The sequence below is a fragment of the Artemia sp. Qi Xiang Cuo genome, chromosome 13 (assembly GCF_049724085.1).
Source record: "Artemia sp. Qi Xiang Cuo chromosome 13, ASM4972408v1, whole genome shotgun sequence".
Classification (NCBI taxonomy): Eukaryota; Metazoa; Arthropoda; class Branchiopoda; order Anostraca; family Artemiidae; genus Artemia; species Artemia sp. Qi Xiang Cuo.
In genome coordinates this window covers 40,786,604-40,924,117 of record NC_142806.1, presented here as the reverse complement: position 1 = coordinate 40,924,117, position 137,514 = coordinate 40,786,604, and the positions used below count along the sequence as shown (strand labels likewise).

General features: G+C 35.8%; 1 protein-coding gene across 4 annotated transcripts; it reads right to left on the bottom strand.

The window, feature by feature from the left end:
* Positions 1 to 30,997: 30,997 nt before the first annotated feature.
* On the bottom strand, positions 30,998 to 107,544 carry capt (adenylyl cyclase-associated protein 1). Of its 4 annotated transcripts, XM_089099337.1 has the most exons (10): positions 107,451 to 107,544; positions 97,756 to 98,408; positions 92,724 to 92,831; positions 70,122 to 70,251; positions 55,383 to 55,664; positions 53,822 to 53,967; positions 39,261 to 39,568; positions 35,977 to 36,183; positions 31,488 to 31,631; positions 30,998 to 31,281 (listed from the first exon to the last, which is right to left on the bottom strand). In XM_089099337.1, the coding sequence occupies exons 2-10, from the start codon at positions 98,135 to 98,137 to the stop codon at positions 31,201 to 31,203; spliced, it is 1,788 nt and encodes a 595-aa protein (XP_088955463.1). In that variant the 5' UTR covers positions 98,138 to 98,408; positions 107,451 to 107,544; the 3' UTR covers positions 30,998 to 31,200. The 4 variants fall into 4 exon arrangements, with proteins under 4 accessions (XP_088955463.1, XP_088955465.1, XP_088955466.1 ...); XM_089099339.1 differs by lacking the exon at positions 97,756 to 98,408 and having other exon boundaries at positions 107,451 to 107,535; XM_089099340.1 differs by lacking the exon at positions 97,756 to 98,408 and having other exon boundaries at positions 107,430 to 107,452.
* Positions 107,545 to 137,514: the final 29,970 nt, after the last annotated feature.

The following is a 137,514-nucleotide window of genomic DNA, read 5'->3' as shown; positions in this document are numbered from 1 at the left end:
TTATATTTTGCTGGTTTTGAGTTTGACTCAGTGTTTATTGTAATTTCTGATCGTTTTGGGCTTCATTTATTTATTGATGGTGATTTTACGCTTGGAAGAATGTTTGACTTCATTTCTCCTCATTTTTAGTTTAATGGAGCTCTTTAATTTTCTTTGAAAAACTTGTTTAAATCAATTACACAAAAAGATGAATGCAACAGAAAAGACTTATACAGAATGAGTTTTACGAATTTACTACCTAACTATTGTATTACGGTACCTAGAAAAGAAAAAGGATGTCAATCATCTGAAAAAAATTATTCAAAAACATTGTTTTGACGACCTAAAAAGGTTAAGAAAGTTAAGTTTCCAGGACTGTTACAATATAAATCCTATATCCCTCCACTAAAAAATAAATAAATAAATAAGAAAAATAAAGACAAATTTTGAATTATGTTACAAACTCTTTGAACCTATGAGACGGCTGGGACAATTTTTGTGGATGAAGCATGACAGATTCCCAAAGGTTGCCCTTAAAATCTTGCTATTTCCTCTTAAGTTTGACTAACTATCCCATATTTTTAATAGCAACTCCTGAAACAAAAGGGCCGTCCAATTAGAATACGAAACTTTTCTAAAAGTGCAAAAAAATTAGCTCGAAGAATAAAGGTATTGAGGAGGGGGACAACCCCTTAATACACGAAATAATTTCTGTTCGTTTTGAGTTTTAATATTGCTCGTAACTTTCAGATGAGAGAACTTGAGATCGATAAAGACAAAATTACTTCTGGTGTAATTTTTGAACGTTCTAATGAGAAATTAACTAAACTATACGAAGGAGGATTAATTGATTAATAAAAAAGACTCAATTTTGAACATAAAACAAAATAGAAATGAAATAAAAAGGCACAAAAGGTAGATGAAAAGACACAGTTTGGGTATCGAGTCATCGAAATACATATCTACAATATTTTGAAAATGGTTGGGGTTTGAAGTTAAAACTTAAAGGTACTGTTAAAGAAAGGGAGGGGAGAAGGGGGTAATAGACTTTTAATTTTTTTTACTGGGGTAGCGCTCTGAGCTTTGGGTTCTTTTATTTAACAAATAAATTACATCAACAGTAGAAGTGACCCTATAACCCCCACCCCTCACCCCTGCTGCCACCTATAACTTTTTTTAACACCATATATTGGCACGAGAACCACGGGGTTTATGGTTTTTTTGTCAATGAGAATTTGAAAAACAGGAATTTTGTCACATTTATGTATGTTTTCTTGGATGGTTATGTGTGTTGGTCGATTTATTTGATGTTTTTCATGGATGTTTAATGGTTTTAGTCAGTGAGAATTTGAAAAACAGGAACTTTGTCACATATATGGATGTCAACAGCAATTCATGTCTGTTTTATGGTTTTCTCAGTGAGAATGAAAAAACAGGAACTTTGTCACATTTATGGATGTCAACAGCAATTCATGTCTGTTTTATGGTTTTCTCAGTGAGAATGAAAAAACAGGAACTTTCTCACGTGGAAAACCATAAACCACGTGGTCCTGTCACGAGTAGCACCTGTGAACTTGATTTACATAATCGCTAGGGGAAATTATTGATTCACGAAGGGGAGAATTAAGAAACATTAAGGCTTCTTTAATCTTAGGTCTGAGGGATAAACGTTCTTTAGGTCAGAGAGAAAAATTAATATTCTATTTTTAAATAGGGCTTCATTGATCTTTAGTGTCAGGAATTATAATTGACATCACTTGTTATCTTGGGATTATGCGGGAGTCTAAAGAGATAGAAATTCTATTTTTAAATACGGCTTCACGGTGCTTTAAGTCGGAGAGATAAATTGATATTCTAACGAAACCCTAATAGTTTAGCTAGGAAAATTTATGAGATGAAGAGATTAACGTAGGAAAGGGTTTCCTAGAAATTTGAAATGCGTTAGCGCAGAGATGCCAAACAACAGGAACACGCTGAAATTACGTTTAGGGATTATTTGGGCGAAACCGTTTTATCCATTTTATGGGATTATTTCGGCGAAACAGTTAGAGACATTTTAAAAGAAGATTTTAGGAACGGTTTTAGAAGAGAATTTGAGGGTGAAACTCTGTGGTCGTTATAATACACAAGTTCCATTTGAACAGTGTTGTGAGGTCCTCTACCACAACCCCAAAGGCTTCCAATCCCCCTACCCAACCCCGAATGAAGCCCCCGGTCCTCAAAGGCCCCCCAAGCTCCCAAAGGCCCACCCAGACCCCCAAAGACCCACCCAGACCCCCAAAGGCCATCCCCGGCCCCCCACAAAGGAATTATTTACTGGCCTTCAGTTGTTGTGATTTTAAAAGTTCTGCTTTTGTTTTCTAAAATCATCGCCTAAAATGCCTCAAACTGTTTCACCCAAAGAGACACATACACAGAGACACACACACAGAGACACAAACAGAGACAAACACACAGAGAGACACACACAGAGACACAAACACAGAGACACACACATAGAGACAAACACACAGAGACACACACACACAGACACACACACAGAGACACACACACAGAGACACACACACAGAGACACATAAACAGAGACACACACACAGAAACACACACACAGAGACAAACACACAGAGACACACACACAGACACACACACACACAGACACACACACACAGAGACACACACACACAGAGACACAAACACACAGACACACACACACACAGAGACACACACACACAGACACACACACACAGAGACACACACACACAGAGACACAGACACAGAGATACACATACAGAGAGACACACACACACAGAGAGACACACACAGAGACACACACACAGACACACACACACAGAGACACACACACACAGAGACACAAACACAGACACACACACACACAGACACACACACAGAGACACACACACACAGACACACACACAGACACACACACACACAGACACACACACACACACACAGAGACACAGACACACACACACACACACACACACACACACACAGAGAGATACACACACACAGAGACACACACACAGAGACACACACACAGAGAGACACACACAGAGACACACACACATACACACACACACAGACAGACACACAAACACACACACAGACACACAAACACACACAGACAAACACACACAGAGACACACACAGAGACACACACACACACAGACACACACACACAGATACACACACACACGGAGACACATACACACAGAGATACACACACAGAGATACACACACAGAGACACACACACACAGAGACACAAACACAGAGACACACACACAGAGACACACACACAGAGACACAAACACACAGACACACACAGACAGACTCACACACAGAGAGACACACACTCAGACATACACACAGAGACCCACAATCAGAGACACACACACAGAGACACAAACACACATACACACACACACAGAGACACACACACACAGAGACACACACAGAGAGACACACACATAGACACACACACACACAGACAAACAAAGAGAAACACACACACAGAGACACACACACAGAGACACACAAACAGAGACACACACACAGAGAAAAACACACAGAGACACACACACATAGACACACACACAGAGACACACACACAGAGACACACACACAGAGACACAAACACAGAGACACACACACAGAGACACACACACACAGACACAGACACAGAGACACACACACACAGACACACACACACAGAGACACACACTCAGACACACTCACACACAGACACAGACAGAGACACACACACACAGAGACACACACACAGAGACACAGATACAGAGACACAGACACAGAGACACACACACACAGAGACACACACACAGAGACACACACGCAGAGACACACACAGAGACACAGACACAGAGACACATACACAGAGACACAGACACAGAGACACACACACAGAGACACACACACAGAGACACACACACAGAGACACACACACAGAGACACAAACACAGAGACACACACACAGAGACACACACACAGAGACACACACAGAGAGACACACACACAGAGACACACACTCAGAGACACACACACAGAGACACACACAGAGAGACACACACACAGAGACACAAACACAGAGACACACACACTGAGACACACTCACAAAGAGACACACACACAGAGATACACACACAGAGACACATACACAGAGACACACACACAGAGACACACACACAGAGATACACACACAGAGACACACACACACAGACACACACACAGAGACACACACACAGAGACACACACACACAGAGACACACACACAGAGACATACACACACAGAGACACAGACAAAGAGACACAGACACATAGACACACACACAGAGACACACACACACACAGACACACACACACACAGAGACACACACACACAGAGACACACACACACAAACACACACACACGGAGACACAGACACAGAGACACACACACAGAGACAAACACACAGAGACACACACACAGAGACAAACACACAGAGACAAACACACAGAGACAAACACAGATACACACACACACAGAAACACACACACACAGAGACACACACACACAAAGAGACACACACACATACAGACACACACAGACAGACACACACACACACAGACAAAGACACACACAGAGACACACACACACAGAGACACACACACAGAGACACACACACAGAGACACAACACAGAGACACACAATCAGAGACACACACACAGAGACACACACACACATGGACACACACACAGAGACACACACACAGAGACACACACACAGAGACACACACACAGACACACACACAGAGACACACACACAGAGACACACACACACAGACACACACACACACACACACACACAGAGACACACACAGAGAGACACACACACACACACACAAACACAAACACACACCCCCACAGACACACACACACACACACACACAGACACACACACACAGACACACACACACACACAAAAACACACACACACACAAACACAGACAAACACACACAAAGACACACAAACAGAGACACAAACACAGAGACACACACACAGAGACACTCACACACAGAGACACACACAAAGACCTACACACAGAGACACACACACACAGAGACACACACACAGACACACACACACAGACACACACACAGAGAAAAACAAATACAGACACACACACACACAGACACACACACACACAGACACACACATAGACACTCACACAGAGACACACACACAGAGACAAACACACAGAGAAACACACACAGAGACACACACACAGAGACACACACACAGAGACACACAAACAGAAACACAAACACAGAGACACACACACGGACACACACACACACACAAAGAGACACACACACAGAGACACACACAAAGAGACACACACACAGACACACACACACAGAGACACACACACAGAGACACACACACAGAGACACACACACAGAGACACAAACACAGAGACACACACACACAAAGAGACACACACACATAGACACACACACACAGAGACACACACACACACAGAGACACACACACACACAGAGACATACAACACACAGAGACACACACACACAGAGACACACAAACACACAGACACACACACACAGAGACACACACACACAGAGACAAACACACACAGAAACACACACACACGCACACACACACAGACACACACACACAGACACAAACACAGATAGACACACACAGAGAGACACAGACAGAGAGAGACACACACAGAGACACACACACAGACACACACACACACAGACACAAACACACAGAGACAAACACACAGAGACACACACACAGAGACACACACACAGAGACACAGACACAGAGACACAGACACAGAGACACACACACAGAGACAAACACACACAGAGACACACACACACACAGAGACACACAAACACAGAGACACACACACACAGACACACACACACAGAGACACACACACACAGAAACAAACACAGACTGATACACACACAGAGACACACACAAAGAGACACACACACAGAGACAAACACACAGAGACACACACACAGAGACAAACACACAGAGACAAACACACACACACACACGCACACAGAGACACACACACACAGACACACACAGAGACACACACACAGAGAGACAGACAGAGAGACACACACACAGAGAGACAGACAGACAGACACACACACACACACACACACACACACACACACACACACAGAGACACACAAACAGAGACACACACACACAGACACACACAAAGATAGAGAGACACAGACAAACAGACAAACACACAGAGCGACACACACACAGAGACACACACGCAGAGACACACACAGAGATACACACACAGAGACACACACACACAGACACACACACAGAGACACACACACACAGAGACACACACAGAGAGACACAGACACACAGACACACACACAGACAATCAGACACAGAGACACACACACAGAGACACACACAGAGACACACACACAGACACACACAGAGAGACACACACACAGAGACACACACGCAGAGACACACACAGACACACACACACAGACACACACACAGACAGACACACACACAGCCACAAAAAGAGACCGACACACACAGACACACACACACAGAGAAACACACATAGAGACAGACGAAGAGAGACACAATCATAGAGAAACACACCCACAGACACACACAGAGACACACACACAGAGACACACAGACAGAGACACACACACAGAGACACAGACACAGAGACAGACACACAGACACAAACACACACACACACAGACACACACACACACACACACACACACACACACACACAGACACACACACACACACAGACACACACAGATATAAACACACACAGACACACAAACAGAGACACACACTCAGAGACACACACACAGAGACACACATAAAGAGACACACATACAGAGACACACATACAGAGACACACACACACAGACACACACAGACACACACACAGACAGACAGACACACACAGACACACACACACACAGACACACAGAGACACACACACAGAGACACACAGAGACACACACACAGAGACACACACAAACAGAGACAAACACACAGAGACACACACACACAGAGACACACACACAGAGACACACACACAGAGACACACACACACACAGAGACACACACACAGAGACACAAACACAGAGAAACACACACATAGACACACACACAGAGAGACAGACACAGAGACACACACACACAGATACACACACACAGAGAAACACACACAGAGACACACACACAGAGACACAGACACAGAGACACACACACACACAGAGACACACACACAGAGACACACACACAGACACACACACACACAGAGACTCACACACAGACACACACACTCAGAGACACACACACAGAGACACACACAGAGACACAGACACAGAGACACACACACAGAGACACACACACTGAGACACACACACAGAGACACACACACAGAAACACACACACAGAGACACACACACAGAGACACACACACAGAGACACACACAGAGACACACACAGAGACACACACACAGAGAAACACACACAGAGACACACACACAGAGACACACACACAGAGAAACCTAACCTAACCTGGCGCGCCACTCTAAGTGAACCTAGATCAACCCAAATTTTTGGATATCTCTCTCACTATGACTCTGTTTGTGTGTCGTGTCTGTGCGTGTCTCGTCTCTATGTGTGTGTGTCATCTCTGTGGGTGTGTTGTCTAAAAAACCAGTCTGGTTGAAAACGTGGAGTTTTCGTACTGCTCACTTTTTGCAATCTGTAGGAAGCAGTGGGGAATCCCCGCTCATTTGGAAAGGTGCCAAGGAAAGGCATGCAAATAGCATGTAGTTTCAAAACGTGTTTAATCACGTTTCTTGAATGAAGTATCTGTACTGTATATTCAAGAGGTAAAATCAATAAAGAGATTGTTACTTACTTACTTACAAATACTTTCATAATTTCTTGAATGAAATTTCCGTATTGTGTATCAAAGAGTTGACTTCAAGAACGAAATTGTTACTTACTGTGAATTTTTTCACAATTTCTTGAATTAAATTTCTACTTCATGTAGCTAAGTGAAAATTGTTTGTGATAAAGAGAAAAAAAGTTACTTACTTGCGATTTTTTCATAATTTCTTGAATGAAGTATCTGTACTGTATATCCAAGAGGTGGAATCAATAAAGAGTTTGTTACTTACAAATCTTTTCATAATTTCTTGAATGAAATTTCCGTACTGTGTATCCAAGAGTTGACTTCAAGAAAGAAATGGTTACTTACTGAGAATTTTTTCATAATTTCTTGAAATTCATTTCTACATCGTTTATCTAACTCGTGAAAACAATAAAGAGTTTGTTACTTACTTAGAATCTTCAAGAAAGAAATTGTTACTTAATGAGAATTTTTTAATAATTTATTGAATTAAATTTCTACATCATGTAGCTAAGTTAAAATTGTTTGTGATAAAGAGAAAAAAAAAAGTTACTTACTTGCGATTTTTTCATAATTTCTTGAATGAAGTATCTGTACTGTATATACAAGAGATGAAATCAATAAATAATTTGTTACTTACAAATATTTTCATAATTTCTTGAATGAAATTCCCGTACTGTGTATCCAAGAGTTGACTTCAAGAAAGAAATGGTTACTTACTGAGAATTTTTTCATAATTTCTTGAAATTAATTTCTACATCGTTTATCTAACTCGTGAAAACAATAAAGAGTTTGTTACTTACTTAGAATTTTGTCATAATTTCTTGAAAGAAATTTCTTTTTGTTTATACAAAAGGTGAATTCAAGAAAGAATTTGCTACTTAGACTGAGAATTTTTTCAAAATTTCTTGAATTTAATTTCTACCTCGTATATCTAACTCGTGAAAACAATAAAGTTAAATGAAATTTCTGCATTGTGTATTCACGAGGTGTATTCAAGAAAGAGTTTGTTACTTGCTTACAATTTTTTCGTAATTTCTTAAATGAAACATCTGTATTGTGCATTCAGGAGAAGTATTCAAGAAATAGATTGTTAATTACTTCGAATTTTGTCATAGTTTCTTGAATGAAATGTATTTTTTATTTATCCAGGAGGTGAATACAAGAGATAATTTGCTACTTAATAACAATTTTCGATAATTTATTAAATTAAATTTCTTCGTTGTGTATCCATGAGGTAATTTAAAGAAAGGATTTGTTACTTATTTATAATTTTTTCATAATTTCTTGAATGAAATGACTTTTTCTTTATCCAAGAGGCGAATTCAAGAACGAATTTGCTACTTACTTATAATTTTTTGATAATTTCTTAAATGAAGCTTCTGCATTGTGTATCTGAGAGGTGACTTCAGGACAGGGTTTGTTACTTGCTTACAATTTTTTTTTACTTGCTTACAATTTTTTTCATAATTTCTTAAATGACATTTCTGCATTGTGTATCCATGAGGTGATTTCAAGAAAGAGTTTGTTACTTACTTACTTACTTACTTACTTACTTCCTTACTTACTTACTTAGTTGCTTACTTACTTACCTACGATTTTTCATTCTGATACCTAGATTTCGACAATCTTATCCCATGTGTTTGACAATAGATGTATGCAAATTCCTTTTTTTACATCGTCGATGTTTTTAATATACATTCTAAACGCTTGATGTGCTAGCTTACTCTAAAAAATAATGAAAACATAACAATATAATGTTTTTAATGAAATAGTGTTATGTAGAATATTAATACAAAAATATATTATGATACATTATTAATATCAATGATTAAATTTGGACATTTTGAATCTGTTCCATAAAATGGTTCCCCATGTTCTGTCTTGATATTGTAGTTATTGTCTTCTCTTGGTTCGTAATCAGTGGAATAATCATTATTCCATTTTGAATCATACACAATTTTTACTGGTGTCTCATGAACAGGCTCAATATGCTTTTCGTCTTTGGTATTATTTGATTCATTGACTGTTTGATCAATGCCAGTAACGTTTGCTGGTGCTTTGTTTTTCATCGTTTCATCTTTATATTCCATAGTGATATTTTCTGACAATACCCATTTTATTTTTATTGCAATTTCACCGTCTATTATCACATTATTTTTACACAGGTAACAGTTAAGGAACGTAGACAATATATGGTTTATGATATTAGTAGCAGAGTAGGCCTTTCTTTTCCTCTTTGCTTTCATTTGAATGCTAATACCGAAAAGACTACGAAAGGTTTTATCAATAGGTAGTATGTTACCTATAGAACTAGCATGAAGATACCCCTCTTCATCAACTATTATTTTTATGTTGGCATTCTCTTTGAGTACTAACATCTCTGGAAATGATACTTTCCCATATCCACCATTTGTATACTTGAATTTTTTTGGTACTCCAAAGAAATTTAATTCCATAGTGTCATGACAACGCACGCATACGTTTCCGATAGTGCTACCACTTGTACTTGTTTCATAGTTCAAATACTTCTCCTTGTCAGCATTCAATGCTACAATAACACTAGCATGTGAACACATTTCTCATGGGGGGTCATCCACATGTTCAATATGCACTTCATCTGTGCTATTATTTGGTTCATTAATTGTTTGATTAATGGTAGTGAAGTTTGCTGGCACTTTGTTTTTCATTGATTCATCTTTATATTCCTGAGTGATATTTTCTGCCAATGCCCTTTTTATTTTTCCGGCAATTTGACTGTCTATTACAACAATATTTTTACAAAAGTAACAGTTTCGACACGTCGACAAGATATGGTTTATGATATTAGCAGAAGAGTATGCATGTCTTCTTTTGATCTTCCGTTGAATGCTAATACCCAAAAGTTGACGATGGGGTGTAACAATAGGTAGCATGTTACCACAAGCACAGGCAAGAAGATGTCCCTCTTGATCAACTATTATTTTTATGTTGGCATTTTCTTTGAGTGCTATCATCTCTGGATATCTCACTCTTGCATATCCACCATAAAAAGAGTTGAATTTTTTTGGTACTCCAAAGAAATTAAATTCCTTACTGTCATGATAATGTACACATACATTTCCAACAGTGCTACCATTTTTACTTGTTTCATAGTTTAAATACGTCTCCTTGTCAGCATTCTATGCTACAATAACATTGACTTGTGAACACACTTTATTAAAATGCTCCATCTTCACTTTTTTAAAAGATATGACTTATGTGTTTATCGTACTACTGCGTAAAAGATACTGATTAAATACATGCACTAGACTAGGTAGTGTCGATATCCGGACATAGAATACCAGTGGGAAAGCCACATTGTGTCTCTGACCAATCACAGAGTAAAATTGTTAGAGCCGTAAGCATATTTTATCATTTTAAGATACGTACAAAAAAAAAAGTTGAATAATTTCGAAGTTTAAAAAAATAGTTTGCTTTTATGAAAAAAAAAAATATTGAATTAGAACCATCAGTCCTCATTATTATGAGCATCCGAAGCTAGACTTAAGTTTCACATTTCAACCAGAGAATTGATCTAGGCTTCACGTTTGAACTAGAGAATTGTATTTTCCATAATTTTCTTACAGGAAACTAGAGTTTATGGTCAAAAACCCTTATTAGCTCAGATTCTACAGAAATATTTTATTTTTCAATCCACACCTGGACTTAAGTTTCACCTATGAACCAACAAATTGTATTTTCCATAATTTTCTTACAAAAAACTAGAGTTTACGGTCAAAAACCCTTATTAGCTTAGATTTTTCACTAGAAACTTGCCCTCCACTATAACTTCGCTAATACATCCTTCTGCCAATCAACCCATCTCCCCCAAAACACTTTTCAGACATTTCTTGTCAAAAATTTTTATTTCAACTCGTCCACACGGGTTTTTCGCTAGCAACTCGGCCTCCACTATAACTACGCTAATACATCCTTCTGCCAATTAACCCATCTCCTCCAAAACACTTTTCAGTCATTTCTTGTTAAAAATTTTTATTTCAACTTATTCACACGGGGTTTTCACATTTGAACAATAGAATGGACATAAGTTTCACATTTGAAAGAGAGAATTGTATTTTGCATAGTTTTCTTGTAGGAAACTAGAGGTTATGGTTAAAAACCCCTATCATCTCAGATACTAAAGTAATAGCTTATTTTTCGATCCATACCTGGACTTAAGTTTCACCTATGAACCACCGAATTGTATTTTCCATAATTTTCTTACAAAAAACTAGAGTTTACGGTCAAAAACCCTTATTAGCTTAGATTTTTCGCTAGCAACTCGCCCTCCACTTTAAATTCGCTAATACATCCTTCTGCCAATCAACCCATCTCCCCCAAAACACTTTTCAGCCATTTCTTGTTAAAATTTTTTATTTCAACTCATCCACACGGGGTTTTCGCTAGCAACTTTTTTAATGGGCACCAAGTAAAGAAAAATCACACGGAATCAGACAACCGAGTCTCTCAAACCCCGTAAAGCTCTTTTAAAAGATACAAGAACTACTTATTTAACACAAAAATTTCGTTTTTAATGAGTACTAAGTAAAGAAAAATCAAACGGAATCAGGCAACAGAGTGTCTCAAACCCCGTAAAGCTCTTTTAAAAGATGTAACAACTACTTATTTAACACAAAAATTTTGTTTTTAATGGGTACCAAGTAAAGAAAAACCACACGGAAAAGCCCTTATAATAGCATAGGAAGGAACATAAGCTCCTGGAATAGCATATGAAGGGGACATAACCTCTTTTAATAGCCTGGGGGGGGGCATACGCTCTTAAAATAGCATGGGAAGTCGTAGACACGCAAGCAAATAACATGGGAGTTCCTATACATGCAAGCAAATAACATGGGAATTCCTATACACTCAGGCAAAATAACTTGGGAATACATAAACAAGCAAGCAAATAACAGGGGATTTCCTATACATGCAAGCAAATAAAATGGGAATTCCTATACACGCAAGCAAATAACATGGGAATTCCTTTACATGAAAGCAAATAACAAGGGAATTCCTATACACGCACGCAAATAACATGTGAATTCCTATACCTGCAAGCAAATAACAAGGGGATTCCTATACACGCAAGCAAATAACTTGGGAATTCCTATACATGCAAGCAAATAACAAGGGAATTCCTATACACGCAAGCAAATAACATGGGAATTCCTATACAAGCAAGCAAATAACATCGGAATTCCTATAAATGCAATCTAATAAGATGTTAATTAATATACTCTCTATCATCTCACCAGGGAAGTCAAATACAATAAATCTAATACGATGTTTTGTAATATACTCGATAGATAATAACAATGTTATTCATATTCATTCTATCACATTACATGTGAATTCCTATTCACGCTAGCAAATAACTTGGGAATTCCTGTACATGCGAGCAAATAACATGTGAATTACTATACATGCAAGCAAATAACATTGGAATTCCTATACAAGCAAGCAAATAACATGGGAATTCCTATACATGCAAGCAAATAACAAGGGAATTCCTATACAAGCAAGCAAATAACATTGGAATTCCTATACAAGCAAGCAAAGACCCTTAGAAGGCCGATTCATGCAAGCAAATAACATCTGTAGTCCTATACACGCAATCAAATAACCTGGGAATTCCTATACAAGCAAGCAAATAACAAGGGAATTTCTATACATGCAAGCAAATAACATGGGAATTCCTATACACGCAAGCAAATAACATAACCATTTCTTTTATTCAAATCCCAACCACAAATCAAGTTATCGTATATTGAACAACCTCTGATTGGCTCATAAAAAATGCCCACGTCAAACGATACATTCATTGTGCAATTCTTATCAAAAACAAAAAGCTTTATACCCCTTTTTTCCAATGAGAGTTAGCTCTAGCAACGACACATTCCTAAAAAACTAGTCTTGACTAAAGGCAATTGTCCAAAAAATCAATCACACTAGTACCGGTATTGCGTACTCATTCCTCTTTGAAAGATGTATTGACCTCTAGATTAGAATTACCTACCAGAAAAACCTGTTTGTACGGGGGCGCAAGCAAAATAGTACTTCCTATTCTACCCATGGCCTTGATTTATTAAAAAGGATAAAAACACTACAGAGCAGTTGCTGGTGCACAGATATTGAAAAAGTTCAAAATCTGCCAGTAGCAGAATTCTAAAGGCTGCCAAATCTGCCAACAAATTTTACTAGGCCATGAAAACTACCAAGTAGCATTGCTGCTATTCTACCCCACTTTTTCCGCGGCGGCTGGCGCATATGGTGTAGACAATTGCCAAGGTTTTCTTTTCTAGTTGTTTTTCACAGGGCCATGTACGTAGCAAGCCTGTCCTACTTTATTTTAATACAAAAAAGGAGTTTATAGTGGTTTTGGATGTAAAATGAAGTGTTAGTCCTGATTTCTGTTGTAAAAAGTAATAATAATTATTATTTAGACTAGTATTTACAGTAAACCCACTTTCTCCTTATCTCTAGGCCAGAGAGCTCAGTGAATTTTCTATTACACATACTATATTACCTGCAGGTAATGCTGGTTTTTATATTTCTTAAGCACCTTTTGGGTTTTGTCTATTTCAGATTGATTTGGTAATTTTCGGTAATTCATTTCTTATTCCTTGGAACTTTTAAAAACTTACTTGACAATATACAAAACCTAAATAAAGAAAGTATATAAAGAAAATAAACCAAAGCAGAATAAGAAGCAGCCATGCGGAAATCAGGAGGCTGGTAGTGTTGCGACGGTCCTAAAACCCAAAATGAATATAGCTGAACTTAGAAAAGATTTCAGAAAGCGTATTCTAGGATCTGGCTCTTTAAAGCTCGTTTTTTGTCAGTATAGGGAATGCTCTCATATTTCTTGTGTCACCTTCACTTTATTTTTTTATTGACCTGACTTGATTTATTACGTTGCCTTTGGATAAATTACAAAGGAACTGGAAAACCGCCGCTTGTCTTACTAATAAATTATTTTTATTATCTATATGGAAACGTGATTAGTATTTCTGTTTTCTCGTGGATTGGATATTTTAATTCAGTTCTTCAAATGGCTGTGGACACAGTTCCCTGTAACGGTTGAAGCTCTGTTAGGTTATCGATTTTTAGTTTCTTAATTCCCATCATGACACAAAAGAATTCCCCGTGATTCTCATCATTGGCAATGTGTAAATCCAGGTTACAATTTCTTAGAAAGTGGTCTGACGTCACTCTCGTTAGAACCTAGACCCTTATACGGGCCTTCTATTGATATATCTTTTTAGGGATCTTTTAAGACATTAATCGCTTTTTTGTGCTTTTTATTTCCACACTTTAAAGGGACTCTTGAAGTAACACCCTGTTCCTTCTTATTTGCCATAGACAGTTGTTACCATAAATTCTGAAAATGCAAAAAAAAAAGATTTCTCATGCTTTCTGACTTAGAACAAGATCGAGAATGATGGGGGGATAAAGTCTACGGAAAATCCATTTGGTTAAGCCCTGTTCAACCATCTGCACAGAGCTGTTCCGAATCAGGAAATCGGCAAAACCCTAGAGGTAGGCAATTTATTTTATGTATATTTATTTATATGACGTCTATTCGAAATATACTCCACGCCAAGATTTATTCATAGGCCCAGTAGGTCCGGACCTAGAGGTGCACAATACCGAGGGGCGCAGAAAAAAAACAGCTATTTTTTTCTTAATGAAAATTGGACTGATATTATTTATCGTCAGAGTCTCAGGTGCACTTTGCTGCTGCACTGCTTATTCACGGAAAAGTAATTTTCTAGAAGTTTGAGATTCGAAATTCTAGGAAATCCCCGAATTTTTGGGGATTTCCCCGAAAATCTTGCAAAAACGGAGTGGCAAAGCCGCTTGGGCCTAGGGGCGCCAATGATTTAAAGCGGGCGATGAGTAGCGCCTAAATTATCTTTGGGAAAGAGGGCTGTTCTAATCTTTAGTTTCTAGATTGCTGTTTGGGGGAGGAAAACAAGAAAAGAACCTTTCTATTAACAAAACAAGAGAAGGAGGAAACCATCTGCAATTGGAAATGAGCGATGTTGATTTTTGGGGCATGGTGATCAGCTTTAGGCAGTGAATGGGACATCACTAGCATTATAAGGGTGCTGCAACAGGAAAAGGACGGAGGTTGAGGATACTTTAGCGTCCCCTTAAGATAGATTGTGTCGGACTGAGCCTCCATCATTGCAAATAAATCAAAGAAATTTCAAGATTTGTCAATGCACGATAAAAGTGCAATAAAGGTCAACATATTAAATACCAACATATTAAAATACCCGAAGTAACATATATGAAACAAATCTACACTTTATGAAATTTAAACCTCAACGATTAAAACAGTTAAATATAACATTTACTTCCCTGCTTGTTTTCAAATTTCTTTTCTTTTTTGAAAGACAATTTAGGAATAAAAACGGAAATTGGAAGCATTTACGTCACGATATAGAAAAAAACATCTATAGTAAACCTCATCTTTTTCAAGATGGGGTTCAAAACCTCGCGCATAGAGTTTTGGACCCTAAAAATTGACTGGCTGTCATAAACATATTCGTCTGCAGGAGGCGGCAGGGATTTATGGATACCTTAAAAATTGGAAGGTTAAAAGTAATTCTTAAGAAAGCAGAGGAAGGGAAGGAGAAAATGAAAAAAAGTCAAAGAAGCGTACCAACAAATTGAAGAAGAATACTGTGTGTACGTCCGTGGTTGGCTACCCACCAATTGGTTTTGACCCTTAAGATTAACAATATAATATAAGTTCTAATTTGTGACTGAATGATCTCTTCTCGGCTGTCCATAAAGATTTCCTTTATATGACAGGGTCGGAAAAGCAGAATCTAACCGTTCAGGGTGCCGAACCGTAAGTAAAGAGCAACCTTTGTCAATAGTGAAAGTATAAAAACCTAAATTTTGACAACCTTAAGTAAAATCATTAAATTTTTATGGTGATTCCATATGTGTAAAATTATCGAGTTTGAGGTTAAATATAAAATAATATTGGTATATGAGAAACTTAGCATAGTTTTAGAAATGAAAGTACATTTAAAAGGGGCGATTTCGATGAAAATACACCATCAAATTCAAGTTTTTTTAGTATTCATGTTGACATGTTTTATCGTGTCGTTCATTTATGCTTATTAATTAAAAAACAACTGTTATCCTTAAAGACCTAATTTCCAAGACTTTCAAGTACGTTGAATAAAATGGCTATCTAAAAATTTCGACTAGAAATGTTTGAAGAAAAGGTGGACGTGAGAGGGGGGTTAGTTGCCCTCAAATCACTTTCGCCTTTTGTAAAGGGCACAACCCCGTTGAATTTCCAATCGAGTGAACCTTTTTTCAAGTTTCTATGACAAAGATTTCAATAAAAACCTTATATACCTCCAGGGCATAACTTATAACCCTTGCCTTGAAGAAGCTGGGGGGAGTGTCCTGCTCAAAGATATAATTTCCAGAACTTTCAACTACGTGGAACAAATTAGCCATCTCAAAATTTTGATTGGATGTGTTTAGGGAATGGGTGGGCGTGGAAAGGGTGTTATATGCCTTCCAATCACTTTCGACTATTAAAAAGGGCACTAGCCATTAAAATTTCCAATCGAATGAGCCCTTTTTGAAGTTTCTACGGCAACACTTTCTATAAAAACCTTATATACCCCCAGGGCATAACTTACAATGCTTTTCCTGAGGGCTGTGGGGGGTTGTCATCGTCAAAGACCTAGTTTCCAGAAGTTTTAACTACGTTGAACAAAATGACTATCTCAAAATTTTGATTGGATGTGTTTGGGAAAAAGTTGGGCGTGAGAATGTGGTTATTTGCCCTCCAATCACTTTTGACTATTAAAAAGGGCACTAGCCATTTCAATTTCCAATCGAATGAGCCCTTTTTGAAGTTTCTACGACAACACTTTCTATAAAAACCTTATATGCCCCCAGGGAATAATTTACAATGCTTTTCCTGAGGGCTGTGGGGGGTTGTCATCCTCAAAGACTTAATTTCCAGAAGTTTCAACTACGTTGAACAAAATGACTATCTCAAAATTTAGATTGGATATGTTTGGGAGAAAGCTGGGCGTGAGAGTGTGGATAGTTGCCCTCCAATCACTTTCGACTATAAAAAAGGGCACTAGCCCTTTCAATTTCCAATCGAATGAGACTTTTTGAAGTTTCTACGACAATACTTTCTATAAAAAAAAACCTTATATGACCCCAGGGCATAACTTTCAACCCTTACCCAGAGGGCTGCGGGAGAGTGTCCTCCTCAAAAACATAATTTCTATCTGAAAATCAACTATGCTGAACAAAATAGCTATCTCGAAATTTTGATTGGATGTGTTTCAGGAAACGGTGGGCGTGGAAGGGGTGTTAGTTGCCTTCCAATCGCTTTTGACTATTAAAAAGGGCACAAGCAACTTCAATTTCCAATTGAATGAGGCCTTTTCGAAATTTCTACGAAAACTTCTTCGATACGAAGTGCCCTGGTCTAAAGGAAAAAATAATAAATAATACATTGTGTCAACATCGTTCTTCTATGCCCCCATGGCATAACTTAAAACCCTTGCCCTGGGGGTTATGGGGGAGTGTCCTCCTCAAACACATAATTTCTTTCTGGAAATCAACTACGTTGAACAAAATGGATATTTCAAAATTTTGATTGATCGTGTCCTGAGAAAAGTTGGGCGTGGATGATGTTGTAGTTACATTCAACTCGCTCTCGGCTAATAAAAAGGGCACTATCCATTCTAATATCCAATCGAATGGGTCCTTTTCGAAGTTTCTGTGACAAATTGATCAGTACGAAGTACCCTGGTATGGAAAAAAAAATACATTGTACTAACATCGTTCTTTACTTAGGCAGCGCGATGGCGCTGCCTAAGTTCAAAATTATTAATATTGTTAAATTCACAATTATTAATATTGTTAAATAACGTGTGACATTTAAAGCATTTATTGTCTGAAAGGATCAAATATATGTAGGCGTTCAATAACCGAATTCAGAAATATCGATATTGCTCAATAATACCCAACACTTGCTTCACATACGCTGCAGCATTGCTCCATAAACCTGAATTCTAGGAATTCCTATCCTGTTTTTATAAGTAGGCTATTGTTTTGTTAATTTTGTAAATTCATGACTTTTTTCTTCGTTATACACTTTTACTTCACTTGAACTATTTATTTCACTACTTTTGACAATTATTATTTCAATGTTTTATCACACATGAAAAACCTAACAAAGGGCATTAAAATATTGACAGTTTTTCGTATATTAGCGAAAGTACCGTGCTCAACAAACTGTACCATTTCCTCTGATTACTATGTCCACTTCCCCATTCAATCTTCTCTTATGCAGTTCTTCATACAATATTTGTCTTTTTTCACGATCATGCTTTGACGCGTCGTTGCTAAATTGAATGGCACCCTTTCTTTCAAAAGATTTCTGAAGGATTAGCTTCTTTATTTTTGAAATTAGCCATTGAGAAGATAATCGGGATAGGATTTAGATTACTGGGTCCTGGCGTGGTTGTTACGTTATCTAGTCTGCGAACGTTCAGGGCAGGAATATCAGGGAGTCCGTAATCATTAGTCAAATAATGACGCACAAATCAGGCATCATCAGTTTGTAGAAGAACTCCGAAGACAACTATATTAAGTTTTCTCTTTGTCTTTCACGATCATCTGCAATCATTGCCTTTACGCGATTTTCGAACTGTTCATACAAAGCTTCTTTTGATGTAGCTACTTCAGCAGTCACTAAGTGTTTTAAGGCGTTATTGTCCTTTGCCATTCCGGAGGATTGCTCAAAAGTACAAATCCTGTCTTCTATTGCCTTAAACTGAGCGTCAATTTCCGCTTTATGTTCATCTTTAAAGCTGCCAAAAGTGTCCTTAGCTGCCTCCTTAATCTTAATATCCAGGTTCTTTACTGCATTCTCAACACCACTGAGAGAGTTCTTAATTGACGCATTAACAACTTGCGCAATCTCGGAGGTACTATTATTGCTTGCTTGGGTGTTTTTGGGTGTTTCCCTTGCACATTAGACATTTCCATTCACAACCCATACGACGAGTCATTTTTGTAAGTAAGATGTTTTCTGGTTCCAAGATCTCAAAACATTCAATACACAACCAGCACTCATAATCATCACAATTCATAGCGCTTGATTCCTCACTTAAATTAACCACACAAAACGAACACTTGTCCTGTCCTTTTACTGGGTTAGAAAGTGCCCGTTTGTTATCAGCCATAAATCTTGGAAAAATAGGGAAACATTCGGTGGCAAATCACCGAAAAAAATAAAAAGCGCAAAATTTGAAAACGACCTATATCGTGGCCGCTATTCAACGAAGAGAAGAAGACTTCACACTTCACTTAATGTCTATAAACTACTTGTGTAAGTCTAATATCTATTACACAATCTTGTGTTCTTGGGGGTTAATTAAATGTTCCTAAAACCCACTAATTATAATAAATTTCAAAGAGCAGAATTTCACATTTGTTAATATTTTGGCATCATCATCATCACTGGTTCGCTGTGTGTATTTGCTTTGGTATCAGACGCGGACGCCTCACTCGGCATCTAGAAGATTCCGTATGGTTGACTCCCAGTTGTTGCGATCTTTTGCCAGTTTTTCAGAAAATCGGAGCCGCCAGCTCTCCCACTTTCTGCCAACCTTTCAAAATCCCCCAATGGTGTCGAGGTCGTTTTTGACAGTTCGCCTACCAATTCTTCAAATGACCACCTGGATATCTGTGCAAATCTGGCAAAGGAGAAGCAAGAAGCACTTGCTTGATGATTCAGTCATTGGGTCTTCTCAGGACATGGCTAGCCCACCGCAGTCTTCTCTGTTTGACAATCGCAGCGATGGGCTTGATGTTAAAGCAGCTGTGGCGTATATCAGCATTTGAGATTTTACCGGAGCATCGAATCTTCAGGATTTTACGTAAACAGCGGTGGTCAAAGACTTCCCTATCATGGAAATGAAGTGCCTTCAGTGGCCAAATCTAAAATGTATAGAAGAGAACATATCTAAGAGCCACTTTACAGACAAAAATTTTTGTCTTCATACTGATCTTCCGTAGGTTCCACAAATAGCGGTAGAGCTGAGAGAAGATGGCTTGGGCTTTGATGATTCTGTTCTGCTCGTCAAGGTCACAGCCTTCAAGAGAATTTATTAGTCAGACAAGATAAGCGAAGCTATCGACTTTGTCAATTCTTGTCTGGCCCGTAAGGCACAAGCTGATAATTCGAGTGTATATTCAGGTTTTGGCCGTGTTGAATTTTATACCCAATAGCTCAGATAAATATGATATTTCATTTAGTATTGTTTGGGCAGTTACTGGATCAACAGCAAGAGCATCGATGTCATCCGCGTAGTCCAGGTCAGATACGTTAATGCCCAAACACATAACGACACCATCAAAACTTGAGAATGCTCTTTACATAATCTAGTCAATACAGTAGTTGAACAAAATGGGGGAAAATTTTCACCCCCGTTTTACACCGCTATCCATATTGAAGGAATCAGTTTCTTCACCCAGCACTTTTACAGTCGGTTTGCAATACTCATAGTAAAACTGGTTAGTTTGACAGTTGGATCATGAGTTAAAATTTAGTATTTCTTTTGCTTTTCAGTTAATTCTTCAAATTTCTGAATATATAAGGGGTTTCCGTTCAAAGGGGAGAATTGTCTTCCTTTGAAAAATGCATATTTTAATGACCATTATAAAATCAAAACATAGCATCTTGCAGGGAGGGTAGGTTTTGAGTCAGAGTCCGTAGAAATCCGAAACTCTAAGAAAAACCCTACTAAAGGGATAGGGGCATCCCAAGCCTCTTTTAATTGAGAGGGGGACAAACTTAATGGATTATCCCAAATGAATACCAGATTTTTACCGAATTAAAAAAATTAACTTTAAAATATGCTGAAATATCCAAAGATCGCATAATATGTATGAAATCATGATTACAGGGACATTCGCCGAGTTTTCATTTCTTTCCATTTTTGAAGTATTTGCGACAGGTTAAACTGATCCAAAAATTCACTTTCACTGGTTAGTGTCAGCCGGTGATCAAGTCGTGTTTCGTTCATCGTAGACCTAACAACTAGTCCCCGAAGCCGCGCCACGCCGACTTGACGGCGGCAAATGTGTGATTTAGTGTCAGCGGCGGCGCGCCGCCAGGCGCGCGGAAATTTTTTTGGCGGCGCGCCGCCTATTTTCGACCGGCGGCCCGCCACGGCGCGCCGATTTTTATGATTAAAAATAATAATAAAATTCCACTTCACCAAGCACGGTCAACCTTGATTTTAGTAAGGATTTTTAAATGGTTGGCTAAAAGCATACTGGAACAACATGACTTACTTGACTTACTTACTTGTTGTGTTTATGTTTAATATCGCATTGTTCATATAAAATCCCGTGTTTAGTCATTTCCTTCTTGTTAATTATTTGGGCTAATGTGTGTATACTTTCAAACTTTCAAAGTTTGAAGTTCAAACATCTCCTGTTCATCAAATACATACGAGAAGGAAGTGAAAAAACAAAACAAATAACAACATCGAAAAAACACTGTATACATGTCAGATACCATGGCTTAACAAGACCAACTATTTTAAATCAGCGGTTACATAACTTCAGTTACAACTGATGTAACAAAAGTAAGTTTGTTCACTCTCCCTGGATCATTGATCTTTTTGCAATCACTATCAGTCCTGTCGTGCTAAAAAGCCGTTTAGCCGGGGCACATGTGGCTGGTATAGCCAGAACTTGACGAGCGTAAACTGCCACTATCGGGATCTGATGCTAGTATTGGACCTTGGGGTCCCACAGAATGCCGCAAATGGGCTTCTTCTTTGTATCTGCTGAAATAAGTTGTTTTATAAGGGAGAACAAACCTGCACCTTTACCATAGGGCTCCTGTGCCCTACGCTACAGGAAGAAATAAACTGCACCTTTACCCTCTTTTCTTATCAACATGGAATAACCCTCCAAAATTCTTTTCTGAAAGAAGTGGTCAAGTTATAACGTTTCAAGTCAAAGTTTAATGCTACTTAAACTTCAGTGTGCTCTACTAACTGTTCAAAAAAATGTAATTGATTTCTATAGATATATTTCTATACTAGTTCTAGATAATTATACCAAGCGGGAAAATACCATAAAATCAGCATGGATAAATAAATTTAACCCGAAACGAACAGAAATTACAATAAATAACCGAGTCGAACTCAAAACAAGCAGAAATTAACATGAGTTAGGCTCAAAACCCCTATGCCTTCCCAAGGCAGAGCATGATTTTCACTTTACTGAAAAAATATAAATGTGTTTACTTTTATAACTTTAATAAATCAAATATTATTAACATTTTGATTACTAAATATCAGTATATGTATATTAAACTGACAATGCATATTCATTTGTATTTTTTTCTGTAAAGTGCAAATTATGTTCTGGCCTTGGGAAGGGATAGGGGTTTTGAGCCCAACTTATGTTAATTTCGGCTCGTTTTGAGTTTGACGCGGTTATTTATTGTAATTTCTGTTTGTTTTGGGTTTCGTTTATTTATCGATGCTGATTTGTGGTAGTTTCACGCTTGGTAGATTATTTGATTTTAATTTTGCTCATTTTTTGTTTAATGGAGTTCTTTACTTTTCTGTGAAAAACTTACTTTGCGGAAACAGTTTTTTAATTAATTTCTGTTCGTTTTATATTGACATCGTCTTTTCAGGGAAAAAGAAAATAATACTTTAAATCTTTTCGTTTTTTTAAGAATTTATAGTTCGGCCTGCTACTTGTAGGCTGGAAAAAAATTTTCAGCAACATTTAAAAACATAGACTCTTTTAAAAATCTGGACACAAATAGTAATGTTTAATTTAGTTTCATACCTCCTGTAGTTGACCTGAAATGGAAAACTTGATAACATTCACAAAATATTTTTTTTACTTTCTTTGATAGCTTGGATACACTTACGCTATTTTGATTTGGTCAAATTTTAAGAGCAGAAGAAACTCCAAAATTTGGAACATAATACCCTCAGTTGTTCTTGGGACACTGCTGAGATGCCTTATGGGGAATTAGCATTAACACAGTGCATTTTGATTTAATCTTAAGGCAACATTTACTTTTTAAACATAAAGGAAAATGGGAGGGTGGTCGTGGGAGGGGGATTAGTTTCCCGCCAATCATTTTTGACTATTAAAAAGGGCATCAGCCCTTTCTATTTTCATTCGAAGGAGCCCTTTTAGAAGTTCCTGCGACAACTCCTTCGATACGAAGTGGTGTAAACAACAACAACAACAAAATGATACATTATACCCACATTGATCTCTATTAAAAAAATGTCTAGCCTTCCAATCAGTTTCGATTATTAAAAAGGGCATTAGGCTCTTCAATTTCCAACCGAATGATCCCTTTTTGATCTTCTGGGGCAAAGCTTTCTATAAACACCGTATATGCCTACAGGGCATAAGTTAAAACCCTTACCGTAAGGGCTGTGAGGGTGGTTGTCATCGTCTAAGACCTAATTTCCAGAACTTTCAACTACGTTAAACAAAATGGTTATCTCAAAATTTTTATTGGATGTGTTTCGGTAAACGGTGGGCGTGGAAGGGGTGTTAGTTACCTTCCAATCATTTTCGACTATTAAAAAGAGCACAAGCCACTCCAATCTCTAATTAAATAAGCCCTTTTTGAAGTTTCTACGACAACTTCTTCGATATGAATTGCCCTGGTCTAAAGGAAAAAACAATAAATAATATATTGTTCCAACATCGTTCTTATATACCCCCAGGGCATAAATACGAAACCCTTGCCCTAAGGGTTGTGGGGAAGTAACCTCCTCAAAAAACATATTTTCTCTTTGGAAATCAATTACTCTGAACAAAATGGCTATCTTAAAATTTTGATTGGATGTGTTTGGGGAAATGTTGGGCATGGAAGGGGTATTAGCTGCCTTTTAATCTCTTTGGACTATTAAAAAGGGCACTAGATATTCCAATTTCCAATCGAATGGGCCCTTTTTGAAGTTTTTACGACAACTCCTTCGATACGAATTGCCCTGGTATGGAAAAAAATAATACATTGTGCCAACATTGTTCTTTACTTAGGCAGCTCGATTGCGCTGCCTATGATAACATCCTGAATTACCTAATGCTCTTTTATCTACCTCTTTTCATCCGAAAAAATCAGAAAGAAAAATGAACAGAATTTTAAAGTGGAAGGTAGAATTTTTGTTTCAAGAAAAAATTATTCTTCTCTTTCCTACGAATCGATATGCATGGCGAGCCCAAGATGAAAGTATTTATCTTTAAGAAACAGATTAGCCGGGATGAAGGTTGAAGCCCGGAGGTCGATATCGATAACCAAAAAAGAGAGAAAAAACGGCGGCGTATTAGTGACGCCGCCGCCGATAGAATCAGCGGCGTCAGGGCGCTGATGCAAGCTCGACGGCACGCCGCCGTTGTTTTTCGGCGGTGCGCCGCCAATTTTTTGGCGCGGCTTCGGGGTCTACTAACAACAGTTTTTACCAACTTGAGATTGCTAATTTCTAAATATTCATTTAGAGGCAGCCCCTCTGCCCGACACCCCTTAGATGACGGGCTTATTTAATCTCTTTAAAGACACCCATAGCAAAATTTCGGTCAATATATACTGTAATAAATAGAGATTTCATGCTTGAAAATATTGATTGTAAGCCGGGATCTCCACTCTCGCTGGTGTCATCAGGTAGTGGCAAGGCCTTAGATGTTGGTGAGGTAGTTATCGCCGCAAGAATATTTTCACTGACAAAAGCTGTAACGACTGAAATGTTGTCATCTTGCTTCTGCTTCTTTGACGCCGTGAACGACCATTATAAACAGCGTCACTATCACATATTTTGGTGCTTCTTCCAGATCGTTATGAAAACGATGAACTTGATCTTTGAAATGGTCTTTATTTATTTTAGCATAAATTTTTCAGCATTTAACGGTTATACGGTTGGGTCTAGTTATAGAAACATTACGCTTCTTATCCGGAATTGAGATTTCCAAACAAATGTCAGAAAAACTACCATCCAAGCTAATTTCACAAAACCACGAGTACGTCATTCAAAAGAAAATCTAACGATGAACTAAATTATATTTAGTTTTCTCCAATGCTCTCTTAAGGGATGGACACACGTAGCTTTTTTATGGCGCCGATTTCAGCAGATCATTGGGCAGACGATAGCAGTACAAAAACAATGCCCTTGGCAAGAAATTCTCAAAACTAATCATCATCGACACCAATGGTCAACTGCAGGTTATAAATAGTTGTATGATTGATCTCAAATTGTTTTTTAGTTCTTGTTCTATTATTGAGTTCTTTGATTATTAAAATGCTTCATTTCAATAAAAAATTTAATCCAATTTTTAATTCTTTCATTATTAAATTATGAAACTCTTTTATTATCAAATATTTAATTATTATGGTTATTTAGTTCTTTTGGATTTTCCTGCTGAAGAGAAGGAAACGATCGAGTGTTTCTTTTTTGATGATCATGATGAAATTCGGCGCTTTTTTTGTAAATCGGCACCGAAGACTAGAAACTTTTTCAAGCTCAAATAGGCACCGTTTATGTAGTAACAATTCGACGCCAGTTTGGTAAATCGGTGCCAAAAAAGCCGTATGTGTCCAGCCCTTTAGTTACACAGTTCAAACTGGCAAATTCGCCGACAAAATAGTCTAACATAATGGATTATTTTTCTTGTTTCGGAAGGCACTGACCACCTAACTTGGGTAAGATAAAGGTATGGTAACTCCAACTTGTAAGAAACCTTGAAAAGGGAGAGAGAAATTTACAGAGGAGATTAGATGGGAGATAGAAATGGAACAATAGTTGAAACAAATGGTAAAAATTCAAATTAATTGGGAGGAAAATTCACAACCATAGCGTAACGACTTTCATGAAAAATTAATTACTTAATTGGTTAAAGTTTCTTGCACAAAATGCCGGAAAATGTCGTTTATTTTGTAAACGAGGTTCCCATTGTCCCAAGTACTTGCGGCTGCAAGTTTCAAAATGATCAGAAAAAAAAGCTTTTTGGCCCATTTCTAGACAAACCTTGGGAGAAATGGCAAAGTTTGGACCCATTCATTCCCTTGTACTTTTCTCTTTCTCTCTTCCCCTCTCTTTATCTTTGTCTCGCCCTTTCTACAGTTTTCTTTCTTTCTCTCATTCCCAACCTATCTTACTTTCCTTGAGATTTTCTTTCACAATATTACATTTTAAATCCTTTGCCATTTTATCCATTCCTCTGCAATTCTCCGTTAAATTTCTGATTTCCCAGACGCCGACGAAAGCTTCAGTTCAGAACCAACGATTATAACTAAGAATGTTTCCAAGAAACCAATAATTTAATATATATTTTTTTGAGCTTTTGCAGCTAAAACCTTTTCTAATGCTTTGCGCGGACAGGACCGAATCTACGGTACCGATCATTTATTTTTGATTGCAATTACACTTGGTGTCAAAGATTGCAAATTTATTGTCCTGTCAGTGCTACAAATTATGATTTTTCTGCTGAAAATTCTACCAATTTTGGTTACTAGCGGTAACCAAATAACAATGCTAATTCACTGAGTTTGAAAATGGACGGACTTAATGAGGTGGAACCACCGAATCTAATGAATTCGGTAACTGAATGGGAACCAAATAAACATGTTAAATTACAACCAAATACGACGGAAGAATACAATCTACCGAACTCAGTTACCAACAGAAATAAAAAAGACATACTAAGTCACCGAATTTGAAAATAGACAGAAAATAAATGTAAGAAATAGGCATTGTGGCTTCGCCATGATGTCCATTTCCGCCAAAATTTAGTCTTCAACAAAATTTTACCGAATCATCAAAAATTGAAAAAACCGCTGCACCCTCCCCCTCGGAACACCCTGTCTAGGGTGCTTTGAGATCTTGGAAAGCTGTTGACCTAGGACAGGTAAATGAAGCTCCCGGAAAATTGTATATAGACAGTTTTCAATCTGTTAAAACATAGACTACATGTTTGAACCTTAGAAACAATAAATCTCTATATTTTGGTTTTAGTCCTTCTTTTACTCTAGGTTTGGAACATACGAAATAAGATCAAGTACATAATAATTAAATATATAACAGATTAAAGTAATTGACCTCCACATGCCAGGAATCCCCGCTTTAGAAAAACAACAAAAAACAAGTATTTCCCTTTAAAAATAAACAAAATCTTAGGGGGACATCTTTTTTAGGGGCTTCTATTTTCCAGGCATAATTATGCAAATGTTAAATTTTAGCGTAAAGTTCAGGAATGGTTAGGGAGGAAACTCTCTCATTTTTATATTAAAATTCTAATATAAAAAATGAACGAAAATAAAACGATAAAGTTGCGAAATCACTTGAAATAAACAAATTTATTCCTCTACCTCCCTCCCTCCAATGTTCCTATTCTGCCCGTAAAAAATCTTTGCATGCACTTATGATCTTAGAATTTGTATTCCTCAGTATTTTGACTGTCTTTGGGAAACATTTTATGTTTTGGATTAAAATGGCCGAAAACGATAATTTATTGTGTTATTACCTCTTTTGTTTCTTGAAAAAAAAAAAAAAATCACTAGATATTGCAATTTTGAAATATTCCAATTTAAAAAAAAGGCCTTAAGCCGTTTCTGGCCTTAAGCCAGAAATGTAGACATGGGAGGCATCGGACTCCTTGTCTTCCCCGAAATGTCGAGATTTAATAATTTTCTCCAGAACTTCCGTTTTGTTATACAAATCCTCTTCTTTAATTTTGTTCACATTCATCCTCCCTCTAGGCAAAAAAATCATGGTCAACTGCTTCCTCTAAGCCATTTCTTGAAAACTCGCACAGGAATCTCGGCCATCCTGACCCCCGAGGTGGTACATGCAGGCTTAAAGAACGATCAATCCCCCTGGAACCTCGGCATTTCCACTATCATTTCTTATACGTGGAATAGAATTTGTACATCTCTTAAACTTTTTAAAGTAGCTAAACTCCTTTTTGTAGAAATGTCTGACCGTTTTAAGTTTGACTTAAGTATTCATTTTAATTTATAGTCACTTTATGATTTATTTATTCGTCTTTATCAGTATGTGTTATCTCTCCAGTTGATATGAACATGCTCTTCACTTTTCTTTCAAAACTTCTTTTTTGTATTTTTAAAAAAATAATGTTACAAAATATCATTTTCTACTGTAGGTTAAGTGGCGGGGGTCAAACCCACTGAAGCCTGGGTGAATCTTTTTTAAATTATTTCAAGTTCTATTTTTTTTTTCAATGCCGTATATTCAGCAGAAAGCATACAAATTGAATATTTCGTATTTTTAAGTTCAAAATTTGACTTTTTAACTGTAGTAATTATGCTCTATTATGTTAGAATCTCTAGGATAGTATTTGAAACAGAACGTTCTAGTATGAGAAGGTTGTTTTAAATAAAAAAAAACGCAATGTAATTTTTTGTCTTTAATGGTTGTTAAACTCCAGAATAACGAATGGGCCACTCGTAAAAATACTGCGAATAAAAAAAATGATTGTTCTCTTTTACTCTGTTGTGTTGACTATTCCTCTAGTAGGTAGTATCAAACGGTTCATGGTAACGAACTTTAAGTAAGGAGCGACTCGGCCCAATAGTTACCAAAACTAAAAAAATGGAATTTTGATAACAATAGATACGTCAAAAGAATTTTTGGCTTTTTTTTCCTGATTCCAAATATATAAAATTCATTAATTTTCAAAGTTACAAAAGCTAAATTAAATAAAAAACGCGCTTTTCAACTGGAAGTAAGGATCATTCCGTATAAGAAGGGGACAGCCCTCTCCTCAATACCCCGCGCCTTACGCAAGAGTTTGACCTTTTGTCCCAATTCTTTAGTAAGGACTCCTGAAACAAAAGGGCCGTTCAATTAAAATCAGAAGCTTTTTTAAAAGTACTAAATTTTTTTAGTGCATTAGTTTATCTAGTGCATGTTGATGGAGGGGTGGTTTTTGTCTCTCAAATACCCTATTTGGGATTTTTTTACTATCAAATTTTGTTGACACTGTGTAGACACTTATGCTATGGGGATGTGAAAAGAATATCTTTGGTTCCCATGAAATAGGGATAACATGATTTGCTGCATTTATCAGAATATATGTTAGATCTGTGCCTTGTGTCTCTGGTGTAATGTTCTGGTGGCTTGATAGGGGATTAAAGTCATTAAGCTCAAACTTGAAAGTTGACTATTTTGCTTTTTGAATTTATGCATCTGGGGAAATGTGGGTAGGCTATAACAAATTAATAGCTGAGACGATCACAAAGCCACCTGGAAAACAGAATTGTCATATTTGTCCGAATTTGACTTCCCAACATCCATTTTACTAACTTCCCAACCGTAACTTAAGGGCGTCTGTTCCATTACCAAACTAACTAGTTTGAACTACCGAGCACAGCAAGTCTACAGGGGGTTGTGGTGGTATCTAAGAAACCAGCACTAAAAAGGCACATGCCCCAGAGGGCACTCTTCTGGCCCAGTAGCCTCTGAATCTCGATGTCCTTCAGTTTTCAAAATTACGAAATATTGAACCAAATGTTTGAAGAATGCCCCACCCCCTCTGAAAAAACTTGCGTACGTATCCAAGCTTATCCTAAATTAGCACTTCTAAAAACATCATTATGCTCATCACTATACTAAACAAGTTTTTACTTTGAATTTTAAAGAGATTATATGTCGATTGTCGCTATCCGTTGCAATTAAAAAAAACCTCCGATTCTACCTTGAATTATAATTGAAGGTAGAGTCAGACAGCATGCACTTATGCAGTAAATATCTGTAAAGAATACTGGCCTAACAAGGAATTTTATAGGGGCCTACCCCCCCCCTGATAAGATAGATTCAGACTCCTCAAAGACATATCCAATAAGCATACAAAATCTAGCTAGTAATACGGCTATAGTTCCATCTAGACTTTACAGATAACAATTTTAATTAGTTGAAGATAGATAAGACATTTTTATTGCTCAAAGAAAAGACAAAACAGAGTCGAGAAGTTACAATAAAACTGAGTCATAAAACGGCACAAACCTCATAGTCTAGGGTATCCACTATCTAGATAGACTAGAACTTAGAAAAAGACACAGTACACCTCCCAAGAATGTCACAAAATAAAAATTAAATTAAGTAAAATGATCAAAGATGAGTTTTATGCAATGTCAGATACGACAGTGGTCAATCCTGTGCCATTGAAAGTTGTTCGATACTGCTCTGGTAAGGCGTATTCAACCTAAAAAGTAAAACAGAAAATTATGCGGATTGATTCAAAGGTATACGAAAAAACTAGCATTAGAGAAAAGGAGATAGATAGAAAGATAGAGATAGAGAGAGAGAGGGGGAAAGAGAGAGAGAGAGAGAGAGAGAGAGAGAGAGAGAGAGAGAGAGAGAGAGAGAGGTGAGAGAGAGGGGGGCCCGAGAGAAGATAAAGCTACTTACATAGTCACCATTGTCCTTTGGCACAAGAATATTCATCTCGGAAGACTTGGATGACACTACAACAACGTTCAATGAGTCCTTACTCAAATAGATTTGACACCCATCAGTTTTGTCAATACTAATTGTTGGAACAACACCGGTGACCTAGAAAACAAGCAATAAATCTGACAAGAAAAACTGTATACTTCTTCTAGAGATGGCACGACACCTCCAACATTTTTTTCTGATTTTACTCCTTGGCCTCATTTGAATATGATTTTTGTTCTTATTCTTGACCAATTTGAACGTGCAATATTTTCAGTGTATTTTATCTACAAATCATGAACGAGAAAATAGCAGATAAAACCCAAACCTTACCTAACTTCTACTTGCCAAATAACTGAATCAGTACAATTCCATCATTCAACTGAGTCTCGATAACTACCGAATCACACATTTTCATATTTTCCATAATTTTTTTTCTACCCACAACTTCCCAGCGTATAATCTTACCTTTCATTCCTTACAATTATGCTGGCAATCCAAGAAACCTTTGCGAGGTAAAAATACAAGGAAGACGGCTGGGATACTAAGAATCGTTTCAGTGGGGCAGATAAAAAAGAGATTGCAGGTCCACATTTTCCAAATTCTCCTGGGGGAAAACTGTGGGGAGGTGCGAAGGGGGGGGGGGGGTATTGGCAGATGCAAAAAAATAAGGTGGGAAAATTCGCAATATTGTAAAGTTTTTTCCTAGAATTTCCAACTTTTTTCTTTCCGACTTGCCTGTTTTCACTGAACTTGGTTCCATCTCTAAATAAATTATCGTGCAGATAACTACACGTGTTAGTCGTAAAGGGAAGTTTATGTCGTAAACAGTTACTTTTTTTTCATGCAGAGGCAATCATGTCACACGTTGGCCATTTTATTCGAAACGAGACTTCATGGAACTTATGATTTTGAAACGTAGCTTTCAACACAAGATATAGTTTAAAAATCCCTCTTGTGACCCCCCCCCCCTCTTTATATGGTATCTGAAGGTGATTTGAGGAGTAGAGTAAAATTACACAGATCAAAATTTAGAAGGACCAAGTAACCTCAAACAGAACGCGCGGTTGCTATCCCTCAGCTCTCTAAAAAAGCAATAAAAGATTTTCATGACTATCCACATTTTATATAAAATCTATGTACAAAGACAGGACTGGAGATGCGTATTTGTATACTCTGCAACAGTGATGTAGCGGCGGAAGGTCTAAGGGTGCAATAACTATTATAGATATTTAAATGAGCTAGTAAATATTAAATTTGTATTCAAGATGTTCTGTTTGCATTTTTGGAAAGGTTACAACATATCAAGGAAACAACATATCATAATCTATTAACTTGCAAGGGAGTAGAGATTGTAAAAGAGCAGAGTATAATTTTGGATATATTTCTTTGAGTAGAAGAATACTGAAAAATGTCAAAAAGGAATTTGCAAACTATTAAAAAAAAGACACAGGGAAACAACGAAATTTAAAAATATATAGGCCGACTAGTTGTACGGAATTAGATGTTTTTTAAGTTATGTGAGCAATGTAAACGATAAAATAAATGTTTCTTCATACATTGTTGGTTTTTTCTCTTGTTGAATTTGTGGATGAACATGACTGAAAAAAAGGAAGAAAAGAGACCAAAACTGGGTTTCTTTATAGAAGGATTGATGAGTAATTATTTATTACGCACAATAATGTTAGCGAAGCGAGTCCTGCACCATGCTATAAAAAATCATCAGAAATGATTCGCCGTACAATACCCAGCATGAAACCCTCATAAATTCTATGATTATTTTATACAAGTCCTTAGAATGTTTGTACAAAACATTACAGCTTTATGCTGCTAAAGCATTGGAAATCGAGTTGGAAGAAATTAAAATATTAGGACTGCAGTTACTTATACTATGGGTAATGTATTTTCAAAATATAGTGGCTACGGAGATGGAGATAAAAACTGAAATTATTATTTTTCACAAAAGAGAAGTACCTAGTGATGTAAGGAAAAGTTTAATTGAACATATTTATAAGAAAGGTGATAACAGCAAATGTACTAATAATAGGGAAACAAGGTTTGACTTCAATAGGAGGCAAGTTGGTTAGTACAATAACACTTACAAGACTGAGGTATGTATCAGATTCATTTCCAAGATGAACTGTGTGGTTTTGAGAGATTTCCTTGCTTCTTTAGCAATGACAGTTATTAAAGTTTATGAGTGCTACGCCATACCATTCCTCCAGCTTAGGTCCAAACAACGAAAAGGAAATAACAAACTCCAACAAAACCGCGAACAGAAATGACTAGTAAAAGGAGATGGCAGTACTTCAGTCCATGGCGAAATACCCCTTATTCGGATCTCTGAATTTCTGTTTATTATTCTAAGAAGATACTTTAATGGTGGAGCAAGCTAAAATATTCTAAAAAGATATTTTGGCGATGGATCCATCCGCCATACATCTTAAGTAAATTTACACTTTTTTTCCGCAAGCTTCATTTTTTTTTCGTAGCTTTGCGTAGTGTTCAGTTTAATATTTTTTTTATGCCACTTTCAACTTATAAAAAAAGACTAGAACTCTCAATTTCTGAAGTAAAGAGCAGCCTCTTTACATCCTAAATTGAGAGTTGTGTAATTTTTTTATATGTCGAAAGTGATTGGAGACCAACCAGCCGCAGATGGTATTTTCAAGTGGTATTTTCGACAGGAGGGGGGGGGGGGGCTTATACCCAGGAAATATATAATATGGACTATATATTTGGGAGGGTTAGAAAGGATTGGCTAGGTTAAAATTGAATTTACGACGGAAACGAATGTCATTTGGATTCAGGATGAAGTTCTAATTGGAGAGGCAAGTTTGTTTCTTAGCTATCTGAATTATCCGTTAATATAGACACGAAAAATCTCTCCAAAGAAATTTCCTCACATGTAAACCCCCTCTCCACGTCGGGAAAATTCCCCTGAAAATTCATTTCTTGATTCCTCGATAGAGAATTTACCCCGTGGAAAATCCCCTCCTCCCTCGGAAAGATAATTTTACTTAAAATCACCACATGAAAAATTTAGTAGGCGAAGAGAAGGTACGTCAAATAAAAAGTTTAGAATTTTATTCTGGCACCAGTATAAAAGTTATTATAACTTTTATTTAATGTTTTGAGTTAGTGTTGATTAGCAATTTTATCGTTTCGTCTTTTTGTGTTATAAAGCTTTATTGGTGATCATTAAATTATATTTATTTTATGATATTTATTGTTGTTGTTTTTTCGTTGAAAATACATTTTATCGTATTCTAGGATCCAACAAACAGGAAGCGGAACATATATTTTGCTTCCAATTTACTATTTAATACAATAGAAAAATACTCCACGAGAGGAAGAGGGGGAGGGGCATGATAAAAATTTGTAAACTTTAGAAGATAAATTGTACCTTTCACCTAGTGTCCCAAAAGTCGTCAATTCCAATTTTAAAACGGCCATTTGAAGTCTTCCAAGTTAAATTACTGCCTGGGAACGAAAATTCTCTATTAGATCCTTACCTCCATCTCTCTTATTGATTTACTTTTTTTGTACTTAATACTTATTATTTAGTGTTTGATTAGTATTCGTATCCCATCTCTTTTTCAGGACGTGGGGATCAGCGAATTATGTTTCCTGATATTTATATTTTTTTGAAAATATATTTTACATTATTGTAAAATCCGATAAAACTGAAATAAACAAATTTTTGTTGCTTTCCGTTAGACCTTTAGTAGGCCAGAAAAAATACCTTAAGGGAGGGGGGGGGGGGGAGAATCTGCAAACACCAAAGAAGGCATTGTAAGTTTCCGAGAAAACAATTCTCTTGTCGTTATCCAACTAATGACCATTGATAACGATGAAAAAACTAAACAGAGTTGTTTTTTTTTACGGATTCTGTAGTCTTGCTCAGCTTAGTATTAGGTGTATTATCTTTTCCCTTCGTCTGCTAAAAGTCATAAATTCCAATCAAGAGGAGAACCCCATTTCATGAAAAAACAAGAAACACCTCAGTTTATGTTTTCCTTCGGAATAATATAAAACCCGTCAGCAAAACAGTCTTGTTACCTGTTACACGAGACGCTTTAAATAAGAACGAATTTCATTGGTTGGCTTCGGCTCGCCTCTTTTTTTCTTTTGACCAATAAATAAAGTCAGGATGAAATCTTAAAAGATTGATTTTAACACTAACTAGCGGAATAAAACGGGCCAAAGCTGAGGCATAAGATACTTTAACATAGCCCAAGGAGCCAATACAACTTTTGCCAAGTATATAATATTTCAATTCAACTTTTTTGTTTATACTTTTTTCCTTCATATAGGCTTGATCTGGGTTCGTTGCGTAATTTAATTGACATAATTGAACTCATCGAGATAACTAGATGGAGATAACTAGGGCTACAAGGGAGACAAATCATCATTCCTCAGGTCATACATGTTACAGTAGTCGTAATTTTTAGCCAACTCTCACCTGCATTTGTGTGCTTTGACAGTTCACAAATTCCATGGACGATACTACAGAATCAAAGACGACACCCACACGCTTACACGAATCCATGACAATGGAATTGATTTTCCCCTTGACCTGGATCGTTGAATTCTCACACTTGAAAATATAAACAACTTGGTTCATTTCCGTTTCAGATATGACTAGGTTTGACTGATTCTTCTGGTACTCCTGAAAAAAAGAAAGAGAATATATTAATAGAAGCAGGCAGAAAAAAGAGAGCGAAACTGAGAGAGAAAAAAGACCCGTATCACGTTTTATTTGACATTTTCTCAGACTCTTTTTAACTGTTTTTTTTTCCCTTTCTGCTTTGCTTTTCATTAATGATAATACAATGATCAAACAATAAGAGTCAGTACAGTAGAGTTGACTTAATAAAAACCAAATGTCTCCCATGTAGCATATTGCTTAGTAATTCCTTTTCCCCTGGCCGTTTCGAATAGGAGAGATGGCCGTATAAACTTGGGAAGCACTTACTGGTACTTGGAGTAGGACACACGTTTCATCAGCTCTTCCTGGCGCTTAGAAGTTGACATACTTTTTGTTTTCACGGATATTCATCTTAGGTCATGGAGTTGAATATCTGAAACCATGAGGAATCCCATCATCTTCAGGGTCGGCGAAAGCCGCCTAAGGCTCTAGATCGTCTGTGATCGAGGCTAGTAAGGTTATACCCTCTTGACTGCAAAATTCTTTGTCAAAAGACGGTAGTAGCGTACAGGTTAATGATTTTTTTACAAGGTGTTTTCTGAGTCGTCATCAAGCCTTCCCAGCCAAATAAGTCAATGTTTCCTTATATTGTCCGTTAATTCGCTTTCATGCAAGCATTCGTTTCTGATCTCCCTATTTGTAAACTTATCAGCAAATAACCGAGTAATGTAGCTTCCGTAAAGCAGCACTGACTTGACCATTGCTTCTTAGCCTTGGATTTTGGTGTAAAGGTGAATTTGGCCAAGTGGGCGAAAACGGCTGCAGCCAATGTTGAGGATGTTGGAGGATGAATAAAAATGCTGGAGCTTCGGTGGCTTCCAAATCAGGGAAAAGGTTCATGCGATTGTAAAATGGACACCTGGTGCACTTTTTAAGTCATAACTGGTTAAAAGGGTAACTTATTCTTCGACCCTTTTTTGCCACCAGACAAGCTTTTGGCCCATGGCTTCGGATCTAAATTGACAGCTATTTCACCTAAAGTTTTTGAAAGGTCCAAAAAATGTGCTCCTCCCCCCCTCAGAGGTCAGATTATGAACGGATAACCAGCAACAGAGATAGGATGCTAGCTTCTGATCAAGTTTGGTAGGGGTCTACCAACCTCATACAATTGATCCAAAAAATGATAATACTCCCAAACACCTCCCTCGCCTCCCACAATCTATGATCACAGCTGGTCCTGCTTCAGTCTACTTCTGAGGCAGAGCTTCAAATGGGTGCAAAATTTTCGAATATATGTTCAAAATCGAAATCCCATACAAATAACATATGGAATACATTGTTATAGAATACCATATAAATAATATGTATTTCTATATTAACACTTCTTGAATCTTTTCCCTTGGAATTTAGAAGAAATACAAAATTCCCATGTCAAGTGCTTAAGAGATTGTTCTAAAGGGAACCGAAATTACATGATCTCTAAGAAGTTTAATTTGAAAATCAAGGCAGTTTTGTTTTTTCTTTGTTAAGATTAGAATATCATTAGAATAAAATGTTTGATTTTTCTGAAAATTACAGTAAATTTTACAAACATTAGTGGAAATTTTTGTCTCCGTTCCATGATTCCCGCACCTGAAGAAGTTTCAAATTTTAATCTTTTACCGTCGTCAAGCTACAGATTTCTGATCACTAAAAAAAAAAAAAAAAAAAAAAAAAAAAAAAAAAAAGCAGTAGTGTTGCTCCGCAGCGCTATTACATCATTATCACTGAAAAAATTGGGCAAATTTTGTATAAGATGAGTTTATAAGCACTTTAACCATATCCTCATAAGTAGATTTTTCCAAATTCTTTTGTGAAATTTGAAAAACTAGTAAGAAGACGTCTTTTGAAAAGAAGTGTGAATTTATACGTGTAACTCTTGAACCAGTCCTCCATATTTTAATTCAAGTGCTTTCTCAGCATTTCCCACGAGATAGGAACCCGTATGTGTAACGACGTTACATATGAAAGGAGACAAAAGCAAAATAAAACGAATTTTATTAATATTGTTGGAGGATATCCTGAAAGGCAGGATTTCTAATTATTCAATTAAACTGAATTTCTTTTCAAAATATCAGTTTGGATATATGGCAGACCGTTCAACAGAACAAGCAGAAACGGCTCTTTTTATCAAGCTTAAACAATAATTGCAGTTAATAGACCGTTTCCTTTGATATGAAAAAAGCGTTTGATATTTGAAACAGGATCGGCAACCCTTTTTAGCTGCAGGTCGAGATCCGCCAAAATGCAAACATTAGAGGGACATTTGGGTCATTTAAAACAGTCTAACCAGTGAGTGTAGGTTCATAAACTGCAATACTAACTAAGTTACTAGACAACAAATGATTTTAGACTTTGATCGTCAATATTCATGGCCAAATTTTTAACCAAGAAGTGTCTAAATTAATTCATAAATACATTTAAAAAAAATCGTAATGGTTTTCTGTAGGTATCCATGCTAAGAATCACAACAAAGCCAACATATGAAGTGTGGTTGTGGCTGGTACCACAAATCTTTAAGAATTTATTTTACTTTCTGAAATTTGATACATTCAGCAATGTATCCACATTTATCTTCCTTTGTCACTTCACTAACAACTTTATGCCTTTAAGAAATGTATTGCTGAATAGTAATTACTTTGCACATCTAGTACATACCAATTTGTTTTCATTTGTTATACATGGATAATTTTATGATAGCGGGGGAAATAGCCCCCACCTCTTGAAAAATACATTTTGCTCTCCCCAAAATACCGAAAATCACAAAATTTCCACAAAAATTCACGAAAATTTTCGTGAATTGCCGTCATCATCTAATGTCATTACTGCATCTTTATCATCGAACTAAACACAATTTTTTCATGCATAATTTCTTCCCCAAATGTTCTTTGAATTATATATTTTATAACTTATTTTTCTGTAGAAATGTTTCTATTTAATGGAAGGGCAAATAAAAAGTCTATTTGAATGGACGTATAACTACTTTGAATGAAAACAAGTGTATATTGTGTTAAAGCGTTTTATGTTGGAAAAATGGTGAAATACTAAAATTTACTCACCACTATCCATTTTTTCCCATCAAGTTCCATCTTGGGTGGCTTAGAAGTTGGCGTGGATGCTAGAGAAGCTTTAGACACCGGTTCTCCCAACGGTGCTGCTTTAAATGGTGCAGGCCCAGACCGAAGACTGGGATTTTTGTGCGTCTGCATGTCCTGAGTAACTTTCTTCAGCCCGCTAGTAATCGCCTCTCCTTTGTTCAACTCCGAGAAAAGTTTATTTCGCGCATCTTCTGCTGATTCGTTGGGTATAGACAAGTCTAATTTACCCATTGGTGGCGGAGGAGGTGGTCCTGGCATCGGCACGGCAACTAAAAAGTTTTTTTCAGTAAAACTTAGATATTTTGAAGAAAAACAAATATCTGAAAAATTCCGGGAGGAAGGGAGGAGCTTTCATACCGAAAATCCACGTACAATTTACTCCAAACATTTCTAATTTAAATTATAAAACTTTTTTTTTACTATGTGGTAATAGAGAAAAGAGAGCATTATAAAAGAAATAAACGACACATTTTTTTTTTTTAAATTACCTCTTTTAAAAAGAGATTAAAGATATTTTCTTTAATAAAGAATAGAGAGGCCATACAAAATGTTCACATTTCGATCTTAAAGCAATGACTAATTTAGACCCCGGTGCAGCTCCGATGAGGAAAGACTGGTGGCGGCGGGGCCAAAAAAAGCGCGCCATGCCGCGCCGCCGGTAAGAAGTCGGCGGCGCGCCGCCGGCGCGATCAATGTTGACAGCAAACATTAATGTTTTCATCAGTCTTTCTCAAATCATAGCTTAAATTTACAACAGATTCGAGCTTCAAATACCGTATCACAAAATTCGTCAGTTATCTGGGTAAAAACTTTGAACTTAGAAAATTAATTTTTTCATACTGTCCTTTGCCTATATCTATTTTGTAACCTTTAAAACGTTTGAAATTGGCGACTTTGATATTTATTTTTTTTTTTTTTTTTGCTCTTTTGGATTACTAAAAAGCCTTTCTTGTATTAAAAACTGGTTTTTAATAACAATTTAAAAGAAAATGCATTTTAAAGTTTTTTTGGCTTCTTTATAGAATATATGTCATGTAGGCTAAGGCTGAACTGCTGCTTTTTTATTGGTTTTGGTTGCTCTTTTGGATATTATTCATTTTTCTTTTGGGGATTCATTTCAAGTTATAAACAGATAAATACCTAACTTCAGTCAAATTATAAACGGCATCTAAAAGGAGTAAATTTATCAAATTGAAAAATACAAGATGAACACTTCACATGAGAACACTTCAATTACAATGAAACAAAAGCTACTTAATGGTTTATTCGGTATGAAGATAAATGAAGTGCCACCTATTTTCTTAGGTAAAAAATGAAAAGCTCATCCGTTTTAAATGTGATTAAATGAAATAATATGCTGACTGAAGTAGCTTCAGGAAGATGTTGTGATTTTAATCCTAGTTCGTCACTTTTAATCCAAGCAAAATGTTAGGATACTTAGTATCAGCTATTGAGTTTAAGCTTTGATTTCCAAATGCTCACAAAATTACCAAATTTAAGAAAGTCGCAACAATAAGTCACATGTGGTCAAAATACTCAAAGACTCCTCTTTGATCCCCACCCAGGCTCAAAGCTTCTGTTATGGTCATTTCCATGGAAATCTTCAAAGAATTTCTTTTTAAAATAGCTTTTAAGCGTAGTTAGGGGTATTTAGCCTTTTTTGCTTTTCTTCAAAGCTTTGAAAAAAGTTAGATAATAATACGAATGTTACATTTGTTATATTTGCTCACATTTTTGGTAATCATTTTTGGGGTCATCAAATTGTTAAACCACTGTAAATACTTAAGAACGTTGCAACATCTAATACCCTGAGGTCATAAGACTCTCAAAGACTCCTCCTTGAACCTCCCAAATTGAGAGCTTTTATTCAGAGCTGGCCTTTTAATTTAACTTGGGCATTGGACCAATGGTGCCATTGTTGCTCGAGTCGACCATTAGGTAAGGGTGTCTATATCGCTTTCGTCAATCCAATTCGTTTTAGGGTTAATCTGACTGGTACTTGTGAATGAATGTTTTCAAAGTAAACCCGTTTCATCAATAAGAAAAAAACGGGTTGGACGCATATGTCCCTTTCCCTTCGGACGACAAAACCATGCAAGTGCTGTATCAAGTATAACTCACGACAATCTTGTTAATTTTTGTCAACTTTTCAACTTTTTGGCATCCCTGCTTTCAATAAAAAAAAAAATCAAGGTACTATCACTTAAATATAATAACTCCCAACGCCCCCCCCCCCCTCTAGGTACTATCTTGATAGGATACCGTCTCTGCTTTAAATTTAAAAAAAAATAATTAACTTGTTGGCAGCTCTGCTTTCAAAAAATCGAGGTATTATCATTTAAATATGATAGCTCACTAGCACCCTCCCCTGGATACCACCTTGATAGGATACCGTCTCTGCTGTAAATGAAAAAAAAAAATAACTTTTTGGGATCCCTGCTTTCAATAAAAAAAATTCGCGATATTATCATTTAAATGTAACTTCCCTACCCCCCCCCCCCCCCTCTGGATACCACCTTGATAGGATACCGTCTCAGCTTTCATTAGAAAAATCATTTACTTAATAATTAACTAGGTCACTGTATGGTTCAAACAAACACGCAAAATAACGTTAAACAGCTTAGTGTTCCTTGAAAAAAATTGAAGGTATGAGTAAAGGGGTACAAGAAACAACAAAAATGTCGAAATTATTTAGATATACCTCAAATTACTGAAAAACTGAGTCAGAGATTCGCCGTGGCATTCAATAAAATCCAAAGAATCTAATGGAAAGGGAGCACAAACAAAATCCAATTTAGGCGTGTAGTCTATGAGAATTCGCAAAATACCCAAGACAATGAAAAAGTCCTAATGGGGGGCCCTGGGTCTATCAAAATATTTCAATGGGTTCTCAGGGAATTTGATATCATTTTCTTCTGCCTCCTCTTTAAATGAAAAAAATAATTATCTTTTCGGCATCCCTGCTTTCAATAAAAAAAAATGAGGTATTATCATTTAAAAAATTATAGCCCCCTATCCCCCCTATAGGCAATAATTTACAATTTATTTATGAAGCATATTTTTGGGTAACTTCCTGTTCAATCTTTAATTCCCCAACCTTGTACATCACTTATTCTATAGCTAATTTTTTTCTCAATCGAAGGGTTTTTTTTGGGGGGGGGGGGTAAAAATTTTTAATAAAGAAGATTGTTTCCTCTATCAGGGTTCAAAAATTAAGTATTGAACATTAATAAAGCCTCATCTAAAAACAGCAAAAAAAAAATCTGCAAATTTATAATTAAGCTGTAAAAACAATCTGTCGGCTGTCAATTTCAAAATTCAACTGAAGGCCGAAGCTGTGTAATTGTGAATGCGTTCAATAATTCTGTTCCATTTGAAAATAAAATTCTTGACTACAAATAATGTAAGAAATAGCGATTAGGAAACTGCATTCGAAATGGTTTAAACTCATTTCATAAAGACGATTCTTTTTTTGTCAACATATGAAGAACTGTGCAATTGCAATATTTGCAATTGCATATTGCATCTGTCTGGTTTTTATGCAAAATAACAAAAGAGACGAAAATTAATGAACAAGAGAGTAGTGAAGAATTATGGTATGCAAAGTAATATTTGGCAGGGAAAGTCACTGGTGATAAATCGCTAGGGGTGGCGCAGTGATTGGGTGATTTTCGGGGATTCGGGGAACCAAATTTTTTTCGGGGTGACGCATAGTTTTTTGGAAAAATACCCGAAAATTCGGGGATAATGCACGCCCTGCTTGATTTCTAATCAGGCAAATGGAAATACTAACCACACGAGAAGAAAAAGCTCCGACTTTGCGGTTGACTCAATAAAGAATTGCCGCAAAACTAATTTGAAGTCGACCGAACGCCGCCACCTCTGCCGCGGCGTGTCGCGCCTGCGACACGCCGGCGGCGGTATGACACGTCGGCGGCGTTCGACCGGGCCTCTCGTCGGCAGCGTTCGGTCGATCCGTCGGCGCGGCGCCGGGGTCTAGACTAATTCCAATAAAGAATATTTGTCCATCCACCCTAATCTAGAAAGAACTTGGCCTGCGATGGTCCAAGCCAAGGCCGTATCTAGGATTTTGTTTGGCTATGGCCCAATCACTTCCACAGCTTGTTGACATGTTGGCTTGCTGGTAATCTATTCAGATAAAGTTTTGGCCGTGGTTCATGAAACAAGCAGTCGAATTGCCTCAAGTAGAGAGGTTGCACTTTTAGAAATTCTATAACTAGCGTCTTAAGTAGGCAGAAGATAGATGGCAGATCATACTCCTAGCTCTCAACCTCAATTCGATCAATATATATATATATATATATATATATATATATATATATATATATATATATATATATATATATATATATATATATAGTACCGCAAGCCGCCTGGTCCCGGCACTCGGCACCTAGCAGGGCTCTATATATGCAGTCTCACTGTCACTTGTCTTCTAAACGCAGACAATTTGAGTCTTCTCTTAATGTCATGACGTCCAAATGGACCTTAAATTAGAAGTGGTCCCTTCGTAAAATTACATTTTTCTTTTATTGGACCTTTAACTTTTCCTTCGGCTTGTCTTTTGTCATTATGAAAGACATATCGCCGAACCTTTGTTTCTTTTAATTATTCAGGTGGTGGGACAAAAACTTCTTCTTCTGCCTTGGCTTGTATTTTGTCATTATGAAAGACATATTACCGAACCTTTGTTTCTTTTAATTGTTTAGGTGGTGGGACAAACACTTATTTTTCTTCCAACGATTTATCTAGTGCATATTTTTGAATTTCAAAGGTATGGTAGCCATTGATGACCTTATTCATGTTAAAATCCAATACCCAATCATCATCGCTATCATTTTCAATTTGTTTGGTTTGTTTTACCTCGGTTTATCTTTCGTCATTATGAAATACATCTTGCCGATCCTTTGTTTTTTTAACAAAGGTATGGTAGGAATTGGTGACCTTATCCGTGTCAAAATCCCAAACCCAATCATCATTACTATCATTTCCAATTTTGACACGTTTTGATTCTCGCTGTCCAGGTTGATTTTCATTCATTCGCTCACATGGTTGGTGTCACATATCTTCTATACGCGCGGGTCTTTGCTCTTCATTTTATTTTTGACTTGCTCACATGCTCGGTGTCACAAGTCTTCTAACCGCGTGTGTCCTTGCTCTTCATTTTCATTTTTGACAATCCATCGCTGGTCTTATAACCGCGTGTGTATTTGTGTTTCAGTTTAAATTTTGTCGTGATCACATGCTTGGTATTGCATTTCTTCTAACTGTATGTGTCTTTACTCTTCATTTTTATTTTTGAAACGCCGCTGCTTTTCTTCAAACCGTGTGTGTATTGGCTCTTCATTTCCATTTTTGACTCACTGACTTGATCGGTGTCATATGTCTTCTAACCGCGTGTGTCTTTCCTCTTCCTTTTTCGCTTTTGAACGTTCTAATTGTCGTTTTCACATATCTTCAAACCGCCAATTTGCTCTTCATTTTCATTTTTGACACGTTTTTGGATTTCGATTACTTCAGACAATTTAGCAATGGCCTTTGCTTTAGCTGTTCGTATCGGTGCTGTCGCAATTGATGGTCTAGGTTGTAGAATTTCATATCTTATCACGTTTGATAGTTCAGGTGTTGGTTCCAAAGGATCCTCATTTATAGTAACTGCAACTGCAAATTTTCTGTTTTTTGGGCCTTCCAACAGACATTATATTATATAAATAACTGTTGTGTTGGAAACTCAACAATCTTATTTATGTTATGCCTGACATCATATAAGAAAATGCTTATATGATGCCAAATATCGTCGCAGTTTTAGCTAAAGGTCGTAACTGACATTTTCCTCGAATCCCGTTTTACTGCATATCCTTGTTCCTTCTGAGTACCTCTATGACACCTATACTTATCATGGACCTATCTACAGCACTTCTTTTTTTTATTTAATCTCTGAACGTTTTTGAGTTAATGCAGCTTTTATTTTGGCTCACCGTACATGAATAATCAAAACGAAATTTGTATATTAATTTTACCTTTTTTTGTCTAAATGGCTTTCTCAAAATTTTGTTCTGACGTAAATCACAAATTAACTTACGTAACGAACTTCTATATTTGTATATTTTTATTACGTATATTAGGGGGTTCGCCCCCTAGTCAATACCTCGGTCTTTACACTAAATTCAAATCTTGTTCCAATTCTTTAAGAATGACCCGTTAATCACAAAGGCCGTTAATTAGAATGAACAGCTCTGATGAAAGTACAAAAAAGACTTTAGCGTAAAGTGCGAGGTAATGAGTAGGGGGCAAGCCCAGTCATATACGTATTAATTTCTCTTCGTTTTTATTTTGAAAAAGGGTTTGGCAGGTAATACAACTACAACTTCTTGTTGGTAAAAGTGATCTTTGGTAAGACTCCATTAATATTCAATGATCTTAGGGTGTGTGTTGACATCAACCATTGGGTTGGTTCAACCAAGAGTTCAAACAGTCACAAGTTTCCTGCCAAAAAGGGAATTCTCGCAGATTCCTGCCACAGGTTGAGCTGAACTAATCAAATAGGTTGACGCCAAATGCATCCTAGATGTCACAAAGGTAAGTACGGGTTCTGGCGAGAATGAGACCAAGTAGCCTACTGGGAAATATTGTAGGGTTATATGGGCATTTTTGCTCAAAAATTGGGGATGGAGGAGGGGCCCAAAATGTTCAAAATGTTACAAACGAGCTATTTACAATGGCTGGGGGCGGTATGTTTTTTTTTTGGATACGCTGGGTCTGAATATGAAGTTCATTTTGATGCTAAGTAGTCCAGTAGTCCAAAATCCAGCCGGAATCTGGAAATATGTTTTTCAAATAGTTTATTCTTACTTACAAAAGCGACTAGATGCAGTAATTTCCTTTAAAATGAGCCCTGTTTTATCTGCAACAGGAATAATCCAGGGTTCCATCTTTCTCCGATTTCTCTATGGTTCCATAATAGTCATAAACAGAATAATCATAAACAGAATAATTCATCTAGACTATCGGTGACCGGCAGTTCGGTGCATCAGAGACTTCCTTTCAAACTTAAACGATGCAGGTTCGAATCACTGCATCTAAAAAATAGTTTGTTCCTGCAATTAGAATACTGCTTGTTGATAAAGCTTGCAAATCCTCGAATTTTGAGATAAACGCTTGGTGCCGGAGGTGCGTGCCCAGCAACCAAGCGCGTGCCTCATCTATAATTGGGCGAGTTCGTTTTTTACTAGTTTGCAGCTATCGCTGCAACCGTGATCTTGTACACGAAAATACAGTCCGTTTTTTTTTGTAAAAATTGATTTTGTTTTTCAAATAGTTTATTCTTACTTACAAAAGCGACTAGATGCAGTAATTTCCATTAAAATGAGTCCTGTTTTATCTGCAACGGGAATAATCCAGGGTTCCATCTTTTTCCGATTTCTCTATGGCTCCATAATAATCACAAACAGAATAATTCATCTAGACTATCGGTCAGCAGCAGTATGGTGGCTCAGAGACTATCTTTCAAATTTAAAAGATTCAGGTCCGAATCACTCTAATTATAATACTACATGTTGATAAAGCTTGCAAATCCTCGAATTTTGAGATTAGCGCTTGGTGCCAGAGGCGCCTGCCCAGCAACGAAGCGCGTCCTTAATTTATAATTGCCAGGTGGCGGATAGGGGAAGTTCCAGCGCGGTTTGCGTGGATTAGGTGTAACAAAAAATAATATCAGATTAGGTTTGGGTAAAAGTCAGGTAGTAGTAGTGGTAACAATAGGAGGAAGAGTCAGAGACTTCCTTTCAAATACAAAAGATGCAGGTTCGACTCAATGCATGGTAACGTACAATAGTAAATTAACACGGCAAACTAAGCAAACAAATAAAAAGGCCTAACGCAAAAGCGCGCAGGATACCTTCGAATATCCGAAGGCGTGGACCAGGGCGTGGATTAGGAGTAACAACAAAAATATCAGATTAGGTTTAGTAGTGGTGAGGAATAATAGTAATAGGTTAGGTTTGGGGAATATAGTCAGTAGTAGTGGTAGTTGGAGGAGGAATAAAAATAGCAGTAGTAGTATAACTAAATTGTGGTCAGGTTAGGTTAGGCCAACTGTGGTCAAGTACTTTCAGTAGTAACAATAGTTTGGCATGGTAAGCAGATAAATCATTTTTTTCTTCCACTTCTAGTGGCGTTTAATGGCTAATTAAAAAAATTGCTAAATTTAGTCCCTTCTGAAATTAACAAGACATAATATTCCCAATGAACTTTTGCACTCAACATGTCCTAATGGTTTATACGTCTGCAGAAAGACGTATGTAAATAAAAATCGCTAACTCGCTTTTTTTTCCTAGTTTGTCTGGTTATGTGGCTAGCGTTGGTTAAGCAGATAATTAAATAAGCAACCACAAAATTATCCATAAACAGAGCAAAATTAACTCAAGCCAGAACCTTCAAAAATTATCTAGACGTGATTAATATTCACTAACGGTTTTCTTACTGTCAAACTTTATTTTAATAGTTTTTTTTGGGCCTGGCAAAAAAAAGTAAAGATAAATTGTGGCTAGTTAAGTAGGGTAGTTCAAAATAAGGCTGTGTCCTTCATTATGGCTTTTTCAGGCAAAGTCGACCGTACTTTTTACTTTTTCAGGCAGCCTCAGTTTCCATTAGGGTTTGCCCCGCCACCTTCACGCATCGGCCCGATATGGTAGTATATCCGTGAACGGTGCACCTCTTACGAGGGGAAACTTAGTTTGATTAACCTGGCTTGGCCCTTGTTTTTACAACAGACGTAACTGCGGTACTATCCTTAATATCTTAAAAACTACTTTTCTACTTAGGGAGGAGAGCTTTGCTAGGGGCAAACGAGGGTCTTGACCAAATCGAAAAGTCTTGTGTACATGCTCACAGGAAAAGTAAGGTAAAAAAAAAATCGAAACGTGAGTATAATTGATAAAACATTAACAAGAAAGAATACGCTTTTTTGGGTAGATAATTTGACAATTTATAAATTACGCAATTTTTCGATTCTTTATACACACGATTCATCATTTGAAAAGGAAAAAATGTTCCAACCCGTTTGTGTCCCTACAGAGTAAGGGTCTAAATGTGGAACTTCGGTGAATTTTGAGGACTATCTGGACTGAATCAAAAAATAGTATGTGCATCCACGTTATATGGAAGGAGGAGTAATAATAGAAAAAATAATAATTAAAGAAAAAACGTTTTAGATAAAATATTAACAATAAAAAATCTATTTATTTTTGTCCAAATTGTTTGGCAATTTGAAAATTGTGCCATTTTCAATTCTTTACACATAGGACTTATCATTGAGAAAGGGAAGGGGGTGGAATGTTTAAACACGGTTGTGTCCTGATTCTTTGATTTTGAAGAATATTCTATACCTCCCCTGCAGGGCCGTGTCCAGAATTTTTTTGCAGGGGAGGTACAAAAAAAAGTTTGAAAAAACGCATCGGTAATTTGTTTAAATGCATTGCATTACGTTTTAACGAGTCGGAGAAAAAATTTACTGGCCAGCGTTTCACCCCGGAAAATACCCCCCCCCCGTGGAAAAAAGGCTTTCAAAATTTGAGAAATTTATTTTAGTTTAATTTTTTTGATTTCCGTAGGGGGAAGGAGTTTTGGTACTTTTGTATTATGGGCAACTCACTCAAGTTTACGCTGTGTATAACTCGTTTGTGCAAAATTTGAGAACAAACCGGTTTCTTCATTAGCTTTTTTCAGCTTAGCACGAGACAAGACAAAGACAAGTGATAGCATATGAGGGTGGTGGTAAAGTATTTGGACAGTTTGAAGTCAGAAAACAATTCCTTCTAGGTATGGCCACTAAAAAATTACAGAAGAATAGCAAGGTATTTGGAAATTTTGTTAACTAAAAAAAAAAAAAAAAAAAAAAAAAAAAAAAAAAAAAAAACCACACAGTATAAAGTAAATGTAATGTTTCATTTAAGTGTTTTTTCTAAGTGTTAAATGTTTTTTTTTCCAATGACCGTTTTACATAGTATTAAGTACTATTATTAGGTTAATGTAGTGTTTAATTTCCGTGTTTTATGATGATCGCTGATCAAAGTTTATGTTATTTGTGCCTTTCATTTATGTTATTTTACTATGTTCATGGCCGTATATTTGGCTTTAAAGGCACCTCTCTATCTATCTATCCATCAAATACGCAGAATAATTGTACAAAACACATTTTGCATGCAGACCCGCAATACATTTCCCCCCCCCCTAATATACAAATCTATAGCATCATAATATACAAATCTATAGAACAAAGCACTTTTGATTATTAAAAAAGGTACTAGCCCTTTGAATTTCTAATCGAAAGAGTCCTTTTTCAAGTTTATACGCAAAATCTTTCAACGGAACCATAATGTGCCCCCAGTACATAGTATAAAACCTTAGCTCTGAAGACTTTGGGAGGAGTTTCCTGCTAAAAGAAAGAGTTTCCCGAACTTTGAACTGCGTGGACCAAAATGGTTATCTGAAAATTTTTATTGGATGTGTTTGGGGAAATGGTGGGCGTGGAAGTGGTGTTAGTTGCTTTTAAGATAAGATAAGGGTTTATTCCAAAAACAACACAACACAAAAAAAACAAATGACCTTCCATAAGCTAACGCTTGTTCGGAAGTATTTACCCTCTTAAAATTAACAATTATAATAACATAATAAAGAGAAAGAAGAGAAAAAAAGAGAAAAAGAAGAAAGAAAGAAAAAAAGAAGAAAGAATGAAAATCCTACACTCACTCGGCTCCTGGTCACAATAACAGAAAATCAATACTTCACATACTCCAAAACTTCCCGCCGCCATCCCATAAATAATAAATAAAAAAAATAAAAATATATAGGAAAAACGGGAAAAACGGGTTCCGGGCAAACCTGAGAGTGACTCAACTATACCACCCTTTAAACAAATTCATACAAATTCATACCTCTGGAGACAAAGGGACAAAGGGTTTCCAATCACTTTCGACTATTAAAAAGGGCACTAGCCATTTCAATTTCCAATCGAATGAGCCCTTTTTGAAGTTTTTACGACAACGCGTTATATAAAAACCTTATATGGGTTTCATCCTCAAAGACCTAATTTCCAGAACTTAAAACTACGTTGAATAAAATGGCTATCTCAAAGTTTTGATTAGATGTGTTTGGGGAATAGGTGGGCGTGAGAGGCGTGTTGGCTGCCCTTTAGTCTCTCTTGACTATTTAAAAGACAAGTAGAACTTTCAATTTTCGATCGAATGAGCTTTTTATGAAGTATCTACCGCAACGTCTTCTATAAAAAACCTTACATGCCCCCCAGGGCATAACTTATAATCCTTGTCCTAAGGGCTATGGGTGAGTGTCTTCCTCAAAAACATAATTTCTATCTGGAAATCAACTACGCTGAACAAAATGGCTATCTCAAAATATTGATTGGATGTGTTTCGGGAAATGGTGGGCGTAAAAGGGGTGTTAGTCACCTTCCAATTACTTTCCACTATTAAAAAGGGCACAAGCCACTCCAATTTCCAACCGAATGAGCGCTTTTCGAAGTTTCTACAACTTCTTTGATACGAAGTGCCCTGCTCTAAATGAAAAAATTTATAAATAATACATTGTGCCAACACCGTTCCTATTTGCCCCGAAGGCATAACTTAAAACCTTTGCCCTGAGGGTTGTGGGGGAGTGTCCTCCTCTTTACTTAGTCCCAGTTTCTTTTCTCGTTCTCGAGTGTCCCCGTTCTTTACTTAGGCAGCGCGATCGCGCTGCCTATGATTTATGCAACAACTTTCAATATAAACCTTATATGCACCCAGGGCATAACTTACAACCATTGCACTGAGGGCGCTTAGGGGGTTATCATCCTAAAAGACCTAATTTCCAGAATGTTCAACTTCGATGAACAAAATGGATATCTCAAAATTTTGATTGGATGTGTTTTGGAAAATGGTGGGCGTGAGAGGGGCATTAGTCGCTATCCAATCACTTTCAAATATTAAAAAAGGCTCTAGCCCTTTCAATTTCCAATTGAATGAGCCCTTTTGAAGTTTCTACGACAAACCTTTCAATAAAAAACTTTATATACCCCAGGCCATAACTTACAACCCTTGCACTGAGGGCTCTGAGGGGGTTATGATTCTAAAAGACCTAATTTCACAAATTTTCAACTACGTTGAACAAAATGGATATCAGAAATTTTAATTCGATGTGTTTGGGAAAATGGTGGACGTGAGAGGGGCGTTAGTCGCTATCCAATCACTTTTAACTATTAAAAAAGGCATTAGCCCTTTCAATTTCCAATTGAATGAGCCCTTTTGAAGTTTCTACAACAGCGCTTTCAATAAAAACTTTATATGCCCCCAGGATATAACCTACAACCCTTTACCTAGGGTTTGTAGGGGGAGGAGTTTCTCTCCATAAAAATATACTGTACAAATCTTTCAATTACATTGAACAAGAATATAATTTCAAAAAGTTTATCGGATGATTGTTTGGAAAAGGTGTTTGTCAGAGGGGGTTATTTACCCTCCAATCACTTTCAACTATTAAAAAGGGCACTAGCCCTTTGAATTTCAAATCGAATGAGCCCTTTTTCAAGTTTCTAAGACAAAGATTTCAATAAAAACCTTATATGCCCCCAGGGCATAGCGTATAACCCTTGCCCTAAGGGCTGTGGGGTAGTGTCCTCCTAAAAAACATATTTTATATGTGGAAATCAACTAAGCTGAACAAAATGGCTATATCAAAATTTTGATTGAATGTGTTTGGGGTAATGATGGGTGTGGGGGGGGGGGCCTAGTTACTCTCCAATCACTTTCTACGACAACGTCTTCAATAAAAAGCTTATATGCCCCCAGGGCATAACTTAAAACACTTGCCCTGAGGGTTGTGGGGAAGTGTCCTCCTCAAAAACATATTGTCTATCTGGAAATCAACTACGCTGAAGAAAATGGCTATCTCAAAATTTTGATTGGATGTGTTTGGGGGAATGATGGGCGTGGGGGGGGGGGCTAGTTGCCCTCCAATCACTTTCGAGTATTAAAAAGGGCACTAGCCACTCCAATTTCCAATCGAATGAGCTCCTTCGACAACTACTTCGATACGAAGTGCCCGGCTATGGAAAAAAATATAATACATTGTGCCAAAATCGTTCTTATACGCCCTCAGGGCATAACTTAAAACCCTTACCCCGAGGGTTGTGGGGCAGTGTCCTCCTCAAAAACATATTTTCTATTTGGATTTCAACTACGCTGAACAAAATGGCTATCTCAAAATTTTTATTGGATGTGTTTGCGGGAATGATGGGCGTGGGGGGAGTTGCCCTATAATCACTTTCGACTATTACAAAGGGCACCAGCCACTCCAATTTCCAATCGAAAGAGCCCATTTCGAAGTTTCTACGACAACTCCTTCGATACGAAGTGCCCGGATATGGAGAAAAAAATAAATAAAAAAATAATACATTGTGGCAACATCGTTCTTTACTCAGGCAGCGCTAGCGCGCTGCCTATGATAATTTTGATGGTCTTTGTCTTAAGGAGCACAGGAAAGGCAATGGGAGACCACAGGATCAAAGGGGGAAGAAAAAATCTCTCCTGGACTTAGATTATGCTGATGATTTAAGCATCCTAGACGAATGTGTGAACAAAATAAAGGAACTTTTAGAGGTTTTTGCGAGTATATGGTGCTAGAATAGGTTCGAACATCAATGTTAAGAATAAATGAAGATGATAAGGTGAAGTTGGGCAACGAAAAGATTATTAGTGAAGTTGATGGGAGCAGTAAAGATATTGAAAATAGAATAGCCAAGGCTCAGGTGTTTTTCAGAGTTAAACAAAGCTTGGAAGAATAGGAAGATAAGTCTGCAAACCAAAACTAGAATATTGGAAGTTACCGAGATGACAGTGGTCAAATATGGCTCTGAAGCATAGGAGCCCCGGAAAACAGATGAAGATTTGCTAGATGTTTTCCAGAGAAATTGCCTACGGATCGTTTTGGGTACCCGCCTGACTCACTGTATTTCAAACAGTAGGCTGTACGATAATGCGGTTCAGTTCTGCTTCTTAAGGCTGTAATGAAAGGAAGATTGTGATGGCTAGGGCACGTTCTGTGGTTGAAGGATGCCAGATTGCCGAAGATTGTCCTTTTCACCCATCCGTCTAGGGCTAAACGGAAAGCATGTCGTCCGCGGTTGGGATGGGAATATGTCATAAAGAAAGATGTTAATGAAATGGGAACATCCTGGGAGGGTAGAAAGAGGGAGGCTTTGAATAGATTGGGATGAAGGAGGAGCGCGTGTGGCTGAGTTGGCCTCAGGCGGCATGGTGCTGCGTTGGGTTATTAGCAGTAGTAATAGTAGATGGCAAGTTTGGCCCTCTAGGGGGAAATCATAGTTTGGTGCCTAAAATTGGCAGAAAAGGCCATTTTCACATTGCAAAATCTTTTTAATCACCGAAAAAAGGCACTAAAAAATATAATTTTTGTTTAAATGAGCCCTCTCCTGATTTTCACCTTACCTTTTGGTTGAACAGTTGCAACACCAGTTGCCGATTTTCCATATGGGTTCCATACCAGTCCTGTTGTATGATACTGTTTCACAGAAGCTTGGAGGTCGTTCAAAGTTTGAAGCCAGGCTTTGACCCAATCAACATGTGTTTTGTCCCTAAGATATCAGCAAAAATAACAAAGAAAAGGGGAAAACATGACACTGAAAACAAGTGTAAACAATTTTTCTGTAAAAAAAAAGTAAACTTTTTTCCCTATGCATGTCTTGGGAATATGAAGATTATTTTTCATTTTACTTTGAATTGTAAGAAAAATAAGATTAATTATGCACGAAAATGCTGAAGAAAAATAAGGCAAGGACATTTCGAAATTTCAATAGTTTATTTCCTAGCTGTACACAAATGTGATTCTGCCCCCTGAAAAGCCTACGAGAACCTATCCTATCTGTAAAAACTATAATAAAAGATAGTAAAACAAAACATAAAACAAAATATGTACCGTATATCAAACCTAACAAATGCAAACCTTTAAGCATCAGGTTCCTTCCGGAATATTTTCAGCTGTAAGATGCTTAGATTAGTCTAAAAATTACATAAGATAGCATTAAAAAATAATTCTGAAAAATGAATTAATTTAAAACTGAAAAAAACACTTAAGAATATGATTTTTACATGAATAAAATTTAAGCGGCAATCCTCCTTGCAACTAATCTGATAAGCAGTAAGCTATGGAATAAGCAGCACGCCATGAGACATGGAAATTTTAAGTTCCTTCAAGTAGCACATTCTTTCCTCAAAAAGTGATTTTTCGGTTTTCACTTAGTTATTCATTTTCTAATATTCCCTCTTCTACTGTTTTGTATTATTGTCTCTTCGATTAGCTACTTATTTGTATAAGTTTGATTTTTCCTCATCGTATGATATATTACATCAATCAAATTTACATCCTTTTTCGCTTAGGGAAGGTTTCACTAACTTCAACTCGGTTTAAAATGTTAGAACCTGTTTACCCAAACCACGACAGCCAGCAAGCTAAGGAAAAAATACTCAGTCCATTTTCATTCATATTCTACATACTCTTATGATATCTGTAAGTTCTTAACGTACAGCTGTATATACTACTCAAAGAAGCAGGCGGAAGATCAACTGAACGGACAGCAGAGACTACTAAAGATTAAGCTGGACATATGATAGATAATTAATAAAGATGAGGTTACAAAATGATGGGGACAAAATTTTACAACTGTAATCCTGCACACGTTTCTGACTTATCAACCAACATAACGCCATTGAACGATAGCTACTCTAGCTGCATATACCTTTATGTAATCCCGGATGGGAAGGGGAGCTGTTAAATATATTTTCCAAATATTTGAAAAACCTGGATTTTCACTTAAAATCCATCTTAATAAAAGTTGCAAAAAACAATACATATTCCATAACATTTTGAAAACAAAATTTAAGATGCCTCCTCCCTTTTTCAAACTAAAAATCCCACTACTGCATGTTGTTAATAAAACTACAACCTGTAAAAATGGGTATCAGTAGGATGTATAAAGAAAAAATCACTAACTTTTCTTTCCAATCTTTTAAAACACGGTTGGTATAAAACTGGCCAGCATCACTCATTTCCTTGACATATGGTGCAGGTGCCGGGGACACAGCAACCCATCCCAAGGCCGGAATACCTTCTGATATTGCACTTAAGTGATTAAAAAAGGCTGATTTTCGATTTTTCTCTCTGAAATCTTGGATGGATTGTATCAACTCAGAGACGGGAGATAAAATTTTGACAAGTTCCTCCTGTGATGGCTGCTTTGATTTAGATGCAACGACCAGCACACCTCTTTCGGCGCTAAAAAGGAAAACTTACTAACAGTTTTTTGAATATTAACAGTTTCTAGATATATTTCTAAATGAGAATCTGAAATGCTTAAATATTGGTTCAGATACAAAAGAGTAATCAAGAACAAAAAAAAAATAATTAAAATATGAATGTTGATTCATAGGCAGCGCAATAGCGCAGTCTAAGTAAAGAACGATGTTTAGACCAGGGCACTTCGAATAGAAGCAGATGTCTTAGAAACTTTGAAAAGGGCTCATTCAATTATAAATTCAGACGGCTAGTGCCCTTTTTAATACTGGAAAGTGATTGGAGGACAAATAGCCCTCCCTCGCCACACCTATCATTTCCCCAAACACATCCAATCAAAATTTTGAGATAGCTATTTTGCTCAGCATAGTCGAAAAATCCGGAAGTTATATCTTTGAGGATAACAACCCCCCACAGCCCTCAAGGCAAGGGTTCTAAGTTATGCCCTGGGGGCATATAAGGTCTTATAGAAAGAGTGGTCGTACAAACTTCGGAAGAGGCTCATTGGATTGGTAATCAGGAGTTCCAGTTCAGAAATTCAAATTCTAAGAGTCAAAGTGATAGGAGGGCAACTACCCCCCGACAAACGTCGTATTTTCCCAAAATGCACCCAATAGAAATTTGAAATAGCAATTTTTTTCAAATTAGTCCAAAGATCATATAACAAGGCTTTTAGGCCTGAAACAAACCCCGGGAGCCTAGGGGCAGGGGTTGTAAGTTATGTCCCGGGGGCATTTAACTTTTTATGGAAGGGATGGTTGTTTGAACTTTAGGGGAGGCTCATTCGGTTGAAAATTAGAAGTTGTAGTTCCTTTTAAGTCAAAATTGATGGAGAGCCATTAGCCCCTTCCCCCTCCCAACTACCCCTATTTTCACCAAACGCATGTGATTGAAATTGTAGGATATCCATTTTATTCAAAACAGTCCAAAGAACAAAGAGCAATGGCTACAAGGTTGATACCCCCTTCCCCCCGAGCCCTTAGGGGAAGGGCTGTAAGTTATGCCCTGGGGGCATATAAGTTTTTATAGGAAGGGTAGACGTAAATGCTTTGGAGCGGGCTCATTAGATTGGATCAGAATTTCTGGTGCTATTTTTAAGAGTCAAAGTGATCAGAGGGCAGGTACCCCCCCCCCCCCGTCATGTTTTCCCGAAATACATCCAATAGAAAATTCGAAATCGCAATTAAATTCAAAATAGTCCGAAGATCATATAACAAGGCTTTTGGAGTTGATACAAATTTCCAGAGCCTGGGGGCAAGGGTTGAAATTTATGCCCCGGGGACATCTCATTTTTTATGGAAGGGATGGTTGTAAGAACTTTAGAAGTGGCTCATTTGGTTGAAAACTAGAAGTTTTGATTCCCTTTTAGGAGTCAAAAGTCATTAAGGACAACTAGCCACTCTTTCCCCAACTGCCCCTCTTTTCACCAAACGCATCTGATTGAAATTTTGAGATAACAATTTTGTTCAAAATAGTCCAAATAACATATAACAATGCATCCAGCGTTGACACAACCCCCAGAGTCCGTGAGCAAGGGCTGTAAGTTATGCCATGCGGGCATATAAGGCTTTTATGGAATGGGTGGTCGTACAAATTTCAGATGGGGCTCATTTGAATTGAAATTATAGCAACCATCTTAAGAGTCAAAGTGATTTGAGAGCAACAAGCCACCCCCCCCCCATACACATGCCAATCATTTCCCGAAACAAACATCCAAACAAAGTTTTTAGGCATCTATTTTTTCCAGCATTGTTGAAAGTATCAGTAATTAAACGTTTGGGGATGCCCCCCCCCAAGGCTTCAGGACAAGGGCTATAAGTTAGGCAATTTGTTCATTGTTTACATATAGTCTATGTTATTGAGAAAAGGTATGCAGGTTTGACTTCTACTTTCACAAATGCAAAGGGCATTAATGCAAGTCTTTCAGGGAATGTTGAAAGAAATGTTGAACTAAATCAAAACATGTTATCGCGGCTATTGCGTGTACAGTAGTCGATTTTTACAGAAAATGACTTTTTACAGGAATCTGATGCAGTTTTTCATGCTGCGTCCTCTGATGACAACGAAAAAATGCTGTTTCTCGTACTTAAGTGACAAAATAAGAAGAACATACCTCGTAATATCTCTGATAATTTTAACCCCTAAATATAAGTTGTGTGTTCATAGACGTCATAAGCCCTTAATTTATACATGGTCAGCAGCAGCTGGCGGCAACAATTTATACGTGGTGTGCTTCCGGGTCGAATCTTATCTGTGAGTTTTAATACGAGTTGTGACGGCAATCTTTTCATGTAGTTTTGTCAGCATCATCAATGTTTACAAGAAAAGATAGAGTGATTTTGGAATGAATAAGAGATGATCTTTTTATTATGGACAAAAAATGGTTAAAGATACCCTTAGAAAAAAACAAAAGGTTTGATAATAGATTTACAAGTAAAAGAAATCTCAAACTTATTTGCTGATTTCAGTACAATGTCCAGAAAACTAATGTGGATACTTTCTAATCTTTTTGTCTAAGCAGCCTAGCCCACTAGCTGTTTTCTTGCATGGTACATCAACGCATAAGTTAGGCTCTAAACGTTTGTGTATAAGGTGTAAGTCTGGAATTTGGGCTGTTTAGGAGAGGACATTTTAAGAAAACAATTTTACTTCAGAATATGCAGATAAATTGTAGTTAACACGTTTCAACTAAAGCTCCCCTATACTTTACCCTACACTTTAGATTAAATAATTCCCATGTACTTTGCCATGCGTAACTCTTGTTTCAACCCGTGTGCCCGTAAATGAAATGAACTGTGACAAAATCAAGAACAGAACAAATACACTTGGGAAATACATAATTTCGGCTTTATATTTACACACTAGGGAGGGGGGGGGCAGTAAAGTATAGTGGATCTGCAATCACAACATGCTAATTACAATTATTTTGCATATTATGAAGCAATAATTGTTTTCTTGAAATTGTTTTTGGTATTTGCCCAGAGAACTAACAGGAGAGAAGGAAACACGCTAAGAAACAATTCTTCCTTCATAATATGCAGAATAATTATAGTTAACACATTTTGCATGCAACCTCGCTATACTTTGGTTCCAACCTCTACTTTTAAGGCAATAGTCAGTGTAGGTTGAAGGAGTTCCGATTTTCTCATTGATTAAAATTTGATTAAATCTGCTATAGTTGCATCATAATAAATCTATATTGACTTTTTGGTCAGCCTGTTATGTACTCTAATTCTGCATGAATTTCAAAACTATAATTAACATCACAACAACAGCCTTGAAAAAGAATTTTACCGGAATTCTACTCTTCCATTGAAGAACTTGTGTATCTTAATGAAAGAGACGAAGCTTTTAGAAAACAAGATGACTTTTGTCACGTTGATCTACTTTTAGCAAATGAAGCATCACGAGCTAATTGATCAAAAACTGTACTGAAATAAAAAAAAACCCATGCATTGCGTTTTAAAAGAATCAGAGAGAGCATATCCCAATAACGGTAACCTTTGCAAGAATGGTTCTTGGGATATCAGCCAAAAGCGCAACAGCTGAACATTTTTCTTCCCAACGACGGGCCTGGTTGTCACTGTTAAAAGATGCTTAATTGCTCATGCGATAAACAGCCAGCTACAGTTTGTCCGTGTCAACTACAGGCTGATGCAGGATCTAGTCTAACTAGAAAAATGATCGAAGGGAATTTTCATTCTGTTCTTTTTTCTGTTTAATACGAACAAGATTGCGTTCACACAATATATCCAATTCCATTTCAGTATAAAAAAAAAAAAAACACTTTTGACAACACAACAGTCGGGTGCCATGATCCATTGAAATACATTTTCTTCGCCCCGCTTTGCTCCATCCTGACACATGTCAATGGGAGAGTACTTCTACGCAGTTGATTTGCTTCAGCTCTAATGTGAAGCTTTTTATTCAGTAGAAAATTTCTTATTGTAGATATATTATTTTATTAGTTTAGAGTAGATCCTGGCTGCTTATTTTATGTATCATATTGTCCAGATGTAAGAACACCCTCCAAGAAAAAGCCATATGGACTATAGCCATTTCCTGGCCCACTGGTTAAAGGCCAGTGAAGGTTACAATTACCAAGCTGTTGAGATACTAGGACTGCTATTTTAGAAAATCCAGTTTGTTAATAATATGATACCCCTCTAAAGATACTGAGACCCTCTAACAGGTTCCTAGGGTAAAGAGCTTAGAATCTCGAACTTAATATGCAATACCTATAAATGTGAGGGTATCAGTATGTATAGATGGTTTGTGTTCGAAACTGGTGTTTCATTGCACTGTTTGTATAGACACAGTTTTATTCTTCTTTTTTTAACTAGGTTTTGTTCAGAAATCTATTAATAACATACTTGACTAACACCATTTATGATGAAATATATCGATCCTTTATGTATTACTATGGGCTACAGTTCGTTCCTAAATGTAAGAAAGAAAAAAAGATGCCTTATATGCAGAATATCGTGGTTACAGCCACTTCTCTAGATTTTGAAGCCAATATAATTTCCTTGCTGTTCAAGCCAAGAGATGGTAAATTTTCTATAAAGGGGTTTCAGACAAGCTGGTTCTAATAGTGTACTTATGGTTTTGATCTGACTCTATTTTTAGGAGTTGTGGGTTGTTTAGTTTTTACTATGGGGCGTGATCGTCTCTTACTAGGTTACTAGCTACCGCTGCAATCCGGATTACATCTAAAACAACAGTCTTATTTCAGTTACAAAAGGCTAGAGTCTGTTCTTTATTGTAACTGCAACCTGAATTGCTAGCTGCAACCTGGGTATAAAATTACAAACAGGAAAAAACCTTTGGCTTTTTCTTAATTGGAATCATAGGCAGCGCAATAACGCTGCCTAAATAAAGAACGATGTTGGCACAATGTATTATTTATTTTTTTGTTTTCCATACCAGGGCACTTCGTATCGAAGGAGGTGTCGTAGAAACTTCGAAAAGGGCTCATTCTATTGGAAATTGGAGTGGCTAGCGCCCTTTTTAATAGCCCATTTTAATAACTAGAGAGTTCATTGACAAAGTTCATTCAAAGTTCTTGATGTAAATTTTCTTCTTTAATCTTGCCGAAATGTAAAACAAATTTCCAATGAAAGTGGCAAAGCCTTCCGTGTCTTCTACTTGCAAACCAAATGTTGAGTTTATAGATGTCTATTGGGTTGGTCTCATTTCCCCGTATATACGCCGTATTTTCGACATAAAACTTTTACATTAGGTGTTATTTTCCCAGACCACACTGACGTTCTAAGACAAACAAATAAACTTTCAAATGGGGATAAAACGATTTATTTAGACAGTGAAAAATAGGTACAAATGAACTTTGAATAAACTTTGTCAATGAACTCTCTCTAAAAATAATCTAGTGAATAATCCGGAAGTTCATTATTTTGTGAATGACCCGAAAAGTTTTTTATTTTGTTGTATATAAATATGCTAGTTTCAATTTTATTAATTTAGTATTTCTACTGAAGAGGGTCGCTGTATATGTGATGGAAAAATCTGGACTTTTGTACCTGTTTTTTCACTGTCTAAATAAATGGATTTATCCCCATTTGAAAGTGTATTTGTTTAAAAATATGGACACAATAGTAGTGTTTAATTTAGTTTCATACCTCCTCTAGATGACCTGAAATGGAAAACTTGATACCATTCGCAAACAAATCTGTTTACTTTCTTTGATAGCTTGGATACACTTACGCTATTTTGATTTGGTTAAATTTTAAGAGCAGAAGTGGTCTAAGAAAACAACACCTAATTTAAAGGTGTTATGTCGAAAATACGTCGTATATATGGTGGTATGTCGAAAATACATCCATATTTTTAAAAGGGTGCATGTTGTTAAAAATTGTTGAAAATTTTTTCCAGCATACACATATCAGGCCAAACTATAAAGTCTTAAAAAAACGAAAAGATTTAAACATTATTTTCTTTTTCCCTGAAAAGACTATGTCAATATAAAACGAACATAAATTAATTAGAAAAAACTTTTTCCACAAAATAAGTTTTTCAAAGAAAAGTAAAGAACTTTATTAAACCAAAAATGAGCAAAAATTAAACCCAAAACGAACAGAAATTATAATAAATAACCGAGTCAAACTCAAAATGAGCAGAAATTAACATGAGTTGGGCTCAAAACCCCTGTGCCTTCCAAAGGCCAGAACATAATTTGCACTTTACTGAAAAAGATACAAATGAATGAGCATTGTCAGTTTAATATACATATACTGACATTTAGTAATCAAAATGCTAATATTATTTGATTTATAAAAGATATAAAAGTAAAAACATTTATATTTTTTCTGTAAAGTGCAAATTATGTTTTGACCATGGGAAGGAACAGGGTTTTGAGTCCAACTCGTTTTAATTTCTGCTCGTTTTGAGTTTGACTCGGTTATTTATTGTAATTTGTTCGTTTTGGGTTTCATTTTTGCTCATTTTTGGTTTAATGGAGTTCCTTACTTTTCTTTGAAAAACTTATTTTGCGGAAAAAGTTTTTTTAATCATAGGCAGCGCGATAGCACTGCCTAAGTAAAGAACGATATGGACACAATGTATTATTTTTCTTTTTCTTTTTTCTTCTCCATACCCGGGCACTTCGTATCGAAGTTGTCGTAGAAACTTCGAAAAGGGCTCATTCGATTGGAAATTGGAGTGGCTAGTGCCCTTTTAAATAGTCAAAAGTGATTGGAGGGCAACTAGCCCCCCCACACGCCCATCATTTCCCCCAAGACATCCAATCTAAATTTATAGAAAACCATTTTCTTCAGCATAATTTTTTTCCTGATAGAAAATATCTTTTTGAGCAGAACACTTCCCAACAACCCTCGGGGCAAAGGTTTTGGGTTATGTCTTGGGGGCATATAAGAACGATGTTGGCACTATGTATCATTTTTTTTCCTTTAGAGCAGGGCACATCATATGAAAGGGGTCGTCGTAAAAACTTCAAAAGGGGCTCATTCGATTGGAAACCAAGAGTTCTAGTGCCCTTTTTAATAGTCAATAGTGATTGGAGGGCAACTAGCCCCCCCTCCTACGCCCTTCATTCCTCCAAACAGATCCAATCAAAGTTTTGAGATAACCATTTTGTTCAGCGTAGTTGATTTCCGTATAGAAAATATGTTTTTGAGGAGGACACTCCCCCACAGCCTTCAGGGCAAGGGTTTTAAGTTATGCCCTGGGGGCATATAAAGTTTTTATAGAAGGCGTTGTCGTAGAAACTTCAAAAAAAGCTCATTCGATTGGAAATTAAAGGGCTAGTACCTTTTTAATAGTCGAAACTGATTGGAGCGCAACTAGCCCCCCACAACCCCCCAAGCCCATTATTCCCCCCAAAACATCCAATAAAATTTTTTAGATAGCCATTTTGTTCAGCGTAGTTGATTTCCAGATAGAAAATATGTTTTTGAGGAGGACACTTCCACACAACCTTCAGGGCAAGGGTTATAAGTTATGCCCTGGGGGCAATTAAAGTTTTTATTGAAATCTTTGTCGTAGAAACATGAAAAAGGGCTCATTCAATTTGAAATTCAAAGGGCTAGTACCCTTTTTAATAGTCGAAAGTGATTTGAGGACAACTGTCCCCCCTCTCACGCCCACCTTTTCCCCAATCACATCCAATCAAAATTTTCAGATAGCCATTTTGTTCAGCGTAGTTGAAGGTTTTGGAAATTAGGTCTTTAAGGATGACAACCCCTCCCCCAGAGCCCGCAGGGAAAGGGTTGTAAGTTATGCCCTGGGGGAATATAAAGTCTTTACTGAAAGCGTTGTCGTAGAAACTTTAAAAGGGCTCATTCAATTGGAAATTAAAAGGGCTCGTGCCTTTTTTAATAGTTGAAAGTGATTGGAAAGCGACTAACGCCCCTCTCACGCCCACCATTTTCCCAAACATATCCAATCAAAATTTTGAGATATCCATTTTGTTCAACGTAGTTGAAAGTTCTGGAAATTTAGTTTTTTATGTCGATACCCAATTAAGAGCCCTCAGTGAAAGGGTCGTAAGTTGTAACCAGGGGACATACAGGGAATGCATTGACAGCGTTTTTGTAGACAAGACAAAAGAGCTCATTCAATTAAGCACCGAGAAGGCAAATAACTTTTTAATAGCTGAACGTGGTTGGATAGCAACTAAAGTCCCTCTCACGCCCACCATTTTTAAAAACACATCCAATCCTAATGTTGAGATACCTATTGTTTTCTACGTAGTTTAACTTTTTGGTAATTGGGTCTCTATAGAATATGACCTTTTCAGGGCTTATAGAGTAAGGGTGGTACGCTATGCCCTGGGGGCATATAAGGTTTATATAGAAAGTTGTTGCATAAATCGTAGGCAGCGCGACCGCGCTGCCTAAGTAAAGAACGGGGACAGTCGAGAACAACACAAGAAACGGGGACTAAGTAAAGAGGAGGACACTCCCCAACAACCCTTAGGGCAAGGGTTTTAAGTTATGCAATGGGGGCATATGAGAACGATGTTGGCACAATGTATTTTTTAATATTTTTTTCCTTTAGAGCAAGACACTTTGTATCGAATAAGTTGTCGTAGAAACTTCGAAAAGGGCTCCTTCAATTGGAAATTGGAGTAGATTATGCCCTTTTTAATAGTCAAAAGTGATTGGAAGGCGACTAGCACCCCTTCCACCCCCACCGAACCCAAAACGAACAGAAATTACAATAAATAACCGGTTCAAACTCAAAACGAGCAGAAATAACCATAAGGTGGGCGCAAAACCCCTATGCCTTCCCAAGGCCAGAACGAAATTTGCACTTTACTGAAAAAATACAAATGAATGTGCATGGTCAGTTTAATATACATATACTGAAATTTAGTAATCAAAATGTTTATATTATCTTATTTATTAAAGTAATAAAAGTAAATGCATTTCTATTTTTTTCAGTAAAGTGCAAATTTTGTTCTGGCCTTGGGAAGGCATAGGGGTTTTGCGCCCAACTTATGTTAATTTCTGCTCGTTTTGAGTTCGACTCGGTTATTTATTATAATTTCTGTTCGTTTTGGGTTTCATTTATTTACCGATACCGATTTGTGGTTGTTTCACGCTTGGTAGATTATTTGATTTAATTTTTGCTCATTTTTTGTTTAATGGAGTTCTTTACTTTTCATTGAAAAACTTATTTTGTGGAAAAATTTTTTTAAATTAATTAATAGTAAGAAACAAACTGGCATCAGCCTACGATTATGATGTCATTGATCAATCTTGCACATGAAACTTAACAAAAAAATGAAACTGATTTTAAAATTTCAAGGTATTTTTCTGTTTGAAATTAAATAAAAAAAAATTTTTTCTTAACTGAAAGTAAGGAGCAACATTAAAACTTAAAACGAACAGAAATTATTCCGTATATGAAAGGGGCTGTCCCCTCCTTAACGCATCGATTTTTTACGATAAAGTATTTTATTGATTTAAAAATTAGAGTTTTGAGAAAGAGTCAAACTTAAGCGTAAAGAGCGAGGCATTGAGGAGGGGACAGCCCCTTTCATATACGTAACAATTTCTGTTCGTTTTAAGTTTTAATGTCGCTCCTTACTTTCAGTTAAAAAAAAACTTTTTTTTAATTTAATTTCTGAACGTTTTTGAATTAATACCGATTTTGATTTTGGCTCACCGTACACGAATAATTAAAACGAAATTTGCATATTAATTTTACTTTTTTTTTGTTAAATGGCTTTCTCGAACGTTGTTTAATTTTATGTACAAACGTTTTTATTAGTAATAATTATACGTAACTAACGAATTAACTTACGTAATGAACTTCTATATTCATATATTTTAATACGTATATTAGAAGGTTCGCCCCCTAGTCAATACCTCGCTCTTTACGCTAAAGTTCAAATTTTGTTCAAATTCTTTTAAAAATGACCCCTTAAGCACAAAGGCCGTTAATTAGAATAAATAGCTCTTATGAAAGTACTAAAAACACTTTAGCATAAAGAGCGAGGTATTGACTAGGGGGCGAACCCAATCATATACGTAATAATTTTTGATCGTTTTAAGTTTTGAAGTTGCTCCTTACTTTCAGTTGAAAAACTTGTTTTTTTTTCAATTTCTGATCGTTTTTTAAATAATGCTGGGAAATCCGGCGCCCCCTTCATTGCAATGTCCCTTCTCCCATGAAAACTTCCTCCATGGAAAGATCCTCCCACATAGCCCCGACCCACTCTCCCCACCCACTACCAGAAAAAATTCCCCCCTGAAAATGTATTTGTGCTTCCCAATCACCAATATTATATGTTAATAATGGGCCAAGTTAATAAATTGAAACCATTTCCCTGGGGACAGTGGGGGACTGAGTCATCCTCAAAGACATAGTTATAATATTTTTCGACTATGCTGCACAAAATGGCTATCTCAAAATTTTGATCCGGTGACTTCGGGAAAAAATTAGAGAGGGAGGGGGCCTAGTTGCCCTCCATTTTTTGGTCACTTGAAAAGGACACTAGAATTTTTAAATTTCGTTCGAATGAGACCTCCCGCGATATTTTAGGACTACTGGGTCTATACGATGACCCCTGGAAAAAAACAAACAAAACAAATATAATAAACAAGCATCCATGATCTTTCTTCTGGCAAAAAATACAAAATTCTACATTTTTGCAGATAGGAGCTTGAAACCTCTACAGTAGGGTTCTCTAATACGCTGAATCTGATGGTGTGATTTTCATTAGGGTTCTATGACTTTACGGGGTGTTTCCCCCTTTTTCCGAAAACCAGGAAAATTTTCTCAGGCACGTAACATTTGATGAGTAGAACTAAACTTGATGAAACTTATATATTTGAAATCAGCATAAAAATCCGATTCTTTTGATGTATATTGGTATCAAAATTTTGTTTTTTAGAGTTTCGGTTAGTATTGAGCCGGGTCGCTCCTTACTTGCAGTTCGTGGTAACGAAATGTTTGATAAAAGATTAAAACTATTACTCAGATACCATAAATATTTTTGCAGTTTACATAATAACTTTAGCAATCCTGAACTGAGAACAAAAATAAAATAAAATTTCTTGTCGAAAGATAAATGTGTATAAATATTGCAACCACTTATTACGTCATATATGGTTATACGAGAAAAATCAATCCCTTTGTATCTTTTCAACATATTGTAAACAGTAACCTTTTCAATTTGATTATAAAAACTTTATATTCGGTATTTATAATAACTTCAACATAAACTTCATTAATCAGATATTTTAATATATCCTACATGGTTTAGTGGATAGGATACCTGGCTCTCACCAAGTTGGCTTGAGTTCAATTCCCGGCATGCGAAATTTTTACTTATGATGAGTTCTTAACGAATGTAATTAAATTAACCATTATTTAATGATTATTTTTTTTTATTTAAATTAATTGATTATTTTTATTACTTCAGTTACTATAGGCTACAGTTCGTTCCTTAATGTAAAATTTTTATATTTCTTAACATTGGACGTGATCGTCTCTTACTAGGTTGCTAGCTACCACTGCAACCCGGAACACGAAAAAGCCTTATGGCTTTAACTTATTTGGAATAGAAAGAGACAAACTTCAGAGAATCAGGCTGCTAACTAAGTCCAATACGTGCCATGGTGTTATTTTTTACTAGGTTTCAGCCATCACTACAACCATGATACCAATGAAACTTATATAATCCCTATTTTAAAGAAGCAAATTATTTTGTCAATAGATTATTTCAGCTAACATGGGCTAGAAGGTCGTTCTTCACTATAAAATTTATGTAAAAAATAAAATAAAACTTGAATTTTTTTTCAATTTTTACGTCACGTCACTTATTACGTCATATATGGTTATTAGTACACAATCGGTGTTAGATATTACGTCACGTTACTTATTACGTCATATAAGGTTATTAGTAGACAATCGGTGTTAGATATTACGTCACGTCACTTATTACGTCACATATGGTTATTAGTAGACATTCGGTGTTAGAAATCAGACTTGCCTCAAAACCCAAATATATTTGAAAAGACTGCAGTATGAAAAGCCATCAAAAATGCAGTTTTTTGTATAAAGTGATTCTATTTTTAAAAGTTTTAGTTTTGCAATTAAAAAAGGCACTAGAACATTCAATTTCCGAAAAAATGAGCCATCTCGCGACATTCTAGGACCAAGGGGTCGATACGGTCACCCCTGGGAAAAACAAAACAAAAAAACAACAAATAAACACGCATCCGTGACCTTTCTTCTGGCAAAAAATACAAAATTCCACATTTTTGGAGATGGGAGATTGACACCTCTCAATTTAGGTTCTCTGATATGCTGAATCTGATGTGTGATTTTCATTAAGATTCTATCACTTTTAGGGGGTGTTTTTTCCTTTTTTGGAAAATAAGGCAAATTTTCTCAGGCTTGTAACCTTTGATAGGTAAGCCTAAACTTGATGAAACTTATATATTTAAAATCAACATAAAAATCCATTTCTTTTGATGTATCTATCGGTATCAAACTTCCGTTTTTAGAGTTTCGGTTACTATTGAGAAGAGTCGCTTTTACTATACAGTTCATTACCACGAACTGATTGATCAGTTCTTACCGCGGGCAATTTCTACAGATTTGTCAATTTTAAGTCTAAACAAAACTTCTAATAATGACTATCCATGAGATCCTCTTGACTAACACCATTTATGATGATATACATATACAATTCGTTACGATATACGTTACAGTTCTCTTAATATACAGTTCGTTACCATGAACTGTTTGATTAACATAAACTTCATTAATCAGATATTTTAATAATGATCTAGTGGTTGGGATAGCTGGCTCTCACCCAGCTGGCTAGAGTTCAAATCCCGGTATGGGAAATTTTTTACTTATAATGATTTCTTAAGGAGTATAATTAAAATAATCATGTATATAATGTTTCCTTTCATTACTTTAGTTACTATGGGATATAGTTCGTTCCTTATGTAGTTGCTTCAAAACTCAAATAGCTTTGAAAAGACTGCAGTATGAAAAACATAAAAATTCTATTTTTAAAATTTCTGTTCTTCGATTAAAAAAGGCACCCGAACTTCTAATTTGCGTTCGAATGAGCCCTCTCGCGACATTCTTAGACCACTGGGTCGATTCACCCCTGAAAAAAAAAAAAAAAAAAAAAACACGCATCCGTGATCTTTCTTCTGGCAAAAATATCAAATTCCACATTTTTGCAGATAGGAGCTTGAAACCTCTACAATAAGGTTCTCTGATATGCTGAACCTGATGGTGTGATTTTCATTAAGATTATATAGCTTTTAGGAGGTGTTTCCCCCTTTCTTCAAAAATAAGACACATTTCCTCAGGCTTGTAACTTTTGATGGGTAAGACTAAACTAGATGAAACTTATATATTCAAAATCAGCATAAAAATCCAATTCTTTTAATGTATCTATTGGTATCAAAATTCCATTTTTTAGTGTTTTGGTTACTATTGAGCCGGGTCGCTCTTACTAGTTCGTTACCACGAACTGATTGATAATTGAAAATATCAATAAATTCGCGCCTAAGGATGACAACCCCTAGAGTCTGTAGGATAAGAGCTATAAATTATGCAAACTGCTAATTCTTTACAGATATATTGCATACGGTAGTAGAAACAAAGGGGGGGGGGGCAAGCTTGATCTTGGGAGTCCAGTCGCTTAAAACTTTTCGGGATTATTTTCTTGGACAAAAAGATCGTCAAAATTTTGCTGTGTGAAGGGGAAGGTGTTAGGAGCCCTGAAATGAGCAACAAAAACTTTTCTTCGGATCGATTTGAAAATTGCAGTCATAAGTCCTTGGGCCAAGAGGACTAATGTACAAAACATTATTTAAAGTATTGGTCTCTTTGAAACTGGCCGCTCTTATAATAAAAGGGCCTCAAAAAAGCGCCGAATTTTTCTAATTTGCATGGAACTTATATGAAACTTTGGACCAAGGGTACCCCAATGCAGATGGGGAAAATATACTGCTTCCTCACAAAATGCAACCCAAAAAGGGCCAGAAAAATACGAAAAAATCCCCCATGCGCTTCAAATGGAAGGGGCTATTTTAGAAACTTGGGAGGGGGATCATTCGATTGAAAATTGAGTGTCTTGTGTCCGTTTTAAAAGTCAGAAGCTGCTGGACGGCAACCAGCCTTCCTCTCGGTTCCTTTTCTGTCAACCGGCCCTCCTCTAACCCCTATCATATCGATTGAAATTTTTCAGAATTTTTCTGAAGGAACATGCCTAGCACTGTCAAAAATAGACTACATTTTCGAATTTCAATAGATTCTACCGTCTTGAAGGAATTCAAAAACGGAATTCAGGAGAGCTACTTATCTTCATGGCACGGCACGCGTTAAATTGCCCTTCCTCAAGAGGAAATGAAGATGGCGATTTATAGCAATCTGATTTTAGTTTACAACATCAAATAGCGTTTGAGCTAGATTATTACTTACTTGAAAGCGTCGAAGACCATAGCTCCAACTTTACTGACATCTCCACCAATGGTATTGCTCAATTCAAGGAATCTCTTCAATGGTCCGTTCAATATCGTGTCAAAGGCTAAAACATTAGGTGCTACCTCATCTGAAACAAATACATCCTTTAGAAGACTATCCTCCGATGAAAACCGAGAATGACATTTAATCTAGCACAAATAGTTTATATACAAACCGCAAAAAAAAAAAAAACGAAGAAAAAAAATAATAAGAGAAATACCCCAAAACGATGAGGGTTACTAAGTGACCGCCAAAAGAAAACATGTTCTGGGCTTCACGAAAAGACAATTTGCTTACCCGTAATATTTAATACAAAAGCGTTGACTTTTAACATTTTTTTTTTTTTTTTTTTTTTTTTTTTTTTAATCTGTTCCTTTAAAATGGACAGAAATACTAGTGGCTAAAAGAGATCAATTCAAGAAAACTATTTAGTTTTCTGCATAGTTTAAATGTCACCTTAACTCTTGGGGATTCGAAGAGGGGGGGGGGATCTTCTTATTTGAAATAATTCTACTCAGCCATATTTTAAACTTACTCCCTACTTTTCACAGGTTTTGTCCTTTTTTTGGAATTCTTTAAAAAACTTTTTTTTACTAGTACACTAGGATCATGCTTCCTAAGAAATGTACATTGGATTTTTTTTGGAGGGGGGGAGAACTTCAAGAACAATGCCAAAAATAGGCAAATTATAAGGTACAGATAAGATAGGTAAAAAATATCACTAGTTCAAGGAGAGGAGATTGGTCCAAAGACCATGAGAAAGCTTACATGCCCCCTCCCCCTCAGCGATTACGCATACACACGCATCCCAAACATACCAGATTATATTGATGGTTTTCCGAACATTGATATTAATAACAAAGCTATCGAACAGTAATAAGTGCATCTAGTTCCCCCGTGTTAATTATCAAAGAAATTTCATAGTTCAACGCAGTCTCCTATATCCTGAGACCTCCCACTTCCCCCCCCCTAAAAAAAGATTGAAACTGCATGGCGCATAGTTCACATTTAACATAATTAAATGCTAATTGGTCACAAGCTAATTACGATAATCAACTCGTTATAATAGCCTAATATGATTTATCCAAACGTAAATTTCTCGGGTTTTTGGTTGTGCTAACAATGAGCTTGACTAATAACTTTCGTTGACCATATGCCAGAAAAAAGCATGTCCTAGATTGCACTTTCACTTTTTCCCTCTACTAAAACCAAATACTTTTGACTAGCATTATATACGTCCCTTTTGGTGGGGAACTAACTTACTTTGGCCTTCGAGGGACACTTGAGAGCATTATTGTTAGGCGACAAAATGAATTGGAGGACACTCGGCTGTCCTTTAAACCTCGGTATGCCCCTGTTTTCATGTGACATCGGATCACAAATTTACCATAATCTGTGGAACAAAATATCCGAAAAGCATAAAAAAAGCGACTCTGGAAGCAATATGGTTCCTGCAGATCCCGGGGAAAGGGTGGCACATATCAAGATTAGGCAAATCAAAAATAAAATTTTTTTGATACATTTTAGCAGAAGATGGATATCATACATTTTCTTAGAATCACAATGACGCAATGATTGATGGTGTGTACAATGGAAGGGTTCCAGGTAGGGCCTAGGGGAGCCTTGCTTCCAGCCTTGTATATATAGAAAAGTTGCACCTTTTCAATCCATGATCATTCAGGGATCATCTACGAAACGGTCCCCGATAATTATAAGGTAATGATCAAAGATTGTTTGAATGAATGAGAGAATGTTCCGATATAAAATATAGTAATATCATAAAACAATGAAAGGTGTCTAAAGGAAAAAAAAAATCTCGACCACTTGGTCATATCATAAATAACAAATATAAAAGATAAATATACAGACTGAGGATCAGAGGGACCAGACAATGATAGATGAAACAGAAATAAACAAAACAGCTACAAAACGAGCTAAGTACATATAAGGAAAAAGCACGTGATTTTTTTTAGGGGGGGGGGGCTAGTAATAAAAAGCAAATATTATTTGGTAATTTAAAGAATAGGCCGGGAGAAATTCAGAAAATCCCGAGATTCCAGGGAGAGGGACCAAGACCCCCCACCCCCGCGTTCGTCCCTGGTGCAGAGTAATTAGCTCCTTTATTTTCTTTTCGCATATAATAAGAATAATCAGAAAAATTAGTATTGAAAACTGATGAGATAGCATATTTAAAACTGAATCGAGCTAAATAAAAATGGTCGCGAAAAAGAATCTTCTACTGCAAGCAACAATAGTGAATGAATGAATGAATTTTATTAATAACCCCTCTTACAATCAACAGAAAAAGACAGAGCATAAACAAAAAAAAAGAAAGAAAAAGCAAAACTGACAAGAAAACAAATACAAACAGAAAGAACTACATAATAACATAACTATTAGAGAAGGTGGACCCAATCATGGTCCAGCAGCTCTAGTTGTTTCACGTAATTCTGAGTTACTTCCTCCACGGCACTCAGAGGCTCAGCAATTCTATATTTCGCAACAATATGTTGGTTTCGAACAAAAGGCGGCACTTGAAGCAGATATCGGAAATCAGAGGCAATGCTATAGCGTTGTCTATAGTAAAGGCCATACGGCTCCAAATGTTTTACTATTTAGCCTATTAGTATTTTTTTTTCCAGAGGCACTTCGTATGGAAGGGGTCGTCGCATAAACTTCGGAGGAGGCTAATTCGATTGGAAATCGAGAGTTCTAGTGCCCTTTTTAAGGGTCAAAAGTGATTGGAAGGCAACTAACACCCCTTCCACGCCCACCATTTCCCCAAACACATTCAATCAAAATTTTGGGACAGCCATTTTGTTCTATGTAGTTGATTTTCAGATAGAAATCATTTTTGTAAGAAGAACACTCCCCCACAGCCCTCAAGGCAAGGGTTGTAAGTTACGCCCTAGGGGCACATAAGCTTTTTATAGAAAGTTTGTCGTAGAAATTTGAGAAAGGACTCATTCGATTGGAAATTCAAAGGGCTCATTCGATTGGAAATTCAAAGGGCTCATTCGATTGGAAATTCAAAGGGCTAGTGCCCTTTTTAATAGTCAAAAGTGATTGGAGGGCAACTAATCCCCCTCTCACGTCCACCTTTTCCCCAAAGACATCCAATCAAAATTTTGTTATTGTTATTTTCTTCAATGTAGTGGAAAGTTCTGGAAATTAGGTTTTTGAAGATGGCGACCCCCCTAGAGCCTTCAGGACGAGGGTTTTGAGTTATGCCCTGGGGAAATATAAAGTTTTTTTTTTATAAAGAGCGTTGTCGCAGAAACTTCAAAAAGGGCTCATTCCATTGGAAATTTAAATGGCTAGTGCCCTTTTAATAGTCGAAACTGGTTGGATGGCAATTAATACCCCTTGCACGCACACCATTTCCACAAACACATTCAATCAACATTTTGAGATAGCCATTTTGTTCAACGTAGTTGAAAGTTCTGGAAATTATATTTTTGAGCAGGACACTCCCCCACAGTCTTCAGGGCAAGGGTTATAAGTTATGCCCTGGGGGCATATATGGTTCTTATGGAAAGAATACTCGTGTAAACTTCAGAGAGGGCTCATTTGATTGGAAATTAAAAGTTCTAGATCACTTTTTCAGCGTAAAAAGAGATCGGAGGGCAACTAGCCCCCATCCCCTCACGCCCTTTTCTCCTCAAATACATCCGATAAAAATTCTGAGATAACCGTTTTGTTAAAAATAATTCAAAGATCATATAACAAAAACTCCGGTGTCAACACAACTCCCCAGGGCCCGGGGGCAGGCGTTGCAAGTTATGCCCTGGCGGCATATATGGTTCTTATGAAAGGGATGCTCGCAAAAACTTCAAAGAGGGCTCATTTGATTGGAAATTGAAAGTTCTAGTTCACTTTTTAAGAGTCAAAAGAGATTAGCGGGCACCTAGCCCCCCCCCCCTCGTCATGCCATTATTTCCTTAACCCATCCGATAAGAACTTTGAGATAGCCATTTTCTTAAAAATAGTTCAAAAACCATATAACGAAAACTCCAGGGTCGGCACAGTCTCCCAAGGCCCGAGGGCTGGCGTTGTAAGTTATTCCCTGGGGGAATATATGGTTCTTATGGAAGGAATGCTCGTAAACACTTCAGAGAGGGCTCATTTGCTTTTAAATTGAAAGTTCTAGTTCAGTTTTTGAGATTCAAAAGAGATTGGAGGGCAACTGGCCCCCCCCCCCACGCCCCCTTTTCCCCAAATGCTCCCGATAAAAATTTTGAGATAGCCATTAAGATAAAAATTGTTCAAAAGTCAGATAACAAAAACTCAGGTGTCAACACAACCCCCCAGGGAACGGGGGCAGACGTTGTAAGTTATACCCTGGGGCATATATGGTTCTTATTAAAGGGATGCTCGTATAAACTTCAGAGAGGGCTCATTTGACTGGAAATTGAAAGTTTGAGCTCACTTTTCAATAGTCAAGAGTTCGGAGGGCAACATGCCCCCCACGCCTTCTTTTTCCAACCCATCTGATGAAAATTTCGAGATAGAAATTTTGTTAAAAATAGTTCAAAGATCATATAACAAAAACTCCTTTACGTGTTGCCATTTCCTTAAAATAGTTCAAATGTCAGATAAGAAAAACTCCTGTGTCAACGCAGCCCCCCATGGCCCGGGGCAGGCGTTGTAAGTAATGCTCTGGGGGCATACATGGTTCTTATGGCAGGAATGCTCGTATAAACTTCGGAGAGGGCTCTAATGATTGGGAATTGAAAGTTCTAGTTCACTTTTTAAGAGTCAAAAGAGATCGGAGGGCAATTAGCCCGCCCTCTCCACGTGCTGTTTTCCTCAAACCCATTCGATCATAACTTTTAGAGAGCTATTTTTTTCAAAATGGGTAAAAGATCATACAACAAAAAATCGGGGGGTAACACGCTCCTTCAGATCCCGGGGTAGGCATTGTAAGTTATGCCCTGGGGCCGTATATGGTTCTTATGAAAGAGATGCTCGTTTAAACTTCAGAGAGGGCTCATTTGAATAAAAATTAAAAGTTCTAGTTCATTTTCTCAGAGTAAAAAAAAAGGTCGGAGGGCAACTAGCCCTACCCACCATCCACAACTTTGAGTTTATCGGATGGATAAACCCATCCGATAAAAATTTGAGGTGACCATTTAGTTAAAAATAGTTCAAACATCAGATATTAAAACTCCGGGGTCGACTCAACCCCCCAGGGTCCAGGGAAAGGCGTTGTAAGTTATACTCTGCAGGTATATATGGTTCTTATAGAAGGGATGCTCCTATAAACTTCAGAGAGGGCTCATTTGATTGAAAATAGAAAGTTTTAGTTCACTTTTAAAGAGTCCAAAGAGACTGAAGGGCAATTAGCACCACCCCCCCCCCATACACCCTTTTTTCCACAAACCCATCCGATAAAAATTTTGAGATAGTCATTTTGTTAAAAATAGTTCAAACATGAGACAATAAAAACTCCGAGGTTAACACAAACCTATTTTTTCACTTTGATATTGTTTTAAAAAAAAGTTTGATTTTGAAATAAGGAATTTTTAAAAATTGAAACTTTTTGCAATCAAAAACGAACAAAAATTAATTAAAAAAAAACTTTCCAAAAAATAAGTTTTTCAAAGAAAAGTGAAGGCCATTTTAAAGTTAAGCTCAGCAGAAACAAATACCTGTTAAAATTCAAACTCAAAACGACCACAAAGTACTATTAAAGAATAAAAGAAACCCAAAACGAACAGAAATTATATAAACAATCATAGCAAAAAACATACAACAAGTAATAATATAAATGAATAAATAGATCTTAAAGCGAGCAATGCTTGGATTGAATATGAAAATAAAGCTTAATACAAAAAAAAATATTTTGCTATTGAAGAAGAAATGAAACTTAAAACAAAGAGAAATGCAATAGACAATCAATGCAAACAAACATACAATAGATATTAATTTAAATGAGTTAAAATAAATCTTTAAACGAGTGAAATTTAAACTGAATATGCAAATCAAGATTGAAAAGAACACAAATCACTACAAATAAGAATTAGGGTATCACATTCATCTCTCACTGTAAAAATCTAATACCTTCTGTGTCATTAGCGCTTTACTCACAACCAACACTATTACAAATATTTTCATTTGTACTTGATAATTAAAACAAACATTAAAATTACAGTAAAATTTTGAGCTGATGAATTTTCAGCAATTAATATCATTTTAAATCAAATATTAAGTTTAATTTATTAGGTATTCCTAAAATTGTTCGAGATGAATATTGTTTCACTACAAGACAGTGTTGGGATACTGCCCCCTTCCTTAACTGTAAAAACTAAAAGCCTACTGCGTCATTGGCGCTTCACTGAAAACGAAAAGCGTAAAGAGCGAGGCGTTGAGGAGGGGACCGCCCCTTTCATATACGGAATGATTTCTGTTCGTTTTAAGTTTTAATGTCGCTCCTTACTTTCAGTTAAAAAAACGTGTTTCTTTTTATTTAATACATAAAAAGAATTGGATTTGTATGCTGATTTCAAATATATAAGTTTAATCAAGCTTAGTTTTACCCATTAAAAGTTACGAGCCTGAAAAAATTGCATTATTTTCAAAAAAAGGGGAAAACACTCCCAAAAAGTGATAGAATCTTAATGAAAATCTCCCCATCAGATTCAGCGTATCAGTAAACCCAATAGTAGAGGTTTCAAACTGCTATCTATAAAAATGTGAAATTTTGCCTATATATATATATATATATATATATATATATATATATATATATATATATATATATATATATGTATGTATGTATATATATATATATATATATATATATATATATATATATATATATATATATATATATATATATATATATATATATATATAGGAAATTCAGAAATATTCCCTTTTACATCTCGGTAAAAACAAAGCTCATGGTAGCACTTACCCCCCCCCCTAGAAATTTTCCGGCAGTGATCATGATGTCCTTTCCCCCGATTCTCCACCTCATGCACCTGTAAGCATGCGATTGTAATTTTTGGTACTGTTCTATGAGCTGTAACCAACGCGCGATATTGTACAACGAAGATGCTACAGAAACTAATCAAACAGGTTTTTTCAACGGAGATTTCCTATTCTGAGAATTACAAACAGTGATTTATCACTGCGTTTACAATATTAAAACTTTTGATTTTTGGGGTTTGGGGGGGGACGGTATCTAGATTAGGTTACGTATTTAATATATGTTATGCTTTACCCCCACCCCCCTGATGTGCAAATATATAACCGCAATTTGTTTATAAACTATTATATTTTCATCCTATTTTGTTTTATTTCATTAGCAATTAACCAAACTTCATTTCTCGCGTGGGTTACAGATAATAGAACAGTACCTAATTTTTCACCATCACGGATCCTGGACACTATCATCCTTCACCATCAGGGACACTATGACCCTTCAGCACCCTCATTACACGTGCAGTTCAAACATAATCGTGGGAATCAATGTAGATTACAGATTAATATCTACCCCTCCAATACCTCATTCTGTATTTATCCGAACGATAACAGAGAGTGGGAATAAAAATAAACTTCTTGAGTTTAAGTGTACTCCCCGACCTACAAAAAGATTCACCCGCCCTCCTTCACAATACCTGATGTACAATTATATACCACTGTGCATAGTTATGCGAAACCTCAAATGAATCAACTTAGGTAAATGACGCTTTAAAATAAAGCCTATATAACCATTTATTAAAAAAAAAAAAAACGGCAAAATAAACACACATCCGCTAGCTTGACCTTCGGATAAGATACAAAATTAACAGTTTTGTAGCCAGGGGCTTAAATTCTGTAAAAAAAAGAAAAAGAAAAGAAAAGAAGAAAAGGCTTCTCGGATATGCCGATTTTAAGGTATAATTTTCATCAAGACCACTTGCCCTCTTCGGGATTTTTGAGACCCCCAGCCTCTATGATGTTTCTCTAAATTATGCAATTTCCTTGTGCTAACAGCTTTTGATGGATACAATAAAAATTTATGAATTTGAAAAATTCGGAATTGGCATGAAAACCAGATTCAGGTGCGAAAGCGACAGTAAGCAAAACTATGAAAATACGGACATTTTCTCACCAGACGGCTGAGGCAATAAAAAGACAACTGACAATAGACGTTCCTTTTCATTTTTGTTTATTTTTTGTTTTATGAACTTGGTCAAATTTCCTACAAACGAGTTAAATATCATAGGTAAAAATTTTAGAGAAAACTTTCGAGACAATCCAAGGTCAAAACAAGAAGTATATTAGAATGACAAAAAAATCAAGCAGAGGAAGATGCGTCCGGTGGCAGATCCAAGGGGTGACCCCCTTGCCAGGCTATAATTTTACTTATATTTATGTGAATCTGTCAACCCCCCTCCCCTATGGCTTAAGGACAGTGTAATTTTTTAAATGTTAGATATATTTACACAAATTATACAGGCCAAAAAAATAAAAAGAAACAAAAAACAATAATTGCCTAAATATCAATTATGGATGCAAAATAAACTTCAAGGTTCTAGCCTGCAAATCTGACGAGTAAAACAGCCAAAAAACCCAGTCAGCTGGCTACTCCCCTTCACGAAATCTTGGATCCGCCAATGGATGCGTCTTTCTAAAATCAGCAATAAAATTAATAACCTAAAGAATTCTTTGGGGGGCTAACGCAGGTCGATTCATCAAAAGTTATCCGTTTTTGGTTGCGCTTGGTTTCCACGGTCCTTCTCTCACTTTTTTTCTTCACCGAACAGTAAATATCCGAAACCTTTTCTTTCTCATATCTAACCTTTTGACTCTCTAATCCTTTAATGAAAACACTTCGCAAAATTTCTTCTTCAATTAATTCAGGGCAGCCTGGCCCAAGTGCACAACATCCTTCTTGAGAGCAATCTGACAAACTACCACAATCTGAATTCATTGAAATTTTACGATGTCGATTCAACTTTCTCGAGTATACAGGTGAAGACCTGGACAGCCCATTACCCATCTTTAAACACTCTTAGTTGAATGCCAACTACTGACAAAAATGCCTTAATTAAACATATTTACAAAAAGCTTGATCAGATCAGCCGTAACGACGCTGAAGGCAATGGGTGACCCAAACCACGAAAAAAGAATTATGTGAGCAAATTACGAACGCTTGTCTATGTGAAAAGAGGTGCTATTTTTATGCGAGCCTTTCTTATTGCTTATGTTTAAAATTAAAACATTACAATTTCATATAATACTTTCTTACTATCATTCTCTACATAAAAATTTGCAAAATAAAAACTTTGGAGAAAACAAAGGCCAATGCAAAAGCGGGGCATTGGCCCTACTTTAATTATTTAAGGAAAATGGTTGTCGATAATCTTCCATGTGTGTTATTTTTCGGTGCCAGCGACCCGAAAAGGAGGGGGAAAGCTCCTCCAATATATATAATAATTTATGCTCGTTTTAAATTTTTATGTCACTATTTACTTTCACTTAAAAACTTGTTTTTTAATTTAATTCATATTCGTTTCTAAATCGTACCAGGGGTTACCCTAAATATTAGGAGGGCTACCGTCCCCTTAAACCAGACTCTTTAAATCAAAGTTTTCCAAGTTTGACTTTCCAGACCAACACTTCCAAGGAAAAGGACCCAATTTTTTATTTGCTTTTCGAAACGAAGCATAGTTGTCCAGAATAAATTTCCATATCCGCAATAACGGGACGAGTATATATAACCAGCGCGTGTTGCTACGACCTTAAGGAAAGAAAATTCAAGGAATATTTACCCGTGTAGAACTCCCCCTCCATGGAGAATTCTCCCCACGAAAATCCCACTACGTATTATTTACGATTATATTTTTAAATTTAAAGTATTTATTCCATCCGTGAAATTTGCCCTGTGGACGTTTGCCCCCCCCCTCGTTCCTGTGGACAATCCCCTCCCCCCGACAATTTACCTTCATTTGGAAATCGGATCCATAAATCGAATAAGACGATAATGCACTGGATCGACAATATAATTAGTCCATTACTAACTAAAGTTGTCCTTTGCCCTACATTTACATAAATTACTTAATTCATTTATTTTGATTATATGTGTAGAGTTGGAAAAAGATGTACAAATAAAGTTCATTTAACATGAAAAATTCCCCCATCCCTCGCGGAATTACCCCCTAGAAAATAGTCTCCATATGTAGAATAACTATAATATTTTTAAAATTTGGAAAATATTTGAAAACTTAGGTTGAATACCAAATTAACAAAACTGATCAATACCAAATTTAGAGAGTTTATTGAAAAAAGAAAGTTTGCGATTTTGGAAGTGTGTTATATGACAGAATTTATTATTCAATAAATTGTAAATTGAATATCCAGAAAGTGTGGATAATATGACCAGAAGGGACTGTCAAGCATTTGTATTGGGAGGGGCGGGTCTCAAATTTCAGTCAGCACGAAAAGTATTAAAGGGCCTTGGGGGGCTTTTATGCCTACAACGTTCGTAAGAGTGTGTTCAACAACTTCTTTGAGTTTTTTGGCGATCAGACGGACAGGGTAGTAATTCAGACATGACCATATATATATATATATACAGATATATATATATATATATATATATATATATATATATATATATATATATATATATATATATATATATATATATATATGTGTGTGTGTGTGTGTGTATGTATATACGAGTATATGTGTAATTATATAAATATACATAAACTGTATGCCAGTATGTCCTATGGGAACGGAGGCTATGTAAATGCTCTTTCATTAGACCTTAGAATTTCGCCTCGATAGGATTTTGGCCCTATTTGGACCAAAATACTGGAACGTGGCACTTTCCTGTAGCGATTTCATTGCATAATATCCAACAAGATCGCAACCTTTTTGGGGGAGTTTAACTCCTATTTCAAACGCTATGCAAATTTTCATATGCTAACAGCCATGATAAATAACTTTAAAATTGATAAATTTTGCGTCTTTAGAATCAGCACAAAAAATATATTTTATTGTTGCATATATGGCAAAAATTTCACTTTTAGAGTTTTGGCTTCTATTGACACGGGTCACTCTTTCCTTACAGTTTGTTATTACGAACTGTTTGATCCAAGGCTCTCGTAAGTGTGAGGAAGACTACTAGACATTCCTTCAACCCTTGTCTTTTATGTTCACATGAAACTACTTCGAGAGTGATAATCATATCATGGTTGCAGCGGCAGCTGCAACCTAGTAAAGAGCGAACCACAGCCCATTGTAATCAAAAGTTGAAAAACGTGTTTTCAAAAAAAAAAATTGTCTAGTGAGAAAAAATTGCCATCTGACACTGAATCAGGAATGGTAACTATTGTTTCGGTTAATCTTAAGTAGAAGTTTATTGCTAAAAGAAATTTATGGTGATTTCCAAAAAGAACCTGAAACCCCTTGAAAATGTCGGCCGATCGATATGAAAAGGGCACTATTGGAATCAGCATTGTTAAAAAGCTTGCTTTGGGTAATTACAACCCCCCAGTCGGAACAACAAAAAATGACTTTTTTTGCATGGGTAGCACTGATCTGTGTCCTTTTTTTCTTTGCAGGGCTAGAGAGTGGCCAGAGCACCATAGAAAGATGCGTGAAAGTTCATTCGGAAGGGAATGATATTTGTAAGTGCCCTTTTGAAGTGACCAAAAAGATTGGAGAGCAAATAGCCCCCCTCCCCCAAAGTAGTCCTATTAAAATTTTGAGATAGCCATTTTGTTTAACATAGTTCAAAGGTCTAATATGTATGGTTTTGATGATGATATGGCCCTCCATAGTCCCTGGGGAAGGGTTGTATGTGGTATCGGGCGTATCGATATCGCGCGTATCGGTATCGGGCGTATATGGAGTATCGGTACCGGTATCCGCTGTTGTTTTTTTCAGTCATTTTCTAGGCTCATTTTTTTAAAGCATGTCCTGGCAAGGTATCATGGTTGCAGCGGCAGCTTCAACCTAGTAAAGAGCGAACCACAGCCCATAGTAACCAAAAATTAGAAAATCCGTTTAAAAGAAATTGCCTAGTGAAAAAAAAATTCCCATCTGACATTGACTCGGGAATGGTAACTATTATTTCGGTTCGTCTTAAAAGTAAAAGTTTATTGCGAAAATAAATTTATGGTGATTTCGAAAAAAAGCCTCAAACCCCTCGAATATGGTGCCAGATCATAATCAAAAATTTAACATTGGGATCAAAGCTGTCAAAAACCTTTTACAGGAAGCTATAGTTCTCCACCCTGAACAACAAGGAGAACAACTTTCTTGCATGGGTATCACTTATATGTCTGCCGTTTTTTTTTGGTTTTTTTTTTTTTTTTTCAACAGGTCTAGCGGGCTACCACAACATCACAGAGATATTCTTAATCGCTCATTCAAAAGCTATTTCTCATATCTACGTGCTTTTTATAAATTCTACCATCTGCAAGTGCCATATGGCACTAAATGGCACTTTTTGTGCTATCTCTCAAGGGGTGGCACTAGCAGGCTACCAGAATATCGTTGACAGATCTTTTATAGCTCGTATAAAATATATTGCACATATCTACGTCTTTCATATAAACTCCACCATCATCAGGTTCAAATGGCACTAAAAACGGCTCTTTTGGTGTCGTGTCTCAAGTGGAAAAGCTACACTGTAAAAAAAAAATTGATTTCCAACAAAATGTTTTGCTCAACTTCAAACAAGTCGAAAAAAATTCCAATTTTTCTGTTGGAATTGTGACTTGCTTATTGAATTCAAACAAATTATTGAAATGGCTAAGATTTGTGTACTTTTCAGTAGATAAAATGTAATTTTCACAGTAAATAGGTTATATCAATCAACACGGTTTGAACTTCAACAGTAGTTTGAAGTTTCTTGAATATCATTTTAAATTTGACTATAGGACTATTGAAAGTATTATGTTCAGTATAAGTTCAATTCAAATATTTGAATTATATCAGAAAAAGGGGAATGCTAATTGAATTTTCAGCATAAAAAAATAATTATAAAAATAAGGAAATATATTTTTACTTTGAAATAAGGTGAGCTTTCTTGTCTGCAAAATGAACACGCAGAAGTTTATGTACAAAAATTATCTTTTAACTTTTACAATCGCTTTTTTCAAATACGTTTTTTGTGAGTTTCTGTAGGTAGAAAATTTCTTAAGATGCTACCCTAATCTCAACAGTAGGCTACTAACGGTGAAAATATATTGCTTCCTGAATTCAACTTTTTCTAATTAATAACGAAAATCCTTTTGTGGGAACAATTTATGTTTTTGCGATGAACGTCATTTTTGTAATTAGACCCAAAAAGCGTAAAAAAAACCTTCCCTGGATTTGCCATAAATTTGCTGCTTAGTCTACGCTGAATAACCAAGTCAGCAAATAGAAGACGCCTGTAATTTCTGTTCTTTACGCACACGTAAAGGAACCAAAAGCTTCCCCCCAAAAGGGAATTTTCTAAAATAATGCACATTTTAACTGGGCTCTGAAATACTACACTTTACTTGCATGAATCGTGCTTCAAAAACCCCGGTTTGCTACAGGATTATTCAAAAAGTAGAACGTTAGCCCAATAAGTTTTATCAAACAGTTCACAGCGTTAAACTGTGATTAAAGAGCGACTCAGCTAAATTATAACCGAAACTCAAAAATGGAATTTTGATAACAATTGATCAAAATTGTGTTTTTATGCAGATTACAAAGATATAAATTTCATTACGTTTAATATCTAGCCACCAAAGGCTCCAAGCCTGAGAAGAAAAAGGGATTTTGAAAACATGAAGCCTGATTTTCGAAAAAGAGAGAAACACCCCCCAAAAAGTCAATAAATCTTAATGTAAACAAGACCTTCAGATTCAGGGTATCAGAAAATGTTATTGTGGGGGTTATGATTTCAAATCTGCACAAATGTGGAATTTATATTTTTCCCAGAAGACTGATAACGGACGCGTTTCTATTTTTTTTTTTTTTGTTCTAGTGTCCTTTTTAAGAGACCGTAAAGATTGGAGGGCAACTATAGCTCCTCGCAAGACCTAATTTGTCTCTTATTTTGTTTTCGAATCTTATGATTTGAGATCAATTTGACAAAAAAAAATCATCTCCTTCTACTATCTACAAACGTATAATACAGTAGATTTATTGTTAAGACCTTTAAACGACGAAGCGACGAGTTTGCCTAGGGGGCATTCAGATTAGAAAGAAGACAGTCTGATTGTGATGGTAAGTATTCGGTTTAGTTTATTAGGTACTTTCCCATTATATGGGCACTTCTAAAAAGTCAAGTTTGGTTAATGCTAATGAAATAAAATAAAATAGAATGTATATATAATAGTTTATAAACAAATTTGGGCTATATATTTGCACATTAGGGGGGGGGGGTGTTGGGTAAAGCATTGCATATATTAAATACGTAGCCTAACCTAACCTCGGTACCTTTTTCTCCCCCTAAACCCCCAAAAACAACAGTTTAAATATTGTAAATTCAATGAGAAACCACGCTCTTCGATCAATTTAGATAGCAATTATCTGCTTTACGAATCTCCATCACTGCATTCATTCGACTGTCTATAGCCGAAGTGCCCATATAATGGGAAAGTACCGTTTATTAACATTGATAACTCGTGTCTTATGTTTCCCAAAACGTTTAAGATAGTATATTTTTATAAATAAAAAAAAGTTTGGAAAAATTCTACGGTACTGTTCTATTAGCTGTAAACCACGCAAGAGGTGAGATTTGGTTAATGCTAATGAAATAAAACAAAATAGGATAAAAATATAATAGTTTAGAAATAAAATTCGGTTATATATTTGCACATTAGGGGGGTGGGGGGTAAAGCACAGCATATACTAAATACGTAACCTGACCTAGGTACCTTCCCCCCTAAACCCCAAAAAACCAAAGTTTAAATATTGTAAACACAGTTAGAAACCACTGTTTGCAATCCAGTTCTCCATTGAAAGAACCTGTTTAACTACTTTCTTTTACGATCTATCTTTCGTGGCTTACAGCTAATAGAACAGTACCAACTCTACTTTAGCTACTTTTGGCTACCTTGGAAAGGGATTAGGTTAGGAAAATGAAACTTTCAGGGATGGGTCTACAGGCTAAAGTATGGGTACTTATATGTACTATCTGGAACACATGCGAAAAATGAAGTTTGGTTGATGCTAATGAAGTAAAACAAAATAGGATAAAAATATAATAGTTTATAAACAAATTTCGGCTATATATTTGAACATTAGGGGGGATCGGGGGTAAAGCATAGCATATATTAAATACCTAACCAAACCTAGGTACCTTTCCCCCCCTAAACCCCCCAAAAAAAGCTTAAATAATGTAAACCCAATAACAACCACGCTTTACAATCAATTTCTCTATTGAAAGAAACCCGTTTCAAAAGAAACCCGCATCTTCCCTATATAATATAGCGCGTATGTTCCAGATAGTACATAAGTACCAAAGTATGTCCGGGAAGGTATTTTGAAGTACCTACCACCACTCCTTCTCCCTCTACAGGGTCCTTAAATTTGCCTACATGACAGGTCTATACTTATTTAAATTTTGACAAAACAACATTTTACCTTAATTTTCAGTTATCAGTTTCTTTTTCTCAAGGTTTAGTTTCGAAAATGCAATTCCTGTTATTTGAGTAGAAATTTTAAGCCATATCAATGTTTTTTTTTCTTCAAAATTTAGGAAATGTATTTGCATATCTTTAAAACCTTATAAATTGGGATTGAGCAAAGTTCTGAAGCTGAAAACAATTTTGTTGTACTTCATCTAAGCAGAAGATCTATTTTGCAAGGTTTCAATTTTATAACACACAGATTTGATGAGGCGGCGAACAAGAGATTTGATGAGATCTGCTGAGCAAGTCAAAGGTATTCAGAAAAGACAGGATTCGTGGCATTATTATTGCAACCGTTCAACACTGGAGGTAGAAAAAAAAAGGGGGGGGGGGAAATCTTTCTTTTATTGGTGCCTCGATTTGTTTCCATCTCCATTTCAGGTCCGTGTGTCACTGTTTTCCTGACTGGAAGATATTTCTTACTCAAGTGTCTTCTGTCGGCCTGCTACTAGGCCATTGATTTAATTTCCACCATGAAAAAATGCAGCCGTTAAGAGGTGTCATATTATCTGGGAGAAATTTTTTGTTGTAATTTTTCGTTCTTGTAAAATAAATGAGATTATTTTTCTGTATTTATTAATGCTTCAGAAAGATGACAGGGTAACTGAATCCTGAGAACTAGATATTAGACTGTAGACCTGGGAAATTGAACAACGCTAGTGATGGAAATCCAACAAAAGAACGGGAAATCCAGCAAACAAGATGGAAATCTAATACGGATCTTAAAATCCAACATTTTGTTTTGTCAACAAATTGAAAATTCAGTTCGGGTATGAGAATTCAACATTTTTGTTTCTCAACAAATTGGAAATTCAATAATGACCATGGAATTCCAAAATGGTGTCCAATATTCGATTCCAGCTGTTGAAATTCCAATTTTGTTGTTGATAAACATTACGAACAATTTTTGTTAAATCTCAAACGATTTTTTTACAGTTTGGGGCTATTGGGCTAGCAGAACTTATAAAAGTGATGTTTAATGACTCATTTGAAAGCTATTGCTCTCATATACGTGTTTTTTTTTTATTTTATTTTATATTCGTAAGTGCGATATAGCACTGAAAGCAAAACTTATGGTACCACTTCTTAAATGGAAAAGCTCTGAAGTACAAAACAGATAACATTGTAATAGTTATGTTCCAGAAACCTTAACTGGAGGTTCACAAGAACCCTTCCTGTACACTCCCCTCCCAGCCCCCTTAGTAAATTCATAAATCGTCTGCTCATCAGTAAGCTACTGAAACATTAGCAGGCTGCCACACCGTCGTAGATAGATGTTTAATGGCTCAATTATAAGCTATTGCTTATATTTACTATGTTTTTAAAAATTCAACCATCTATTAGATTTCACAGATTTTAATGTTAATTAGTTTCCGAGGAGAATTTGATATGAGCTCTTTGTCATGGTTGAAGCATTAGCTGCAACATAGTAAAGAGCGAACCACAGCGCATAGTAACTAAAAGTAAAAAAATGTGAAAACGACCGTTTTTTCTTCTTTATTCCAGACGTAGCAGATTATTAAAACAGTATAGAGAGACACTTATTAGCTCATTCAAAAGCTATGTCTTATGTGAACCAGGTTTATATAGGTTCTATCGTCTGCAAGTGCCATACGGTACGAAAAAAGGGACTTTTTATGCCGTTTCTCGAGGGGTGGGGCTAGCGGGCTACCAGAACATCTTAGATAAATTTTTCATAGCTCATATAAAAAACATCGCTCATATTTACGTTCTTCCTATAAATTCTACCATAAGCAAGTTTCAAATAGCAATAAAACGGCACTTTTGGTGCCATGTTTCAAGTGGAAAAGCTAGGGCGAGTGAGTTACCAGAACTTTATACAGTGACATCTAATGGCTCATATGAAAATTTTTACTTATATCTACGTGCCTTTTATCAATTCTAACATTCATAAGTGAGATATAGCACCGAATATTACATTTTTGGTGCCACTTCTTAAGTGAAAAATCTTGGAAGCATAAAACGGTATCATTGTAATAATTAAGGTATAAAACCCTTAACTGGAGGTTTGCAAGAACACCCCTTGCCACTTCCTCCTCCAGTCCCCCTTAATAAGCTACACAATTAAAGTCCTATAAAAACTAATATATTAAATTACATTATTAGAGGCAATATATTAAACAATTACAATATATTAAACAATTACAATATATTAAATTACAGCGCTAGACTTCAAATTAGATTATCATGCGTTCGATTTTAGCTTGGATTTTTTTTTCTATCATGGCTTGTCCCTTCTTATTACTTTTCAGATAATCCACTATTTCTGTAAACGTGATACACTCATTTTTTAAGGCAAATCCTGAGAAGGCAGATTTTAAACCTATTACTCATATCTACGTGCTTCTTATCAATTTTACCATCCAAAAGTGCCGTATAGTACTAAAAACGGCACTTTTGCTGCCACCTCTTAAGCGGAAGAGTTTGAAAGCATAAAACGGTACCATTGCCAAATTTAGGTTCCAAATCCCTTAAATGGAGATTTATAAAACCCCTCACATATACTCCCTCTTCAGACCCTCTTAGTAAGTTTCATAAATCAACTAGTCAAATTAAAAGTAAAGATTATTGCCAAAACAAACAGCTAAAACTAAAAACTTTTCAACTAAACATCTACCAAAAATTAAGCTTAATTGATCAACAGTTTTGAATTGAACCTTCAAACTTCACTCTGTGATGAAGCCTGTGTGCTAGTTCTAACGGCGGTATTTGAGGGGAAGGGACGTCCTTGCCCCCTTAGTTTTTGCTCTTGCCTAGATTTGAAATAACCTTTTTTTGGTCATTTCATTGGAAAAAGCACTTGTTTCATTTAAAAAATTTGGGGAAACAACCGAAAGGCACTTTGTGGTAATGTGCTATCAAGTCAAATTTATAAAAAAGCGAATAAGTGTAAAATTCAAAATTGACGTATAAACGGCTCTCTGTTGTAAAGATACTATCCTGCATTCGGATAATCAATTGAGAATTTAGAAGATCTTATCTTCATTAAGACTTTTTCAAACGGAGTCGGCGAACTAAAAAAAGCTTTTTGTTCATTGAAAAACAAACTTTCCCAAAAAACCTGTAATTTGTTGTGAAGTGTGGATAATAAACTTTATGTTATAGACTAAAAATTTTTCTTAGTTGTCAAGGTTGTTTGCAGTATTTTTTAGAGCTCTCTTATCACCCCTAGATGGATGATAATTATAAATTATATTAAAAATAAGTTTTTTAACTGAAACTAAGAAGTGTCATTCAACCTTAAAATAAGCTAACATTATTCCATATAAATGAAAAATATAATGGCAGCATTGTTTCTACATTTAATTTTAATCAAAAACAAATAAAGATTAATTTAAAAAAACAAAGTTTTTCCGAGGGAAGTAAAGAGTGAACTTGAAACTTAAAACGGACAAAAATTATTGCTTCAAAGTCTATTTAATGTACATTAATATAACTAGTACAAATTAATCAGTTAATTATGTTTCCCGATGCTTTTATGATTATACAAAACTAGCGCTTTACTGAAAATACAAAATAATATAGGAGTTTTGGTACAGTAAAAGCAAACCAATAAAGGACACTTTTTATAGAATTAAAATATTACCAATCCCTTTTAGGATCAATCTCTTTTAAGATAAAGTAACAATCCATTTTAGGATTTTCTTATTTTTTGTATGTTTAATTTGTTATCACTTCTGCACAATGGCTCAGTTCAATGACTGGATCTCGTTTTGGTTCTTAAAAGGATATATCATGCTAAATTCGTGCACTAGTTTAAATCAAGGATATATTGGCATCGTTACAAATATAGACAGAAATTAAAATGCGTACCCAAACTGAAAATCCCATGGTATATAGAGAGAAATAATTGAACTTTTATAGTTCATATTAAACTTTATTTGGAATGCCCGCCAATTATAACTAAATCCCAGGTCTTACAATTTAAGACTGTATATTACCCACTATGGGTATTATAGCTGGTGAGAGCAAAATACTGCTTGATAAATCAATCCAATATTTCTGTACGCTGTTCAATTGCTTCTCGGTTATTAAAAAATATTTAGTTCTACGCTTATGGTTTTAAGATAATTTTAATTGTATACTGAAATTTACTATTGTCACAACTGGTGTAAGACTATGAAAAGCTTTATAGATTCGTTTAGTGTTGTCAGTCTCCATACTCACTTTTTACTCTTAAATTAATAATCCTGTTTTTATACTTGACTTTTTGTGTTTTCAGTAAAGCGCTGGTTTTGCATAATCATAAAAGCATAGGGAAACATAATTAGTTGGTTTATTTGTACTAGTTATATTAAAATATATTAAATAGGCTGTGAAGCAATAATTTTGTCCGTTTTAATTTTCAACTTCGCTCTTTACTTCCCACGGAACAACTTTATTTCTTTAAATTAATCTGATAAAAGTGCAACCCTTCAATAATTATCAGGAAGAGGGAGGGGAGTCTGAAACAACAAACATTATATATAGTCATCATTTCCATGGTTTTCAAGCTGACTACTTCGAACAAATCATTTTCTTATTTTGCATAGATACACCCCATGGACACTGGGAGGGGGGCCAGAAGCCTCAGGAAACAAAACGACCTTAAAATATGGACATATAGACACGAAAATTACCTTTATTCCCATTTAGATCTCGGCGCAAATTTCTCCACCTTTTCAACGTTTTGTGCTTCTACGCATACTAATGTAATCTTTAATGTAACAATTTATTTCTGCAATAGGAGGGGAGCTATCGCCACGCAGCACCCATTATACAGACTTAGTCCAAAAATATTCCAAGGACTGACTGGAGACTAGAAATCAATTTCAATTTCCCCTCCTGAACCTCCTTCTATATTTATTTGAAGCCCCAGGGGGAGTTCAAATATTTGGGCATAAAACGCATCTTTTGACTCTTTAGGCACACTCCCCCAACTACACAAACATCCACCTGCCATCCTCCATAATAGCTTATGTACAATTATAGAGCACTGTACAGAATTTTATCAAGTCTCAAATTAACCGACTTAGCTAAATGAAATTCAAAACAAATGTCCACATTGACCGTTTAAGTTGTGTGGACTACGTGCAATTTGCGGAACAAATGCACCAGCGTGTGGCATTTCTGCCTCTGAAACTGAGAAGATTAATATACAGTTTGTTGAAAATTTCAGATCAATTGGCTGAGTTAGAATTTTTACTTGCTAGCTTTTTCGCCGGCTTTTGGTCCAAGATCATCGATCTTGGAGAAAATACAAAATTTTGCATTTTTATAAAAAGGCACCAAAAAACTTTTTAATAAGGTTCTCTAATAAGTTGAATTTGATGGTTTTACTTTTCCCCAGTATCACTCACCTTTTCAGGGATGTTTCCCCCCCTTTTCGAAAATCGAACAAATTTTCTCAGGCTCTAAGTTTTGCTCGGTAACTTTAAACTTAGATTTTTTTTTATTGTTTAGTATCACCATGAAGAGCCCATTCTTCTGATGTACATGTTTTCATCGAAACTCCTTTTTTATAGTTTCAGTTACTACTAGCCCTGGTCACTCCTTACATACAGTTCGCTATACGAAGTGTTTAATGGGCAGGCTGTGCGATCAGTCCTGACTTCGTAAGGCCCTAGTATATTAAGTTCAGAGCAGAGCACACTCGTAAACACGTAATAAAAATTAATATAGCAAATTTTGATTCGTTAAAAGGTTTTTTTGTACCCCCCTCCCCACAGGGAAAAAAATCCTGGATACGACCCTGGGTAGGGTACAGCTGGGAAATACATGCTGCAGGCGCAGAAAGTCATTCGATTTTATTTTCTGCATCAAACCTTGTCTGTAAAATTACCAATTTGACATATGTCAACTGAAACTCATTACTTTTGTAAGAGATTATATCGAAGTAAACCTATTGACTAAGCTTAGTATTTAATCAAACGTCTAACTTCAGATTAAGAAGTTGACACACGCGGTTCTTAAGTTAAAATTTCTCTCTGCTTCAAACTCTTTCAAATGTCGCAAGATCAAATCTCGAAAGACAGAGCCGCGGAGGGCTAAAGGAAGTAAAACTTCACTTGTTAAGTGCCAGTCGCATTCGCACGGAGTTCAAATCCCTGTTCAGATCAAAGCGGATCTGTGCGAACGAAGTAATCACGGTTTCGACAGAAAATTTGAATTTCGATAAAAACTCCCTTCTCGTAGCTTTCCCCTATGAGTTCAGATACAATACCTTAAAAAAATAAATATATATAAATCATTGTCTCCTGTTTTTGTATTGACTTCCTTACAATAGCTTACATTTTTGCTCTTCTTGCTTAAATTTTTTCCTACCCTTAGTCAGCCCAAATTTAGGCACCGACTTACCCAATCAGTGCGGATATCAACTTTGTTTTGCCAGCTCGGGTTTCTAACTCTTCCTCTTTTAGTAGGAGGGAGTATGGGACTTCTATAATCATTAAAAAAAAATCAAAGAATTCTTTTTCAGATGTATTCAATTTTACCCAAGTCCTATCTTGAAATACCAGGGTGCAAAAGGGGGAATCATATTCAAGTAGAGGACGAACAAGGAGGTAGACATCTTTTAGAGATGAGAAGGGGATAGACTTCTTAAGGAGCTCTAGGAGGGAAATAGAAGCATTGGCTAGATGGAGGACGTCCAAATGCTTCTGTAGAGCCCTTTGAATGCCTCCAAAGAAAGCATTTTTTATAGCATGTACGGAATTGCCGTACTCAATATCCTAAAGACAAAGTGATATGTGCTAGCTTGCCAACACAAGATGGAAGGGGTCAAGTACGCCAAAAACTTGGAATTCCAGACACTTTTTTATAACACAAACTAATATTTGGCATTCGATTAGATATTTTCCAATCGAAATATTTCTGAGGATCCTTTGTTTTTCAATGAGGTATAAATTTCCCCAACTCCCTGGTAGAGGTAAATAAAAAATACCTTGACTTGCACTTGTCATATCAGTTACAGATGCAATATTTTCTAATCGACAAGTAACAGCTTCTAAACGGCCAATTAATTTCGTCAGGTCTGCAGACATCTCTGGATCTAAAAAAATGGGTATACTAACTAAAAATATAGTAAAACAAATCTAAGAGCACGTAGCATATTACACAACCAATAACCAAGTTGAGTTCAAATAATCTTTAGATAGTTATGATGGCTGTCAGGAAGAGAGTATTACCTATATGGAAAAAAAATTATTCGCAAACTTCATGCACGATTACCGTTTTAACTCAAGGTACTGCTGTATACCGTGTAAATCACGTTAATTTGGACGATACACATGATTAGCACTTGGAGAAAATCGGGGGAGATAAACAGGAAGGGTGCACGAAAGAACAGGATAGTTGCCCGAAGTCCCATGTAGTACTTCCTGGCTGAAGGACCATGAGATGAATATTAGCACCCCAAGTATGTACTAAGAAGTCTTCTGCATTTTTTTTTTTACCTTTACCTACCGCTGTACATTCCAGAGCGACGGAAAGTGAAAAATACAGAGCCAAAGTTTTCATACCCCAGTTATCTAAGTGTACCAAGACAAATTAGTGACAGCAAAGCGTATTCAGCATACATCTTTATTAGAAAACCAATCGACCTCGAAAAGATCATGAGAGCGTTAAAACATGGTTTAATTTCTGTTTAATAGCCTTTCTAAATTTATAATTTCAGTTAAGATAAAGTCCGAATTTTCACAATGCTATATGCAGTAACCTTGTGATGCGAAAATAACGCATTATCGTTTCTATTTTTTGACTCTGGAATCCCAACGTTATTTTTCTACACATTTCAAGCATCTAGGCACTGTTTTATTTTCAAAAAGAAGGTATGTTACTTCTCTTGAAATAAAGATTTTTTTCGTTTTTATTTTGTCAAAAACGAGTTCTACTTCAATCAGTTTCAGAAACTGAATTACAACACGCCATTTCAAGATCAAGTTCAAAGGGTTTACTGGAATGGTGCATTAACGCGGCAACGTCTCAATCGAATCCATTAGGCTGACTTATATACTATCAAAGCATGGAATTATTTTCATGAAAGAAACGTTTGTTATACTTAAAGAAACGTGAACGCGAATTATACTACAAATCTTTATTTCACGTAACTTTTTTTGATAAAAGAAACTAGGTAAAAGTGGAGCACTTAAATAATGCTGAATGGAATGTTCTTTTTGAAAATTTGCGAAATTCGTAGTTAAAATTACAAAAACGTGACAGAAGAAATCCTGCAAGTCAGTAGCCTAATTTGTATGTTGAGCTGTCTTTCCTTTCAGCCTACAGAAATATTTATAAATACTCTATCAGAATCAGGAAATAATGGATTGCCATTTGTTTGCAAATGTATGTGTGTAGCTTTTTTACCCATTATGAGAGATATGAACGTTACTGATCGGGTGTATAAAATAAAAATGATAAGAACAAACAAACTAACCGGCGGACAAGGACAATACTAACATAACGAAGAACATTCGAGACATAATTTTCAATACTGAACAATCATCGGTAATCTCATTGGAGATGTACCAAAGATACCTAAATGTCGATATAATGGTCTCACTAACTCGAAGAGGTGGGCAAAGAAGGAACTTCACGAGCTTATAAAATCAACTTTGAATTTAAGAAATATCACTCGGCTTGAAAAGGGGCCAAAATGGAGAAGGAACAAGCAAGCATTTTGATTTGCAGAGAAAAATCTGGTCTCCTTTTAATAAGCGGATATAATTTACACAGGTTTTAGATGGCCTAGCAGGTGCACGATTTGGACAGCAAAGAAATACACACTTTTTATGCTTGACGATTTTTGGTAGCAAAACTGAGAAACTTGAAAAAAAAACCTCTCCCCCATTCAGTTATTCTAAATTACCAGATGTGTCTTTGAATGTCTTAAATATTTATTTTTGTTTCTTTTTTTTTAACTATCTTTATGAATACTTTTTTTAATGTGCGTGTGAAATATCTTAAAAATTGTATTTTGTCCTTGAAATATGGCACTTTAGAAAAGACGTATCTTATAAGCAGCAAGAGTAAAAACGAACATAAATTACAATATACGAACAAACGAGGGGTAGCACACTCTGCCACATGGTAAACACCCGAATTACTATACCTTTCAGCCAAGCCACTTTCCACCACACTGTTTTACTTCAAAACCGCCTATGGCAGCTCATTGCTTAGCTACACTCCACAAAAATTAACTATCGATTTCAAGACTGATGATACACCCTTATTATCGTGGCCCCCTGTAACCCCACATGGTATCAGACCCCAAATTTTAGTCAAAGTTAGTACATCTATGAAAAGCGATGCTTTCATTCTATTTGAACCCTGACATCCCATTGAAAACTGTAAACAACTTGAAGAGAAAATTAAGAAAAACTACGTTTACTTAACCCAACAAATCAGGATTCTGCACTACTGTTGGTTCAAATTTGAGACAGGTGCTAAGGTTTTAAATACCTGCCATACAATTACATACACATGCGTACTGAAATTCAATAAGAGCGCTGGTCCAAAATAGCAATCCTGAGACTTACACTTTTAAAATAATAATGATAAGAATGGACCATATTCGCACCCTTGAGATTGATACTTTGGCTTTAGAACGTGAAACTAGGATCAAAGGACAGTCCCCAAGTCATTGCCAAATTTCAAATATTCAGCAACCAAACCATTTTTAAAAGTAACTTTTACCTCTTGGAAAAGGTAAAATCTTTAAATGTTTCAGATCTGAAATATTTTGACAGATCCGTATTTATTAAATAGAGCATAAAACCAAGTAATAAGATCTCAACTTTTGACTATAGCCTATGCCACACCCATGGTTACCACCAGCAACAAGTAAATTTCAGAAAAATCACTAAAAATAAAATAGAAAATTATGAAAATGCGCCCTGAGACTACCATGGCTATACATGGTGTTCAATAAACAAGGGTTACTTTCAGCTAGAAAAAACAACGAAAGTTAAAGATTCTAGTACCTTTTTTAAGGATAAAAAGTGATTGGAGGACAAGCTGATACTGCTACTACTACTACTACTACTACTACAACCACTACTTCTATGATGAAGGGGATTTCAACTGGAAAAGCCAATACGTGCATACTACTACTGCTATTACTACTACTAAGAGTATTAAGGTGAAAATTTAGGTTAATTTTGAAAGAAGTTGAACTAAATCAAAACACACTATGTGCATTCAGGTTGTGAAAAGGGCGTATCAGCAATGTCTTAGGAACAGCTTAGAGTATTAAGTTGAAATTACCAGGCATACTGTAATGGATGCCGAACTAATCAAAAGGCACTATGTGCATGCTACTACTACTACTTCTATAGCTACTACTACGACTACTACTATTATTACTATTGTCACTACTACTACTTCTCAAGCTAAGGGTAATAAGGTGAAAATTTCAGGGAATGTTTAGGGGATGTTGAACTAAATAAAAATACACTTTGTTCATGTGGGTTATCAAAGGGGTGTATCAGCATTACCCAGGCAACACGTTATGATAAATGTATCAAGTTGAAACATTCAGGGCATATCAAGGGGGGTGTGGGGATGTTTAACTAAACATGGATGTTACAAGGGCGTATCTGCAATATTTCTAGAATGGTAAAGTGCTTTAAGGGGAAACTTTCAGGGGATATTGTGGTGTACATTGAACAAAATCAAAACGCACTATATGCATGCAGGTTGTCAAAGGGACATTACAACAATATCTCAGGAATGGCTGAAGGTATTAAATTGAACCTTTTAGGGCTACTACAACTACTACTGCTACTACTACTACTAGTGCTACTACAAATATTTACGAAAATGACTGTTTATTACTGCTTGCGTTTATGACTAATTGGAACTACGAATACTTGCGACTGTGACTACTTGCAACTGCGGCTCCAACTTAAGGGAATAGGTTAAGGGAATAAATTGAAACTTCCAGGGAATGTGCAATGGGATGGTTGATTAACATTTGTTTATGGTTAAGGTTGCAACATGATGGGGGTTAGAATTCCATCAGCCCTAAAGAACCCCAGAGATTATGCCTACTTTCAACCAATGTTTTTGAACATTTTTCTTGTTTTGATGATATGAGAAATAAAAACATATAGCTCAACCTTATTCCTCTTTGTGGTATTTTCTGCTCGTTTTGAGTTTGACCTGATTATTTATTGTAGTTTCTTCTCGTTCTGGGTTTCATTTATTTATTTATAGTGATTTTAGCTTAAAAAACTATTTGGTTTTATTTCTACTCATCTTTGGTTTAATGTAGCTCTTTACTTTTCTTGTCATAAATAATAATCCTCGTTTTTCTCTTTTTAACTATTTTTTTTTCGTTTTACTTTTCTTTAAAAAACTACTTTTGTGGACTAAGTTTTTATTAAGTAATAAAAGAAAAAAGGTGATTGATATGATTTCTGTATCACCAAATACAGAACCAATCTGAAAATTATCTTTGTCGTCAATGGGATACGTAAGAAAGGAAGAGTCTCCAGCCTTTCAGGGGCTCTGGGACTGTATTGGTATCAGTTTAACACATAGCCTGAGCTATGTCTCAAGCTGCATCCTATTTGTCAATGTTTATGAACAACTGTGAAGTTGAACAGATTATTTCAGCTATCTTCAGAAAAGATTATCTAAAGGTTACCGGACTCAAAGAAAGGGAAAGATACGCAATAAAAATTGAGGTTTACGTCAAAGTTTTTCAAAGTTTCTCCAATATTAAATCTTCCCTGCCCATTTTCCTTGTATTTGAAAAAAATTTAACCTTTTAAAGTAGCTTGCATATAAAGACTTAATGGTTCACCTGAAATTATAAAGACCACCGTTGTTAGATCACCAAGACCAGAAAAGCTGGAAGAAAGAAACTTACATACCAGAAAACTGAAAAAGCAAGCAAATCAATTGTCTACCACATCTGAATCAGGCAGTACAGCCCACTGATCAACATTTAAAGCAAAACAAAAATTCCTAACCTATTTCAAGATCTCTTAGTAACAAGGCAATGCCATCAGGTACATATTGAAGTATCTCTTTCATTTCAGGAATGTTATGACTTTGAAGTTTTTCCAATGAACTAATTCCATTTGATACTCTTTGAATTTCAGTAGTATGAGAAACATTTGTAAAATTAGAAATCTCAATGAGTTTGGTATTTTCTTTTGTTAGCTGGTCAATAAAAACCTCATTTTTTTCAGCTTCAGTGCTCATTCCAGGTACTTTCAAACCAACATCTGTTTCAGCATTAGCAGCAATAGCAACAGATTGCTTTGTTTTTATTTGGCTCTTCTCAACAGGTATTTCCTCTTCATCATCACTGGCGATTTTGCTTGACAAGCATCCACATAACAAAGACATTGTATTAATCTTAAAAATTCTGTTGCAGTCCCTGACTCATAGAAATTAAGAATTAAGGAATCCAAAAGTCAAGGTCTGAAAATAAATGCCAAGTGAGGGGCCAGGAATGGTGGTGACAAGGAATGGTCAGTGAGACAAGACAAAAGAGCCAAAAAGAGAAATGTGAAAGAGTACTAATTATCCTATCCTTTGAATAAAGTGAAGAAATCCCAACCACTCCAGTCCATCAGGTCTTGGCTTTTTAGAACTTGGAAGAGTCAAGTTATAAATCCTGTAACAAGAATATATCCTCAATTTATTGACAAAGTTGTATATAAATACTTTCATTAAAACATGAATTACTTGTAGCTTTTGTTTATGTTCCTTTTCTCACTCCACCCTCCTTTGTAGCTAAACTACTATCATGTGTAGAACATTGAACTCTTCATTTTGTTTGTGACTGTTTTGGGAGCAAGGGGCACATGTATCTTCTGGGTAAGTGTTTGGAATTTTTTGTTAAGCAGGAGAACACAGTTCTTCAGAAATTAAAATATACAGATTCACATAAAACTTTACAATTCAAAACAATTTCTGTAGGTAAAAAACTTGACCAGAAAATCCACTAGTTAAAAAATTAAAACGATGAATAATCATATAAAACCTCATTTATTTTAATCCCAAAATTGTGTCAAATCTTCTGCAGATAATATCAAGAGAGTTATTAAAGCTACCGTAATATATTTATCAAATTAGGTGTGTAAGAGAAAAAAGCAAGTCTTAAAAAAATGCAGAACTGCATAAATTTGCTTGCTTTCTGAGCTACACAGTAAAAAAACCTCTAGAAACAATCTGGGGGGGGGGCAGACAGAGCAATTTTTGTAAGAGAGTTTGAAAAAAAAATTTAAAGCATAAACTTTTCCCATAAATATTACAAAAGTTAATGCTTTTTGTTTATTTCTAGTTCTTTAGGGGGATAAGAGTGGTCAATTTCCCCACTTCTGTGAGAGCCCTTACTACCCAGTAAAGAAATACACTTAGTGGCTCAGAAGAAAGGGGTGTCATTACACCTTTTCCAATTTTGCTAGCCAATTTGACAAAATTGCATGTCCCCCAAGCAAATACTAGTATATTTATCATGCAATTTCCTCATTATAGGCGAGTCTGTAACATGCCCATGGTTCAATTTTGATTCTACATTCTTCTCTATAGAAAAATGTGGATATAAAGGGCAGGGGAGTCCCGTGGGGTGGGGGATCGGAGAGGGTCACCCCCCCCCCCAATTTTTGGGAATCGGTGAAAATTTCACCAAAGGCGAAAACTTCGGTTGAAATTTTGCGAAATCGGCAGAAAATTAGCAAAATTCTCGATTTCTGCAGAAAATCCGGCATAAATCAAGTAGCGATTCGGTAAAATTTACGAAGATCCCCCCTCCAACGAAATAAGGCTCGGGATGCTCCTGATAAGGAGTATCAAATCCTGCAGCCTACCACTCACCTGTTTAGTAAATGCTCTACAAAATTGAGTAAATGTTTCATTGTTATAAAGTAACATTAGTAACATATTAAGTCTTAGTTTTGTTTGGCACTAGAAGGTCATATGGTTGCAGCTACAGATGCAACCATGATGGGGGGCTATAAACCTTGAATAAAGGGTTTTCAGCCAAGGTAAATCTTTTTATTGGTTAAGGATTTTCAGCCAATTCTAGGAATTTAACAGTTTTCCCATACAAAATGACAGAAACTAGCACTTTGCTATGCTGTCTTTCTTTAATTATAGACAGCACAATACCATGGCCTAAGTACAGTGTTACAGCTTCCATGTTCTTTTGTTGTTTTTTTTTTTTTTACCAAGCAACATTGTATGGAACGAGTGGTAGTAAAAATTTCAGAAAGGGCCTATTCCATAAGAAATCGAAAGGTCTATTGTACTTTTTAGTAGTTGAAAGTTATTTAAGGTCAACCAGCCCCATCTAGTGTCCTTTTAGCTAATCTAAAACCCCTGAAGTTACCACCAATAGCCTTTATAAGTTCATTGCCTCCATTGTCCAAAGCCTTCCAGTATTGCCTCATCAGTTACTAATTAATGACCTTCCCCATTCTTCACCCTTTATTCCTCCTTTGGAGACTGTAAGGAGAACAGGGAGACTAATAAAACAAGTTTCTGCCCACAAGATACCCGTTTCCCCTGATTAGTGCCTTCAGCAATTACCTTTCAATGCCCTTGTCTCTTCTTTTCAATGAGATTACCAACTCTGGGCAATTTCCCAAAACAGGGAAGTAGGGTTTCATAGCCCTCTTAAAAAACATGGAAAACCTGCTAGTAGGTTTTCTAGAAATAGGTGCTCACCCTATTTCCATCACTCCTATATTCTGAAAACTGTAAGAAGGAATCCTTGTAGACTGACTTAAGGATGAAATCCAACCTCTTACAAACGTGAGGCATTTTGGGAGCCTCAAATCCACTTCACCTGTTATCTTGTTCATGTTGGGAATACCATTGGAAGAACTTTTGAAAAACCTAATGCTTGGTTTAATTCAATCTTCATTGATCCCCAAACAACATGTGATCTTGTTAATCACAATAAATTTGTCAAAAAATTGTCACTGAATTCTCCCCTAGTGAAATTGGTTACATCCTTCTTATCAATTAGATCACAAGCAGTTAAATATCTGAATCATTATTCCAATTCTCTCCCTTTCCACAATGGAGTGCTCCAAGGTACTGTCCTAGGCCTCCTTCTTTTCTCTTTCAAGATTAACAGCCTGGCTAAGGAATTTCCTTACAAATAGAAATTGGTCAATAACAATAAGATCATTGAAACTTACTATTGAAATTTAATGAGCAACCCTATTAACACCCTCAATGACATTGCATAAGATGCCTTGACATTGGACATGAGAGTAAACCCCTCTAAATCAATGATAATGCCAATTTATTTCATTAAATCCTCACCATGTTTTCTTAATCCTATCCCTTGTGAAATTACAATGTCTTCTATTAAATTACTTAGCATCACAATTTCTTCTAATTCAAAGTAGGGTATCAATATTAAAACACCATCTGTAAAGCTAATTTATCTGTCTCCCTTCTTAAGCTTCTAAATAAATTTCCCATTCCCAATTCTTTAAGGATTTATACTTCCTTTGTCTAGCCACAACTCGAATATGTTTATCTAGTTTTGCACCCTGGCATCTCCAGGGAAAGGTTAGATAAATGAAATCTTTACAAAAGATGAGCCATGTGAATAATTTCAAAAGAAGGTGAAGCACTCCTTACCCTCGCCTTCTACTCCTATACTCTTTCCTTCAAAAGAAAAATACGTTAGATATGCTTGAGCACAGGAAAGGCATGTTGTGGCTCTGTTTATAAAAAAAATGCAACAATAGACCATCACAAGAACATATTTTTCCAAAAAAGACACTCTCCACCCAGGTTCCATTTTCCTCAGGCTGTTTCCCAGCCTGCTCCTTCCTTGTCTCCAATTTGATGATGCACCTCTAGATATAAAAGATTTTTGTCCCTTCAATACAAAAAAGAGAAAAAAACCCACTAGTTTCCTTCTTTTAGTAGTTGGTATTGATGCTGCCCAAATTTTAAATTTGTTCACTTTTTATGCCCCCATCCCCTTTTTTAATGTCCCTTTAAAAAGACTAGGCTATATCTACATTTTTTGTTTTATAGAATTTTATTGGTTTTATCTTCATCTAATGACCAGTCTCAGTTTAATTATTGACTAACAAATGATTTTTCATTTTGATAATTTTAATTTTGGCATTCTTTTGCCTGTCTTTTAATTTTTATACCTTTTTATGTTTTTTTTTGTCATCTTTTATTTGTTGGCTCCATCCAAATTTGAAAATTCATCCTATGAAACTGAATCAAAATTTTAAGATAGTTTTGTTCAAAATAGTTGGAAGCTCAAATAAATATGCCACTAAGGATAACATGACCCCCTAAGTCAATGGGGCATAGGGAATGAATTATGCAAGCTGCCCATTGTTTAAAACTGGTTTTAAAATAGAAAAGAGGGGCATGTTTGATCTGTCATGTTTGAGGGGTGGTGTCTGAAAGTGATAACAATATTAAGTTGAAACTTTCAAGGAATGTTGAACTAAAGATGCCATGTGCAAACAGTTATAAAGAGGTTGTTTCTGCAATATCTCAGAAATGACAAAGAGTATTAATTTGAAATTTTTAGGGAATAATGAACTAAATATAAATACACTACATACATCCAGATTGTCAAAATGACACCCCTGTAATATTTTAGTAATGGTTAAGGGTATTAAGTTGAAACTTTCAGGGAATTTGAAGAGGGTGACAAACATGATCAAAAGACACTATGTGTATCAAAATCATGTATCTCAGGAATATCTGAAAGTATTAATTTTAAACTTTCAGGGAACCTTAAGGGGATGATGAATTGAATCAAAAGACACTATGTCCATCCAGGTTGTCAAAATGGCCCATCTTCAACACTCCAGGAAACAGCTAAGGATATCAAGTTGAAACTTTTAGGGAATGTTAGGGGTGGGATGAATTACATAAAAGGAAAACAGATGGACATACAAGTTGTCAAAATGGCATAAATGCAATACCCAAATAATAATTTAAGGAATTAAATTGAAAAATTTAGGGAATTTTGTAATGGTGCAAGCAGATGCTGAATTATTACTTGCACAAAAGGATAGAGCCAAATCAAAAGACATCATAATAATCCTGGTTATCAAAATAACACACCTAAAATACCTCTGGAAGAAAAAGTAACAACTTGAGGGACCCAGTTTAAACTTTGAAGTAATAATGGACAGTTCTTTGTTAAATTTTTACTTGGGAGAGTTAAGGGGATTATCAAGGACAACAAAACTTTGAAGGGAAACGTGGTTCTATTGATTCTTTGGGCAAAGTGAGCTATTTTTTATGTTGATCTGGTTTAAAATTTCAGAACCAAGGGAACTTCACTCAAGAAATATATCTATTTACTTTGATTCTTGACATTCTGTTTTTATCTTTTGCAAGAGGGAAAGCTGGCATAACTTTTCAAAATTGTATACAAATGATTCATTTCACTTATTGATGGATAGTCTATCATCCATCCTAGGACAGAACTAAGGTAGATAGGCATAGAGTAAGGATAATTCAAATTGCTAATTCTATTTATTTTTTAATTCAATCAACTTGGTGGAAGACTTGAGAGCCAAACCATGGCTAGTTAGAATAAAACCAAGACAGATAGTCTTTGTTTTGGCATAAGTTTTTCAGAATTGTATAAAAATGATTCATTTCACTTGTTGATAGATAGTCTATCATCCATCATGGGGAAGAACTCAAGTAGATAGGCATAGAATAAGGATAATTTAAATCAGTTCTGGGAACCATTTGGAGCAATATTTTTAAAGTTATTATAAAATCATTGTCTCATTATCACTTAAAGAAAGGTCACATTTCCCAATGCAAACACAAAGCTAGTTACACTTGCAGATTCCTGGACAGGAACACTTTCCAATTCACATGTTTTTACATTTGCAGTGAATGGCAATAGAGCTTACAGAAATTGGCCATTGTGACAATGAATTTTTCAGAGGAATAGCCTCAAAAGCATCACTGAATACCCATCCAAAATTTAGGGGGTCTAAAACTATTAGTTCACTTTCTATAGACTGCAAAATGATGCCCCAATGATATACAACTCTAAGGATGTGGTATTTAAAGCTGTTTTTAGTGTGTGGAAGTTTTTTTAATGATTTTTCCTTATGAAATGAGTGCGCTTGTAAGTTGTTCAGGGAGTTAAAGTCTGTAGGATTCTTTCCATAGGCTGTTATTGTTGCTTTTCTTACCACCCCCATCACTTCCTTTATGTAATTCAATATATTTACAAGGTCAATCTTGACCTTTTTTTGCCACTTCCACCATTTCAATTATAATATTATATTTTAGAGCTTGCTTTAACGAATGTCTTCTTACCCACAGAATATATAAAGCTCGTCGCATCAGTGCCACTAAGGCAGTGCAGAAGTCCAATACTTTCAACAAGGTCCCTTGGAAGAGAAAAAGCCAGCTCATGCACAGGAAAAATTCAGTCAGGGAATTAGAGGAATAGTTCCTTCTTTTTATACCTTTCTGTAGCTAACAAGCATAGACAAGTGTTGCAAAAGTATCACCAGAAAATTGCTTTCATTGGCCTGAACAATTACAGAAGAACTTCCTTTTCTTAAGCTGGAGGCAATATAGACTGCAATACAAATGTCTACATCTTTGTGTGTGCTCCCAAGCTCAAGGCTAAAAAGAAAAAATGTTCCATGTATCCTCCTCTGGGCAATATCCCAACATTTCAACAATCAGGGGAACCTCCAGCTAGTATTATGTTAAAATTCCTATTTACACTACCAAAATTAGACCAAAACTCATGAATAAAACCCACTAAGTCAGCTTTGGCGAAAAAACTTCTGAGAATTGACTGCCAGGAATAACTAAGTTTGATGCTTTCACTATATATTGTACTGATGGACAAATTTTGCTCACCCTCCTTGACTATAGCAACCACTTCTGTCTTTAAGCACACTGGTGAGTCAGTTGGATCCTTGATTCCATAAATTCCATCATACTCATCAGAAACCATATGCAGTCTGCATAGATTTTCTGGGAGCAGACTAAAAATATTACTCATCAATCTTCTTAAAAAAAATCTGATAACGTTTGATTCCTTGATGGAGTCATAGTCCTTAAGACTGGCATAAACTCCAGAATATATGAAAACTTCAAATCAACATAAAAAAACTGGCAAAGCCCTAAATTCTAAGTAAGAAAATGCTTCTATCAAGTTTATCAGATCAGACTTATTCAGACAAATCTGAATCCATCAGATTGGGCTTCAAATAATACCAGGGAATACTGGAGGAGTTCATGCTGAAGTATTTTTTTAGCATGTTGGTTGTTGACCCAGGATTTTACCAACATTCAACAAAACTTTTTTACCTACTTCTGGCTCTTCTGCAGGGATAGCAAAAGTACATTTTGCCTTTTGGGTAGGTTTCAAGCAGCTTTCTATGGTTTGAACCTTGATCTTCAAGAAAGCACAAGAATTCCCTATTAGATAATTATCTACTGTGTCCTTTAAATTCCATGCCTTGCAGGAACCTTATAACAGGTAGAGTTGCAAACTTGAAATACTGAAAATAAAACTCTTGAGATAGTTTTTTTTTTAATCTTTCAAGTCATTTTTAAGGGTCAACCACCACTCAGAGGTACCTATTCCTGGGTATAATCAAAATCAGTGCGTTTAAAAAGACTAGAAACTGCTTTCAGATTATGTGAAACAGATGTGTCATGACAACCTGAAAATAAGTCATTTTGTCTACTGGCACCTAGACTACAGAAGCAACTATTGAATTATGAAAGAACATAAAGAAAGGAATCAAGTGATATATTCACTTTTGTCCTAGCTAAGTTATGTTGTAAACACAAATTCACCCAATGAAGAAAAGGTAAGTATTTTGATTAACAGAATATTCAGATAACTAAGAAACAAATTCCCCTCTAAAATCAATATTTCATTGTGATTCTAAATATGGCACTTGTTTCCATTGCAAATTCTATTTTAAGTCATTTGCAGACCTCAAAGACAATACATTTTTCTCTTATTTTAGATATGGCTTATAGACCTGTGTTAGCATCAATTTTGTTAAAACCGGTGTACCTATAAATTAAATCAATATAACAAAATTGAGAATCAATAAATGCACGAGAAATATATATGGGCTATATATTTGGGTAAGGTTAAAAAGGATGGGAGATGTCAATTTGCAGTGTCTAAATGACTATTATTATAGGCCTAGAAATTGCATTTATGCTATTTATTTAATCTTAATGTCTTAATGCGTGGGTGTATTTGTGGTTCTAGGTGTGATTCCTAGGTATTTTTTGCTATATGGAATGAGCAATTGTTCTGTGTGGCATTTCTATACTCCTCAAGGTCAATTTCTAGGTGGCCCAATAATTTAGCTAGGATGAAGGTAAAAACATCAGTTGATGCCTTTTTTATGCTCTTTCATAATTCAATAATTGCTTATTTTGCAAATTGCATCTTGAGTTCTTAAAGGGGCCCCAAAGGCATTTTATATGAATTATGAAAGAGAATAAAAAAAGCATCAAATGAAGTTTTGACTTTTATCCTAGTGAAATTATATGGCTCACTGCAGATTTACCATGAACTTTACCCCTTCCCTCACCCCCCTAATGTGCAAATATATACCCTGAATTGTTGACAGCAAAGTTTTGGATAGCAAAATTCAGTGCCATTTATGTTGATAGCATTGAAAAACTTGGAATGGTAGGAAAATGGTATGAATTGAAAATAAAGTAGGCCTTTTTTGCAGGTTAGGCTATAACTTCTTTGTGTGGTTGCAAAAATGAAATACCTTTTGGGCCCCTTTAAGGGCTTAAGATACAATTTGCATAAGAAGCAATTATTGAATCATGAAAGAGCATCAAATGATGTTTTCACTTTCATCCTAGCTAAATTATAGGGCCACCTAGAAATTTAGGTAAAGTTCTACCAAATCATATTATTGAGTTAGGAATAAAGTGAATACACCATTTGATGCCTTTTTTTATGCTGATTACAAATATAGGCTATTAATCATTTCTATCAGAAATGAATTTTAGCCCCCCCTATATATGCCAATTCAGGGTATATATTTCTACATTAGAGGGGTGGGGGCAAATTTTGTTTCTGATGTAAATGGGAGGTAAGTTTAAACTTTTCCCCCCCCCCCCTAATGTAGAAATATATACCCTGAATTGGCATATATAGGGAGGGGGGTTGAAATTCATTTCTGACAGAAATGATTATTATATTTGTAATCATCATAAAAAAAGGCATCAAGTGGTAGGCCTATAGGCCTATTCACTTTATGCATAAGTCAATAATATGATTTGATAGAACTTTACCAAAATTTACCCTCCTTTAAGATGGCAGAGCATGAGTATTCATGTGACATTGAATTTTTAAGTTATGCCTAAACTGAAATGTGGGGCCCTGTGTGGTCATGGCCCTATGATAGCTACAGCTTGAATATGCCTACGCTATCACTCATTACACATTAAAAAAAAACATTCAAACCCCTAGTTCAATTTGTTTTGATTTTTCTGCAGTCCAATAAGGAACAGCAAAGAATTTAAATTTCAATCACAACTTGCAGCCTTAGTTCAGCAATGAAAAGCACAACTCAGGAAAAAAATGCAAGCAATTTGACATAGCCTATCAGAATAGAAAATATGTTTAAATTTTAGAAGAAATCCTATATTTACTGACAGACTCAATAATTTAAGCAACCTTTATGGAATATACAAGCAGGCTTTTTTCACTGGCACTCCCAAGAAAAGACGTCTATATTCTACTTCTTCGTTTTAGGTTAAGGTGTGGGCACACGTAACTGATTTCGGAAACCGATTTCAGCATCAGTGGACAAACGATAGCGGTAAGAAAAATTTGTTGAAAGAAAAAATTTATTGCGCGACATTTTCAAAACAAAAATCACGGATAAAAATAGTCAACTGATGCTTATTAATAGTTTCATGATTGATCTCAGCTTAGTTCTCAGCTCAGTAGCGGGGTCTTTCACCACTGACATCTGTGGCTGACTATTTATTTATCCATATTTTTGTGATGATCATGATGTAAATCGGTGCCGAAAATTAGAAAATTTTCCAAGGTCAAATCGACGCTGATTTCTTTTAAAATTGGCGCTGATTTGGAAATCAGTTCCCGAAATTAGCTATGTGTGTCCAGTTCTTTAATCTTGAAAAATAGGATCCCCTAGACAAAGCCCCGTTTTCAGGCCCGCAGAAGCGTTGCCAATGCTTTGAGATAAATTGTACCTGTTTTTCAACCAAAGTTGTACCACAAGAGATTAATTTGTACCATCTAAACAGTAGCAAAGATTATGATAAACCATATTGTTTCCCATACTCATTGACCAGTAGGTTAAAATTCACCGCTCGTGTTGCTTTGTGACAATAGCCGGTAGTTATGCTTAATCTTGTAATCACATATGTTTATCTTGAAAAAAAGGATCCCATAGACAAAGCCCTGTTTTCAAGGCCCGCAGAAGCGTTTCCAACACTTTGAGATAAATTTTACTAGTTTTCTGACCAAAGTTGTACCCCAAGAGATTAATTTGTACCATCTGAACAGTAGCAAAGCGTATGGGTAACTATATAGTTTCCCATTTTCTTTGAAAGGTAGGTTAAAATTCGCCGCTCATGTCACTTTGTGACGGTAGCCGGTGGTTATGTTAAATTGATTTCACTGAAAACTGAGGAAAAGTTTTAGGGTAAGAACAGGAAAAATAAACCCAAGGCAGTAGCAACCTCATAGCTTGAAATAGGAAGAGGGCTTCTACAGACTTTCTCATCTTAATATAATAGCAGTCCCAAACCGCTAAAAGTATTTTAGAAAAAGATTTCATGCAAATTCTCTGAAAGCGTTCTCGGAGCTGATTGTAGGAATTAATCCTTTCTTTTGAAATTCTGGGAATTAAGGCGAATAATGGATAAAGTACGAAAGAAGCTACCGAGCGCCAGAAGCTACAAAAAAAAACATATCAGCAATCACGCCATGAAAGTGGCTAACACCATAGATTCCCATAGGTCAACGGACTAGGCTACCCACCGTCGAGTTATATGTTGACCACATAATTCACTGGTCATTCTACATAAGTTCTTGGTCGATTCTACTAATCAGAACTAAAATGATTTAACATAATTATTTCGACAATATTGCACAAGAAATCAGGTTAAACCGCACAAAGGTAATAAAACTGTAACATTAAAAAAAAGAGGAACATTTGTGCTAGGTCATTTTTTCCGCTGTTTCTTCTTGTAGTCCAGCTTTTTCATATCCCCTTCCACAATTTTTCAACATTGGATGCACAACCATTTTCAAGGGTGGTTTCCAATTCCTTGAGACGATTCCATTGACTTTTGCAATTCTAAAATCTCACTGGCCTATTTTGGGCTGCAACATATAGCCGCATACATCCTGACAAAAATCAAAAATTTATTTTGGCAATTGTTTGCCAGCAGCACAAGCACAGATTTGAATGGAATGGAATGAAAAGCCAAGAACAAAATAACTTGAGTATTCTTCTGACAGCTTTGCTTAAACACCACTGTGCTCTCCCATAATAACCAAAGCATTGTCTGCGGCAAATCCTATTAGATTTGTCTTTGGAACTCCAATTTCTTGGAAAAGTAGTTTGTTTATGGCCTGGTAAATATCTTCGGCTGTAGATTGCTGAACTTATATAAGCCTCAAGAAGGAGTCTCTTACAGGAAAACTGTCTTTTGGATCAACACCATTCAGATCAAGATGGCGAACAACTATAACCAGTCTCTTTTTGTTACACAAGTCTGTGCTTTCATCAGCTATTATCGAGAAGTTCTACTTCTTGATGATTTCGCACAGATCTTCGAAACCAACATTGCCAATAACATCTTTCACGATATGTGAACGATGTTAAAATTTGGATTGTACAAAAACATTTTCAAATGTACCGCATCGTACCAGGACCTCTAAATTGTACCAAAAACAGTAAAAATGTACGCGTTGGCAACGCTGGCCTGCAGTTTTTTATTGAATTGATTTGTTTCTGGGCTCTCTGATTTGTATTGATAAATAGTTTCGATATACGCAGGCCACATAAAGCAGAAAAAAAATATCATGGGCAGTGCAATAGCGCTATCTAAGAAAAGATACAGGATAAGTAAAAGTAATACCACAGATTGTGCAATGTTATATTGTGACATATTTCCAACATTTAAATAGTAACCGTATATCTATATTAACTTATCCATTGGACATTGTTTGACAAAGAATATTCAGGAAATCTGAACTTGCCTTGGAATCATTGCGGAAGAAACCTCAAATTGATTAAAAATTGTCTGGGATGCCAATTGAAAAAGAAAATTGGCTCCTAGAGTTAAAAATTACCTTCCTCTTTGTATTTTTATTTTAAATAAATACAAAAAAAAATTCCAATAAATGAGTCTTTCAAAGAAAAGTAAAAACTCCATCAAACTGAAAATGAGCAAAAATAAAATAAAATAACCTACTTAAAGTGAAACTACAACAAATCAGCATCGATAAATAAATGAAAGCCAAAACGAACAGAAATTACATTAAATAACCGAGTCAAACTGGAAACGAGCAGAAATTAACATGAGCTGGGCTCAAAACCCCTATGCCTTCCCAAGGCCAGAACATAATTTGCACTTTACCGAAAAAATATAAATGTTTTTACTTTTATAACTTCAATAAATCAAATAATATTAACATTTGATTACTAAATATCAGTATATGTATATTAAACTGACAATGCACATTCATTTGTATTTTTTCCAGTAAAATGCAAATTATGTTCTGGCCTTGGGAAGGCATACGGGTTTTGAGCCCAAATCATGTTAATTTCTGCTCGTTTTGAGTTTGACTTGGATATTTATTGTAATATCGGTTCGTACTATGTTTCATTTATTTATCGATGCTGTTTTGTCGTAGTTTCACGCTTGGTAGGTTATTTGATTTTATTTTTGCTCATTTTTGTTTAATGCAGTTCGTTACTTTTCTTTGAAAAACATTTGTTGTGGAAAAAGTTTTTTTAATTATTTTCTCTTCGTTTTATATTCACATAATCTTTTCAGGAAAAAAGAAAATAATACTTTAAATCTTTCTGTTTTTTTAAGACTTTATAGATTGGCCTGCTATTTGTATGCTGGAGAAAATTTTCAGCAATTTTTAGCAAGATACACCCTTTTAAAAAATCTGGACACAAATAGTAGTGTTTAATTTAGTTTCACACCTCCTCTAGTTGACCTGAAATGGAAAACTTAATACAATTCGCCAAAAAATTTGTTTACTTTCTTTGATAGCTTGGATACACTTACGCTATTTTTGTTTGGTTAAACTTTAAGAGCAGAAGTTGCCCTGAAGGTTTGAACATAATACCCTCAGTCGTTCATGGGGTACTGCTGAGATGCCTTATTGAAAATTAGCATTAACACAGTGTATTTTGATTTAATCTTAAGGCAACATTTACTTTTTAAACAAAAGCAAACGGGAAAGTGGGCTTGGGTGGGGGATTAGTTGCCCTCCAATCACTTTCGACTATTAAAAAGGGCATCAACCCTTTCTATTTTCAATCAAATGAGCCCTTTTCGAAGTTCCTACAACAAATCCTTCGATACGAAGTGCCCTGGTCTAAACAAAAAAAAGAAAAAAAAGTAATACATTGTACCCACATCGATCTTTACTGTAATTAAATAAAAAAAAACAAGTTTTTTAAACTGAAAGTTTTGAGCCCAAATCATGTTAATTTCTGCTCGTTTTGAGTTTGACTTGGATATTTATTGTAATATCGGTTCGTACTATGTTTCATTTATTTATCGATGCTGTTTTGTCGTAGTTTCACGCCTGGTAGGTTATTTGATTTTATTTTTGCTCATTTTTGTTTAATGCAGTTCGTTACTTTTCTTTGAAAAACATTTGTTGTGGAAAAAGTTTTTTTAATTATTTTCTCTTCGTTTTATATTCACATAATCTTTTCAGGAAAAAAGAAAATAATACTTTAAATCTTTTAGTTTTTTTTAAGACTTTATAGTTTGGCCTGCTATTTGTATGCTGGAGAAAATTTTCAGCAATTTTTAGCAAGATACACCCTTTTAAAAAATCTGGACACAAATAGTAGTGTTTAATTTAGTTTCACACCTCCTCTAGTTGACCTGAAATGGAAAACTTAATACAATTCGCAAAACATTTGTTTACTTTCTTTGATAGCTTGGATGCACTTACGCTATTTTTGTTTGGTTAAACTTTAAGAGCAGAAGTTGCCCTGAAGGTTTGAACATAATACCCTCAGTCGTTCTTGGGGTACTGCTGAGATGCCTTATTGAAAATTAGCATTAACACAGTGTATTTTGATTTAATCTTAAGGCAACATTTACTTTTTAAACATGAGCAAACGGGAAAGTGGGCTTGGGAGGGGGATTAGTTGCCCTCCAATCACTTTTGACTATTAAAAAGGGCATCAACCCTTTCTATTTTCAATCAAATGAGCCCTTTTCGAAGTTCCTACGACAAATCCTTTGATATGAAGTGCCCTGGTCTAAACAAAAAAAACAAAAAAAAATAATACATTATAACCACTTCGATCTTTACTGTAATTAAATAAAAAAAAACAAGTTTTTTAAACTGAAAGTAAAGAGCGACATTAAAACTTAAAACGAACAGAAATTATTCCGTATATGAAAGGGGCTGTCCCCTCCTCAACGGTTCGCTCTTTGCGCTAAAGTTTTTTATTTAAAAAAAAAATAAAGTTGTGAGACAGAGTCAAACTTTAGCGTAAAGAGCGAGGCGTTGAGGAGGGGTCAGCCCCTTTCATATACGGAATAATTTCTGTTCATTTTAAGTTTTAATGTCGCTCCTTGCTTTCAGCTTAAAAAACTTGTTTTTTTATTTAATTTCTGAACGTTTTTTAGTTAATGCATCTTTTATTTTGGCTCACCGTCATTGAATAAGTCAACAAAATTTGCATAAAAATTTTACTTTTGTTTTGCTAAATGGATGTCTTTACCAATTAACTTACGTAACTAACTTGTATATTCGTATATTTTTCTTCTGGCAAAAAATGCAAAGTTGCAGATTTTTGCAGATATGAGCTTGAAACCTATGTAATAGGGTTTTCTGATACGCTGAATCTGACGGTGTGATTTTCATTCAAATTCTTTCACTTGTAGGGGATGTTTTCCCCTCTTTAAAAAATCGGGTAAATTTTCTCAGGCTCGTAGCCTTTGATGAGTAATACTAAACTTAATAAAATTTATATATTTAGAATCAGCATTATAAACACATTCTTTTGATACATTTATTGACATTAAAATTCCATTTTTAAAAGTTTCGATTACTATTGAGCCGTATCACTTGTTTTTTTGATTGTTTTTTTATTATGTATATGTTATTACGTATATGAGTGGGTTCTCCCCTTAGTCAATACCACGCTCGTTACCTTAAAAGTTAAAAAAAAATTGATTCACAAACCCCTGAATCACAAAGGCCGTTGAATTAGAATAAATAGCTCTTTTGAAAGCACTAAAAAAACTATAGCGTAAAGAGCGAGGTATTGACTTGGGGGAGAAATCCCTCACATACGTTATAATTTCTGTTCGTTTTAAGTTCTAATGTAGCTTCTTACTTTCAGTTGAAAAAACTTGTTTTTTTTTATTTAATTTCTGATCGTTTTTTAAATAATGCTTGGAAATCCAGCGCCCCCTTCATAGAAATGTCCCTTACCCCAAAGAAACATCCTCCATGGAAAGATTCTCCAGAGTAACCCCCTCCTCTAGCCCCCCCCCCCTCCAGAGAAAAAATCCTTCCTGAAAATGTCTGTATACTTCCCAACAACCAATAAATAATGCTGGCAAGTCCAGCGCCCCCTTCATGGCAATTTCCCTTCCCCCATGAAAACTTCCTTCATGGACAGATCCTCCAACATAACCCCCGACCCACCCTTCCCTCCCACTACCAGAAAAAACCCCTCCTGAAAACTTCTGTATACTTCCCAATAACCAATATTATATGTTAACATTGGGTAAGGTTCATAACTTTTAGCCCTCCCCCTGGGGACTTCGGGGGATTAAGTCATCCTAAAAGACATATTTATCATATTTTCGACCATGCTGAACAAAATGGCTATCTCAATCTTATGACTTTTAATTTTGATCGGGTGACTTTGGGAAAAAAATAAGCGTGGGAGGGGGCCTAATTGCCCTCCATTTTTTTTGGTCACTTAAAAAGGGCACTAGAACTTTTAATTTCCGTTCCAATGAGCCTTACCACGATATTCTAGGACTACTGGATCGATAAGATCACCTCTGGGGAAAAAACAACAAAAAACAAAAAAACAAATAAACTTGCGTCCGTGATCTTTCTTCTGGCAAAAAATACAAAATTCCACTTTTTTGCAGTTAGGAGCTTGAAACCTCTAAAGTAGGGTTATCTGATACGCTGAATCTGATGGTGTGATTTTCATTAAGGTTCTATAACTTTTAGGGGGTCTTTCCCTCTTTTTTCGAAAATCAGCCAAATTTTCTCAGGTGCGTCACTTTTAATGGGTAGCACTAAACTTGATTAAAATTATATATTTGAAATCAGCTTTGAAATCTGATTCTTTTGATGTATCTATTGGTATCAAAAATCCATTTTCTAGAGTTTCGGTTACCATTGAGCCGGGTCGCTCCTTACTTACAGTTCGTTACCACGAACTGTTTGAAAGTGTCAAGCCATCCAATCACTTTTGACTATTAAAAAGGGCACTAGGCCTTTCAATTTCCAATCGAATGAGCCCTGTTTGATTTTCTACGACAACTTTTTCTATAAACACCTTGTATGCCCCCAGGGCATGAATTACAACCCTTACCCCAAGAGCTGTGAGGGGGGTTGTCATCCTCAAAGACCTAATTTCCAGACCTTTCAGCTACGTTAAACAAAATGGCAATCTCAAAATTTTGATTGGATGTGTTTGGGGAAATGGTGAGCGTGAGAGGGACGTTAGTTGCTCTCCAATCACTTTCAATGTATTAAAAAATACACTAGCCCTTTCAATTTCCAATCAAATGGGCCCTTTTGAAGTTTCTACGACAGTGCTTTCAATAAAAACCTTATAGGCCCCCAGGGCATAACTTACAACCCTTGCCCTGAGGGCTTGAGGGGGGGATTGTCATCCTCATACACCTAATTTCCATAAATTTTAACTACGTTGAAAAAAATTGTTATCTAAAAATTTGGATTGGATGTGTCTGTGGGACTGGTGGGCGTAAGAAGGGAGTTAGTTTCCCTCCAATCACTTTCGACTATTCAAAAGGGCACTAGCCCTCTCAATTTCCAATTGACTAAGCCCCTTCTTAAGTTCAACGCTATCTATAAAAAAAACATATATGCCCCAGGGCATATCTTACAACCTTTGCCCTTGGGGCTCTAGGGGGTTTATTTTCCTCAAATACATAATTCCCAGAACTTTCAACCACGTTGAACAAAATGGCTATCTCTAAACTTTGATTAAATGTGTTTGGGGAAATGGTGGGCGTGAGAGGAGGTTTCATTACTCTCCATTCACTATCGACTCTTAAAAGGGCACTAGCCCTTTCAATTTACAATTAAATGAATCCTTTTTGAAATTCCTACAACAACTTTCTGTATAAACCTTATATTCCCCCAGGGCATAACTTATAACCCTTGCACTAACGGTTCTGAGGAGGTTATCATCCTAAAAGACCTAATTTCCAGATCTTTCGACTACGTTCAACAAAATGAATATCTAAAAATTTTGATTAGATGTGTTTGGGGAAAAGGTGGGCTTGAGAGGGGGGTTAGTTGCCCTTCAGTCACGTTCAACTATTAAAGAAGGCACTAGCCCTTTCAACTTCCAATTGAATGAGCCCTTTTTGAAGTTTCTACTACATCGCTTTCTATAAAAACCTTATATGCCCCCAGGGCAAAACTTACAACCCTTGCCCTAAGGGCTGTGAGGTAGGGGGGGGGGTTGTCATCCTTAAAGACCTAAATTCCACAACTTTCAACTACGTTGAATAAAGTGGCTATCTAAAAATTTTGATTGGATCTGTTTGGGGGAAAGATGGGCGTGTGAGGGTATGGGAAACTATATAGTTTCCCATACTCTTTGAACAGTAGGTTCAAATTCGCCGCTCGTGTCACTTTGCGACGCTAGCCGGTAGTTATGTTAAATTGATTTCACTGAAAACCGAGGAAAAGTTCTAGGGCAAGAGCAGGAAAAATAAACCAAAGGTAGTAGCAACCTCATAGCTTGAAATAGGAAGAATGCTTCTACAGACTTTCTCATCTTAATATAATAGCAGTCCCAAACCGCTAAAAGCATTTTAAAAGAAGATTTCAGGCAAATTCTCTGAAAACGTTCTGGGAGCTTATTGTAGGAATTAATCCTTTCTTTTGATATTTTGGGTATTAAGGCGAATAACGAATCAAGTAAGAAAGCCAGTAACGAGCGCCAGAAGCTACAAAAAAAGCATATCAGCAATCACACCACGAAAGTGGCTAACACCATAGATTCCCATAGGTCAACGGACTAAGCTACCCACCGTCGAGTTACGCGTTGACCACATAATTCACTGGTCATTCTACATAAGTTCTTGGTCGATTCTACTAATTAGAACTAAAATAATTTAACATAATTATTTCGACAATATTGCACAAGAAATCAGGTTAAATCCTACATAGTTAATAAAACTGTAACATTAAGAAAAAGAGGAACATTTGTGCTAGGTTATTTTTTCTGCTATTTCTTCTTGTACCCCAGCTTTTTCATATCCCCTTCCACAACTTTTCTACATTGGATGCAGAACCATTTTCAAGAGTGGTTCCCAATTCTTTCAGACGATTCCATTGACTTTTGCAATTCTAAAATCTCACTGGCTTAGTTTGGGCTGTGACATATAGCCGTATACATACTGACAAAAATTTTAAATTTCTTTCGGCAATTGTTTGCCAGCAGCACTAGCACAAATTTGAATGGAATGGAATGAACAGCCAAGTACAAAATAACTTAAGTATTTTTCTGACAGCTTTGCTTAAACACCATCTTGCTCTTCCATAATAACCGAAGCATTGTCTGCGGCAAATCCTATTAGGTTTGTCTTTCGAACTCCAATTTCTTGAAAAAGTAGTTTGTTTATGGCCCGGTAAATATCTTCGGCTGTACATCGCTAAACTTATATAATTCTCAAGAAGGAGTCTCTTACAGGAAAACTGTCTTACAGGTTCCTCGATCAACACCATTCAGATAAAGATGGCGAACAACCATAACCAGGCTCTTTTTGTTGCTCATGTCTGTGATTTCATCAAATACTATTGAGAATTTCTGCTTCTTGATGATTTCGCAAAGATCTTCAAAACCCTCTTTATCAATAACGTCGTTCACGAGGTGTGAAGGAAGTTAAAATTAGGATTGTACCAGAAAATTTTCAAATGAACCGCATTGTATCAGGACCTCTAAATTGTACCTAAAATAGAACAATTGTAAGCGTTGGCAACGCTGACCTGCATTCTTTTCTTAAGTTGATCTGTTTCTGGGCTCACTAATTTATATTGATAAATAGCATCGATATAAGCAGGCCATATAAAGCTGAAACAAAAATCATGGGCAGTGCAATGGCGTTGTCTAAGAAAAGATACAGGGTAAGTAATGGTATTACCACAGATTGTGCATTGTCATATTGTGACATATTTCTAACATTTAAATAGTGACCGTATTTCTATATTAACTTATCCATTGGACATTGTTTGACAAAGAATATTCAGGAAATCTGAACTTGCCTTGGAATCATTGTGGAAGAAACCTTAAATGGATTAAAAATTGCCTGGGGTGCCAACTGAAAAAGAAAATTGGCTCCTAGAGTTTGAAAATAACCTTCTCCTTGGTATTTTTATTATAAATAAATTAAAAGAAAAACATTTTTCATAAAATAAGTTTTTCAAAGAAAAGTAAAGAACTCTATTAAACCGAAACTGAGCAAAAATCAAATCAAATAACCTACCAAGTGTGAAACTACAACCGATCAGCATCGATAAATAAATGAAACCCAAAACGAAAAGAAATTACAATAAATAACCGAGTCAAACACAGAACGAGCTGAAATTAACATGAGTTGGGCTCAAATCTCCTATCCCTTCCCAAGGCCAGAACATAATTTGCACTTTATTGAAAAATATAAATGTTTTTACTTTTATAACTTTAATAAACCAAATAAGATCACCATTTTGATTACTAAATATAAGTATATGTATATTAAACTGACAATGCACATTCATTTGTACTTTTTTCAGTAAAGTGGAAATTATGTTCAGGGCTTGGAAAGGCATAGGGGTTTTGAGCTCAACTCATGTTAATTTCTGCTCCTTTTGGGTTTGACTGGTTATTTATTGTAATTTCTGTTCATTTAGAGTTTCATTCATTTGTCCATGCTGATTTGTTGTAGTTTCACTCTCTGTAGGTTATTTGATTTTATTTTTGCTCATTCTTTGATTAATGCAATTCGTTATTTTTCTTTGAAAAGCTTATTTTGTGGAAAAAGTTTTTTTTAGTTAATTTCTGTTTGTTTTGTATTGACATAGTCTTTTCAGGAAAAAAGAAAATAACACTTTAAATCTTTTCGTTTTTTTAAGACTTTATAGTTTGGCCTGCTTTTTGTATGCTGAAGAAAAATTTTCAGCAATTTTTAACAACGTACACCCTTTTAAAAATCTGGACATAAATAGTAGTGTTTAATTTAGTTTCGTACATCCTCTAGTTGACCTGAAATGGAAACTTGATACAATTCGCAAAAATCTGTTTACTTTCTTTGATAGCTTGGATAGACTTACGCTATTATGACTTGTAAAAATTCTAAGAGCAGAAGTAGCCAGTCGTTCTTGGGATACTGCTGAAATGCCTTATTGAGAATTAGCATTCTAATGATAGTGATAAAAATTTTCCGTTTTTATATTGGACGGCAAAATTTCATAAAAATCCCCCGAAACCACGCTTTATTGCGGGTGCAGCAAGATGCCCGACCAGAGTTGCGGCTACTGACCTGTCCTGTATTTTAGGAGAAATCAAAAATAAATTTAAGGCATATTGCTCGGGAATTAAAAAAATTTCTTAGTTTAATCCATACTGGAGCGTTAATAATTCGCTGCAACTAATAGACTCTCTTGCTTTAGTTTCAGCCAAAAGAGTGGACTCGTTATATTTCACTACATTATATACAAATTTACCCATTAATTTAGTATTTATAAATTTAAAAAAGATTATTAAGAAAGCTTTTCTTTTGTCTAATTTGCCGTTTTTAAAACTGATACGTATAATCAGAAGGCGAGATGGACTAATTATTTTAATAGTACCACTTAGTTCAAGATGTTATAGCCTAGATATGATTTTTAATCTACTAGAATTTTTTCTATTTAATACTTATATAAAATTTAATGGTAATCTATATAATCAAAGTATTGGAATTCCTAAAGGGGTAATGCCAGTCCAGTTATAGCGGACCTGTTTTTAAATTATTTAGAATATGATTATATTATGGATAAACAGAATCCAAGTAACATAAAGTATTTGCTCTCAAATAATAAAAGATATTTAGATGACCTTCTGGTGATAAATTGTTCAAATTTCTTAGAGATTTCAAGTAAAATATATCCACCAGAGTTAAAGATGGAATCCAGTAATGGGAATGGCAAATATGACCATTTTCTAGATTTAGATATTAATGTGGCCCCTACTAATACAATAGTTTTTAAAATATATAATAAAACAGATGATTTTAATTTTGAAATAGTTAATTTTCCATTTCCAAAAAGTAATATTCATTCGAATATAACATATTCATTGTATTTTTCCCAACTATTTAGATAGTCAAGAATTTGTGCTAATTACATCGATTTTAGAAACAGATGTATGTTACTTAGCAATAAGCTAATTGTAAGTGGTTTTTCCGCCAATAAACTTGCTTCGCAATTTAAAAAGCTTTGTTTTCAGTATAATCAGCTTTTCCATAAATACAATAAAAGTTATCAAGATATCTTGAATGATATTTTACGGTAACCTGTTGAAGGAATCTGGTTTATCTTCCCGGTAGTTTAGAGTTGGTTGCCACACATGTGGTAAAGATTAAAGTATGATATTTGGAATTTAATTCCTAGAATTTGAGTGAAAGTGAAATTGTTCCGGGGGGATGGCTAGTGCTATGTAACTATTTGTATTTAAATTGGCTGAAGGTTTGGGTCTCAGTGTTAATTGAACGTTAGTTAAGGATGCTTGAAAAAAAATTTCTAGGGTATATGTTTTTATATTTTTGGGATATTTTGGATTTTGTTTATTATTATTCCATAGGTGTCACTACATTGGGGTATGCCAGATTATGGCATGGCGCGCTCATTTTGCCTGGGTAATGAAATTTAAGCGCCGAAACCCATTTAGGCAATGAGTTTTCATCTGATGAGCCCCGATATGTTGTGATCACCTTGGGAATATAAAGTTTTTGTAGATTTAAAGTGCTATGATTATGGTTTCGGAACATTGACGTATACTTATTGATGTTGATTTTGCTCCAATTTGGACTTGATTTTCGGATTGTCGGATTGGATATACTGTTTTGTCCTGGGGAACTGGATGGATGAGTAGGGTCTAGACCTTGTTCAAGTGCTCATTCATTTCAGTTACTAAAGTAGGAAGAAACTTTTTTTATTTTTTATTTATTTTTTTTTTAGCCAAGTAATTACCGTAATACATTATAAAAATGTCAAGCCTTCCAATCACTTTCGACAATTAAAAAAGGCACTAGGCCTTTCAATTTCCTACCGAATGAGACCTTTTTGCGTTTCTACGACAACGCTTCCTATAAACACTTTATATGCCCCCAGGGCATGAATTACAATCCTTACCCCCAGAGCTGTGAGGGGGTTGTCACCCTCAAAGACCTAATTTCCAGAACTTTCCACTCCGTTAAACAAAATGACTATCTCAAAATTCTGATTGGATGTGTTCGGGGAAATGGTGGGCGTGAGACGGGCGTTAGGTGCTCTCACGCCCACCCCATTTCAGTTTTCACTGAAATGGAAAACTTGATACAATTTGCAAAAAAATCTGTTTACTTTCTTTGATAGCTTGGGAAACTATATAGTTTCCCATACTCTTTGAACAGTAGGTTAAAATTCGCCGCTCGTGTCGCTTTGCGACGCTCGCCGGTAGTTATGTTTAATTGATTTCGCTGAAAACTGAGGAAAAATTCTAGGGCAAGAGCAGGAAAAATAAACCCAAGGCAGTAGCAACCTCATAGCTTGAAATAGGAAGAGGGCTTCTACAGACTTTCTCATCTTAATATAATAGCAGTCCCAAACCGCTAAAAGCATTTTAGAAGAAGATTTCAGGCAAATTCTCTGAAAGCGTTCTCGGAGCTTATTAAAGGAATTAATCCTTTCTTTCGATATTTTGGGCATTAAGGCAAATAATGGATCAAGTAAGAAAGCCAGTAACGAGCACCAGAAGCTACAAAAAAAACATATCAGCAATCACAGCACGAAAGTGGCTAACACCATAGATTCCCATAGGTCAACGGACTAAGCTACCCACCGTCGAGTTACGCGTTGACCACATAATTCACTGGTCATTCTACATAAGTTCTTGGTTGATTGTACTAATCAGAACTAAAATAATTTAACATAATTATTTCGACAATATTGCACAAGAAATCAGGTTAAATCCTACAAAGTTAATAAAACTGTAACATTAGGAAAAAGAGGAACATTTGTGCTAGGTTATTTTTTCTGCTGTTTCTTTTTGTACCCCAGCTTTTTCATATCCCCTTCCACAACTTTTCAAATTTGGATACAGAACCATTTTCAAGAGTGGTTTCCAATTCTTTGAGACGATTCCATTGATTTAGGCAATTCTAAAATCTCACTGGCTGATTTTGGGCTGTGACATATAGCCGTATACATCCTGACAAAAATCTTAAATTTCTTTTGGCAATTGTTTGCCAGCAGCACTAGCACAAATTTGAATAGAATAGAATGAAAAGCCAAGCACAAAATAACTTGAGTATTTTTCTGACGGCTTTGCTTAAACACCACCTTGCTCTTCCATAATAACCGAAGCATTGTCTGCGGCAAATCCTATTAGGTTTGTCTTTCGAACTCCAATTTCTTGAAAAAGTAGTTTGTTTATGGCCCGGTAAATATCTTCGGCTGTACATTGCTGAATTATATAAGTCTCAAGAAGGAGTCTCTTACAGGAAAACTGTCTTACAGGTTCCTCGATCAACACCATTCAGAACAAGATGGTGAATAACTATAACCAAGCTCGTTTTGTTACACAAGTCTGTGCTTTCATCAACTATTATCGAGAAGTTCTGCTTCTTGATGATTTCACACAGATCTTCGAAATCAAATTTGCCAATAACATCTTTCACGAGATATGAACGACATTAAAATTTGGATTGTACCAAAACATTTTCAAATGTACCGTATTGTACCAGGAACTCTAAATTGTACCTAAAATAGAACAATTGTAAGCGTTGGCAATGCTGCCTTGCAGTCTTTTATTAAGTTGATCTGTTTCTGGGCTAGCTGATTTGTATTGATAAATAACATCGATATAAGCAGGCCATATAAAGCTGAAACAAAAATCATGGGCAGTTCAATGGCGCTGTCTAAGAAAAGATACAGGGTAAGTAATGGTATTACCACAGATTGTGCAATGTCATATTGTGACATATTTCCAACATTTAAATAGTGACCATATTTCTATATTAACTTATCCATTGGACATTGTTTGACAAAGAATATTCAGGAAATCTGAACTTGCCTTGGAATCATTGCGGAAGAAACCTTAAATTGATTAAAAATTGCCTGGGGTGCCAATTGAAAAAGAAAATTGGCTCCTAGAGTTTGAAAATAACCTTCTCCTTGGTATTTTTATTTTAAATAAATTAAAAGAAAAACTTTTTTCATAAAATAAGTTTTTCAAAGAAAAGTAAAGAACTCTATTAAACCGAAACTGAGCAAAAATCAAATCAAATACCCTACCAAGCGTGAAACTACAACCGATCAGCATCGACAAATAAATGAAACCCAAAACGAAAAGAAATTACAATAAATAACCAAGTCAAACACAAAACGAGCTGAAATTAACATGAGTTGGGCTCAAATCCCCTATCCCTTCCCAAGGCCAGAACATAATTTGCACTTTATTGAAAAACATATAAATGTTTTTACTTTTATAACTTTAATAAATCAAATAAGATTACCATTTTGATTACTAAATATAAGTATATGTATATTAAACTGACAATGCGCATTCATTTGTACTCTTTTCAGTAAAGTGGAAATTATGTTCTGGGCTTGGAAAGGCATAGGGGTTTTGAGCCCAACTCATGTTAATATCTGCTCCTTTTGGGTTTGACTTGGTTATTTATTGTAATTTTTGTTCATTTTGGGTTTCATTTATTTGTCCATTCTGATTTGTTGTAGTTTCACGCTTGGTAGGTTATTTGATTGTATTTTTGCTCATTTTTGGATTAATGCAATTCGTTACTTTTCTTTGAAAAGCTTATTTTGTGGAAAAAGTTTTTTTTTAGTTAATTTCAGTTCGTTTTGTATTGACATAGTCTTTTCGGGAAAAAAGAAAATAACACTTTAAATCTTTTCGTTTTTTTAAGATTTTATGGTTTGCCCTGCTATTTGTATGCTGAAGACAAAATTTCAGAAATGTTTAACAACATACACCCTTTTAAAAATCTGGACAGAAATAGTAGTGTTCAATTTAGTTTCGTACATCCTCTAGTTGACCTGAAATGGAAAACTTGATACAATTCGCAGAAAATCTGTTTACTTTCTTTGATAGCTTGGATAGACTTACGCTATTATGACTTGTTTAAATTTTAAGAGCATAAGTAGCCAGTCGTTCTTGGGATACTGCTGAAATGCCTTATTGAGAATTAGCATTAACACAGTGCATTTTTATTTAATCTTAAGGCAACATTTTGTTTTTAAACATCATGGGCATTTGGGAGGGGGGGCGTGGTAAGGGGATTAGTTGCCCTCCAATCACTTTTGACTATTAAAAAGGGCATCAACCCTTTCTATTTTCAATCAAATGAGCCCTTTTAGAAGTTCTTAAGACAAATCCTTCGATACGAAGTGCCCTGGTCTAAACAAAAAAAAAGAAAAGAAAAAAAGTAATACACTGTACCCTGCTCGATCTTATACTATAAAAATGTCAAGCCTTCCAATCACTTTCGACAATTAAAAAGGGCACTAGGCCTTTCAATTTCCTATCGAATGGGTTCTTTTTGAGTTTCTACGACAACGCTTTCTATAAACACCTTATATGTCCCCAGGGCATGAATTACAGTCCTTACCCCAAGAGCTGTGAGGGGGCAATCACCCTCAAAGACCTAATTTCCAGAACTTTCTACTCCGTTAAACAAAATGACTATCTCAAAATTTTGATTGGATGTGTTTGGGGAAATGGTGGGCGTGAGAGGGGCGTTAGTTGCTCTCACGCCCACCCCATTTCAGTTTTCACTGAAATGGAAAACTTGATACAATTCGCAAAAAAATCTGTTTACTTTCTTTGATAGCTTGGATAGACTTACGCTATTATGACTTGTTTAAACTTTAAGAGCAGAAGCAGCCAGTCGTTCTTGGGATACTGCTGAGATGCCTTATTGAGAATTAGAATTAACACAGTGCATTTTGATTTAATCTTAAGGCAACATTTAGTTTTTCAACATCATGGGCAAATGGGAGGGTGGGCGTGGGAAGGGGATTAGTGCCCTCTAATCTCTTTCGACTGTTAAAAAGGGCATAAGCCATTTCTATTTTCAATAGAATGAGCCCTTTTCGAAGGTCCTACGACAAATTCTTCGATACGAAGTGCGCTGACCTAAACAAAAAAAAAAAGAAAAAAAGTAATACATTGTACCCGCCTTGATCTTTACTATAAAAATGTCAAGCCTTCCAATCCCTTTCGACTATTAAAAAGGGCACTAGCCCTTTCAATTTCCTGTCGATTGAGCCTTTTTGAGTTTCTACAATAACACTATCTATAAACACCTTATATGCCCCCAGGGCATGAATTACAATCCTTACTCCAAGAGCTGTGAGGGGGTTTTCACCTTCAAAGACCTTATTTCCAGAACTTTCTACTACGTTAAACAAAATGACTGTCTCAAAATTTTGATTGGATGTGTTTGGGGAAATGGTGAGCGTGAGAGGGGCGTTAGTTGCTCTCCAATCACTTTCAACAATTATAAAATGCACTAGCCCTTTCAGTTTCCAATCAAATGGGCTCTTTTGAAGTTTCTGCGACAACACTTTAAATAAAAACCCTATATGCCCTCAGGGCATAACTTACAACCCTTGCCCCTGAGGGCTTGGGGGCGGGGGATTGTCATCCTCAAAGACCTAATTTCCAGAACTTTTAACAACGTTCAACAAAATGGCTATCTGAAAATTTTGTTTGGATGTGTCTGGGGGAATGGTGGGCGTGAGAGGGGGTTTAGTTGCCCTCCACTCACTTTCGATTATTAAAAAGGGCACTAGCCCTCTCAATTTTCAATTGAATGAACCCCTTTCGAAGTTCAACGCTATCTATAAAAATCAGATATGCCCCCAAGGGCATAACTTACAACCTTTGCCCTGGGGGCTCTTGGGGGTTTGTCCTCCTCAAATACATAATTTCCAGAACTTTCAACTATGTTGAACAAAATGGTTATATCAAAACTTTGATTGAATGTGTTTGGGGAAATGGTGGGCGCGAGAGGAGGGTTCATTTCTCTCCATTCACTGTCGACTCTTAAAAGGGCACTAGCCCTTTCAATTTCCAATTAAATGAGTCCTTTTTGAAATTCCTACAACAACTTTCTGTATAAACCTTATATTCCCCAGGGCATAACTTACAACCCTTGCACTAAGGGCTCTGAGGAGGCTATCATCCTAAAAGACCTAATTTCCAGAACTTTCAACTACGTTCAACAAAATGGATATCACAAAATTTTGAATGGATATGTTTGGGGGAATGGTGGGCGTCAGAGGGGGGTTAGTTGCCCTTCAATCACTTTCGACTATTAAAGAGGGCACTAGCCCTTTCAACTTCCAATTGAATGAGCCCTTTTTGAAGTTTCTACAATATCGCTTTCTATAAAATCCTTACAAGCCCTTAATAGGATTGGCAAATCCTATTAGGTTTGTCTTCCGAACTCCAATTTCTTGAAAAAGTAGTTTGTTTATGGCCCGGTAAATATCTTCGGCTGCACATTGCTGAATTTATGTAAGTCTCAAGAAGGAGTCTCTTACAGGAAAACTGTCTTACAGGTTCCTCGATCAACACCATTCAGATCAAGATGGTGAATAACTATAACCAGGCTCTATGTTACACAAGCCTGTGCTTTCATCAACTATTATCGAGAAGTTCTGCTTCTCGATGATTTCACACAGATCTTCGAAACCAACTTCGCCAATAACATCTTTCACGAGAAATGAACGACGTTAAAATTTGGATTGTACCAAAACATTTTCAAATCTACCGTATTGTACCAGGAACTCTAAATTGTACCTAAAATAGAACAATTGTAAGCGTTGGCAACGCTGACCTGCAGTCTTTTATTAAGTTGATATGTTTCTGGGCTGTCTGATTTGTATTGATAAATAGCATTGATATAAGCAGGCCATATAAAGCTGAAACAAAAATCATGGGCAGTGCAATGGCACTGTCTAAGAAAACATCCAGGGTAAGTAAAGGTATTACCACAGATTGTGCAATGTTATATTGTGACATATTTCTAACATTTAAATAGTGACTGTATTTCTATATTAACTTATTCATTGGACATTGTTTGACAAAGAATATTCAGGAAATCTGAACTTGCCTTGGAATCATTGCGGAAGAAACCTTAAATTGATTAAAAATTGCTTGGGGTGCCCGAAAAAGAAAATTGGCTCCTAGAGTTTGAAAATTACCTTCCCCTTGGTATTTTATTTTAAATAAATTAAAAGAAAAACTTTTTTCATAAAATAAGTTTTTCAAAGAAAAGTAAAGAATTCCATTAAACCGAAACTGAGCAAAAATCAAATCAAATAACCTACCAAGCGTGAAACTTTAACCGATCAGCATCGATAAATAAATGAAACCGAAAACGAAAAGAAATTACAATAAATAACCGAGTCAAATACAAAACAAGCTGAAATTAACATGAGTTGGGCTCAAAACTCCTATGCCTTCCCAAGGCCAGAACATAATTTGCACTTTACTGAAAAAATTTAAATGTTTTTACTTTTATAACTTTAACAAATGAAATAAGATTACCATTTTGATTACTAAATATAAGTATATGTATATTAAACTGACAATGTACATTCATTTGTGCTTTTTTCAGTAAAGTGCAAATTATGTTCTGGGCTTGGGAAGGCATAGGGGTTTTGAGCCCAACTCATGTTAATTTCTGCTCCTTTTGGGTTTGACTTGGTTATTTATTGTAATTTTTGTTCATTTTGGGTTTCATTTATTTGTCCATGGTGATTTGTTGTAGTTTCACGCTTGGTAGGCTATTCGATTTTATTTTTGCTCATTTTTGATTAATACAGTTCGTTACTTTTCCTTGAAAAACATATTTTGTGGAAAAAGTTTTTTTTAATTAATTTCTGTTCGTTTTATATTGACATAGTCTTTTCAGGAAAAAAGAGAATAATACTTCAAATCTTTTCGTTTTTTAAAGTCTTTATAGTTTGGCCTGCTATTTGTATAGTGAAGAAAAATTTTCAGCAATTTTTAACAGCGTACACCCTTTTAAAAATCAGGACACAAATAGTAGTGTTTAATTTAGTTTCGTACCTCCTCTAGTTGACCTGAAATTGAAAACTTGATACAATTTGCAAAAAAATCTGTTTACTTTCTTTGATAGCTTGGATAGACTTACGCTATTTTGACGTGTTTAAATTTTAAGAGCAGAAGTAGCCAGTCGTTCTTGGGATACTGCTGAGATGCTTTATTGAGAATTAGCATTAACACAGTACATTTTGATTTAATCTTAAGGCAACATTTAGTCATTAAACATCATGGGAAAATGGAAGGGTGGGCATGGGAAGGGGATTAGTTGCCCTCCAATCTCTTTCCTCTATTAAAAAGGGCATCAGCCCTTTCTATTTTCAATCGAATGAGCCCTTTTAGAAGGTTCTACGACAACTCTTTCAATACGAAGTGCCCTGGTCTAAACAAAAAAAAAAGAAAAGAAAAAAAGTAATACATTGTACCCAGATCGATCTTTACTATAAAAATGTCAAGCCTTCCAATCACTTTCGACAATTAAAAAGGGCACTAGGCCTTTCAATTTCCTATCGAATGAGCCCTTTTTGAGTTTCTACGACAACATTTTCTATAAACACCTTATATGCCCCCAGGGCATGAATCCTTACCTCAAATGCCCCAGGGCAATCCTTACCTCAAAGACCTAATTTCCAGAACTTTCTACTACGTTAAAAAAAAAATGACTGTCTCAAAATTTTGATTGGATGTGTTTGGGGAAATGGTGGGCGTGAGATGGGCGTTAGTTGCTCGTTAGTTGATTGAACAAGCAGACCCACACAATAGAAGAGGTTTAGAAGTATTCAAAATAATTAGAGTTAGAATATTTTCCTTTTATTTCCTTTTGTAATAAATATCAGTTGTCTTTGGATTCTTAGTACCGATGTTACCAACGCCTCAGATATAACAGGCTACCAAATTTTAATAAAATGTCTTGCTTTGACTTCAGCACTAGTATATGTCTCCTATATACGTATTAAATTTATTACTTAGCCTGGTATATCCATGTGACAGAAATCCTTCAGAAGTTTACTTTTTATCTCAATTTTATCCTCAAAGGGAAATGTAGACAGACAATGGTAGCTTTTTATCCTAAATGACAAAGAAAACACTTCCTCATATTCTTTGGTTCCGAGGCAAAGTACTCCGAATTATTTTTCATCTACAAGTTATATTTATTTTGCTACTTGATCGGTTTACCGACCTCCCCTGCTCTTTTAGCCAATCAACAACTTTTTGTTAAAAAGTAGTTTTTTCACAGTATTTCCAAGCCTTTCATTCCTTTTTGTTTTATACCCAAAACTGGTCTAAATTAGGTCTTCAAATATTTATTACGGGTTCAAAAGTCGTTCGATTCTTGGACAAAGAAGTGTTACTACAAGATTTATGACTAGTTACGCAAAGTGAAGTTATTTTCATATTCATGCTAGTTTGAAATTGTCGCCATATTTCTGATCTATTGAAGCGAAAGGGAATTTCAAGCTTTGCTAAAGTTGAGTTACCAAATTACACAAAGTTAAGGCCTCCTTACACCATCAAAAGCCACTGCTATACCTAAAACGAGAGAAACCCCAACTTGCCCTGTAATCATAGAAGACGCTCCTGGCATGTACCCTTTGTCCAGACAACTGGCATTTAGTCAAATGCAGTCCGAAGATGGGATACAAGGGGTCAAACAGTTAAGAAACAACAAATTACATTTCAAATTTAGTGACATTGTTAAAGCTAAAGCTTTTTGCAGGGAGGCCCCTATTGCTCTCTCTACAAAATTACTGAACAATAGCCCAAACAATATCAAATGTAAACTTAGAGAAGAAAAACAATTTGGCGTTATGCGAGGTCTTTCTATTGATGTCAGTGCAAGGTTACTGGCAGTACAAAAACCGGACCTCATAGAGGAAGCCTTGCGCTTTGGCCAAACCGAAACTGTCAAATTGACTTTCAAGAATAGGCAGTCATTGAACTTGGCAATCTCTAGCGAAATTAAATTGCGATATGATTTTTTCCGAGTGGTCAAGTACAAGCAAGCCCCACGAAGATACTTTAGGTGCCAAAGCTCCGACCACCTTGTTGAAAGCTGAAGAAGTAGTCCCAGAAGTGCTATATGTTCCGGACCTCACACCAGTAGGAAGGATTCGCCATGTAATTCAGAACCCAAATGTATCGCATGCAATGAACCTCATGTCTGTTTCCGCCTAAAATGTGAGAAACTAAAAGAAATTTTGAACAATAAGAGTTACTCATGAATAGTTCTATAAAAGCTCTACGCCTGAATATTAACGGTTGCTACAATAAAGAAAAGTCTCTGGATGAAATGATCTCCTTCAACTATACGATATGCTATTCATTCAGGAACATATGATCTCTGGATTGAATTCAAATTTTTTAAATAGATCCAAATCGCATGACCTGTTCATACAGCCTGCTAAGTTGACGGCAGGGCGTCCGTCTGGAGGCCTTGCAACATATACAAGGAAAGAATTATCAGCAAAGTTGTCAATTAAAAACAATAACTTTTTGTCTGTTTTTGCTATGGGTACTGAGTTAATAAATGTATATATGCCTACTGATTGTAATAATGCTATCTCAATGACAAAGTTTTCTAAAGCATCTGACGCCCTTCGGTGACATCTGGAATCTCTCGATCATAGTGGGAGAAAATGGGTTATGGCTGGTGATTTCAACTGCTACCCAGAAAAAGACAATATCCACTCTGAAATTTTTATAAATAGCTTACATGCTTCCTTTCAAATCTGGCCAAAGTCTCTCGATTTTACATATACCCATTCTAGTGGATATACATCCAATATTGACCATATTCTGTCGTGTAGATCCATTCCCTGTCTCCCCGTCACAGTATACACAGATTATACAATTAGCGATCATCTTGGACTATCTTTTCATCTACAGCCATCACAGAACATTAATATTCAAAAGACAAGAAGGTGGGTGCAGAAGAAGAATTGGAGTAAATGCGATGGTGATTTGTATTTGGCCACTGTCTCTTCAATTCTTTCTTGCATCAAAGTGTCATTCTAATTACTATGCTCCAGTCTTCCTTAAGCATCTGCCATGATTAATCTTAATGTCATGAAAATTGCCGAATTAACAGCAGTCCCTACTAGGAGCGTCAAGATTGGCAAAGAAAACCGAGATTGTCCAAGTCTGTTGAGCCTCAGACAGCAAAGCAGCGAGCAAAAATATGGCTGAGCATTTGGATTGCTTGGTGAAGACCCGTATATAGGAATGTTTTTGGGTTGAAAAGGAAAAATAAACGGAAATATAAAGCTGAGCTGAAAAAATACCGCATTATCGGACAACATTTCACCGGTAATAAGACATCATGGCAAAATATAGTCCGAACTGATAGAAGTTCACCTAGTTCTTCTCTGACTACGGATGATTGGAATTCCTATTACACGTTAGTTTACGGGATCGACAATCTTACCATAAGCAAATATTATGAGGAAAAGGTTACAACCTGGCTTGGACGTTTTTTAGGACAGGATTGCGTTGTCGCTATATCCCTGAAACAGGTTAAAACTGCCGTAAGAAAAGCTCTGTCTAAAGGTAATAACGGGATAGACGCTGACCACCTTTCAATTATGCACTTTAAAAACTTACCTTATAGCTTTTATTTTCATCTCCAACTTCTTTTCCAAATGTGCATCACTAGGGGCATTGTTCCCGACAGTTTCATAAAAGGAATTATAACATCGATTGCAAAGAAAGGGATAAATACCAGTGAATATAAATCTTACAGAGCTATCAGTGTATCGAGCGTTTTGAGTAAAATATTTGAATATACTATTTTTCCCGAGCTAGATATCGGAATTTTTGGGGATAACCAGCTTGAATTCCAAAAAGGGGTTGGCTGACTAGGCACATAGATTACTAGCAAACGTGCTACTGGATTCGGAGATTAAAAAGTCACCTCTTTATGTGTGTACCGTTGATTTATCGAAAGCGTTTGATAGTATTGGTCACATGCAATCTCTTGACGTTCCATTGCACAGCGGCGTAAGTGTGAGTATCGTCAAAACTATAAAATTTTGGTACGCAAATTCAACAGTATCTGCCAAATGGAGAGATACAGTTTCAGAAACAATTCAAGTCGCAAGAGGCGCGAGGCAAGGCAGTGCTCTTAGTCCCGTCATATTTAAACATGCAATTATCAGATTCTGAACCATATCTTTTCCTCTCTTCTACTTCCTGGTACCGACTTATCCTATATAGCTTACGCCGATGACGTTCTTCTTTTCAGCAGATCGAAGACAGACTTGCAAGACAACTTAAACAGACTGTAAAACGAATTTCAGTCAATCGGACTTTTTATTAATATTGAAAAGTGCGAGTTTCTAGCTTTCAACACGGCTAAGAGCGATAGTGTCTCCCTTGTAAATCATTCACTCCCTGCTGTGTCAGAGTTAAAATTAGACCCCGGCGCCGCGCCGTTGAGGGAACACCGGCGGTGGCGGGCCAAAAAAGCGTGCCGGGCTGCGCCGCCAGTAAGACTTCGGTTGCGCGCCGCTGACGCAATCAATGTTGACCGCAAACATTAAGGTTTTCATCAGTCTTTCTCAAATCACAGCTTAAATTTACAACATATTCAAGCCTATTCATGAGTTCTAAAATTCACAAGTCGCTGGCTGGAAACTGGTCTTCTTTGTTATTCATCAAGAGAAGTAGAAATCTGGTAGAAAGAACACGGCTGTGGTGTTTCAGAACCCTTGCATAACAGTTGAAGTATCTATTAGCTCTATATTCTTAATATAAATAATTATCAAAATTAGTAGTGTTTTTTCATTGAGCATTGCTGTATACAAAACTTCAAATATCGTACCAAAATATTCGTCAGTTATCTGGGTAAAAACTTTTAATATAAGTTTGAACTTAGAAGCTTAATTTTTTCATAATGCCCTTTGCCTATATCTGCTTTGTCACCTTTAAAAACATTTGAAATGGGCGACTTTGATATCGGTCGTTTTTTTTTGCTCTTTGAGATTCCTAAAAATTCTTTCTTGCATTAAAAATTGGATTTAATAAAAATTTAAAAAAATACATCTGGTATAACTCACAAAAATCTTGTTAATTTTTAAATTATCATAGGGGTTGGACGAAGATTTTGTACGGAGTATTTTTGCTTGACTTCTTCCTTCTTTAATTTACATGTGTTGATTCATGTTTCAAAACATTATCCAACTGTCGAAATATACCATACATAAAACATAAAACAACATTTACAATGCACAAAAGAACATACAATTGCAAGCAGAAATATACGTAAAACACAAAAACACAACAACCTGTCCTGCCAATTTTTTCCACAATCATTTGTAATCATTTTGAATAGGATAACTAAATATTTAACCTTAAAAAATAATCAAGCATCAGTTCCCAATGACGAAATGTGGATGACCTACCTCAGTACTGGAAGGAAAATGGAAGTTAACTTCCCATCAATGTGTCAGTCTCAACCAATTAGCTTGGTCGAACTTAAATGAATTTATATAATTGACGATATCAGAAAATTGAACAGCTTTTCGAAGAGCATGCATAGCAATTCAACGTAATCTTGTATGATTCGAATATGTTTCTCAATTATAATTAAACTAAAATGAAAACATTATGACGTTAGAAAGTTTTAACTAAGACAGTGAACGTGTAAAAATTTTCCTTATGGGTATTCTCACTGAATTTCCTTTCTTTTAAGATCGTGGCAACGCGTGACGGGTAAGGTATACTAATGAAAGTCCAAGTATTAGTATAAAAAAGGTATTTTTCAAGATAGTGTGGAGGGACAAAAAATCTAGGGGTCAACTGGTCGAAAAAAAAACAACCTTCAGTCAAACTTGGAAATATATTCTAACTGCGGGATATGGCTATAATTGTCATTAAAAAAAACAACTTATCCACTCTGTGTGGACTGTGTCTGCTTTTAATAAGAAAATTAAAATTATTTTCATCGTAATATCATATTTCCGCACCCCCCCCCCCCTCTGGACACCCCCTCCATAGTATACTGTCTGCTTTAAATTAAAAAAAAAAAATTTTTTGGCATCCCTGCTCTCAATAAAAAAAATCGAAGTACTATCACTCAAATATAATAACTCCCTATGCCCCCCCCCCTCTGGATACCATCTTGATAGGATAGTGTTTCTGCTTTAAATTTAAAAAAAAAGATTTCGCATCCCTGCTTTCAATAAAAAAAAATTCAAGATATTATCATGTAAATATAATACTTCCCTGACCCCCCCCCCTGGATACCATGCACCTTGAGAGGGTACCTTCTCAGCTTTAAATTAAAAAATAATTAACTTTTTGGCATCCCTGCCTTACAAAAAATAAATTTGACATAAATTACTATCATTTAAATATAATATCTCCCTATCGCCCCTCCCCCATCTGGATACACAACCACCGCCATTAAACGTGCTTACGGTACTGTTGTTCCAAATCGAAGGCGATACTCCAGGAAATCACTTGCTTATATTTATCGCTCAGTTTGACATCCTCGCGTTATTTACCTCGCCGGTGCGGGTCATCTACTTGCCAAAAGTGACATAGACAAAATTAATAAGAGCTATTTTGGATACGCAAAGTTTCTGTTGTTTATTCCCAAGCGGCACTTAAATTCCCGTCTTGAAAAATTTGGAATTATGAATCCTGTCAAAGAATGGTCGAGAATCCGTGAGAAGCTGTGATAAAAGTAATACTAAATAGACGGCGTTTTTCTCCAATAATAACTTAAGTGTTTCTTTTTATTTGTGTGTTTAGTTTTTTCCTTTTATTTTTCCTTTCTCACTATAATCGTTTGTAGATGGTGGGTAAATAAATCATTATATATATATATATATATATATATATATATATATATATATATATATATATATATATATATATATATATATATATATATATATATATATATATATATATATATATATATATATATATATATCGGCCCGTATAAACAGCTCCTCTCATTTGACCTGCGATTAGCGGTCCAATTAACCTGGAACACGTATTTTGGCAGAAACTTTCTCAAAATGACTTTAAAACTAACTCGAGACTTAGAAACCTACTTTTAATTCCTATAAATATCTGAACTAATTTTATATATATATATATATATATATATATATATATATATATATATATATATATATATATATATATATATATATATATATATATATATATATATATATATATATATATATATATATATATATATATATATATATATATATATATATATATATATATATATATATATATATCGGCCCGTATAAACAGCTCCTCTCATTTGACCTGCGATTAGCGGTCCAATTAACCTGGAACACGTATTTTGGCAGAAACTTTCTCAAAATGACTTTAAAACTAACTCGAGACTTAGAAACCTACTTTTAATTCCTATAAATATCTGAACTAATTTTATATATATATATATATATATATATATATATATATATATATATATATATATATATATATATATATATATATATATATATATTTATATTTATATATTTATATATATACATATATTTATATCGGCGCGTACAAACAGCTCCTCTCATTTGATCTGCCATCAGCGGTCCAATTACCCTGGAACATGTATTTTGGCAGAAACTTTCTCAAAATGCTTTTGAAACTAATTTGAGACTTCGAAACCTACTTTTAATTCCTAAAAACATATCATAATAACATTGGACTTCTAATTACTGATTTTTTTATATGTATTGTCATATATTAATCTAAAATTAGTTTCTTCAAAATTTAGTGTTCCAACGTTGAAGCCAAGTTTCGCGTTCAAGAGAAATCTGACTTTGTCTACCCGTGAAAAGATCTAATGTCGCTTATGTTTCTACGTTCTCTGGAGCACTCGCACCTCGGTCCGGGTTTTTATAAAAGGTGAGATAGGGACAGATCATACTGCCTATTATATATACAGTGATGTGAAAGTAGAAGCTAACTTGTGTGTTTAATAGAAGTGCCAATCGGGAGTCCAAGGTTGGTTATGTAGTTAGACAGTTTGATTGGCGTGCTGTCAAGAGAGATGCTAAGATTTTGGGTTTCATCTTACCAATTAAACAATACAAAATCCGATTTTTCAGGATTAAATTCAAGTCCAATCCTAGCATATCCCTCGGCCAGCACTCCAAAAATCTCTGGAATCCGTTGCAGCGTGCGACTCACATTCACGACAAGTGAATGTAACCACACAGATGAACGACAAGTTTATAGCCTGCAAAATAAATGATGGGCATTGTGCTTGAGTATCCAGGACGTAATTGTTGAATAATGTTGGGGATTTTACAGCACCTTTTCTAGCTCCTTTTCTTACCGGGATCAGCCTTTCACGGGGTATAGGGGTGAAAATTTATCTGGAGGCAATTTCAACCGAACTTTAAGACCCGAATACATATCACGCAGTGCCATTATAGTAGCAGGGTTCACCCTCTTTTTGCTGCATAGTAATTAAAATAAGATTATAATTTCATGTTAAACATTGATCAATGATGTCATGATCGTAGGTTGTAGCCAGGTCGTCTCCTACTATTCCAGTTAAGAAAAGGCCAGAGGTTTTTTCCTATTTGTAATACAGTAAGGATTTCAGTAAAGGTATATAAAGCATCGATATGGTTCATCATAAATGCAGAATATGTAAGTTTCGTCAGTCAAACAGTACGTGGTAACGAACTGTATAGTAATATCTTAAAGAACGAAGTCTAACAATAAACATTTTATAGTAAAGAGCGAACTCAAACCCAAAGGGACACTAAGAGGTCATTAAAACGGGTATCTATTTAAAATTAAAAAGATAGTGCTTTGAATTCAATATATTAAAAGTTCTCCCCGACAGGGAACTGAACCCTAATCTCAGCGTCACAAGTAGGTATGTTCGCAATTGTGCCATAGGAGACTAATGATATATAAGTTACATATAAGACATGACAATAAAATCGTTAATACATTAAAAAAATATATGAGGGATCGGTCTGGTTATGTTAAATGTTAATTGTGTGATTTTTATTGGTATGATAGTCAAGCAGTTCGTGGTAACGAATTGCATAGTAAGTGCGACTCGTCTCAAAAGTGACCGAAGCTTAAAAAAAAGAATTTTGATTACAATAGATACATCAAAAGAATGGAATTTGTATGCTGATTTCAAATATGATACACTGAATCTGATGGTGTGATTTTCATTAAGATTCTATGACTTTTAGGGGGTATTTTTCCCTTTTTTTGAAAATAAGGCAAATTTTTTCAGGCTGGTAACTTTTGATGTATCTATTGATATTGAAATTCCTTTACTATTCGTTCTTTACTTTAATAATATAAGACATATATAATGGATCGATATAGTTCATGATAACAAGCAGGTCTTATTATAAATAGTCTCTTACTATTTCTTTGAAATAGCAAGAGACGAGCCTCAAACAATCAAGTAGCTAACTAAGTCCAATGTATGCAATGGTTTGTTATTCCAATGATCGTCTTTTAGTGCAATAAATCAAAAAAAACTTTTGGAACAAAGTGAGTTTTCCAAAAAACGTAAAGAACTCCATTAAACCAAAAATGAACAAAATTAGAATCAAATAATCTACCAAGCATACAACTACCACAAATCAGTACCAATAAATAAATGAAACCCAAACAAACAGAAATTAAAATAAGTCAAACTCAAAACGAGCAGAAATTAATCTGAGTAGGGTTCTAAACCCTATGATTTCTAAAAGCCAGAATATAATTTGTACTTAACTGATTTTTTTTTTTAATGTTTTCACTTTTATAACAGTAAGAAATCAAAAGTTAATTAAGATTTTAAGGAATAAAAATCAGCATATGTATATTAAACTGACAATGCACATTTTTTTTTTCAGTAAATTCATTTGAATTTACTGAAAATGTTTTTGAGACCAAATATTTATGTGTCTTGAGAAGGCATGGGGGTTGTCAGTAGAG

What these genes read in the sequence shown, in the direction of transcription:
- capt (XM_089099337.1), bottom strand. Translation starts at nt 98,137, where the DNA reads ATGTCTTTGTTATGTGGATGCTTGTCAAGCAAAATCGCCAGTGATGAT. An exon ending in ATGGGAAAAAATGGATAGTG is followed by an intron (nt 36,184 to 39,260) that starts GTGAGTAAATTT and finishes TCTTTTTTTCAG; the next exon opens with GAGTACCAGAAGAATCAGTC. An exon ending in GTCAAAGCACACAAATGCAG is followed by an intron (nt 31,632 to 35,976) that starts GTGAGAGTTGGC and finishes CTTGTTTTCTAG; the next exon opens with GTCACCGGTGTTGTTCCAAC.